This window comes from the organism of the source record quoted next, unplaced genomic scaffold, assembly GCF_019419815.1.
Source record: "Pyrus x bretschneideri cultivar Hongxiangsu unplaced genomic scaffold, Pyrus_bretschneideri_v1 Contig18, whole genome shotgun sequence".
Taxonomy (NCBI): domain Eukaryota; kingdom Viridiplantae; phylum Streptophyta; class Magnoliopsida; order Rosales; family Rosaceae; genus Pyrus; species Pyrus x bretschneideri.
The window spans coordinates 381610-525788 of record NW_025999479.1 but is presented as its reverse complement, the minus strand read 5'-3'; the positions used below and the strand labels follow the sequence as shown (position 1 = coordinate 525788).

General features: G+C 37.8%; 4 protein-coding genes and 1 non-coding gene across 9 annotated transcripts; 4 read left to right on the top strand and 1 right to left on the bottom strand.

Moving 5' to 3' along the window:
- Positions 1 to 87522: 87522 nt before the first annotated feature.
- On the top strand, positions 87523 to 87629 carry LOC125476259. Its single transcript, XR_007257560.1, has one exon. It is a non-coding gene; the product is annotated as a small nucleolar RNA R71 (small nucleolar RNA).
- Positions 87630 to 92300: 4671 nt separating this feature from the next.
- On the bottom strand, positions 92301 to 97299 carry LOC103961828 (ribonucleoside-diphosphate reductase large subunit). The gene is made up of 17 exons (XM_009374444.3): positions 96832 to 97299; positions 96383 to 96444; positions 96217 to 96304; positions 95837 to 96100; positions 95500 to 95740; positions 95342 to 95418; positions 95010 to 95180; positions 94819 to 94911; positions 94551 to 94700; positions 94367 to 94453; positions 94112 to 94276; positions 93906 to 94025; positions 93405 to 93607; positions 93140 to 93289; positions 92897 to 93044; positions 92713 to 92796; positions 92301 to 92612 (listed from the first exon to the last, which is right to left on the bottom strand). Exons 1-17 carry the CDS (start codon positions 97057 to 97059, stop codon positions 92514 to 92516), a joined length of 2430 nt encoding a protein of 809 aa, XP_009372719.2. The 5' UTR covers positions 97060 to 97299; the 3' UTR covers positions 92301 to 92513.
- Positions 97300 to 105885: 8586 nt separating this feature from the next.
- LOC103961817 (protein LIKE COV 2) lies at positions 105886 to 113488 on the top strand. Its single transcript, XM_048581887.1, has 7 exons — positions 105886 to 106158; positions 106629 to 106681; positions 106768 to 106877; positions 108154 to 108321; positions 110739 to 110836; positions 112007 to 112133; positions 112966 to 113488. The coding sequence occupies exons 1-7, from the start codon at positions 106042 to 106044 to the stop codon at positions 113064 to 113066; spliced, it is 774 nt and encodes a 257-aa protein (XP_048437844.1). The 5' UTR covers positions 105886 to 106041; the 3' UTR covers positions 113067 to 113488.
- Positions 113489 to 117771: 4283 nt separating this feature from the next.
- LOC125476158 (RNA-binding protein 39-like) lies at positions 117772 to 125559 on the top strand. 2 transcript variants are annotated; one of them, XM_048581886.1, is made up of 13 exons: positions 117772 to 118552; positions 119254 to 119332; positions 119701 to 119757; positions 120419 to 120474; positions 121321 to 121549; positions 122375 to 122461; positions 122543 to 122617; positions 122770 to 122853; positions 123372 to 123436; positions 123513 to 123702; positions 123780 to 123868; positions 124560 to 124674; positions 125304 to 125559. In XM_048581886.1, the coding sequence occupies exons 1-13, from the start codon at positions 117912 to 117914 to the stop codon at positions 125337 to 125339; spliced, it is 1803 nt and encodes a 600-aa protein (XP_048437843.1). In that variant the 5' UTR covers positions 117772 to 117911; the 3' UTR covers positions 125340 to 125559. The 2 variants fall into 2 exon arrangements, with proteins under 2 accessions (XP_048437843.1, XP_048437842.1); XM_048581885.1 differs by having other exon boundaries at positions 119251 to 119332.
- A 4908-nt stretch (positions 125560 to 130467) lies between these two features.
- On the top strand, positions 130468 to 134979 carry LOC103942166 (ribonuclease P protein subunit p25-like protein). 4 transcript variants are annotated; one of them, XM_048582113.1, is made up of 9 exons: positions 130468 to 130569; positions 130693 to 130821; positions 130919 to 130999; positions 131103 to 131191; positions 131293 to 131367; positions 132777 to 132838; positions 132929 to 132976; positions 133191 to 133364; positions 134603 to 134979. In XM_048582113.1, exons 2-9 carry the CDS (start codon positions 130696 to 130698, stop codon positions 134686 to 134688), a joined length of 741 nt encoding a protein of 246 aa, XP_048438070.1. In that variant the 5' UTR covers positions 130468 to 130569; positions 130693 to 130695; the 3' UTR covers positions 134689 to 134979. The 4 variants fall into 4 exon arrangements, with proteins under 4 accessions (XP_048438070.1, XP_048438068.1, XP_048438071.1 ...); XM_048582111.1 differs by having other exon boundaries at positions 132929 to 132988; XM_048582114.1 differs by lacking the exon at positions 134603 to 134979 and adding an exon at positions 133632 to 134590 and having other exon boundaries at positions 132929 to 132988.
- Positions 134980 to 144179: the final 9200 nt, after the last annotated feature.

Below are 144179 nucleotides of genomic sequence, written 5' to 3'. Positions count from 1 at the left end.
TCACACCCCTTTAATCATTCTCCTAGCTATCATTCACATGCTCTCCCATCCATTCTCTCCCTATATAAACCACACACACTTCATTCATTTGCATCATTCAATTCATCCCACACTTCCATTTCATTCAATTCCATCTCTCCATTCTCACACCACAAATAAACACTTCCCCTTAGAATCCAAAAACCATCTTCCATTTCCACCACTCCTCATCCATTTCCATAATTCCCCAACACTTCCATCCCCCCAACCAATTATCCCTAGATCTTATGCTACAAAGAAGAGGAAGAGAAGAGGGCCTAAACGTTCATACAATTCAAGTTTGAGTTGTTGGAATGTTTAGGCGTTTCTTTGATTTCAATGTTTAATTTCAATTCTCTTTGTTTTGTACGTATGAGGAACTAAACCCCCTTTAGCTAGGGGGTGATTCGAAATATATGTTTATGCTTGCATTATGATTTGAGTACTTCTAATTACGTTTCATAAGTTGTGAATTCAATTTGTTTAACTATTTGATTGATAACCTATTTATGTATGTTTATTGAGAGTCGACGCTTAATTTTCATGCATGAATTTGACGCTAGAATATAAGTGAGTTTCACGTAATAGTTATGAACTTATATTCACAAGTAGTGGAGGTTGCTTATAAACAATCGCGTTAAACAAATTCTTGGCATAAGTTTCATGCAATCATAGTAACAAATGCCTCGTCAACACTTATAGTTTTCATGATGCTTAATGATTCTTGCCTGTATCTCTATTATGCAATTCATGTAGGGAACTTGTGAGGAATGCTTTGGGTTGTCGTATGCAATCATCCAATTCATTAACTTAAGGAAAACTTGACGGTTAATTTAAGCGGACCTAATTAACCCGGAGCGTTGAGAATTCATGGTTTATTGAAAAGCAATTAGATTCGTTTTATATGCAAGTATAACATGTATGGAGATGAACCCCTTAGCTAGCCATCCCATCCATTCTATTCCATCAATTTCATACTTACATTCTGTTTTTAATTAGAATCTGTGCATTTAGTTTAATTTCGTCCAAATCCAATCCCCCTTTATTTTGTTTAAGTTTTAGTCTTAATTTTCTTACTTTTAAGTTTTGCATTTTTCGAGTTTAGTATAGTGTTTTAAACTTGTTTTTACGTTTTTGAAGTCAAATCCAAGTGGTTAACAATCCCTCCTAATCCCCGGTCCAGAACGATCCCTACTTATACTTAAACTACAATTGTCAAAAAGAGGGTTTAATTTGTGTGCGTATAAAACTCGCATCAAATTTTGGCGCCGTTGCCGGGGATTAGCAACTTTGCTAATCTCTTGGATTGTTTTATTTTCGTTTGTGTGTATATATTTTTAGTTTTATTTTGTTGATTTTAGAAGCACAACATGGCACTTGATAATGCTTATCTTTTGTCACAGCTCATGGAAAGGTCCCAAATGCAAAACGTTGATATAGTTAATCTTCAATCAAGGAATAACGTGTTTTCCAATACTTACAATTCGGATTGGAGTGATCATTCAACTTCTATGTGGTGGGAACCTCAAAATGTTCAACAAGAAAGATATTGGGAGCCACCTCATATTCAATATGCCCAACCAAACTCAAATTCGTCAATAGATTATAATCAAATTCTTAATGAATTAAACTCTTTGGTGCAGGGTTCACAAAATCAAGCTAAGGAGACTCACCAAGAAACATATTGGCAACCATATGAGGATTCATATGCACCACCACAGCCTTCCCCTCAATCTTCACATCCAAATTCAGGTATATCAAATTATTATAAGGAAGTTATTCAACAACTGAATTCTGTGGAGCAGGGCAGGGAAGCTCAACCATTTCAACAAGACGCATTTTGGCGACCAATTGAGGATTTCTATCAAGCAAAAAAGTTGGCTGAGTGGAACAGTCAATTTAGGCAAAATGCAGAATGCATGGAACAAATTCAAGAACAAATGGTTGAAGATGAGCCCATGGATGAATTGCTACTGCTCGAAGAGGAGGAGGATGCACAAGGCACGGCAAGGGAAGAACAACCCTTGCTGCAACCTCCCAATATTCCTACACCACCCCATTCAAGTAAGGTTGTTCCAAATTTAATTATTTCTAACTTTGTTCCCCCAAATGCACCCTTCCCTGGCAGGTTCATGCAATCCATGAAAGATGAGGGGAAGAAAGACATCTTGGACACCTTTCCAACAATTCACGAGGAAAAAGTGGTTGAGGAGCATCTTGAATTCATCAAGGAGGAAATTGGAGTGGATCACACAGCCACAACCTTCAGAATGTCCAATCTGAATGAAAACATCCCTTGTGCATTTGTTGAATGTGCTGCGACTTTAGAGCCAATATTGCAGCCCATAGGTAAGCCACCAACTCAAATTCCAATTCCCACTTCAATTAATCGTGTGTTACATTCTTCATTGCAGGCACCTACTCAAATCCAATTTGGTGAAAGAGTTTACATGGATCTTAGGACAGATCTCTATTCCACTCCATACAAAGATCCAATTCTTGAATGTTTTGAGAAGCATTTCGTGGAGGATGTACTTAAGTTCTTATTGGAGCATGTAGGTAAGCCACCAACTCAAAATCCAAAGTCGTTTTTGACTAATATGTTGTTGATGTCAATGATTAGGGCACCCACTCTTGAAATTCAACCATTGCCGGAACATTTCAAGTATCATCATCCATTCAATGATCAACTCCATGTCGTGGGTTCCATTAAGGCATGATTGTGTTCTTCGTCCGGCTGCAAGACGTTAAAGAAAGCGCTACTTGGGAGGCAACCCAATACAGTGAATAAAACAAAGCTTTTTCATTAATTTTCGAGAAATTACAAATGTATCTAACAAATGGAGCTTCACAAAGGTTGTTTTTGTTTTTGTTTGCATGAAGACCCACCACGAGGCAAAACTCTAGAAGCGGAAGTCATCGAAGCAGGAGACATCGAAGTAGGAGGCATCGGAGCAAGAGGCATCGGAGCGAGAGGCATAGGAGCGGGAGGCATCGAATATAGAGCATTCCAGGCCCCCATACTTGGCGGAACGCTGGATGACCCAGGAAAAAGGTGCCCCTGGAAGAAAGACGCAAGCCGTTGACGGTCACTTTGCATCCGACCTTGAGATTCTTGCATCTCATCAAGCTTCCTCTTCATGCCCGACGAATAGTTATTGGCAAGCACATGCAAAGTTCTATTCTCGTACTTAAGTTGTTTGATCTCTTGTTTCAGGTTCTCCACCTCCGCCATCAAAGATTCAACCTGACGGGAGCGAGCAAGGAGGCGTTGGCCCATGTTGGACACAGAGCCTGCGCACTGAACGCTGAGAGCCAGGGACTCTTGAACGGCCAACTCATCGGACCGTCCTGAAAGCAGCTGACTATCTCTGGGAGTGAGAAGGTTCCGAGCTACTATCGTAGCTGTTGTGGCGTCCTGCATCACGGAGTCTTCACCTGTAAGAGGACCGTTAGAAGATAAGAAAGAAGGGCGCCATACGTTACCTTGACGCGGCACGCCCGTATCACTGCGGAGACTCAATTCTAAGCTAAGGTTCGATGGGTTTGCCATTTTTCAAAAGTGTTCAAAGAGAAGGGGTGGACGGAGTAAATTTTCAAAAGGGCCGGAGACGAGTATCAAGAATGGGAAATCTTCAGAGTGTGTAAGTTGGCAGTGATCGATAGCTCTATAAAAAGCCAAGGCAACGCGTCCACCGATTCAAAAAGCCGGAATTTGAGGCGTAAAGTTCGGCGACGCTCCCTCGGCTTTTTCAGAAAACGCGTTCGACACGTGGAGGCCACCATCACGACTACACGTCTTTAGCCGACAAGCGCAAAGTTCGGCGACGCTTTCTCTGCTTTTCAGAAAGCGCCTGCTCAGAAATCGAAGAGGCGTCTTCAAAGATCGAAGAGTCGTCACTATTTCAAAAAGCTGGATTTGCGGGATCAAAACGTTTGTCGACAAGGGTAAAGAACAGTACCACCACTTGCTATTGGGAAATCCCTATATTTGTCGACTTTCATCTTTTATGGCAAGGCAAACCTGAAGAAAATGCCCAACTCTTCCTCACCTCTGAGGGCGCACTCCCAGCAAAGCCTTTCGAAACACTCAATTCTTTCTTCTTCCCCAAAGATGATACCAGATGCCTGGAGTACAGATGACCCAGGAGGAAGCAGCACAACAAATACATGTGCTGATTCATTCACCGCTTCTTCAAAAGCAAAGGTATCTCATATCATCAAGGTCAAAAGCAAAGGTATCTCATATCATGCTCTTTCCCTGTCTTTTCCTTTGTCTTTGTTATTACTTGCATGGCAAAGTGAAAGAAGCAATCAGCCGGCACTTGGAGTCTATCTAGACTCTATTCCCTGGTTGCTTACCTAGCTTTGCTGAGCTATCCTCTAACCCTCTTCAATACGAATTGGAGAGATTGAACAAAGAAACAGATAAGAGAATGAAGCTCAGACCTTCGGGGGAGACCAAAAGAAGCCTGCTGCCCAATTCAAGAGTAGCACAAAGGAAAATCAACGATAGAGCACCACAGTTCAAGAGTAAGCCTGTGGAATCACAAAGATCCAAGCCTCAATGCAATTACCAAGGAGAAGATGGAATTTACACTCTATAACCAGATTTGCGTCTCTAAACTCTTCTCTTTGTTAGATACATTATGCTATGTTTAGTATGTTTAGTTGCTGTTTATGTGTTTACGTTCGTTTGGTGTGCTTTTAAGCTTAAAACATTGAGGACAATGTTTGATTTAAGTGTGGGAGGGTAACTAAGTATATTTGATGCAAATTCGTTGGATTTTATCACCTATCACTTCACATGTTGTTTCTCACTGTTTTAAACTGTTTTAGTGTGTTTTGACTTAAAAATTCGAAAATCCCATAAAAATTTGAAAAATTGTTTTGAAAAACCCAAAAAGAGTTGTTTTAAAGTTGTTTTTGTGTGTGTGTTTATGTCTTAGGATACCTTCCAACACAATGATAAGGATTTGGTTTGTAAGTGCATGACTGTTAAAAAGAGTTATAAACATAGAGAAAAAGTTGATTTACTCTTGGTATATGCTTGGTTATGGTTATAATGTATGACTTCACATGCAATCATAAAAGAAAAATTCGTTTTTGTAACATGCTTGAAGGAAGGAACTCAAACAAACGCTACAACCCTGAAAGACTTGAGCCTATAACGTTCTTTAGAGAGTATAATCTGTGATTTCTTGTTTTCTAAAGTCGTTGCATGATCTCATTATTCTTTGCTTGGTTACTACTTAGAAGGCGTTTCATCATATAGTTCCAAATGCTAGAACTCATGCCCATTTCATTCAAAGCATGTTATTGATTTGCATAACACATATTCAAGAAGAAGTTGCGTAGTGACCACCACCATAGCCAAATAGCGCCCATATTTCGTATTTGTTGTAAGTTTTAACCCCGTTGAGTTTTGTTTAGCCTGTATTCTTTGTTTACCCACATTTTCCTCACCTAGCCTAGTTTAGGACAATCCACACCCTTGTTCTTAAAAGATAGTGAGCATGACTTAAATGAATTCCTTTTTACATTATGCAAGAAAATGAGTGTGGGGGAAGGAATGCTTGTTCTTAAGTATGTTTTGAGACAGTAAAGAAAAGAAAAACAGAAAAGAAAAGAAAGAAAGAAAGAAAAAAAAAAAAAAAAAAGAGCTTGAAAAAAATGAAAGAATGAGTGATTGAAGAAAGGGTCCAAAAAGTGAATATGGCCCTAAGTTTTGTGTGACTTTCCCTTGGGTGTTCAAAGTTGACTTCTGCGTTCTTAAGGGAATTCTAAGTGCCTGATTCAATACTTTGCTCACTATTGCTTTAAGAATGTTTGTTTATCCTTCACCTTTCATTGTTAGCCAATACCCAAGCCCCGTTACAAACCTTGACTTCTATCTTGATGTGTTGTGCATTTCAATTGTGGAGTTTGAACTTGGTATGAGCATATGGTGTCACTGGTTCTCGCGTCTAAGTAGTAGCATTCCATTCATGAGATCATATCTAAACATGCTTATTAACTCCAGAAATTGCGTTCCTTGTGATACATATATGTGAGTGTTCGTTTTCATATTTACATCAATCTTCTCACATATACTTAGTGTAGGGTGTGTAGTTAGAAAATCTGAGTGAAAATTGAGTGCATATCTTGTAAGGAATTGAGCAAATTCTCTAAGGCATGTTACTACATTCAAAACATGGTTTTAAATGCTTAATTGTGAACTAGTATGTGGTGACTATGATTAAGAATGTACTTAAGTGTGAAGATGACTAAAATCTGTGGGAATGATGATTTTTAACATGTCATGTGCATTGGAAATCCCTAAGACAGTTGTTGGAAGGTTTAGGTTGTGTTTTACTTGTTTTGTTTCGTTTCGTTTTGTTTTGTTTTTCTTTCTGTTTTGCTCGAGGACTAGCAAAAGATAAGTGTGGGGGTATTTGATAGGAGCATATTCATGCGACTTAAAAGGCTTGTTCTCGTGCATTTACGTTATGTTTCTCTAGTTATTTTAGTCCTTTATGCTTCTTTTGTGTGTTTTCAGGTTCTAAGGGCAAGGTATGCAAAAGGATGCCTTTTGGAGCATTTTGGAGCAAAATCGGACTTGGATTGGATAGCTTATATTTGGAGCAAAAGGAATGGACGAAATTAAAGACCAAACTATCATAACCACCTATCATTACTTATCATCACTTAACATATCATTCATTTATTACTTAACATATCATTCATTTATCATATCATTCATTTATCACCACATATCATTCATTTATCACTTATCATAACCATACACTTATCACTTATCATACTCATAATCATCTACACATTTCAACCATTTAAAACATTCCACATGCTTTCACAACTTAATTCACATGCACATTCATCCACCTTTCTCCAAAGAACATCTCACATGCATTTCCACCTTCCTACTTCATCATTTCACCACCTTCTCCATCTTTATTCCACATGCATTTATCATAATTCACCCTAGCTACCACCATTCACACACACATGCACTTATTCTTTCATCATTGAACCACCAATTCAACACATGCATTCACACACCCTTTAATCATCCCCCCTTTAAGTTATGATTTTATTTCCTAACCCTACATGCATTATTTATTAACTCTTCATCATGCATCCACATTCATTCCAACACAAAACACACACATGCACTTATTCTTTCATCATTGCACCACCAATTCACCCACATGCATTTCCAACCATTCACACCCCTTTAATCATTCTCCTAGCTATCATTCACATGCTCTCCCATCCATTCTCTCCCTATATAAACCACACACACTTCATTCATTTGCATCATTCAATTCATCCCACACTTCCATTTCATTCAATTCCATCTCTCCATTCTCACACCACAAATAAACACTTCCCCTTAGAATCCAAAAACCATCTTCCATTTCCACCACTCCTCATCCATTTCCATAATTCCCCAACACTTCCATCCCCCCAACCAATTATCCCTAGATCTTATGCTACAAAGAAGAGGAAGAGAAGAGGGCCTAAACGTTCATACAATTCAAGTTTGAGTTGTTGGAATGTTTAGGCGTTTCTTTGATTTCAATGTTTAATTTCAATTCTCTTTGTTTTGTACGTATGAGGAACTAAACCCCCTTTAGCTAGGGGGTGATTCGAAATATATGTTTATGCTTGCATTATGATTTGAGTACTTCTAATTACGTTTCATAAGTTGTGAATTCAATTTGTTTAACTATTTGATTGATAACCTATTTATGTATGTTTATTGAGAGTCGACGCTTAATTTTCATGCATGAATTTGACGCTAGAATATAAGTGAGTTTCACGTAATAGTTATGAACTTATATTCACAAGTAGTGGAGGTTGCTTATAAACAATCGCGTTAAACAAATTCTTGGCATAAGTTTCATGCAATCATAGTAACAAATACCTCGTCAACACTTATAGTTTTCATGATGCTTAATGATTCTTGCCTGTATCTCTATTATGCAATTCATGTAGGGAACTTGTGAGGAATGCTTTGGGTTGTCGTATGCAATCATCCAATTCATTAACTTAAGGAAAACTTGACGGTTAATTTAAGCGGACCTAATTAACCCGGAGCGTTGAGAATTCATGGTTTATTGAAAAGCAATTAGATTCGTTTTATATGCAAGTATAACATGTATGGAGATGAACCCCTTAGCTAGCCATCCCATCCATTCTATTCCATCAATTTCATACTTACATTCTGTTTTTAATTAGAATCTGTGCATTTAGTTTAATTTCGTCCAAATCCAATCCCCCTTTATTTTGTTTAAGTTTTAGTCTTAATTTTCTTACTTTTAAGTTTTGCATTTTTCGAGTTTAGTATAGTGTTTTAAACTTGTTTTTACGTTTTTGAAGTCAAATCCAAGTGGTTAACAATCCCTCCTAATCCCCGGTCCAGAACGATCCCTACTTATACTTAAACTACAATTGTCAAAAAGAGGGTTTAATTTGTGTGCGTATAAAACTCGCATCACTAAGGAGAATCTTTTCCAACATATTATGAGAATTTCAAGACTCTAGTTGCATCATGCTCTCAACATCAAATGAAAGAAGAGCTTCTAATTCAATATTTCTACGAATAAGTTCTTCCAATTGAAAGACAAATGCTAGATCCTTCGGCAGGTGGTGCTTTGGTTGACAAAACCCTAGTTGCTGCCAAGATCCTTATAGCCAATCAAGCCTTGAATGCACAACAACATGAGGGAGTTGGACAAAGAGACCCCCCACGGCAAAACCAAGTGAATGAGGTAAGTGCAATTTCCGAAATTTAATCTCAATTAGCTAATCTCACTGTTCTTGTGTCACAGGTTGTTGATGGATCCAAAGTGCAAGGAGCAAGTGTTTGTGGCATGTGCACTATGCAAGGACATTCCAATGATCAATGTCCTCAATTAATAGAGAATGAAGGATGGGAAAGTGCCAATGTTGTGGGGTACCAAAGCCAAAATTAACCAAGGTCTGATCTATATGCTAACACTTACAATCTGGGCTAGAGAGATCACCCAAACATGAAGTGGATGGAGCCTCAACAAACTCAACAACAAGGAAAAAGATTTCGAACAAGGAAGTGGTACGGGTACGTGAGAATATTTCAGCGGTTTTACAAAAGAAATTGCTCTCTAAATGCAGAGATCCAGGTAGTTTCACAATCCCTTGTGTTATTGGCAAACTAAGTTTGAACATGCTGTGCTAGATTTAGGTACTTCCATTAATGTCATGTCATACTCTATTTATGCATCTGTGAACCTAGGAGAGCTTAAAAATGATGGTGTTATTATTTAATTAGTTGATCGTTCTAATGCATATCCGAAAGGAGTTTTGGAAGATGTTTTAGTGCAGGTTAACCACTTAATATTTCCACCAGATTTTTATGTGCTTGACATGGAAGATTTAGCCCATTCCACACCATTGCCGATCCTACTTGGGAGACCTTTCATGAAAACAGCCCGCACCAAGATAGATGTGTTCAAGGGGACGTTAACAATGGAATTTGATGGCGAGATTATTGATTTTAACATTTCTGAAGCTAGAAGGTATCCTAAAAATGATCGTTCTTGTTTTTCTATTAATGTATTCGATTCATTGGCGCAGAAATACCTTCACGGCCTAAATGGGGATGCCCTTGAAACAACCATTATAAAAGGAATGGGACTCAAAGACCAAGGGGCAGAAGCTATACACATTCACGGCAAGAATGAGGATCTCTTTGCCGTGCCCAATTGTGAAAAAGTGGCCAACATAGTGGCTGCCCTTGAGTCCTTGCCACAAAATATTGGTAAGCCCCCAATCCCAATTCCAATTCCCGTTTCTACTAATAAATTGTTACCCTCAGTGATTTAGGCACCCTCCCTCGAGCTTAAATTGTTACCAAGTCATTTAAAGTATGTCTTATTGTCGCATATCCTATCTCCTATTCTTCTAGAAATTTGTCACAATAGCCATTCTAGAAGCCCTATTCCTGGTCCTAAAAGTATGCCGCAACACCCTTTTTAGAAGCTCTAGAATCTGCCTCACCCTCTCCTTATTCTCCTTGGTTTCTGCCATGCACCTAACCCTAACCTTTTTCCCCTACAACTCTACCATGCCCTATCCTTGTCCTCCAAGGATTGGCATGAACCCTAGCCCTATATATACCTGTTTTATGTCGCATAATTAAACACCACCACATAAGAGAGAGCCTTAGAGAGAAAATCAGAAATGATACTTTGTGCCGCAGCAAGGAGGGAAGAAAGAAGAAGCTTTGTGCCGTGCCTTGCATCCAAGGATTGTGCAATCTGCCATTGGAGTGTTGGAGCGTTTGTTGGTTCTTTCTATCCTTAGTTTTAGTTCTATGTTTAAATTAGATTGGTTTTGTTTAATTGCAAACATGTGGAACTAATTTCTTTTTAGTTAAAGGTGAATTCAAAGCCATGAACATATATGTGATATGAATTGATTTCCTCCAGTTATTGTTTCGTAAAACATGAATGCAATTTACTTATCTGTTTGATTGATAACTTATTCTTGTATGTTGATTAAGGATGCATACTTAGTTTGCATCCATGAATTTGATGCTAAAATATAAGGGAATTTCACCTAATCGTTATGAACTTATATTTATAAGTAGTGGAAGTCACTAGTCATGATTGTGTTAAGTGAATCCATGGCAGGAGTATCATGCAGTTCATAGTTACGAATGTCTTGTCAATGCTTATGATTTTCATAGAACTTAATGATCTTTGATATGTATCTCTATCATGCAGTTCATATAGGGAACCTGATAAGAATAATTTAATTGCGTCGCTGAGTCCAATTCAATGAGATTAGGAAAATCTGATAGTTAATTTGTGCAGTTCACAATTAATTTAGGGGATTGTTATTCATGGTTTCTAGGAATAATAAATGGAAATCGATTTGTATGCGTATGTGTCAGGTGTGGAAAATGACCCTCTAGCTAGCCTTTCACCCTTTAATTCACCCAAGTTTCGTATTAACTTGATTTGTTTTCTAGAATCTACTTAGTTTTAGTTAAATTCGTCAAAACAACCCCCATTGAGTATTTTGAGTCTTTTTAGTTTAATTTTCATCCAAACTTCTTTCTAGTTCTTGTTTTGAGTCAAGTTAACTTAGTTTTGTGTTATTTGAGTTAGTTTAGCTTGTTTTGAGTTGTTTGAGTCTAGTTTTCTGTTTTTGAGTCTAATTAGTGTAGATTAGCATCCCTCCTAATCCCCAGCCTAGAACAATCCCTACTTTCACATACTACAACTATTAAAAAGAGTGTTTAATTTGTATGTTAGTTTATATCACATCATTGGCTAGCCGTTAATGTACGTGGATCACCAAGATTGGCGTCCCGAGCTTCTAAGAGGGCAGTCCATCGTACATTTGGTACATCCATTTTTGCAGGCGTATTCGCAGCTGGAATATGTGATCTTGTCACGTGCGCTAGATCGGTGAAAGCATCTGGCATGCTCTAAGCTATGCTCTGGAGATCTAATATACGCTGCACTTTGGTTTCAGACTGAGCGGTGCGGGGATCAGAATGAGACAAAATGGGAGTCATCCAGGATAATTCATGTCGTTCTTCAGGAACGTTGATGTTCTTATCTCCCCCTAACGATGGGAAAAGTGTCTCATAGAAGTGACAATCCGCAAAATGAGCGATAAACAGATCACCTGTAAAGGTTCTAAGTAACGAACAATCGAAGGAGAATCATATCCGACATAGATTCCCATCCTTTGCTGAGGCCCTATTTTTGTACATAAGGGTGGCGAGATCAGCACATATATCGCATAACCAAAAATGCGCAGATGTGATATGTCAGGTTCGTATCCGATAACCAACTGAAAGGCACTAAATGGTTGTGTCGCAATAAGCCTCAGACGGACCAACTTTGTTGTGTGCAATATTACATAGCCCCAAGCAGCGATTAGGAGCTTGGTATGTATAACCAACGATCGAGCAATCATTTGTAAGCGTTTAACGAAAGCCTATACCAAGCCGTTCTAGGTGTGAACATGGGGTACTGGATGTTCAACTTCAACCCCAACCAACATGCAATAGTCATCAAAAGTTTTAGATGTGAATTCTCTAGCATTATCCAATCGAATAAATTTGATTGGGTAATTAGGGTGGTGAGCCCTGAGCTTGATAACCTGAGCTAACAGTTTGGAGAATGCAGCATTCCTTATGGACAACAAGCACACGTGTGACCAATGTGTGGAAGCGTCAACCAAAACCATAAAGTATGTAAATGGTCCGCAAGGAGGGTGAATCGGTCCACAAATATCCACCTGAATCCGTTGTAGAAAAATGGGAAGATTCGAACGAATCTTGTCATAAGAAGGCTTAATAATAAGCTTTCCCATTGAACATGTTTGACATGCGATTCCTTAGATCAAACCTAAACTTCAGGTTAGTGGATGCTCGTATGAAGATTTGAGGATACGGCCCATCGATATTCATCCAAGACGTCCCAAATGATCATGCCAAAGTGTAATTTCGTGCGCAGTCCCAGTAGTTGGGCAGGCCACATAGTGGCATTTTCTCTAGAATATGCTCCATCATAGTATACAGACTACCCGGGTTACGCTCCATCTTCTCTAGAATATGCTTCTGGCCATATTCGTAGGACGTTATGCACAAAAAATCAACTTTGTTTTCTACGTGGGTTTCAACGTGGTAATTGTTATCTCTAATATCCTTGAAACTTAGCAACATTCTTTCGGAACGTGGAGAATAGAGTGCTTCATCAATGGTCAAGATTGTACCGTTGGACAACATTATACGTGCCTTACCATATCCTTCTATCAGGTTAGATGGGCCTGAAAGGGTTGTCAAAGGTGCATTCTTAGGTATAAAGTTAGTGAAATAGATGCGTTCACGCAAAACAGTGTGCATGGTTGCACTATCTGCAAGACAATTAACTTTCCCACTAGTGATGTGATATAAAATAGCACACAAACTTAAACCCTCTTTCTGATAGTTGTAGTATGTGAAAGTAGGGATCGTTCTAGGCTGGGGATCAGGAGGGCTGCTCATCTACACAAATTAAACTCTAAATCACTAACCTAGACTCAAAAATAGAAAAACTAAACTTAAACTACTCAAAATGAGCTAAACTGATTCAAAACACACAAACTAAGTTAAATCGACTCGAAACAGGAACTAAAGGGAAGTTTGGACGAAAATTAAACTAAAAAGACTTAGAATACTAAATGGGGGCTTGTTTTGACGAATTTAAGATTTAAACAAATAAACTTGTAGAAACAAACTAAAGGGTACGAAATTAGGTGAATTAAGGGGGTGAAAGGCTAGCTAGAGGGTCCTTCTCCACACATGACAGATATGCATACAAATCGATTTCCAGTTATGATTCCTATAAACCACAAATAACAATGCCCCAAATTAACTATGAAACGCACAAATTAACTCTCAGATTTTCCTAAATTTATTGAATTGGACTCAGCGACGCAATGAAATTATTCTTATCAAGTTCCCTACATGAACTGCATAATAGAGATACATATCAAAGATCATTAAGTTCTGTGAAAATCATAAGTATTGACATGGCATTCGTAACTATGAACTGCATGATACTCCTGCCAGGAATTTACTTAACGCAATCGTGACTAGTAGCCTCCACTACATGTAAATATAAGTTCATAACTATTAGGTGAAACTCCCTTATATTTTAGCATCAAATTCATGCATGCAAACTAAGTGGGCCCCTTTAATCAACACACAAGAATAAGTTATCAATCAAACAATTAAGTAAATTGCATTCACAATTTATAAAACAATAACTGGATGTAATAAATTCATATCATATATATGTTCATGGCTTCGAATTCACCTCTAGCTAAAACGAAATTAGTTCCTCATGTTTGCAATTAAACAAAGACAATTAAAATTAAACATTGAAAACAAAAGATAGAATACACCTAGAAATGCTCCAACAATTCAAAGGTCTTGAATGGCAGGCACGGCTCCAAGCTTTTTCTTGTCCTTCCTTGCAAAGCTGCGGCACAAGTGTGTTTTTCTAATTTTAGGCCCTTATGTGTGGTCCTCTGAATGGTGCGGCATTATGGTGTATTTATAGGCTGAGGGCACATGGCACATGGTAGTTTTGGAGAAGGATTTGGCATTCCAAAGGCTGTGTTGGAAAGGGATTGCACAGCACAAACCAACAAGGATAAGGATCCAAGATGCGGTAGATTTCTAGGCTTCTAGAAATGGGGTATTGTGACAGGTTTCTAGAAGGACAGGGGATAAGGCATGCGGCACCCTTTTAGGAAAAAGTAAGGCCTTCGAGAAATCAGGTTTTCAGATGTCTTAATATGAAAATAACTCCCCCTTGCAGCTGGAATTTAGGTATAATAGGATTAGGATACGATAAGATAAGGTTTTGGATAATGTTCCTTCTCTTTAGCTGATTCCTTATCTTCTATGTCTTGAATTAATTTTTTCAACTCTTTACCAAATTCCTAGCCTCTTTTGATCTTCAAAGACGTCCATCCACCTCACTCCATGCATGTGTTATCCATTCCAAGCCCAAAACTGCTCTAAAATGCTCCAAATTGCCTTTTCTTGCCACTTTTGCCATTTGAACCTACAAACACACGAAAATAGCTTAAAACACTCTAATAAATATAAACTAACTAAGTCAATGCAAGGAAATAGGCTAACAAAGTCGCATAAATATGCTTCTATCAACTTGTCATACCTAGAATGAAAAATTAATTTGAAACGGTCACATGCTTAAAAGTTCGTATAAACAAATATCAATTCAAAGTAATTTCATTTATTCAAGGATGATAATTAATTCAAACTTAATATCCAAAAACAAATCACTAACTAATAATCCAAACATAAAGGAAAATTGTTCAAAAATTAACCAAAAACAAGGGGGGTTCGGCCACTAGGTGGAATTTGGCCCCAATTGTCTTATTTCAACTAAAAGATAAGTCTATGTCTAAGATTCTAATCTTCCATAAGGGTGGTATCCTCCTGAAAGTCAGAAACCTCCATCTTTGTAGTCTTCAATTCGTCCACTTGCATAAAGTTTGATTCAAACTTCTTATGACGAGAATGATATTCATCTACAACCTTCTTGGGAGCTCGGCAAACATGGGACCAATGGTCCTTTGAACCACAGTAATAGCACATGTCCACATCTATGGTTTTAGGTGCTTTACCATTATTCTTGAAGTTCGAGGCCTTGAGAGCTAGGTTTAGGCGCTTATGGGCTTTGTTTCCTCCCTTACCCATGCCTTGGCTCTATTGACCTTAGTGGGATTGCTTCTGGCCACCCCTACCACACCTCTTTTGGCATTTTGGGCGTAGGTTTGTGTTATAATGTGCTTCAGGCACAGCAGTCACCCCAGTAGACCGAGCTTGATGATTCTTCATCAACAGCTGGTTCTGTTTTTTAGCAAGTAAAACAGAGGTCAAATCTGAGAACTTAGTGAACTTCTAAGCTCTATATTGTTACTGCATGACAATATTAGAAGTAGAGAATGTAAAATAAGTCTTCTCCAGGAGATCATCTTCAGTCAAAGTTTCATTGCAAAACTTGAGAAGTGATCAAATTCGACAAACTTCATAATTATATTCATTCACAGACTTAAAGTCTTGGAAGCGTAAGTGCTGCCAGTCGTGTCTTGCTACAGGCAAGAATATGTCCTTTTGGTGATCAAAGTGATCAGCCAAAGTGACCCATAATGCACGTGGATCCTCCTCAAAAAGATACTCAGTTTGCGGAGTGTCATGGATATATCTTCAGATGAAGATCATAGCAGTGGCTTTTTTAGCTTCGCCAACAGGCGTCTGTTGCTTCTTCAATAGTAGGACGTAAGTTCTTTGGAGTGAGGTGGAGCTTCACATCTTGAACCCACTTGAGGTAGTTCCTTCTAGAGACCTCCAAAGCGGTGAAGTCGAGTCTGTTCAAATTTGACATGTTCCTATCACAAAAGAGATGGACAAGATGTGGTTAGTGTAATGGAGAAAAAATCAATCCATTCACGCAGGAGTAGAACATACAAGTTGTAATAGACATGTATTGGTTTAATTTTGCATGAAAAACTTCGGGTTTTCATGGGTGATGCTTTTAAGTGAAAACTTCAGGTTTTCAAACAAGGCATGTTTATAAGAAACTTCAAGTTTCAAAATAATTATGAACTTCAGGTTCATATATTCCTACAGGCAAACACAAATATATATGTAAACAAATATGCAAAAATAGAATTTTTAGGTTTATAATTATAATTGAATTAATTTATTTGGACTTCGGGCCAAACTAAAGTGTGGGTGAAAAAATATATAACCCATTGGGCCTAAAATAATTAAGCGAATAAAACTCGGGGTCCAAAAAAAAAATGAAGCCATGGGTGGCTAAAAAAAATTATGTCGTGTATCCCAAGCCCAAGAATTGGGCTAGGGGTCTCGAGTGGGGCTGCAGGCCCACAATGGGTACTGGGCAGGGATTGGGCTACTGCAAGCAGACCCAAAAAAAACTAAAAAAAAGTTCTTTTTTTTTTTTCGCGCAAGCCACTTCAGGTGAGCCTAAAAAAAATTCACTTTTTTTTATTATGCGGGCCGTGAGAAATTGTTTGGGCCAAGGGAGCTCCAAAGCCCCACAGGCTGGAGCAGTATGCCAAAAACCAAAAAAAAAAAAATAGAGGCCAAGCCCAATGGCTTAAGGCAAGCAAGGAGTCGATGGCTCTTGGTTTCGGCTCAGCGCAAGCTGTAAGCTTGGCAGCACGTGGGAGACAATAGGAGCCCAAAGGACTCAACTATGTGTGCATGGTGTGGCCCATCACCAGGGATGGGGTAGGGCAAGACACGGGTTCAAAGAACCCTAACTGTCCTAATCATAAAAAACAAAAAAAATTATAATTCAACTATATGCATATTCAAAGCAATAATATGTTAATTTAATTCAATGTGATGCATATATCAAATTCACATAATTCAACAATTATGATTATGAGGCATACACAATTTATACATAATCTAAAATACGTAAAACGTAAAGTTGGGTTATGCATCATGGTGAATGTTCATGCTATTAGGGCTACAAAAATATCAAGATAAAAACCGTTGTTTTGAAAGAACCTAATTGCAGGATGATATGGATGAACTGGTTTGATGCAAAAAAATTCTTCAAAGTCAGATTCCTAAGTGCAGCGATAGAAGCGTGCTGATAACGTATTGTGGTCTATTTTATCTGACAATGAGAGAGAAAGCCGACGGCAAGGAGAAGAGAGAGATGTGTGTGTTGAATTGTAGGGGAATGTGTGTGTTGTTATCCCTCCTACATTGTGCCTTTATTTATAGTAGTAAGGCCATCTCCAACCGAGGGCTGGCCAGAGAGCTCGTTTTAGCCCTATGGCCCTCCAAGATTCTTCAAGATATTAATATTTTAATGAACAGTACAAGGCCATATTTGCCTCCGTCTCCAACCGAGGGCCAGAGGGTTCGTTTTAGCCCTACGACAAAAAACTGCCTCCAACCGAACGCCAAAGGGCCATAGGGCCAAACATAATTTATTATTTAAAAACTACAACTTAAATTCAAATCCAACGGCTAGCTGACGTCAGCATGATGTTAGTTTGGTAGCTGACATCATGCTGACGTCAGCTAGCCGTTGGATTTGAATTTTTCTTTTGCTATAAATAGGGTGGATATTGGGCTATAGTTCACACAACTTTGAATTCAATCTATTTCAATTCAATCTCTTTCAATTCAATCTTTTTCAATTCAAGTTTGCAATGAATTCCAACTTTGGATCCTCCTCAGATTGCAACTGGGGGTCCTCATCCAATTCCAAATGAGAAGCAAAATGGGCGCAAATGAGTCGAGAAGATGAGGAGTCTGATGAAGAAGTTTAAGTAAGGCGCAACAAACAAAACATAGCAACAGCCATGACTGCGGCCATAGTGTGTCAGCCAACTGAGGAACAACCTCAATGGGGTGGCTCTATTGCTGGTCACTCTTACAAACCACGAAACAAAGCGATGTCATATGCCAATCTGATGAACAACTACTTCAACCCCAACTCGGTGTACACAAAAGAAGATTTTAGACGTCGCTTCCAGATGAGGCGTCATGTCTTCGAGCGTTTACTTCGTGATGTCCAGCAAGTCAATCCATACTTTCGACAGAAGTGGGACACAGTAAGCCGCCCTGGTTTCTCACCTCATCAGAAGGTTACTGTTGCACTTCGAATGATGGCCTATGGCTCCCCAGCTGATTAGATGGATGAAACCCATGGTATGTCTGAGTCTATATGCCTTGATACTCTTTAACAATTATGTGACACAATTGTTCAGGTTCACAAAGATGAGTTCCTCTGCGAGCCAAATCAAGAAGATCTGAATCAGCTCTTTCGCAAAGCTGAAGATCGTGGGTTTCCTGGCATGATAGGGTCATTAGACTGCATGCATTGGGATTGGAAGAATTGTCCCACCAAATGGCAAAGAGGCTTTAGCGGAAGGTTGAGAAAGCCAACTGTTGTGTTAGAGGCGGTTGTCTCATATGACACATGGATTTGGCATTCTTTCTTTGGAGTCCCTAGATCCCAAAATGACATTACAATTCTTGGGCGTTCACCCCTCTTCAATAACCTGACGGAAGGTAAAACACCTCAACTTCATTACTACATCAACAACCATCAATACAATATGGGGTATTACTTGGCAGATGGCATCTACCCAAAGTGGGCGACACTTGTCTAAGAAATTCCAAACCCTAGGAATGACGCAGAAAAGTTGTTTACCTTACACCAAGAGCATACCAGAAAGATGTTGAGAAAGTTTTCGGTATTCTACAAGCATGGTGGAAGATTATTAGTGAACCGGCAAGAGGGTGGAGTCGAGAAAATTTGGACTCCATCATGATGTCTTGCATCATATTACACAATATGATAGTGGAGGATGAGTGAGATAGGTATATTGATGGAGAGTCCGATGACGACCAAGAAGATCCAAATAGGTTAAGAAGGGCTCATGCAAAAATACATGATGGGCCTAATTGCCTTTCAATCCAAGAACTGGAAGTATCTCTATAAATGAGTACATGAGGCGTTATAGAATGATACGTTCTCGTGCCACAAACAAGTACCTATAACATGATCTTGTTGCACGTCTTTGGGCCAAAAGAAGCATGGAGTAGGCGTTTAAATTTTATGTTGTTAAATGTTTTTTAAAATGTTGTTTAAGTTTCATGTTGTTAAATGTTTTTTTTGTGTTGTATAATTTGTATGTTGGTTAATGTTATTTAATGTTATTTCATATTGTTTAATGTTGTTTCATATTACTTAATTTAATGTTATATAATGGCTTAGGAAGTTATAGGAAAAAAAATATAATTTAAAAAAAATATGAAACAAATTTTGTGAAATAGAACTTATAGGATAAAAATAGAATTTAAAATAAAATAAAGCAACTATGTGAAATAGAAGTTATAGTAAAAAATGGAATTTAAAAAAAAATGAAACAAATTTTGTAAAATAAAAGTTATAGGAAAAAGTAGAATTTAAAAAAAAATACTAAAAATAGAAGTTATAGGAAAAATTTTGTAAATAAAAAATAATAATAAAACTATAAAAAAAAAATTCAAATGCAACGGCTAGCCATCAACTAACCGTTGCATTTGAATTTTTTTCTTAAGCATTATACATTTATATGAAATAATATAAACATATTCTTGTCGGTTATAACCGATAGGAAAACTGAATTTTCTGACCAGCCCTCTAGCCCTCTCCGATTCTGTAGGGCCCTATCAGATTCCAAGGCCCTCTGGCCTAGCCCTCGGTTGGAGACGGTTTTCGGGCTATTTTCGGCCCACTGGCCCTCTGGACCCTTCGGTTGGAGACGGCCTAAAGGGAGAGAAGATATTCCTTCATCCCCAAGGAATACAAGATACAATAGGAAAGGATAACTAGAATCAAATCTAATGTAGGATTTACACAATCATACTTAAACTAGGAATGTTTATAACAGTTTTCTTATTTTAGGTCATAAAATCAACCTTTTCCAAAACTTTGTTTCAAGTAATTAATTAGCATTTGATTTTATAAATTATTTTAATAATCTATGTGGAAAACAACCTTATTTAAGCCGTTTGTACTACAATTACCTTGTTCTCTTGCAACTATTTTTTAAGTATTTTTATCCTTACTTTTGTAACTAATAAAAATCCTATCAGTAACTGTTTAGGCCCAAAATATTATTTCGGGATGAGCTGAGAGTCATTCTAGGCCCAGTAAGTTTCATCTAGAATTTTGTCATAGACTGTTTAGTCAAGGTCGGTATATTACTGTTGCCAGAAGGATTGGTTTAGATAAATGAGAGATAGTCGAACTGACACACCCCGATCGAGATCAGGGCATCCTGGCCGTCACGTGGAAGTGGCGTAACCATGTGCATAGTGCGGAAGCTAATAAAATAATAATAAAAGTACGAATAAATAAAAACAACTTTACACAAAGTAAGAACATACATGTGCAAGCATAAGTGTGAAAAACAAAGTTCAAAGCACGAAGACTTAAGCGTAAGTGTGAGTGGGCAAAAACAAAGCTTTTCAAAAACCATTTCATAAACAAGTTCTAACCCCTCGCCGTAAAACTTGTATACTTCCCAGAAAAGTAGAATATACATATATATATATATATATATATAAGTCATGCTCAAAAATATGCCATGTCAAATGCCTCGAATAAATGCAAGTGCTCAGGTAACGTCAAATCAATGCCATGTAATCTGTCAGCCAGAGTCACCTCATGTGACCTGTACGGCTGAATCTAGAGCTCAAACCTCCATCTCATTAACTATACCTGCACACGAGTCGGAACCACCTAGAGTGGTCTGTAAGACAAGACTGGGTGTATGAATAGTACGCTCAAGTGCTACGATCACGTGAAGGCTAAGCCACTAATCGCGGGTCACCTACGAGTCGGAACCACCTAAAGTGGTCTGTATGACAAGACTGTGCACCTAACTTGGATCCAAGATGAGCGTGTGGTGTGGGAAGTGAACATCACATGAACAACTGTGCCCAACTCTGCGCGGGAGCACTAACATTGGGGTGCAGGTTATGAGCTCTCTATGTATATCAAATCACTACTGAACATAAGCGTAAACCATACTCACCTGGAACTTACCTGTGCGCCCGCAGCACATACATACATATATATATATATAGGCTACTAACAATGCATAAACAAACGGCAAACATAATGCATGGCATAAAAATGTATAAACGTTTCAATTCATTTTCTGGGAAAAGCATAAGTATATAGGTATATACGGAAAACCAAAAGCCCACTCACTGGTATGTAGAAGGGTCGTAACCCCTTTGCCTCGAGTGACTGCGCTCGTCCTCGGGATAGGTCTCACCTATATGCGAAACAATTATAAAAACGTAAATTTTAAAACACATAACCAATATCACGAAATAACTTCTCATACAATGCTCAACTGGGGTGTATGAATACACCAACGTGATCTACTCAACCTTAGGAACAACCCCATATTTTTAGAAAAATTTTCCATCGCCGCACGTGCCCCCACGCACCACTCACGCACAGGCACATGCCTGGCACACTAAACTAGACTCAAAGAATGCAAAGCTAAACAATAAAACACTAAAAAAAAATCAAAAGACTCAAAGAATACAAAACGCTTATAAACACAAACTAAGACACTTTCTAACTAAATTGGACACTAAAGTAAAGGGGGATTGAGGTTTTGACGAAATTAAACTAAATGCAACGATTGTAATTTAAAGGCAGAATGTAAATATGAATGTGATGAAAATATGGATGAATGCTAGCTAGAAGGTTCTTCTCCACACATGTCACACTTGCATACAATTTGATTTTCAGTTGGTCTTTCGATAAATTATAAATACTCAACGCCCCAAGTTAACTGTGAATTGCACTAATTAACCATCAGTTTTTCCACAAGTTATTAAGTTGGATGATTGCATACGACAACCCAAAACATTCCCTACAAGTTCCCTACATGAATTGCATAATAGAGATACAAGCAAGAATCATTAAGTTCTATGAAAAACATAAGCATTGACGAAGCATTCGTTACTATGAATTGCATGAAACTTATGCTAAGAATTCATTCAACGCGATCGTTTTCAAGCGACCGTCACTACTTATGATTATAAGATTGTAACTATTAGGTGAAACTCCCTCATAATCTAGCATCATATTCATGCATGAAAATTAAGCGTGCACTCTCAATCAACATACATAAATAAGTTATCGATCAAGCAGTTAAACAAATTGAATTCACCATTCATGAAATTCCAACCAAAAGTAATCAATTCATATTGCAAGCATAAACATGGTTTCGAATCACCCCCTAGCTAACTAGGGGGATTTAGCCTCTCATAGTCACAAAAAGAGAAATACAATTGAATTTAAACATAAAGCACAAAGGATTGATTACACCTAGAACGCCCAACGAATCCATGTGAATTGGTGCGCGTCGAAGCTAATCTTTCCTCTTCTCCTTGCTGCGGCAGAGATGGTGTAGGAAGGTGTGGAATGGTGGCTGCACGGTTTTGGGAGGAAAAATGGGAAGAATCTGTGATGGTGGCTGCACTGTTTTGGGAGGAAAAATGGCGGCTGTTAAGGGAAAAATAGGGTGGATGTGTGTGGCTGCGGCAGGATGAATGATGTGTTGCGGCTGTTAGTCAATGGGAGCACGGCTTAGAATGAAATTAGGGTGGAATAATGGGAAAAAATGCGGCTGGATTGAATTATGGGATAAAAAATGGCTGAATGCGGCTTAGGGAAATTAGGGTTATGGAATGCACGGCTAATGGTGTGAATCAACATAGGGTTAAGTTATACACGGGTTGTCAATGTGGCTGCATGGTAAATAGGGTTAATTAGGTTATGGTGGCTCATTAAAAATATGGAATGAGTGGGATATAAAAAAGGATGACGGCTTGAATGATTTTTTTAGTTTATTAAGGTAAATGGTAAATGGGGGGGCCACGGCAGAGAAGAAAAATGATGTTTGGTGGCTGCATCTGTTTTTAGAATTAGGGAGAATGTTGGGGGGAAGTCACGGCTTAGGTTAGGTTAGGGTGATTAGGGTTAGGGTTTAAGTGCACAAAAGGGGACCAAAGTGCCCCCCCTTGCACGGCAAGGGAAGGGAGAAGGGAAAAGTCACGGCTAAGGCTATGTAATTGGGCTAGGGCCATGATTTTGTGTCCTAAAGTGCATACGAGGCCTATAAAGTGGCTAGAAAATATGGACGTTTAAGATTAGGAAAGGTTACCAAAACGGGAAACTTAGGGTTAACTTTCCTAAAATAGGAAACCTTGTTTGAGTAGGATTCCTCGTTTTGGTAAGAATTCATCGTTGGCGTAGGAATTCGTCGTTTCTTCACGTCTTCAACTCATTCATTCCTCTTTCGCTCCAAAAGGCTCCAATTTGCATCTTCTTGCACACTTTGGCCTTATAATCTGAAAATACACAAAAGTGGCCTTAAACACTAAAATAGATAAGTAAACACAACATAAATGCACGAGAACAAGCTAATTAAGTCGCATGAATATGCTCCTATCAAGTCCCGAAATTCAAAACAACCATACAAGCAAACCCCTAGCGATCAAAGAACAATCGAGGATACAAATGCCTCATCCGATCTTCAGTTTTCCACGTAGCTTCCTCCACGGAATGATTCCTCCACAAAACTTTCACCAAATTCACTGTCTGGTTCCTCAGAACCTTTTCTTTCCAATCTAGAATCATCACTGGTTCCTCATCATAAGTCAAATTCAGATTGATTTCCAAGGCTTAAGGAGGTATCACATGAGACGGATCAGCAACATAATGTCGAAGCATGGACACATGAAAAACGTTATGTACTTTAGCCAACTCGGGAGGCAACTCCAGCCTGTAAGCTACCTTGCCAACTCGTTCGATCATCATGTACGATCCGATATACCTGGGACTCAGCTTACCTTTCTTTCCAAATCGTACAACACCTCTCCACGGTGAAAGCTTCAGAAACACCTAATCGCCAACCTCATACACTCTGTCAGTAACATGCCGATCTGCTAAACTCTTTTGCCTATCCTGGGCCGCCTTCAGGTTAGACTTGATTACCTGAACATTTTGAGTAGTCTCCTCAACGATCTCCGGGCCCACCAAAACTCTTTCTCCGACCTCTGACCAACACAAGGGTGTGAGACAAAATCTACCATACAACGTCTCAAATAGTGCCATGCCGATACTCGAATGAAAGTTGTTGTTGTAGGAAAATTCCATTAAATCCAACCGCTTGTGCCAAGCATCACCAAACTATAACAGCGAAGCTCGCAACATATCCTCCAAAGTTTGAATGGTTCTCTCTGACTGTCTGTCCGTCTGAGGATGATACGCCGTACTATAAAGTAGTCTCGTACCCAAAGCTTCCTGAAATGCCACCCAAAATTTAGATGTAAATCTTGGATCACGATCCGAGACACAGGGACACAATGGTACTTCACGATCTTCGAGATGAACAACTCAGCTAATCGACCCAAAGAATACTTCTCCCTTACTGGAATGAAATGTGGTGACTTAGTAAGCTGATCAACAATCACCCAAATGCCGTCAAAACCATTATGTGTACGCGGAAGCTTGTACACAAAATCAATAGTAATGTTTTCCCATTTCCACTCTGGAACGGGAAGCGGCTGCAACAACCCAAACGGCTTCTTCCTTTCCGCCTTAACTTGCTGACAAACAGCACACCTACTCACATACTCAGCTATCTCCCTTTTCACACTCGACCAATAATAAAATGGTCAAATGGTATGATACATTTTAGTAGCTCCTGGATGCATAGCATAAGCCGAGATATGTGCTTTATCGAGAATTGCTTTCTTTAAATCCAAATTATTAGGCACAAACATCCTACCCTCATATATCAGCATGCCATCCGAATCATGAACTCTAAGGTCTCTCCTCCTCCCTCGATCTCGAGATTGGATCAATTCTTGAGTTTCCCTATCAGCTACCAAAGCTTCAAGCACCCGATCAACTAAAATTGGCATGACCTGAAAATTAGCAAGTAAAGCCACCTCTCGATCTTCTGCCTCTAACCTCATTCCCGTAGATCTTAAGTCTGCCAAAAGAGGAATGCAACTAGTGTACAATGCATTGATACGGCCCTGAGATTTCCTGCTAAGTACATCAGCCACTACATTTGCACGACCAGGGTGATAATCAATCGTGCAGTCATAATTATTGAGCAGCTCCATTCACCTCCGCTGACGAAGATTAAGATCCTTCTGCGTACAAAGATACTGAAGACTTTTATGATCTGTAAAGATCTTACATTTCCCTCCATAAAGGTAATGTCTCCACAACTTCAACACAAAAATAATGGCAGCCAACTCCAAGTCCTGTGTAGGGTAATTCAACTCATGAGGTTTCAGTTGTCGTGAAGCATAAGCAATTACCCTACCATGCTGTGATAGGAGCATATTTAGCCGACTTAGCTAGCTTATTCTTGTGCATTTGTGCTATTATTTCCTAGTTAATGTCGTATTATAACTCATTTTCGTGTGTTTGTAGGTCCAAAGGGTTAAAGCACAAAGAAAGTGCATTTTGGTGCATTTTGGAGCAGTTTTGGGCACTATGTGGATAGCTTGCACATGGGCTAACATGGATGGACGAATTTGGAGTTCAAGAGGCTAGAAATATGATAAGCAGATGAAGTAATTAAACTCAAGACAAAGTGGTTAAGGAATCAGCTCAAAAGAGGAAACATTATCCATAATCTTATATAACCTTATCTAACCTTATCCAACCTTATCCTATCTTATCCTAACCTAATCTTGTTCCACCTTAATCCTAGCTGCAAGTGGACCTAAAAACCTAATTTCTAGAAGCCTTATCTAACCCTAAAAGGGTGCCACACCCTTCCCCCTTTTATTTCTTCTAGAAAACCCAAAATCAGCCACAAAACACCTAGTTTCTAGAAGGCCCAATTTTGGACGAATTTCCTAAACCTTTTTCCTTTTGGATTCTGATTTATTAGGCCTTATTCATTGTGGATTTGGGTTATATAAATCCTTTTATGAAACGAATTGGGCCAAACCCTCTCCTAAGTGGATTTAACTTGCTTGTGCCAAACCCTAGGGCCCTAATCCATAAAATCTGCTAAGTGTAACCCTAATCTAAGTAACCCTAGGACTATATAAACATAAAATCAGCCACAAATTCGTAACACCCCTTATGCTATACAGAAAACACCTTGCCGCAACACCCTAGCCTCCATTCTTTATCCTCCATCCACTCCATACACCACCTGCTGCACCCTACCACCATAATCAACCATCCTCCATCCCTCTAAACAAGAAAACACCATCCAAAACCCCCAATTCCACCACACACACCTTGTGCCGCAGCAAGGAGGAGGAAGAGGAGCCAATCTGTGCATCGAATCCATCTTGGAATTGCTGAAGGTTTAGGTGTAATCTTTCCTATGATTTCAATGTTTAAATTCAATACTCTTTGTTTTGCAAGCATGAGGAACTAATCCCCTTTTGGCTAGGGGGAATTTCGAAACCATGGTTATATTTGCATGATGATTTGATTACTTTCAGTTGTGATTTCATAAATGATGAATTCAATTTACTTATCTGGTTTAATTAAAACTTGTTTATGTATATGAATTGAGAGTGCACACTTAATTTGCATGCATAAATATGATGCTAGGGTATAAGGAAACTTCACCTAATCGTTGGGAACTTATATTCATGAGTAGTTAAGATTGTTGGTCACAATTATGTTAATTAAATTCTTGGCATAAGTATCATGCGCTTTCATAGTTACGAATGCCTCGTCAATACCTATGATTTCCATAGAACCTAATGATCTTTGATTGTCTTTCTATTATGCGCTTTCATATAGAAAACTTTTAAGGAATAATTTGATTGCAATGCGCTAAATCCATTTAATTCAATGACCTAAGGGAAATCTGAGAGTTAATTTAAGCGTACCTAATTAATTTGGGGTGTTGAGGTTCATAATTCATTGAATAAGCAACTGAAGATTGTATTGTATGCAAGTATGCCATGTGTGGAGAAAAACCTCCTAGCCATCTCACCATCCACCTAATTCTATCAATTTCGCCTAAATCTGCCTAGTTTACATATTTATTTTGTTTGTTTGATTTTCGTCCAAAACCAAATCCCCAATTGTCTTAGAGTGTCTAAGTGGTTCAAATATGTTTTAGATTGTGTTTTTAAGAGTTTTGAGTCAAGATAGAACCAATTTTCGTCCAAGTTTGTGTTTAGGCTCAAAACTGCCCAGTTTGTGTTTTTAGGCAGTTTTGAGTGTTTTTAGGCTATTTTGAGTCTTGTGAACTTGTTTGAGTCTTTTTAAGTAAGTCAAGTGTTTTAAAGGTCAGTTTTATTTATTTGAGTCAGTTTAGCGTGTTTAGCAATCCCTCCTAATCCCCGGTGTAAGAACGATCCCTACTTATTCATATGCTACAATTGTCAAAAGAGGGTTAATTTGTGTGTTAAGTTAATTTTCACATCATGCTGCATCAACACACAACCCAGACCATTCAAAGAAGCATCACTATAGACCTCGAAATCACCACTATCGTTCGGGAGCGCCAAAACAAGTGCGTGAGTGAGACAATACTTCAACTGCTGGAAACTCTGCTCACACTTATCATCCCACTCAAATTTAACGTCTTTCCTCGTTAATCTCGTCAGTGGTAAAGCAATCACAGAAAAATCCTTAATAAACCGTCGATAATACCCTGCTAAACCAAGGAAACTCCTCACCTCAGTGACGGTTCGCGGTTGCTCCCATTTCTCCACAGCTGCCACCTTTTGAGGATCCACCAAGATACCTTGAACTGAAATGACGTGTCCCAAAAATGCAACTTGGTCTAACCAAAACTGGCACTTGCTAAACTTAGCATACAATTGGTGTTCCCTCAACCTTTTCAACACCAAAGTATGATGTCAAACATGTTCTGCTTTAGACTTAGAGTACACCAGAATGTCGTTGATGAAAAAAATAACAAACCTATCCAAATATGGCTGGAATACTCGGTTCATCAAATCCATAAAAGCAGCTGGTGCATTCGTCAATCCAAATGGCATAACTAGAAACTCGTAATGACCACAGCGAGTCCTGAACGCCGTCTTAGGAACATCATCCCTACTAATCTTCAGCTGATAATATCCAGACCTCAAGTCAATCTTGGAAAATACACAAGCACCTCGAAGTTGATCAAATAAATCATCAATACGCGGCAACGGATAACGGTTTTTAATCGTCACCCGATTCAATTGCAGGTAATCAATACATAGCCTCAAAGTTCCATCTTTCTTTCTCACAAACAACACTGGAGCTCCCCAAGGTGAAGTACTAGGCTGAATAAAACCTTTATCCACTAATTCCTGCAACTAAACTTTCAATTCCCTTAACTTAGCAGGAGACATACGATAGGGAGTCAAGGAAATAGGATTAGTACCTGGAAGCAACTCAATGGTGAACTTTGTGTCTCGGTTTGGCGACAAGCCAGGTAAATTCTCAGGGAAAACATCAGGAAAATGTCTGACTACCCTCACATCCTCCACACTACTAGGAATAGCATCTTTCAACACCACATGAGCTAAGTATCCCTGGCAACCCTTAGATAACAACCTTTTCGCTCGCACCGTCGAAATAACGCCATGTCTCACCCCACTCTGCTCGCCCACAAAAGTAACCACAGGTAATCCAGGACAATGGAACGTAACTATTTTCCCGTAACAATCAATATTGGCACGATTGAAATGCAACCAATCCGTGCCCAGAATCACATCAAAGTCAACAATATCCAACGGGATAAGATCAGCTAGCATAACAACATCCTCCACTATCACTGGACATCCTGAGTACACACGATCTACAATACATCTCTTCCCTCTAGGCATAGCAAACTCTAAATCATACCCTAGAGGTGTGGGGCGAGGTTGCATCACTTGAGCAAATGTATGAGAAATCACAGAATATGTAGCACCACAGTCAATTAATACTCTAGCAAAATAACCAAGGATATTTAACGTACCCATGATCAAGTCTGGATTGTTTTGAGCATCCTGCAGAGAAATGTTATGAATACGCCCCTGGGTTTGCTGTCGTCCACCTCGACCTCTGCTCGTCTGGCCACCACCACTCTGAGTGCCACGCCCCTGACTGGGCTGACCAGATTGCCTCGAAGACCCCACAATACTCGAAGCAATCTCCCCCTACTGAGTCTGTCCTCCCTAAAACCACTGAGACCCGCCTACTGGAACTGGAGGATACGGCATATAGCCACCAGAATACTGGGGATAACGACCCTGAGAATATGGATCCTGGGATATTGATATTGTCTCGGGGCATAAGGAACAGCATCGCCCTGGTAGTAATAGGCACCACCTCGACCCGTCTGCCCATAACTACCAGGACCAATAATCTGCTGGATCGGTGCAGGTGATAGCAAGAAAGTCTGCTAGGGCTTTTGCTGACTCTGGGGAAAATTTGTAGCCCGATGTCCCATCTGCCCACAAGTAAAGCAACCACTGCTGCCTCGCCTACACTCATCAAAATGTCGATTATTACACCTGCGGTAAACTGGGGCCCTACCTCTACCAGCATCACCTTGTCTCTGGCCTCTAGCACCACGAGCAAACCTACCACCACGACCCTGACCAGTGGCGTTAAAACCACCGCTAGAAGAGCTAGAACTAGTGACACCCCTCTTGAAGTTCTGGGTCCTACGAGGTCCGAGCGACGCCTAACCCTTGCCCTTATCATCTTTCCTTTGATTACCGTCTTTCTCTTCCTCCTCACTCTCGCTCGGCATGTTCTCTGAATCCTCAATTCTCAACAGAATCTCATAAAACTCCTGGTAGGTGGTCTCCATCGAACGCCACTTCTTCTTAGTGCCTAAACGGAAACGATGAAGCATCTCCGCCAGATTGCCAACAACATCCAGATGATAGCGAGATAGTACTCATTTACTGTCAACTTCCCCTGTCTCAACTCAGTTGTAGCGATAGCTTCCCCCAACTGGGCTACATCGGGGAAACTAGGCTCAGCAGAGCGACGTGGTTCCCGACGAGGCGACATAATTCTGACAAAAGGCACCAAAACCATTAGAATACTCACAAAAGTACAGGACTGCCAAACCTAGGCTCTAATACCAAACTAACACACCCCGATCGAGATCAGGGCATGCTGGTCGTCACGTGGAAATGACGTAACCATGTGCACAGTGCAGAAGCTAATAAAATAATAATAAAAGTACGAATAAATAAAAACCAGCTTTACACAAAGTAAGAACATACATGTGCAAGCATAAGTGTGAAAAACAAAGTTCAGAGCACGAAGACCTAATGCAGTCCAGGAGAAACAACACTACATAAACACACCAAAGGTGGTCCTACACTGGTGATAATCTGTCAAATATGCCAGGGAAATCCTCTGGGGAGCCACCAAAAGTGCTAGCCAACTAGACCCTGGAAGGGCACAAAACAAAAAGTGTGAGTGGGCCAAAACAAAGCTTTTCAAAAACCATTTCATAAACAAGTTCTAACCCCTCGCCGTAAAACCTGTATACTTCCCAGAAAAGTAGAATATACATATATATATAAGTCATGCTCAAAAATATGCCATGTCAAATGCCTCGAATAAATGCAAGTGCTCAGGTAACGTCAAATCAATGCTATGTAATCTGTCAACCGGAGTCACCTAATGTGACCTGTACGGCTGAATCTAGAGCTTAAATCTCCATCTCACTAACTATACATGCACACGAGTCGGAACCACCTAGAGTGGTCTGTATGACAGGACTGGGTGTATGAATAGTACGCTCAAGTGCTACGATCACGTGAAGGCTGGGCGACTAATCGCGGGTCACCTACGAGTCGGAACCACCTAAAGTGGTCTGTACGACAGGACTGTGCACCTAACTTGGATGTGCCCAACTCTGGGCGGTAGCACTAACACCGGGGGTGCAGGTTATGAGCTCTCTATGTATCTCAAATCACTACTGAACATAAGCGTAAACCATACTCACCTGGCACTTACCTGTGCGCCCGCAGCACCAACGTACATATATATAGGCTACTAACAATGCATAAACAAACGGCAAACATAATGTATGGCATAAAAACGTATAAACGTTTCAATTCATTTTCTGGGAAAAGCATAAGTATATAGGTATATACGGAAAACCAAAAGCCCACTTATTGGTATGTAGAAGGGTCGTAACCCCCTTGCCTCGAGTGATCGCGCTCGTCCTCGGGATAGGTCTCACCTATATGCGAAACAACTATAAAAATGTAAATTTTAAAACACATAACCAACATCACGAAATAACTTCTCATACAATGCTTAAATGGGCTGTATGAATACACCAACGTGATCTACTCAACCTTAGGAACAACCCCATATTTTTAAAAAAAATTTCCACCGCCGCACGCGCCCCCACACGCCGGCCAACGCACGGCCACACTCGCTGCCCACGCGCAGGCACGTGCCTGGCACACTGACGGCGTCAGTTAACGCCGTCAGGAATATTCCATTAAAACTGACGGATTTCGTTAACGCCGTTAGGAATATTCTGTCCAAACTGACGGAAAATTCCGTCATCTTCTCCGGCAAAGCTCAGGCGCCGTCGCCGGAGCCGGAAAATCGAGAAAACTTTAAAACCTTGTATCTCACTCATTTTTCAACCAAATTTCACAAAATTGGTACCAAAATGAAGCTTACAACAAGAGGAACAAATACATACCACTTTCAAGCACTAAAATTCACAGAATCTCGCCGGGAAAAAACCACCAACTCCGACCAACCTTGTAACTCACGATCCCAACGTCCAAAACCTTCAAACGAACCATCCCGAGCCTCCTAAGGACCTCACCAAGCTTTCTACAAGCTTGAAATTCCCAAAAACACAAGAATTAATGTGTGCATGAACAGTGACCAAATCGGGTTATCCCGAGTTCGACGTGAAAATGAAGGTATCCTTACCTGAAATGGGTATGGTTGAACTCCTACGGACCTCACGAGCACGAATATGTAATTTGTTTCCTCGATCTGTGAAGGTTTCAATGGTTTTTGGGTGTGTCCGTACATATGGGGATAGAAATGGGAGAGAGAGAGAGAAAGAGACAGGGTACGAGACAGGGAAAGGGGTGAGGGAATGTGGGAAGGTGTGTGTGGTCCAGAACCAACCAAACAAAACCCAAAACAACCACACAACGAAACCAACATGCTAGGGGCAAAATCGTCATTTCACCCCTATGGTTCGAATATCTGGAACGGGCTGTCACACGAACCCTAGTACAATAAGAAGTCTTAAAGCTGAAGGTGCTTAGAATTAGGAATGAATCCGGTTTGTTAAAGAGTGTGGCTCAAAGTCCTATATAAGTTAGGATTAGTCGAATCCTGATCAGATTGGGATGAGGAGTCCTAAACTGAGTACATCTCTAGTTCAGCCATGAGGGGGGTTTGTTGCAATAAATAGATAAGAGAGTGCATCATTCAAGGCCCCTTCAAATCAACACAAAAATTGTCATGCAAAAGCTTCTCAACAACCTTTGAGATTTCATCATTTTCCCCTTTCTTCCCACCAACACATCTTCAATTTGGATAAACAGCACTTTGAAGGCAACCGGTGACATCTTCAATTTGGATAGACAGCAGTGGAGCTGTCAAATCAGCCGACCGAGGAGCACCTTCGGTTTGGATAGACATCACTGCTTCAAGGCCGACTGGTTATTTATCCAAGTCTCAGTCGACAAGGATTTTCAAGTCCTTGTTGGTAGAGGTCCTCTCATCAGCCTTCTCAGCAAAGTGAGGTGTTATAGGTTACTAGGCTCGACACATTGAATGTCAAGTTTTTCTTTATGATTGGATATTCACAGGTATATTTTAGAGTTCGGCACTCTAACGGCCAAACCACATTTACTGTCAAGACATTTATCTCTTTCGAGTATTTGTGTCCGTATAGTCTGATACCGGTTTGGCGTACTTATACTTTCATGAATATAATTACAAAGACCGAGCCCAGCGCCGATGATTTGTGAACTTCGCAGAACTAGCAACCTTGTCTCCATGCTCTAGAACCCAAAGACCGAGACATGTTCCTTCTTTGGCCACAATCGCAAGATTAAGAAGCCAGCAGCGTGCCTAATGCACATCAACATATTTTACTCCCTGGCCAAGCTCGACCGATGAGTTGGCATGCCCCGCACACAACCTAAGAACGTAGTTAGCTTATTAATTACTCGGCCTGCGCACCACTTAGGCTTGATAGTTTTTAGGGTCAATAGTAACATTTTGTTATTTAGATATATAATTCATGATTGGTTCTTACAATTTGAACTCATCATTATACAACATTATCTCCAATATTAGAAAGCCAAAACCACAGAACCACACTTTGGTGTCTCAGGTTTCACCAAAAGTAATTAGACTGGAAAGTCCTTAAAACAAAAAAAATCTAAAAAGGTAAATTACATTTTACCCCATCAGGTTTGGAGTCGATTGCAACCTCATACAACATCTTTAAAACATTTCAATTTCATACATTTACTTATCATTTTATTTCAATTTCATACATCCGTTAGAAAATCCATTAAGTGATGATGTGGCAAATATAGGATCCACATTTGTGCTGACGTGACTACCAAATTTGTGCCACATGGAAAATAAATGAATTTTTTATGCATTTAAAAGACAATAATTTACCCTATTTAAAAATATTAAAATAAAAAAAAAAACACTAAAACCCATCATCCCCAACCCACTTTCTCCCTCTAATTCATTATCTTCACCTCCCCGACCCACCTTCTCCTTCTCCTTCATTCTCTTCACCTCCCCGACCCACATTCTCCCTCCGTTCCCATCATCATTGTCATTGTCACAGCCACACTCGTGGCCTCAATCTGCCTATGTCTTATACTCCATTGCCTTAATCGCCGATGCATTCATCGCCTTGCACCCTCCCCCATCTTCTCATCCTTCAATTCTTGCCAGATATCCACTCATAGAGTCAATCCGGTGACCTTGCCCACCCTCCCTCTCTTCACCTTCTCTTCCGTCTGCTTGTCAAAATTTGAGCCCAGGGACGAGCTCCGCCTCCTCCCACTTTGTTGCCACACTTTCCACGCCGTCTGCATCGACACGTGGCTACAATCGCATCAAACTTGCCCACTCTGTTGCTCCTCAATCGCCACTTCCGACGCGAAGCTCATTCCTGTCTGACCTCCATTTTTTTTTTCTTTTTTTTTGGATTGGCGTTGGGTGCAGGTTGATCTAGATAGAGATAATGGAGGGGAGGTGAAGAGAGTGGAGGAGAGGGAAAAGGTAGGTCAGGGAGGTGAAGAGGGAGGAGTGGGTCTCTAAGGAGAGAGAAGAGAGAGGAAGTGAAGAGAGTGAAGGAAAGGGAGAAGGTGGGTTAGGGAAGATGGCTTTTAGGGTTTTTTTTTTAAAAAAAAAGGCTAAATTATTATCGTTTAAATGCATAAAAAAATTTAAAAAAAAATTTACCACATGGCACAAATTTGGCAGCCACATCAGCACAAATGTAGATTCCATATTTGCCATGTCATCACTTAACGGTTTACTTTATATTTCTAACGGATGTATGAAATTGAAATAAAATGATAAGTACATGTATGAAATTGAAATGTTTTAAAGATTATATGAGGTTGCAATCGACCATAAATCTGAAAGGGTAAAATGTAATTTACCTAATAAACCTTACCAAGTTTGACACATAAAGAAAAACATGGGCAATTTTGTCATAATACCAAATTTTATAATTTGTTTTCTTTATTTAAAAAAGGGCAAGAAATATAGACTGGTAAAACGGTGGAGACGTGCCAACCAGCTGGACCCCCACTCCTCCTCGATGATCTTAGTCAAGTTGTCAGCCAACTCTGACTCCTCTATCTCAGGAGGAGATATTAATATCTCACAAAATTATATATAAAAATTAAAAAATCAACGTAGGAGAAAAGCGATAGAAGTCGCCGTCAGTTAAAAAAAGGGAGAAGTTCCCCTACCAAGTGGTAACTTCTCACTTCCACGTACAATTTTATTTCTTTCGTTTGTACTTCAGTATTTTATAAAAAAAAAATAATGAAAATAATTTAAAAACTTTGAGTTTTAATCAAAATGATAAAAATGTGTTGTAAGTGAATAGTATTTTGAGTAATTTTTTTAGAGTATAAATGTCATTTTCGTTAAAAGTGAACAGTATTAAAAGTGTTTCATTAAAACTCCCTATTTTATATGCACTTCCATATCCAATTTCAAATGTTCTACTTTTTGTTCCGTTTTTACTACTGCTATCAACAATTGATGTTTAGCAAACTACCAATAAAAGTATGTAAAACTCCCTTACTCGCTCTTCTAAGTCTTTCAGGTATGCCATCTTCCTTCCAATACTATTGATCAATTTGACACTCTTTCATTAAAAAAAACCAAATCAACATTGTCGAGTTATTTCATCCCATTATCGTCAAACCAACGGTCATCAATTCTTTTTTTTTTTTTTTTTTCAATTTATTTGATTTTTTTACTTTGCGATTTGTGGATGGAGGTCTAAGATTCTGAAAATGGTGGAATTTGCAATGATTCATGTCTCTCACCCAGGTGTTCAAAGAATTGATATCTCGGTGTAAGCTTCTGTTTTCTCTTCTAGGGCTTTCGCCTTTCAAAGGTATGCGTTTTAGCTTTTGCAAACCATAATCTGTGTACATATTTATTTGTGTATATTTATGTATCAATATTTATGCATTTTTGTGGTTGGATTATTAAATTATTATTGGATAGGTTTTGTTTTTGCAGTACTTGGAATTTTGCATTTACTAGCATCTCCACTTGTAAGTTGTTCTATTTCTTTCATATTTTTTATTTCTTTCATATTTATTTATTGGGAGCTTTAATGAAAATGGTTTGGATTAAGTTTAATTTAATCAATTACCACCCTATACTATTATTTAACCAAAATGACTTTATATTTTATGATAAGGACAAAACGATTATATGTCAGGCCCTATAAACCTTGAATACACATGGGCTGAATTAAAAGCCCAAACGAAATAATTTGTTTTCCAGCTCTTACCCCTAACGAAACCCCACTCTGTCAGCCACTTCCGTTGGAAATAGACTTTCATTTTTTTTTTTACAAGTGTGCCACTTCCTCATTTAAAAATTAAAAATTAAAAAAAAAAACCCAATAATTTTATACGACCACAAATCCCATCTTGAATCTTATACGACCACAGTATTTCACTATTTATTTGAGGAAAGCTTGTAAACTGAATAGCGTTGCATAAATAGTGGTTATTTTGTTCCCCTCCAGTAATAATATGGGTTATTTTGGTTTAGTTTTCAAAAATAGTGTGTAATTTTATTGTAGTTCTATAAATAGTATGAGTTATTTTGGTTCAGTTTCAGAAATAGTGTGGGTTATTTTAGTTTAATTTTGAGAAATTGTGTGTAATTTTGTTATAGTTCCAAAAATAGTGTGAGTTGACACACCCCGACCCGGAATATCCATTAGGACTCCGAATCGAGCTGTGCTGTGAAGGGAAATCTATGAGATTCATGTGGGATTTCTAGTGACTAGCATGCATATACAATTCAAAATTTATATACGAAAGCAACGGAAGCATGTCATACATTTTATCAAAGCTATAGTCATGCAAATCCCCTTCAAGATGCATAGGTTTATATAAGATGCATCAAAACAAAATTTATAAGAAGAACAAACTAGAGGTTTAGTTTTGTACCTCTTGATCTAGATCTTAGACCAAAGATGGACCACCTTCAAGATCTTTGCTCCTCAAACTCCTTGAGCCTAGCCTCCCTCCTTGCTTCCTCCAATTTGTAAAGTAAGTGCTCCTAGGTTCTCTTCAAGTTTCCAAAGATATGAAAACCTCTAAAGATCCTCACCCACTTTGTAATGAGAAAGATGAAGGAATAACCAAAAGAGTGTATAGATGATTAGTTAAATCACCCCCTTGGTGGCCGGCCCTTTGTGTTCAAGAGAGAGAGCTTTTCTTTTTCTCTTTTGTTGTATTTAGAACACATAAAACCCTAATGAACAAAATGTTATAAAGTTCCTTTTATAGACAAAAGAAACAAGTCAACATTTTAACCTATCTCTCCCTTGGTGGCTGGCCCTTTGTGTTTGGTTTGGGCTTTGGGCTTTTAATTATTTCAAGTCATCCAATGCTTGAATAAAAGCCCAATGGGTTTTGGCCCAATGGGCCTAATTAAACCTGAACGTTTCTTTAAGCCCAAAACGATCTTTATCGTTTTTATGATTTCTTTAGACTTTCTAAATTAATCAAAACACTTAATTAATCCAATTAATTATTTCCTTCATCCATTAGTTACTCACTACAAGAGTGTATTGGTGAACAATCTTTTAGGTTCTAATTAGCAAGGCAGTGAGGTGATTGGCATCAATCCAATTGATTATATTTAATCCATCCACTTAGTGAATTAAAACTTACTTTTAATTCACCTTCTTCTTTGATGACTACATTTAATCATCTTAGAAGAACTCACAAGCCATGAGTGACATCTAACCATATATCATGGCTACCCAAGCTAATGTAGAAGTTATTCGGAGAACCTATTCAGTTGGAATTACAATGTAATTCGATCCTTCTCTAAAACAATACTCTCAATCACATTACTAGGGTATGGATTTATAATGTCAAACCCCTAATGTGATTATTCCTTCTTATACGATTCATTTGAGACGTATAGGAACGCTTTCCTTTATTACGCTCGATACTTCGGCCGAAGATTCCCGAATCATATCTTAGAGTATTCATCCTCTCTTATCGAGGATTAGAGATTCCTTGTTGCGCATTCACTTTCCTTCATGGCTAAGTGGCTTAACCCCAACGATGCCTTGGACACTCGCGAACGGAATGACTTTAACGTAATCAAAGATTAAGTACTTAACCACAAGACAACGACGATGCCTCAGGTCAAAGGATTACTTACATTATTCCAACCATTAGAGTTACTTGCTTGACATGTGAGTAGACCTCCATGCAAGTACTCTCGTTCGATTGTGTTCAGTGAACTCATTCCCTTAATGAGCACCTACATGCTTGTCTTAGTGTCGCTACACGAATGGGATGAGACTTTCCATCCTTCCAATTGAAGCGGACATAGTATGTACCGGTCTATGGATTGTCAGTATCCCTCCGACAATCCTTATGACCAGGAACCTTTTTGGACATGATGGTTATGAGAAGAAGGTCTCTGTAATCTAACATCATTAGGTTACTTCTTCCATCGATCCATTGTCCATGGATTCACTATTTAGGACATATTTTGTTCATTGAGATAGTCCTAATTAGTATCTTTGCCTTCCGATGTATAAGAGTCATATATATACATCAATTCATTGTCCTGAAAGGTTTCTTCCAAAGATTGACTTTCAGGGCATATTTCCAACATGCTGGCCGACAACTGGAAGGTGACGAAACCATAAAGTATAACGATGTAGACAATGTGAATAAATTTAAACCTAAAAGTGCCTAAGGACCAGAGTGCACTGTGAGCAGGAACGAGCCCGTTTCACACGCAACGTCAGAGCATAAGTAAAGTACAATAGTGTGGGTAAGGATCATACCCTCAGAGGTAGCCACCTATACTGAGATTCGCTACAAATCCTCGTCGATATGAACATCCAACAGCTAAAACCTGGAGGGGCGCAAAAAGAAGGGTGAGTGGGCCTGAAAAATAAAAGTTTTTAATAAAAACCTTTTTGAAAACATTATAACCCCTCGCCGTAAACTCGTACAACTTCCCAGAAAATAATAATACATACGTATATAGAAATCATGCTCGAGAATAGTGAAAACCAAGTATATGCCATGTCAAGTATCTCAGTAATGAAATAAGTAGGCCAGGTGAAATAAATCAATGTAAAATGATATGTCAACCGAAGTCACCTAATGTGACCTGTACGGCTCTAAACCTGCACATGAGTTGGAACCACCTATTGTGGTCTGTATGACAGACTGGGTGTAAATAAATACGCTCAAGTGCTACGATCACGTGAAGGCTGTGCGAAGTATCGCAAGTCACCTACAAGTCAGAACCACCTAATGTGGTTTGCACGACAGGCTAGCACCTACCTTGGATCCAAGGTGAGTGTACGGTGCGGGAGGTGAACGATCATGTGAAGGCTGGCCCTAACCTTTGGCTAAGCACTAACATCGGGGTGCAGGATAATGAGAACCAAATGCATCCAGGCATAACCATATACATCACAACCACTAACATCATAATGTACTCACCTGTAGCTTACCTAGGCTCCGCGGCATCATGCAACATTATGCAAAGCTATACTAATGCATAGGCTAAAATATAAAGCAACCATGACATGGCATTTTAAACGAAATTCCACTTAAAACCATTTATGGGAAAAATGGGAAACATATATAAGTATATATAGAAAACCGAAAAGCCCACTCACCTCGAGTCCGTGCGACAACTCCCGAGCACAAATATCAAGACGTCACGAACGATTGCCGCCTAGAACAATTATCAAATCATGTCTTAGAATTCTTATCAATAGAACATATAACTTACATGTCCTAATTGGGAAGATTCGCACGTCAGATTCCTGATCCATAAGTTTCTAATATTCTCAAATATTACGTATTATAACGTATCAAAGTTTTGGTGACGATCCAACAATCGGATCGTCAATTCATATAATTATCAAGTAACGCACCTTAATCAAACTAGATTCACAATACTCAAATCACATCATATGGATATCAAATCTAAGATCAGGATATCAATTTAGTGTAAAATAGCATCGGCGGCCCATTGGCCACTCGCCACCACCGGTGGCGATCGACCGCCCCGTCTCGCCGAAAAATTCAACTATTTCTAAAATTTCCCAAACTTTATAAAAATGAAGATCTCAGTGAGTAAAGCAACTTTCATACTTGTGACTAAGGCCAATTTGGCCGGGAAAAGCCCCAATTTCACTAAACCCCGTTGGAAACCCTTGAATTTGGGTGTTCTTGATTTGACTCCAAAACAACTCTGACGCCCCAACCAATGCTTGGGCTTTGTTACAAGCCTTGAGGGAAATCTATTGATGATGGTGGGTGACGGAGTTACCTTTGGATTTGACGGATCGCCATCCCGAAGCCGATGCACCCACCGGTGCATTTCTTCCCAAATTCGAATCCAATCTCCTCAAATTTGATGTAGAAATGGTAGAGGAAGGGTCGAGATGATGATTAGGAGTGGTATATTGACTCAATTCGTCCAAAAAACGATGAATTTCGTCGAAGAAACTCACGGGTCACAACCGGATTCACGAGTCAAGGGGAATAGATCCGGTTCCCCTCCTTCTTCTTCTCCCTCCTTTTCCTCCTTTCTCTCTTCTCTCATGGGTCACCCTCACATATCTCATTTTCTGATTGGTTCAGTTCCTCCCTCCTTCTCTCCGTTATAATCCATCTTCATCGACCATTTCTTGCTTCTTTTAATCTGGGCCACACACGTGGCATTCTAGATTTTGCTCCAAAAATCTGGAGCATTCTAGAAATAAATAAATTTACAATTTTGCCCTTGACTTAAACGTTAATATCTCCTTCGTTATAACTCCAAATCACGATCCCCTTGCGCCCACGAGTTCGTAGCGACGAGTACTACGAGGATACGCCAAGAAAATGAATCTTACATAACTCGACATGAAGTCAACAAAAGTCAACACTTTGTCTCGAAGGGCATTTCGTAAATTCACTTTTAAAAATCATAATAATTGGGGACGAGTTGTTACATAAGTTATACTGGTTCAATTTTAGAAGTATGGGTTATTTTACTGTAATTCCAAAAATAGTCTGGGTTATTTTGGTTCAGTTTAATACATAGTTTTGCGATAGTACTAGAAATAATGTGCGTTATTTTGGTTCAATTTCAGAAATAATGTTGGTTATTATGCGTATTTTCAGAAGTATTGTTTATTCGATTTCCTTCCAGAAAAAGTGTGTCATTTTGGTTTAGTTTCAGAAATAGTATGAGTTATTTTGTTATAGTTCCATAAATAGTGTCCATAAATAGTGTGAGTTATTTAACTGTAGTTTTAGAAATAATGTGGGTTATTTTGGTTCTGCTTTAGATATAGTGTGGGTTCTTTTGCTATAGTTTCATAAATAGTCAGCAAATTTAATAAATAGTGTAGTACCCGTGTCAGTTTCATAAATAGTCAGTCAGTTTAATAAATATAATGTAGTGCTCGTGTCAATTTCATAAATAGTGCAATACATGTGTTAGTTTCATAAATAGTCAGTCAGTTTAAAAAATAGTGTATAGTACATATGTCAGTTTCATGAATAGTTAGTCAGTTTAATAAATAGTGTAGTACCCATGTCAATTTCATAAATAGTCAATCAGTTCAATAAATAGTGTAGTATCCGTGTCAGTTTAATAAATAGTGTAGTATCCGTGTCAGTTTCATAAATAGTGTAGTACATGTGTTAGTTTCATAAATAGTCAATGATGCAGTGAGCTAAAGGTGAAAAGTAGGGAATATCATGAATTCATTAAAGAGGACGTTCTTGAGATAAACAACCCCAAAGAAGTTGAATTTTATGACACAAGACAAGGACCAATCCTCACATCAAATCTAACCAAGTGCAAAGTCCCTGAAACGTTCAAAGAAGGGGTGTTTATTCTTGAGTTCTTATTGGATCACATAAGTAAGCCACCTCCTCCAATTTCAATTTTCTTTTATACTAACATGTTGTTAATGATTCAGGCATCCAATCTTGAATTTAAACCATTACCGGATCATTTCAAGTATCACCTTCCATTCAAAGATCAATTCCATGCCGTTTGATTCAAATAGAAAAAAAAAAAAAAAAAAAAAAAAATTCATATATTAAATAAAATAAAAGAACATGGCAGAATGATGGAGCCTTCACAAAGGATGTTTACGTGAAGCCCCACTACGAGGCATCGGAGCGGAAGGCATCGGAGCAGAAGGCATCAGAGCAGGAGGCATCGGAGCGGAAGGCATCGGAGCGGAAGGCATCGGAGCAGAAGGTATCGGAGCGGAAGGCATCAGAGCAGGAGGCATCGGAGATAGAGCGTTCCAGGCCTCAATACTTGGCGGAATGCTGGATGACCCAGGAAAAAGGTGCCTCTGGAAGAAAGACGCAAGTCTTTGACGGTCACTTTGCATTCGACCTTGAGATTCTTGCATCTCATCAAGCTTCCTCTTCATGCCTGACGAATAGTTATTTGCAAGCACATGCAAACTTCTATTCTCGTACTTAAGCTGTTTGATCTCCTGCTTAAGACTCTCCACCTCCGCCATCAAGGATTCAACCTGACGGGAGCGAGCAAGTAGGCGTTGGCCCATGTTGGACACAGAGCCAGCACACTGAACGCTAAGAGCCAAGGACTCTTGAACGGCCAACTCATCGGACCGTCCTGAAAGCAACTGACTATCTTTTGGAGTGAGGAGGTTCCTTGCTACTATTGTAGCTGTTGTGGCGTCCTGCATCACGGAGTCTTCACCTGTAAGAGGACCGTTAGAAGATAAAAAAGAAGGGCGCCATACGTTACCTTGACGCGGCGCGCCCGTATCACTGCTTCTGCTGAGACTCAATTCTAAGCTAAGGTTCGATGGGTTTGCCATTTTTTCAAAGGTGTTCAAAGAGAAGGGGTGGATGGAGTTAAATTTCAAAGGGCCGGAGACAATTTTCAAAAATGGGCAGTCTTCGGAGTGTGTATGTTGGTGGTGATCGATAGCTCTATAAAAAGCCAAGGCGACGCGTCCACCGATTCAAAAAGCCGGAATTTCCTGCGTAAAGTTCGGCGACGTTCTCTCGGCTTTTCAGAAACGCGTTCAACTTTGTCAACACGTGGAGGCCATCATCGCAACTACACATCTTTAGCCGACAAGCGCAAAGTTCGGCGACGCTTTCTCTACTTTTCAGAAAACGCATGCAGCTTTGTCAAAAGAGCCGCACCCGCACTACTACGTGTCGTTCAGAAAGCGAAGGGGCGTCGTTCAGAAATCGAAGGGGCGCCTGCTCAGAAATCGAAGAGGCGTCGTTCAGAAATCGAAGAGGCGTCACTATTTCAAAAAGCCAGATTTGCGGGATCAAAACGTTTGTCGACAAGGGTAAAAGAACAACACCACCACTTGCTATTGGGAAATCCCTATATATGTCGACCTTCATCTTTTATGGCAAGGCAAACTTGAAGAAAATGCCCAACTCTTCCTCACTTTTGAGGGCGCACTCCCAGCAAAGCCTTTCGAAATACTCAATTCTTTCTTCTTCCCCAAAGATGATACCAGATGCCTGGAGTACAGATGACCCAGGAGGAAACAGCACAACAAATACATGTGCTGATTCATTCACCGCTTCTTCAAAAGCAAAGGTATCTCATATCATCAAGGTCAAAAGCAAAAGTATCTCATATCATGCTCTTTCCCTGTCTTTTCCTTTGTCTTTGTTATTACTCGCATAGCAAAGTAAAAGAAGCAATCAGCCGGCACTTGGAGTCAGTCTTCCGACGGCCGGGAATCCCTTTCCTGATTGCTTACCTAGCGTTGCTCTCGAGTAGTCATCTTCAACGGTTGATACACTTCCAGAGAAGGGACCACTTCTGCAAAGGGGAGCAAGTAAGGCAAGGGAAAATGACACATTGAAGCATGTGGAGACAAGCAACAACTGCATATGCTGAGCTATCCTCTAACCCTCTTCAATACGTATTGGAGAGATTGAACAAAGAAACAGATAAAAGGAGGAAGCTCAGACCTTCGGGGGAGACCAAAGGAAGCCTGCTGCCCAGTTCAAGAGTAGCACAAAGGAAAATCAACGATGGGAGCAGCGCAGTTCAAGAGTAAGCCTGTGGAATCACAAAGATCCAAGCCTCAATGCAATTACCAAGGAGAAGATGGAATTTACACTCTATAACCAGATTTGCGTCTCTAAACTCTTCTCTTTGTTAACTACATTCTGCCATGTTTAGTATGTTTAGTTGCTTTTTGTGTGTTTACTTATGTTTTGTGTGAATCTATGCTTAAAACATTGAGGACAATGTTTGATTTAAGTGTGGGGGGGTAACTAAGTATATTTGATGCAAATTCGTGGGATTTTATCACCCATAACTTCAAATGTTGTTCCTTGCTGTTTTAAGGTGTTTTTAAGATGTTTTAGAGTGTTTTAGTATGTTTTGTTTTGTAACTCCGAAAATCACATAAAAATTTGAAAAACATGTTTTGAAAAGCCTAAAAAGAGTGTTTTAAGTCGTTTTTGTGTGTTTGTGTCTTAGGATACCTTCCAACACAATGATAAGGATTTGGTTTGTAATTGCATGACTGTTAAAAAGAGTTATAAACATAGAGAAAAGTTTGATTTACTCTTGGTATATGCTTGGTTATGGTTATAATGTATGACTTCACATGCAATCATAAAAGAAAAATTCGTTTTTGTAACATGCTTGAAGGAAGGAACTCAAACAAACGCTACAACCCTGTGAGACTCGAGCCATTACCTTCTTTGGAGAGTTATAATCTGTGATTCTTTGTTTTCTAAAGTTGTTGCATGATCTCATTATTCCTTGCTTGGTTGCTACTTAGAATGCAATTATATCATGATAGAACTAAATGCTAGAACTTATATCCGTTTCATTCAAAGCATGACATTGAATTGCATAACACATATCAAGATGAAGTTGTGTAACCACCACCATAGCCAAATAGCCTTACTTCCCATATTTCATATATGTTGTAAGTTTTAACCCCGTTGAGCCTTGTTTAGCCTTTATTCTTTGTTTACCCACATTTTCCTCACCTAGCCTAGAGTAGGACTTTCCTATACCCTTGTTCTTAAAGTATAGTGAGCATGACTTAAATGAATTCCTTTTGAGTTACATTATGCAAGAAAATGAGTGTGGGGGAGTAAAAGTTTGTTCTTACGTTTATATGTATGTTTTGAGATTCAAAAAAAAAAAAAAAAAGAAGAAGAAAAAAAAAAAAAAAAAAAAAAAAAAAAAAGAGTGAAAATAAGTAAGAATGAACTCACGAGCGTTGATGGTTGAAGAAAGGGTCCAAAAAGTTGAATATGGCCCTAAGTTTTGTGTGATTTTCCCTTGGGTGTTCAAAGTTGACTTCTGCGTTCTTAAGGGAATTCTAAGTGCCTAATTCAATACTTTGCTCACTATTGCTTTAAGAATGTTTGTTTATCCTTCACCTTTCATTGTTAGCCAATACCCTAGCCCCGTTACAACCCTTTGACTTCTATCTTGAGTGTTATGTGTTTCAAAATGTGGAGTTTGGAATTGATATGAGCTTATGGAGTCACTGGTTCTCGCGTCTAAGTAGTAGCATTCCATTCATGAGATCATATCTAAACATGCTTATTAACTCCAGAAATTGCTCTCTTTGTGATATATATGTGAGTGTTCGTTTTCATTAATCTTCTCACAAATGACTAGATTAGGGTGTGTAGTTAGAAAATCTGAGTGAAAATCGAGTGCATATCTTGTAAGGAATTGAGCAAATTCTCTAAGGCATGTTACTACATTCAAAACATGGTTTTAAATGCTTAATTGTGAAATAGTATGTGGTGACTATGATTAAGAATGTACTTGAGTGTGAAGATGACTAAAATCTGTGAGAATGATGATTTTTAACATGTCATGTGCATTGGAAATCCCTAAGACGATTGTTGGAAGGTTTAGGTTGTGTTTTACTTGTTTTGTTTCGTTTCGTTTTGTTTTGTTTTTCTTTCTGTTTTGCTCGAGGACTAGCAAAAGATAAGTGTGGGGGTATTTGATAGGAGCATATTCATGCGACTTAAATGGCTTGTTCTCGTGCATTTACGTTATGTTTCTTTAGTTATTTTAGTCCTTTATGCTTCTTTTGTGTGTTTTCAGGTTCTAAGGGCAAAGTATGCAAAATGGTGCATTTTGGTGCATTTTGGAGTAGTTTGGGGCGTTAAATGGATTGGATATACTTGAAGCCAAGTAGATGGACGAAATTGAAGACCAAAGGAGGCCCTTTGTACCAGAAATTCACACCAACACATCCCATTTCAGATTGCATTCCAATCATTCCAGCCAAGCCACATGCACTCCCTTTAATTTATTCAACCTAGCTGTCAAAGCACATGCACATTCACCCTAATCATTCACATACACAATCTGCCATCATTCACACATTCATTCCACATGCATTCCCTTCACAAATCAGCCACATGCACTTTGCCTTTCATCATTGCACCATAAATCAGCCACATGCACCCATAATCATTCATCCAACTTTGCACATGCATTCATCATCATAACCTAGCTGTCATTACCCTTTAATCACATGCATAAATCAGCCACATGCATCTCCCATCACCATTTCAGATTTCCACCAAGTTCCTAGCTGTCATATTCCCTCCTTTTCACCTATAAATAAGCATCCATTGCAGCCACAATTCATTCATTCCCATTCATACACAATTCATTCACCATTCACGCCAGAAATTCATCCCCTCTCTATAACACATCCATACTTCACCATTCTTCATATTTTCTGCCCAAAAAGAAGCCTTGAGGTCCCCTACATCCATCCCTATCCTAAACACATCATTCTACACCATCCATAACTCCCCATCCCTCCAAACCTATCCTTAGACCTTGTGCTACAACGAAGAGGAGGAGAAGAGTGCCTAAACGTTCATACAATTCAAGTTTGAGTTGTTGGAATGTTTAGGTGTTTCTTTTCCTCGATTCCAATGTTTAATTTCAATTCTCTTTGTTTTGTATGTATGAGGAACTAAACCCCCCCTTGGCTAGGGGGGGATTCGAAATATATGTTTATGCTTGCATTTTGATTTGATTACTTCTAATTGCGTTTCATAAGTTGTGGATTCAATTTGTTTAACTGTTTGATTGATAACTTATTTATGTATGTTTATTGAGAGTATACGCTTAATTTTCATGCATGAATATGACGCTAGAATATAAGTGAGTTTCACCTAATAGTTACGAACTTATATTCACAAGTAGTGGAGGTTGCTTATAAACAATCGCGTTAAACGAATTCTTGGCATAAGTTTCATGCAATCATAGTAACGAATGCCTCGTCAACACTTATAGTTTTCATGATGCTTAATGATTCTTGCTTGTATCTCTATTATGCAATTCATGTAGGGAACTTGTGAGGAATGCTTTGGGTTGTCGTATGCAATCATCCAATTCATTAACTTAAGGAAAATTTGACGGTTAATTTAAGCGGACCTAATTAACCCGGGGTGTTGAGAATTCATGGTTTATTGAGAAGCAATTAGATTCGTTTTATATGCAAGTATAACATGTATGGAGATGAACCCCTTGGCTAGCATTCATTCATTCAATTCCATCACATTCATCTTTACAATCTGTTTTTAAATACAATCTGTGCATTTTAGTTAATTTCGTCAAAAACTCAATCCCCCTTTACTTTAATGTCCAAATTAGTTAGAAAGTGTTTTAGGTTGTGTTTATAAGTGTTTTGAATCAATTTGTTATACAAATTCGTCCAAATTCACCAAAGTGCTCAAAACTGCCCAGAAAGTGTTTTTAAGGCTGTTTTGAGTGTTTTGGGTGATGTTTGAGTCTTTTGGTTTGTTTTAGTGTTTTAAAGTTTAGTTTTGCATTCTTTGAGTCTAGTTTAGTGTTAAAGTGTCTTAGTTTGTGTTTCTAAGTGTTTTGATTCAAGTTATTACCCAAATTCGTCCAAAGTACTCAAAGTGCTCAAAACTGCCCAGAAAGTGTTTTTAAGGCAGTTTTGAGTGTTTTGGTGCTGTTTTGAGTCTTTTGGTTTGTTTTGGTGTTTTAAAGTTTAGTTTTGCATTCTTTGAGTCTAGTATAGTGTTTTATATTGTGTTTTTACGTTTTTGAGTCAGTTTCCAAGTGATTTTGCAATCCCTCCTAATCCCCGGTTAAGAACGATCCCTACTTATACTTATACTACAATTGATAAAAAGAGGGTTTAATTTGTGTGCGTATAAATCTCGCATCAAATTTTGGCGCCGTTGCCGGGGATTAGCAACTTTGCTAATCTCTTGGATTGTTTTATTTTCGTTTGTGTGTATATATTTTTAGTTTTATTTTGTTGATTTTAGAAGCAAGACATGGCACTTGATAGTGTTTCTCTTTTGTCACAGCTTATGGAAGAGTACCAAACGCAAAGAGTTGGTACATTTGATCATAATCAATCAAGGAACGACGTGTTTTCCAATACTTACAATTCGGATTGGAGTGATCATTCAAACTCTATGTGGTGGGAACCTCAACATATTCAACAAGAAGGATATTGGCAACCATATGAGGAGTTCTATACAACACCTATGCAGCCACCACAACCTGTCCAAACAAATTCAAGTGAGTCTTTGTATAATGATACGGTTAGTAAGTTACTCACCAATTTGTCTCAGGGGCAAGAAGATCTAAACAAAGCAAGGCAAAATCAAGACAAAAGGTTGGACTACTTGGAAAAGCAAATTGGGCAGATCGCGGAGTTCGTAGGACAATTTCAAGACCAAGGCAAACTCCTTATTTCAACCATTGCAAATCCGAAGGAAGGATTTGAAACTGCCTTGAGAAGTAGCAAGGAGGTTGGAACGGACCCTCAACCATCAAAATCAAATCACAAGGAAGAGGAATACACCCAACCCACGGCAAGAGTGGAAACACCTTTGCCGGAGGCACCTATTGCTCCTACGCCATCTAATTCAAGTAAGGTTGTTCCAAATTTAATTAGTTCTAACCCCATTCCACCTGATATCCCTATTCCTTGCAGGTTCATGAATTCCAAGGAAGAAGAAAGTGAAAAAGACACCTTGGAAGCCCTTCCAAAGGTGAAAAGTAGGGAATATCATGAATTCATTAAAGAGGACGTTCTTGAGATAAACAACCCCAAAGAAGTTGAATTTTATGACACAAGACAAGGACCAATCCTCACATCAAATCTAACCAAGTGCAAAGTCCCTGAAACGTTCAAAGAAGGGGTGTTTATTCTTGAGTTCTTATTGGATCACATAAGTAAGCCACCTCCTCCAATTTCAATTTTCTTTTATACTAACATGTTGTTAATGATTCAGGCATCCAATCTTGAATTTAAACCATTACCGGATCATTTCAAGTATCACCTTCCATTCAAAGATCAATTCCATGCCGTTTGATTCAAATAGAAAAAAAAAAAAAAAAAAAAAAAAAATTCATATATTAAATAAAATAAAAGAACATGGCAGAATGATGGAGCCTTCACAAAGGATGTTTACGTGAAGCCCCACTACGAGGCATCGGAGCGGAAGGCATCGGAGCAGAAGGCATCAGAGCAGGAGGCATCGGAGCGGAAGGCATCGGAGCGGAAGGCATCGGAGCAGAAGGTATCGGAGCGGAAGGCATCAGAGCAGGAGGCATCGGAGATAGAGCGTTCCAGGCCTCAATACTTGGCGGAATGCTGGATGACCCAGGAAAAAGGTGCCTCTGGAAGAAAGACGCAAGTCTTTGACGGTCACTTTGCATTCGACCTTGAGATTCTTGCATCTCATCAAGCTTCCTCTTCATGCCTGACGAATAGTTATTTGCAAGCACATGCAAACTTCTATTCTCGTACTTAAGCTGTTTGATCTCCTGCTTAAGACTCTCCACCTCCGCCATCAAGGATTCAACCTGACGGGAGCGAGCAAGTAGGCGTTGGCCCATGTTGGACACAGAGCCAGCACACTGAACGCTAAGAGCCAAGGACTCTTGAACGGCCAACTCATCGGACCATCCTGAAAGCAACTGACTATCTTTTGGAGTGAGGAGGTTCCTTGCTACTATTGTAGCTGTTGTGGCGTCCTGCATCACGGAGTCTTCACCTGTAAGAGGACCGTTAGAAGATAAAAAAGAAGGGCGCCATACGTTACCTTGACGCGGCGCGCCCGTATCACTGCTTCTGCTGAGACTCAATTCTAAGCTAAGGTTCGATGGGTTTGCCATTTTTTCAAAGGTGTTCAAAGAGAAGGGGTGGATGGAGTTAAATTTCAAAGGGCCGGAGACAATTTTCAAAAATGGGCAGTCTTCGGAGTGTGTATGTTGGTGGTGATCGATAGCTCTATAAAAAGCCAAGGCGACGCGTCCACCGATTCAAAAAGCCGGAATTTCCTGCGTAAAGTTCGGCGACGTTCTCTCGGCTTTTCAGAAACGCGTTCAACTTTGTCAACACGTGGAGGCCATCATCGCAACTACACATCTTTAGCCGACAAGCGCAAAGTTCGGCGACGCTTTCTCTACTTTTCAGAAAACGCATGCAGCTTTGTCAAAAGAGCCGCACCCGCACTACTACGTGTCGTTCAGAAAGCGAAGGGGCGTCGTTCAGAAATCGAAGGGGCGCCTGCTCAGAAATCGAAGAGGCGTCGTTCAGAAATCGAAGAGGCGTCACTATTTCAAAAAGCCAGATTTGCGGGATCAAAACGTTTGTCGACAAGGGTAAAAGAACAACACCACCACTTGCTATTGGGAAATCCCTATATATGTCGACCTTCATCTTTTATGGCAAGGCAAACTTGAAGAAAATGCCCAACTCTTCCTCACTTTTGAGGGCGCACTCCCAGCAAAGCCTTTCGAAATACTCAATTCTTTCTTCTTCCCCAAAGATGATACCAGATGCCTGGAGTACAGATGACCCAGGAGGAAACAGCACAACAAATACATGTGCTGATTCATTCACCGCTTCTTCAAAAGCAAAGGTATCTCATATCATCAAGGTCAAAAGCAAAAGTATCTCATATCATGCTCTTTCCCTGTCTTTTCCTTTGTCTTTGTTATTACTCGCATAGCAAAGTAAAAGAAGCAATCAGCCGGCACTTGGAGTCAGTCTTCCGACGGCCGGGAATCCCTTTCCTGATTGCTTACCTAGCGTTGCTCTCGAGTAGTCATCTTCAACGGTTGATACACTTCCAGAGAAGGGACCACTTCTGCAAAGGGGAGCAAGTAAGGCAAGGGAAAATGACACATTGAAGCATGTGGAGACAAGCAACAACTGCATATGCTGAGCTATCCTCTAACCCTCTTCAATACGTATTGGAGAGATTGAACAAAGAAACAGATAAAAGGAGGAAGCTCAGACCTTCGGGGGAGACCAAAGGAAGCCTGCTGCCCAGTTCAAGAGTAGCACAAAGGAAAATCAACGATGGGAGCAGCGCAGTTCAAGAGTAAGCCTGTGGAATCACAAAGATCCAAGCCTCAATGCAATTACCAAGGAGAAGATGGAATTTACACTCTATAACCAGATTTGCGTCTCTAAACTCTTCTCTTTGTTAACTACATTCTGCCATGTTTAGTATGTTTAGTTGCTTTTTGTGTGTTTACTTATGTTTTGTGTGAATCTATGCTTAAAACATTGAGGACAATGTTTGATTTAAGTGTGGGGGGGTAACTAAGTATATTTGATGCAAATTCGTGGGATTTTATCACCCATAACTTCAAATGTTGTTCCTTGCTGTTTTAAGGTGTTTTTAAGATGTTTTAGAGTGTTTTAGTATGTTTTGTTTTGTAACTCCGAAAATCACATAAAAATTTGAAAAACATGTTTTGAAAAGCCTAAAAAGAGTGTTTTAAGTCGTTTTTGTGTGTTTGTGTCTTAGGATACCTTCCAACACAATGATAAGGATTTGGTTTGTAATTGCATGACTGTTAAAAAGAGTTATAAACATAGAGAAAAGTTTGATTTACTCTTGGTATATGCTTGGTTATGGTTATAATGTATGACTTCACATGCAATCATAAAAGAAAAATTCGTTTTTGTAACATGCTTGAAGGAAGGAACTCAAACAAACGCTACAACCCTGTGAGACTCGAGCCATTACCTTCTTTGGAGAGTTATAATCTGTGATTCTTTGTTTTCTAAAGTTGTTGCATGATCTCATTATTCCTTGCTTGGTTGCTACTTAGAATGCAATTATATCATGATAGAACTAAATGCTAGAACTTATATCCGTTTCATTCAAAGCATGACATTGAATTGCATAACACATATCAAGATGAAGTTGTGTAACCACCACCATAGCCAAATAGCCTTACTTCCCATATTTCATATATGTTGTAAGTTTTAACCCCGTTGAGCCTTGTTTAGCCTTTATTCTTTGTTTACCCACATTTTCCTCACCTAGCCTAGAGTAGGACTTTCCTATACCCTTGTTCTTAAAGTATAGTGAGCATGACTTAAATGAATTCCTTTTGAGTTACATTATGCAAGAAAATGAGTGTGGGGGAGTAAAAGTTTGTTCTTACGTTTATATGTATGTTTTGAGATTCAAAAAAAAAAAAAAAAAGAAGAAGAAAAAAAAAAAAAAAAAAAAAAAAAAAAAAAGAGTGAAAATAAGTAAGAATGAACTCACGAGCGTTGATGGTTGAAGAAAGGGTCCAAAAAGTTGAATATGGCCCTAAGTTTTGTGTGATTTTCCCTTGGGTGTTCAAAGTTGACTTCTGCGTTCTTAAGGGAATTCTAAGTGCCTAATTCAATACTTTGCTCACTATTGCTTTAAGAATGTTTGTTTATCCTTCACCTTTCATTGTTAGCCAATACCCTAGCCCCGTTACAACCCTTTGACTTCTATCTTGAGTGTTATGTGTTTCAAAATGTGGAGTTTGGAATTGATATGAGCTTATGGAGTCACTGGTTCTCGCGTCTAAGTAGTAGCATTCCATTCATGAGATCATATCTAAACATGCTTATTAACTCCAGAAATTGCTCTCTTTGTGATATATATATGTGAGTGTTCGTTTTCATTAATCTTCTCACAAATGACTAGATTAGGGTGTGTAGTTAGAAAATCTGAGTGAAAATCGAGTGCATATCTTGTAAGGAATTGAGCAAATTCTCTAAGGCATGTTACTACATTCAAAACATGGTTTTAAATGCTTAATTGTGAAATAGTATGTGGTGACTATGATTAAGAATGTACTTGAGTGTGAAGATGACTAAAATCTGTGAGAATGATGATTTTTAACATGTCATGTGCATTGGAAATCCCTAAGACGATTGTTGGAAGGTTTAGGTTGTGTTTTACTTGTTTTGTTTCGTTTCGTTTTGTTTTGTTTTTCTTTCTGTTTTGCTCGAGGACTAGCAAAAGATAAGTGTGGGGGTATTTGATAGGAGCATATTCATGCGACTTAAATGGCTTGTTCTCGTGCATTTACGTTATGTTTCTTTAGTTATTTTAGTCCTTTATGCTTCTTTTGTGTGTTTTCAGGTTCTAAGGGCAAAGTATGCAAAATGGTGCATTTTGGTGCATTTTGGAGTAGTTTGGGGCGTTAAATGGATTGGATATACTTGAAGCCAAGTAGATGGACGAAATTGAAGACCAAAGGAGGCCCTTTGTACCAGAAATTCACACCAACACATCCCATTTCAGATTGCATTCCAATCATTCCAGCCAAGCCACATGCACTCCCTTTAATTTATTCAACCTAGCTGTCAAAGCACATGCACATTCACCCTAATCATTCACATACACAATCTGCCATCATTCACACATTCATTCCACATGCATTCCCTTCACAAATCAGCCACATGCACTTTGCCTTTCATCATTGCACCATAAATCAGCCACATGCACCCATAATCATTCATCCAACTTTGCACATGCATTCATCATCATAACCTAGCTGTCATTACCCTTTAATCACATGCATAAATCAGCCACATGCATCTCCCATCACCATTTCAGATTTCCACCAAGTTCCTAGCTGTCATATTCCCTCCTTTTCACCTATAAATAAGCATCCATTGCAGCCACAATTCATTCATTCCCATTCATACACAATTCATTCACCATTCACGCCAGAAATTCATCCCCTCTCTATAACACATCCATACTTCACCATTCTTCATATTTTCTGCCCAAAAAGAAGCCTTGAGGTCCCCTACATCCATCCCTATCCTAAACACATCATTCTACACCATCCATAACTCCCCATCCCTCCAAACCTATCCTTAGACCTTGTGCTACAACGAAGAGGAGGAGAAGAGTGCCTAAACGTTCATACAATTCAAGTTTGAGTTGTTGGAATGTTTAGGTGTTTCTTTTCCTCGATTCCAATGTTTAATTTCAATTCTCTTTGTTTTGTATGTATGAGGAACTAAACCCCCCCTTGGCTAGGGGGGGATTCGAAATATATGTTTATGCTTGCATTTTGATTTGATTACTTCTAATTGCGTTTCATAAGTTGTGGATTCAATTTGTTTAACTGTTTGATTGATAACTTATTTATGTATGTTTATTGAGAGTATACGCTTAATTTTCATGCATGAATATGACGCTAGAATATAAGTGAGTTTCACCTAATAGTTACGAACTTATATTCACAAGTAGTGGAGGTTGCTTATAAACAATCGCGTTAAACGAATTCTTGGCATAAGTTTCATGCAATCATAGTAACGAATGCCTCGTCAACACTTATAGTTTTCATGATGCTTAATGATTCTTGCTTGTATCTCTATTATGCAATTCATGTAGGGAACTTGTGAGGAATGCTTTGGGTTGTCGTATGCAATCATCCAATTCATTAACTTAAGGAAAATTTGACGGTTAATTTAAGCGGACCTAATTAACCCGGGGTGTTGAGAATTCATGGTTTATTGAGAAGCAATTAGATTCGTTTTATATGCAAGTATAACATGTATGGAGATGAACCCCTTGGCTAGCATTCATTCATTCAATTCCATCACATTCATCTTTACAATCTGTTTTTAAATACAATCTGTGCATTTTAGTTAATTTCGTCAAAAACTCAATCCCCCTTTACTTTAATGTCCAAATTAGTTAGAAAGTGTTTTAGGTTGTGTTTATAAGTGTTTTGAATCAATTTGTTATACAAATTCGTCCAAATTCACCAAAGTGCTCAAAACTGCCCAGAAAGTGTTTTTAAGGCTGTTTTGAGTGTTTTGGGTGATGTTTGAGTCTTTTGGTTTGTTTTAGTGTTTTAAAGTTTAGTTTTGCATTCTTTGAGTCTAGTTTAGTGTTAAAGTGTCTTAGTTTGTGTTTCTAAGTGTTTTGATTCAAGTTATTACCCAAATTCGTCCAAAGTACTCAAAGTGCTCAAAACTGCCCAGAAAGTGTTTTTAAGGCAGTTTTGAGTGTTTTGGTGCTGTTTTGAGTCTTTTGGTTTGTTTTGGTGTTTTAAAGTTTAGTTTTGCATTCTTTGAGTCTAGTATAGTGTTCTATATTGTGTTTTTACGTTTTTGAGTCAGTTTCCAAGTGATTTTGCAATCCCTCCTAATCCCCGGTTAAGAACGATCCCTACTTATACTTATACTACAATTGATAAAAAGAGGGTTTAATTTGTGTGCGTATAAATCTCGCATCAGTAGACAATGGTTTGGCGTCAGCCATGTTAGTGTGTTTGAGTAGGTCCAGGATATATTTTAACTGTGTTAAATGCATGGCCATCGGTGTTCTCGTAATTTCCATTCCCAAAAAATAATGCAAGGCCCCATGGTCCTTCATTGAAAATTTGTTTCCCAATTGTTGAATCAATGTGGAGATGTGGGATGGATTATTACCTGTAACAAGAATGTCATCAACATAGATGAGTAAATAAATAACAGTAGTTCCATTAAAGTAAATGAACAGCGAAGAATCTGCCATTCATGCATGAAACCCGAGCTCTTCCAAATGTTGAGAGAAGCACTGAAACCAGGCACGTAAGGCCTGTTTTAAGCCGTATAAGGACCGTCGAAGACGACATACATGTGCTGGAAACTGTGGAACGACAAAGCCAAAAGGTTGGCACATGTATACTTCCTCAGTTAAGGAACCATGGAGAAACACGTTTTTGACATCAAGCTGGCGTATTTGCCAGTTAAAATGAAGAGCCACGGAGAGAATAAGTCTGATGGTAGCATGAGTGACGACAAGACTAAACGTCTCACTGTAATCGATTCCTTCTTGTTGATGAAAACCATTGGCAACAAGACGTGCTTTAAATCTTTCAATGGAACCGTCAGATTTATGTTTAATACGATACACCCATTTATTTGGTAGAACATTCATGGAGGAATGAAAAGGAACCAGGGACCATGTTCCTGTTTGTTGCAGAGCATTAAACTCTTCTGCCATTGTCATACGCCATTTAGGGTATTTATTTGCCTGTGTAAAACAAGTGGGCTCAACTATTTCATTAGTCACATCAGAAACAAGCGCATATTTGGGATTGGGTTTTTGAATGCCATCCTTTGAACGTGTGACCATGGAGTAAACAAGTTGAATGTGTCTTGGAGAGGAAGATGAGACAGGAGCAACACCTACTGCATTTGTAGAGGATAGGATTGGGGAAAGGGCAGGTATAGAGTGTACAGGTGAGATGGGTGATGGTGATGGAATAAGATTGTTTAATATAGGTGAATAGGTAAGATGAAGTTGTGTTGATGATATAGTGGGAGGGATGAGGGGGTTCAGATTTAGTGGGAAAGTAGGTGGAATAGGGTTAGGTTGTGTGGATGTTATGGTGTGATGCATGTGTGATAGGAGCATATTTAGGCGACTTACTTAGCTTGTTTTCATGCATCTATGTTGTTAATTCATAGTTGTTTTAGTAGTTTAAGCCATTTTCGTGTATTTTTAGGTTCATATGGCTAAGGAAGCAAAAAGATGCATTTTGGAGCATTTTGGAGCAAAATTGGGCTTGGAATGGATAGCATATGATTGGAGCCAAAGTGTTGGACGAATTTGAAGGCCTTGTATTCATTTTGGACATAAAACAAAGGGCCTAGCCCATTCTCTCTTAAACCAACCCCAAGGCCATGCATTTCCTTCCAATTCCAAAGCCCACAATCACTTCAAAAGCCATGCAAAGAACCATCCATTCCATCAAAAACAATCCATCAATTCACATGCAAAACCACCATTAATACACATGCACCCAAACAAAGCCAACCTAGCTAACCCTACATGCATTCTTTATGCAACTCTTCATCATTCCACCATTCATTCTTTATTCCACAAACAAGTCACATGCATTTCCACCTTCCTACTTCATCATTTCACCACATTCTCCCTCTTTAACTCATTTCATTATTCATTCACTTTGCATTCATTCAATTCCACCCCACATGCACCCTTTATTCTTCATCATTGCAACCATGGCACATTTACACCAACAAAACAACTCCCATGCCATGGCCTACTCGTATTCCCATTTCCTTTCCAACATCTCACATGCATTTCCACCTTCCTACTTCATCATTTCACCACATTTTCCCTTTTATTTCCACATGCAATTCTTCATCATTGCAGCCACAAACACCTTAAACAAATAGCCATATACATCTCCACTCCTCCTATAAATACCCTTGCATTCATTCATTCAAAAATCATCTCATTTCATACACAACACACCACAAACACTTCCATCTTCTCCCTAGCCGTGAGTTTCTCTCCATTTTCTGCACCATTTTCTCCACCACTCCTCATCCATTTCCATAATCCCCCAATCCATTCAACACACCAACAACATCCCTTAGTCCTTGTGCCACAATAAAGAGGAAGATAAGAGGGCCTAAACGTTCATACAATTCAAGTTTGAGTTGTTGGAATGTTTACGCGTTTCTTTCATTTCAATGTTTAAATTCAATATCCTTTGTTTTGTAATATGAGGAATGGAAGAGAAGAGTGCCTAAACTTTCATACAATTCAAGTTTGAGTTGTTGGAATGTTTAGGTGTTTCTTTGATTTCAAAGTTATGAGGAACTAAACCCTTTTTGGCTAGGGGTGATTTCAATACCATGATTATTTATGTAATATGAATTGATGAATTCTGGTTATGAACTCTTGATTCGTGAATGCAATTGGCTTAACTATTTGATGATTAACTTATTTGTGTTTGTTGATTGAGGGTCGACACTTAATTAGCATGCATGAATATGTGGCTAAAGTTTAAGAAGGTTTCACATAATCGTTACTAACTTATACTTGAAAGTAGTGAAGGTCGCTTGTCACGATCGCGTTAAGTTTAATTCTTAGCATGAGTAACATGATGTCATAGTTGCAAATGCTTTGTCAATGCTTATGGTTTTCATTATTCTTAATGATCTTCGATTGTATCTCTATTATGATGACATGTAGGGAACTTTTGAGAATATTTTGGGTTGTCGAATGATGCCATCCAATCCAATAATATAAGGAAAATCTGAGGGTTAACTAGTGATGTCACGGTTAATTTGGGGCATTGTCGTTCATAATTCAATGAAGGAATAACTGGAAATTGATTCATATGCATAAATATCATGTGTGGAGAAAGAACCTCTAGCTAATTCACCAACCATCTTATTTCATCAATTACATTCTGTCTAGTTATTAACTTGTTTCGTTATTTCAATTTTCGTCAAACCTCAGTCCCCCTTTTGCTTTAATGTTCAATATAGTTAGAAATCAATTTAGTTTGTGTTTTTAAAGCATTTTGATTCTTTTGGTTTGTCTTAGTGTTTTAACGTTTAGTTTCACATTCTTTGAGTCTAGTTTAACGTTTTATATTGTTTTTACGTTTTTGAGTCAGTTTCCAAGAGATTAACAAGCCCTCCTAATCCCCGGTCTAGAACGATCCCTCACTTATCCATTCTACTACAATTGTCAAACGAGGGTTTAATTTGAGTGTCAAGTAATTCTCGCATCAATGTGATGGTGCGAGTTTTGAGGGAAAGTAGGAGAAATAGGGTTAGGTTTGGTGGATAGTAAGGTGGGATGCGGATTTGGTGGGAAAGTAGTGGAGCTAGGATTCCTAGGGGGATTTATTAAAGGATAGGGATCAATGGTCAGTACCATAGATGACTAGGAGGATGAAGGCTTTGTAGAAATGGATTCTTTGTAGGGGAAAGTGGTTTCATCAAATAAGACATGACGTGACAAAAATATGCGACCCGTGGACATATCTAAACACCTATAACCTTGTTGATTTAATGAATAACCTAAGAAAATGCAACATTTGGAACGAAATTGTAACTTATTAGTATTATAGGGACGAAGATATGGAAAACATGCAAACCCAAAAACTTTAAGAAAATCATATTTAGGAGATTTGTGAAACAACTTTTGGAATGGAGACTCATCATGGAGAACTCTAGTTGGTAAACGATTGATCAAATAAGTTGCGGTATGAAAAGCATCATCCCAAAATGAAGTTGGTAAAGATGAATGAGCAAGTAGTGTGAGACCAGTTTCAACTATATGACAATGTTTACGTTCAGAAATGCCGTTTTGTTCGGGATGATGTGGACATGTAAAGCGATGTAAAACTCCATGTTGAGTCAAAAAGGTTTTAAAAGTGTTGTTTACGTACTCTCCTCCTCCATTAGTTTGGAGTGATTTAATTTTAGTATTAAACAGGTTTTCAACCAGTTTCTTGAATGACACAAAAGTAGAAAAAACATCGGATTTTAATTTTAATGGATATAACCAAGAGTAGCGGGAATAATCATCAATAAATACTACATAATACTTAAAACCATTGATAGAAAATGAAGGTGAAGTCCATACATCTGAATGAACCAATTCTAATGGAGACAAAGACCTAGAAGCTGACAATTGAAAAGGTAACTTGTGACTCTTACCCATGGGACATGAGTGACAGAACTCACTAGTGACAATGCCTTTAATGGGCAATTTATTCCTAGAAACCAAACTTTGCAAAATATGAGAAGATGGATGACCTAACCTAGAGTGCCAAATTGAATTGGACACTCTAGTACCTAAAAATGCAGACACGCCTTTATTTGATGATGAAACACCAGAGAAGGGGTAGAATCCATTTCTACTCGGGCCTTGTAAAAGCATCCTCCCCGTGTGAAGGTCCTGAACAAAATACGAATTAGGATATAAGGTTAGAGAGCAGTTATTTTCATTTGTAAAGCAATGGATGGAAATAATATTGGTTGATGCATTTGGGCAAAGAAGTGTATTGGGTAATCTAAATGTGGAGTTAGGTGTACGAATGCAAGTGTTGCCTATGTGTGAAATTGTCAAACATGTTCCACCAACAACTCCATTGACTTGGTCCATGCCATTATAAGGATGAGGATTTGAAATATTGGCAGAATTATTTGTGATGTGAGCATTGGCCCCTGAGTCAAACAACCACTCCTGTATGGCAGGTGCTGTGGCAAAAGCAGAAGGTGTCGTAGCAGCAAATGCTTGCAATCGAGGTACAGGGACGCGTCCCTCATAAGACATGTTTAGGCGGTTGAAACAGTCGATCACAGAATGGCCATGACGACTACATATTTGACATTGAATGCGTCCAGTAGTGAAAGTACCTTGGGAAGGAGCTGTGCCGAGAATCCCATCATTTTGGCGAGAGTGGGAGCCTGGGTGAGGGTTGGACCCGTGGTGAGAGTGGGACCCTTGATTAGAGTTGGACCCTTGGTGAGAGTAAGGAGAGTTGCAGTGGCGATTGGAAGATCCACGACCACTATTGAAATGACTACGACCTCGAAACCCAGTAGAGGATCCTCGTCCTCGAAAAGATGCAGGTGCATGGTTGCCATTGCGGCCTGCTACAAGGATAGTGAGGCCGTTGTCAGTACCAAATGCAGAACGCATTTTCTGTCGTCTTTCAGCACCAAGAAGAAGTGCTTCCAAAGCACTGTAAGTAATGGCCTCATCACGAGCTTGGGCTGAGGCAACGGTACTTTCATAGGCAGGGCCTACGTTGTTGAGAATGATGGCAACAACGTCGGAGTCTGAAACAGGAGCACCAAAGAGAGAGAGAGTATATGCGAGACAAATAACTTTATCAAAAAATTCGGAGATGGAAGAATCACCTTTGTGAGTATTCATCAACTCACTGGGGAGTTGGAGAAGGCGACCAGTTGACTGAGAAGCATATCGATCACGTAGGGTTGTCCATGCAGAATGGGAGCTAGTTTTCCCAATTAAAACAGCAAGTACGGTAGGTGAACAGAACAGTTGATCCAGGACATAACAGTGGCATCCTGTTGGATCCAAGTGTCGAAGTCGGGATTGACTGTGTCAGTGATGTTGCCATCATCATCTTTCAGGAATGCTAGAGGACACTTACTGGTTCCTTCTACAAAGGAAACAAGATTACGACTGCGGATGAGAGGTAGCATTTGGGCGTGCCAGAGGGGGTAGTTGGTACGATCAAGTTTGATCATGAGAAAATTGGAGACATTTAGGAGGGGAATGGGAGAGGAAGAATGAGAAGCCATGGGAGGAGAGAAAAAAATTTTGTCGTTAGACTTTAGCTCAGAGATACCATGAAAGAATTTAAGCTAGGGTTGTAAACATTGATTGCATAAACTCAACTCAATTAATGATGAGTGAGGTATGGACTTCATTATATAGAGATTACAATATGAGGTTTGTTACATACCATCTGATTACATTTGAAATTCAAAACTAAGTTACACATGAGTTTTAGATAAGGAAGGATTGTGATTTCTTTCTATCTGTTGAAGAGGTTGAAGAGTATCCAACTTGTGTAGCTGACTTGGAGAGACCTTTACCATGCATTTCTGACGTGGAGAGAGATCTTGAATAGTTGGTTTAGCACGAAATACTGTTGATTAATAGAGTGTGTTCATAAATAATGAAAATCATAAGCATGCAGCCATAAACTTAAACTAAACCTAAAACTTAAACTGAACTTAATTATTGGAAGTTCTTTTTGGGGTACTGGGATCAATAGAAAAAATTGTGCAAAAATATATAGAGTTGTTGGGGTCAAGTGAACTCATTGACCCCTCTTTCCCTCCGCTACTGGATACAAATAATATGTCAACGACTGTCTTCATTTATACTTGAAATTTTTATATCAAATACGTAATTAATTAGCTAGGAATAAATCTAAAATTGAAAAAATTGCAACAATAATTTTCTAAATCAACATAGGCTGCATATGCTAACTAGACCCTTTTTTCTACCATACAACAATAGATGTCATACATTTTAGATATATATACCCTAAAAAGGAGGGTTGGTGCTATACACACACTCATATTTACCTCCCACACATTCCTTGTTAATTTCTGTTATTTGGTTTTCTTTAATTCATTCGATCGAACGGTCAGAAATTAAGAGAGTTGAGTGGGAGGTAAAAAAAGGATGTGTGTATAGCACCACTCAAAAAAAAAGGTAAATGTTTGGTTTGTAAACTAAATCAAAACTAGGCCTGCTAAGGGGCCAATTAGCTTTTATTTAAACTAAGTGCGACCATTTCTGAGAATATTGCGCCTCTTCGAATAGCTTCACACCAACGAGGTATTTGGGCATTCCTATCATTACTACCAAGCTAACTTACCATGATTGTTCTCCTCTACTTGAAAGAATTGAATTCATCTTTTTCCTTTGCTGGGAGATTTCAGCTCATTTAAGCTATTTTATGCAACGTTGAAATTTATTGGGGTTCTCACCCTTCCATCCCAAAAAAAGTTTACTTGATTGAGCAACGGATGAGAGCTTTCTTATGGGTCGGAAAGATCACTACTCAGTATAATGCTAAAATCTCTTGGGATAAAGTTTGTCTCGCTAAAGTTGAGGGTGGCCTTGGGCCTAGGAGATCGTCTATTTGGATATGCTCAGACACATTTGGATTCTTTTCAAAGATGAGAGGAATATTTGGGTTGCTTGGGTGAATGCTTATTACCTCAAGGGGAAAAGTTTTTGGAGTGTTAATGCTCCTAAATTCTAATTCTTGCTCTTGGAATTGGAGGAAGTTGTACATTAGAGGTCTTGCTCGACCCTTTATCCGACATGGAATCGAAGATGGTAATAGGATTTCTTCTTTTTTTTTCTTTTTCTTTTTTTTTCTTTCCTTTCTTTTTGCATGACAATTGGCATCCTCTCGGTCCTTTGGCTCTCATTTGGGACCCTCGAGGTAATGGGCTGCAGGAATTAATGTTGGTGCTCTGGTTAATAGTGTAGTGAATGGCTTTATATGGAATTGGCCTTCTATTACGGATGAGATTAGTTTGGGGATCAGAATTTTCATTGATGATTTTTTACCCAATCCCAACAGAAAGGATAAAGTTGGATGGCTTCTTAGAGGTAATGGTGGTTACACTGCTCACTCGACTTGCATCAATTTTAGGTTTCCAAGCCTATTGTTCCTTAGCATAACATTGTTTGGTATGGTCAGAATATTCCTAGAATGGCCTTCATTTTGTGGTTAGCTATTAAACGTCAAATGACAACTAAAGATGTGTTCTTTGCTGTCGGATAATGAATCAATGGAACACCTATTTTTCTATTGTCCATACAGTTATGGAGTTTGGAGTAGTTTGATGGGGAAGTGTGGGGAGATTTGGCTTAGGCTTTCTTGGCATGATTTCATTGGATGGGCCTCTTCTCAATGGCGTGGAAATCTCCTTTTCTATCTTGACTAAGAAAACTTGTCTGGCTATTGCTGTTTACCATCTGTGGAAAGAGAGGAATAATAAAATTTTCAAAAATGAGTCCAAGCCCCCATTGATGATTCTCAAATCTATCATAGATATTATTAGAAATAAATTGATTTTCATGGACCAAAAGCCTTCCTTCTCCAGATAACTTGCACATTTTTTATGAAGTGGAAACTTCCTGGTTTGGATGTCCTTCCGAAAGCTAGCGTGTTGGTCTTCTGAGGAGTTTCCTCGGCTCATGGTGTACTTGTTTGCAGTTCCTTTGGTTCTGCTAGTGTTTTAGTTTTTTCTTTTCTTTTTTCTGTTTTGTTTCTTCTTTCTTAATAAAATTTGACTTTACACACACACACAAAAATCAAAAAAACAAAAAAAAAAAAAAAAAAAAGGGGTCAATGGCTATGCAACAAGCAATGATAACAATTGCTTCTATGAAGGCTTATCCATAATTAACCACTATCTCCGAGAAGGTATATAAACAACATTTTCTAAATCCAAATAAAAACCAAAATCTAGTTTACATCTCATAGTCCCCACAGGCTTGACTTCAACTCTTCTTCCATTGTCAATTCAAACTTTGTCTTTATCATTATTAAGTATTCTCTTTGTTGTGAAGTCTTACAATCACTTTTTCACATGAACATAAGAGCCAAAGTTAAACCATCGAGAATTATTGGGCACGTTCATGAAATTAGTTTCAAAACAAACAAAAACATCATTTTTTTATCTTCTTCTCTTTACGTAAATGATAATTCATTATCATAAACAAGAGTACATAAAATGGTTCGAATATAAAGTTTAGCACAAATAAAAGATATGGAGTAGCCATGCAACTAACTAAATAAAGGACGCAATCCAAGGATTTAGGCCCAACACAGAAAAACAAACCCTAGGAATCCTAACTAATCATCTGCCGCAAAAAACACTATCACCACTGCTGCCATCAGCAACCAAGGAAGAGGCGAAGAACAAGCCTCCACAAATGTGGCAAGGATAGGGATGAGCGTGAGCAACAATCTGAGGTTGAAAGGAAGGTGAAATTGAAAAACCTAGGGCATGAGATCGGAGGGGTGAAAGAAGGGAAAGAGGCAAAATATGGTGGGAGGAGGGTTAGAGAAGAAGGAGATGGGGTGAGTATGGAAAGGATGAGTGAAACAGGTGGAGGAAGATGTGAATCGACATAAAGAGGGAAATGACGAGGAAGAACAAAAACAACAAGATCACAAAATGAGTATAACAACGAAATCTGAGACACTTGCTCAAGATAACTAAGACAAATGCTCCCAACCAAAGTTAGAACCAATGGCAAGGGAAGATTTAGTTTTGGGGTTTGTGTTAGGCAGAAGGGACGAGGTGCAAGATCTCCATTTGTTATCTTCCTTTGCCTCTTGTTTTGCAAGTCAATTTTCTGTTTTTAGCTTTGAAGTTGAAAGATCTTTTAGGTGTTAGTGTTTGTGTGTTTACTGTGTATTTCAATGGAGGTTTTCTGCAACCTTCGAAAATGGCAGAAAATGTAGAGAGAATTTCAGAGAGAAGATGAGGGAATATATTTCTGATTTTTCACACAAAAAAATATGTGTGTGTTTGTTACCATTATACATGGAAAGGAAAGGAGATCCTTCACTCACCAAACCAAGATACAATCTCAACCCTCAATTGATATCACCCTATGAGATGATGCCACATGTCTTAATCTATCACTTAAGCTAGATACAAGTGAGTGCTGCCACATGGAATATGATCCAAGGGTCTACATTTAAACTGAAAACAACTATTAAAATAAACATTTGAATTGTTTCTTTGGCTCCAAGTTTTGGCTGAAGAGGTTACACACCAACACTCCCCTCTAAACCATTAGCCAATTTAACTCCCAGAAGCTCCCTCAAGTAGGCAAATTGATCTATAGGTAAAGCTTTAGTGAGGATGTCTGCAATCTGCTCCTCAATCCTGCAGTACACCAGTTCAATCTCTTTGGCTTAAATTGCTTCTCGGATGAAGTGAAATTTTCTGCTGATGTGTCTTGTCTTTTGATGAAAACGGGGTTCTTTGCCATAGCAATGGCTAATGTGTTATCACACATGATATGAGTTCCTTGCACTTATTCTTCTCCAAAATCTTCAAGAACAAATCTCAGCCGTTTTGCTTGAGAAGTAGCTTCTGCAACACTTACATATTCTGCTTCTACAGTAGACAATGCCACAGTGCTTTACTTGATTGAAGCCTATGAGAACACACTAGATCCTAGTGTAAATGCATACCCTGAGGTACTCATCATATCATCCTCACTTCCAGCCTAGTCACTATCATAGTGACCAATTAGAGTAGATACATTTCCCTTTTCAAAAACAATTCCAAAATCAATTGTTCCCTAGATGTATCTTAGCACCCTTTTAGATATTCCCATGTGTTTCTTGGTGGGATTGTGCATGAATCTTGCCAATAAACTTGCCACAAACATTACATCAGGTCTGGTTGCTGTCAAATAAAGCAAACTTCCAACAAGCTGCTTATATTCTCCTTCATCTTCAGCTTCACTTCCATCAATCTTGCTTAATCTCTCATTCATTGCAAGTGGAGTAGCTACTGTTTTGTAGTCTTTTAACCCATAACTTATGTGCATACTTCTTTTGGTGTATGAAAAGGCTCTTCTCAATTTGTAGTACCCCCCATTCCAAGGAAATGATGTAACAAACCCAAATCTGTCATCTCATAGTGCTTCATCATGTCATTTCTAAATTCTTCAAGCAATTGTGGACTGCTACCAGTGTATACAATATCATCTACATATAAGAGACGATAATGATACCTGAATCTTCTCTTCTTTTAACATACAAGGTTGCTTCACTTGAGCTTTTCTTGAAGCCTGCACTATTAAAGTAAGCATCAATCTCATCATACCAGGCCTTTGGTGCCTGTTTCAATCCATACAGTGCTTTGTTCAGCTTGTACACCTTTGTCTCTTCATTCTCTTTCACAAAGCCTTGTGGTTGCTTAACATATACTTATTGTTTTAACACTCCATTAAGAAATGCAAATTTCACATCCAATTGATACAAACTTCATTGCTTCTATGCAGCAAGAGCAATTAAGGTTCTTCTAGTGTCCAACCTTGCCACTGGGGTAAAGGTCTCATTGTAGTGAATTCCAGGCTTTTGTGAATAGCCTTTAGCCACCAACCTAGCTTTATTTTTATGCACAGTACCATCTAGATTGAGTTTGGTCTTATAAACCCACTTGACACCAATAACAGGCTTGTCAAATGGTCTTTCAACAAGCTATCATGTGTTATTTTTCTCTATCATTTCCAATTCTGTGTCCATTGCCTTCCTCCATGAATCATCTTTGGTTGCATCATCATAACTTTCAAGTTCAATAATACACATATTGCATTGAGTCATGATCTCACTCACACTTTTCCACTTTTTAGGTGTATAGTCATATAGTTGAGACCTGTCAATCACACTTTTAGTTTGAGGAATAGTGTATTCCTCAGAATGGAAACTTTCACCAATTTCACATATTTCCTTAGCATTCTGGTGTTCAGTCATAACAGGAAGTCTCACTTCAGTATCTATAGAGCAGTTCCAATTCCAGGAGACATTATCAACAAATGTGACATCTCTTGAGAGGATGATCTTCCTTGAAATTGGATCAAATAATATGTAGCCCTTCTCACTAGCACCATAGCCTACAAAGATACATTTATGACTGTTTTCTTCCAACTTGTGTCTGAGATTAGAGGGTATGTGCACATAACAAAGTGAACCAAAGATTTTCAAGTGAGCTATCCCTGATTTTCTCCCACTATATGCCTCAAATGTGTTGTCTTCTTCAAAGCTAAGGGACATCTATTGAGCAAATAAACTGCAATGTTGACTGCTTCTGCCCAAAACACATATAGAAGATTCTTCTCATGCATCATTGACTTTGCCATTTCCACCGCAGTCATATTCTTCCTCTCTGACACTCCATTTTGCTGAAGAGTGTAGGCCATAGTCAATTGTCTCTAAATTCCCAGATCATTGTAATACTTGTTAAATTCTGCAGACATGAATTATCCCCCTCTATCACTTCTAAGGCATTTCACCTTTTAACCACATTATAATTCAGTCATTGCCTTGAACTTTTTAAAACATCCAAATGCATCAGATTTGTACCTCAGAAAATACACCCATGTCATTCTTGTGCAGTCATTAATGAATAATAGAAAGTACTTGTTTCAAGAGTGAGATTCAACTTGCATTGGACCACAAATGTTTGTGTAAATCAATTCCAATGGATCTTTGGCTCCCCATGTTGATTCATAAAGAAATGAATCTCTGTGTTGTTTTCCCATCATACAACCCTCACATACTTTTGTAGACATTTCTAAGTGAGGCAATCCATGCACCATCTCCTGTTCTTCAAATATTTTGAGACTCCTCTCATTCAAATGTCCCAACCTTTTATGCCAAATTTGAGAGCAATATGTGACACTTGCTCTTAGTGCAAATTGATTTGCAGGCATCATTATCAAAGGAAAACACCTGTTACTTGTCATCTGCACTCTAACCACCAAATTATCAAATGACCAGCTATCAAAAATGTTCACTACATTTCCTCCAAACACTAAGTAATAGCCATGTTCAATCATCTGTCCAACATTGAGAAGATTATCCTCAAGTCTAAGAATAAGCATCATTTCTTGTATATGTCTTCTTCCCAATTTGGTTTCTATTACTGATAGGAGCATATTTATGCACCTTAGTTTAGCTTGTCTTGTGCATTTAAAGTGTTTTTCCTTAGTAAAGTAGTCTTTTAAGCTAGTTTTATGTATTTTCAGGATTTAAGGGCAAAGTATGCAAAATGATGCATTTTGGAGCATTTTGGAGCAAAATTGGGCTTGGAATGGATAGCATATGCTTGGAGCAAAAGGAATGGACGAAATTGAAAGCATTCACTCTTCATAATTCACCCACATGCTCTCCCATCATCATTCCCTCTTTAACCCATTCAGCCACATGCTTTCCCATTTGATTATTCAGCCACATCCATGCACTCTTCATGATGGCAGCCACCAACCAACCTAGCTGTCATATTCCCTCTTTAATCATTCAGCCACCTATAAATAAACATCCATTGCAGCCACAAAACAAGCATTCATTCACCATTCACGCCAGAAATTCATCCCCTCTCTATAACACATCCATACTTCACCATTCTTCATATTTTCTGCCCAAAAATAAGCCTTGAAGTCCCCTACATCCATCCCTATCCTAAACACATCATTCTACACCATCCATAATCCCCAAAACTCACAACAAACCCTTATGCCGCAACAAAGAGGAGGAGAAAAGGGCTTAAACGTTCATACAATTCAAGTTTGAGTTGTTGGAATTTTTAGGTGTTTTCCCCTCCTTGATTTCAATGTTTAAATTCAATTCTCTTTGTTTTGTACGTATGAGGAACTAAACCCCCCCTTGGCTAGGGGGGGATTCGAAATACATGTTTATGCTTGCGATATGATTTGATTACTTCTAATTGCGTTTCATAAGTTGTGAATTCAATTTACTTATCTATGTGAATTAAATTGATTTGTGTGTGTTGGTTAAGAGTGCACGCTTAATTATCATGCATAAATTGGATGCTAGGATATAAGGAAATTTCACCTAATCGTTATGGAATTATATCCACAAGTAGTAAAGGTTGATGATCTCAATCGCGTTCAGTAAATTCTTGGCATAAGTTTCATGCAATCATAGTAACAAGTGCTTCGTCAATGCTTATGGTTTTCATAGAACTTAATGATTCTTGCTTGTATCTCTATTATGCAATCATGTAGGGGACTTGTGGGGAATGTTTTGGGTTGTCGTATGCAATCATCCAATTCAATAACGTTAGGAAAATCTGAGGGTTAATTAGTGCAATTCACGGTTAATCTAGGGCGTTGAGAATTCATGGTTTATTGAAAAGCAATTAGAAATCGTTTTGTGTGCAAGTATAACATGTGTGGAGATGAACCCCTTAGCTAGCTTCCCATCCATTCAATTCCATCAAATTCGTTTTTACAATCTGTTCTAATTCAAAAAGTTTGTTTTGTTTTTAAATTCGTCCAAAACCAATCCCCCTTTACTTTGTTGAGTCATAGTAGTTAGATATCACTTTAGTTTGTGGTTTTAAGTGTCTTAGGTCAAGTTAAAACCAATTTTCGTCCAAAGTTGTGTCTAGTGTTCAAAACTGCCCAGATAGTGTTTTTAAGGCAGTTTTGAGTGTTTTGGTGCTGTTTTGAGTCTTTTGGTTTGTTTTGGTGTTTTAAAGTTTAGTTTTGCATTCTTTGAGTCTAGTATAGTGTTTTAAACTTGTTTTTACGTATTTGAGTCAGTTTTCAAGTGATTTTGCAATCCCTCCTAATCCCCGGCCTAGAACGATCCCTACTTACATACTTACTACAACTGTCACAAGAGGGTTTTAAATTAACCCTCTTTTTATCAATTGAGCACTCTAAAGATCTCGAAACTCTTGAGGTCCAAGAAGTTGTTGCTTCACTCAAGGGGTTTGAGCAAATGCTTGATTTATATGCTGAAACTTCCACTGAGAGAGCATTTGCAAGTTTAAATGTGGTAACTAAGGGTTCTAGAAGTGGTGGATTCTCTGGAAATAAAAAATTTCAAAGGAATTGGAAGCCAAGAGTTCGGGATCATAAGCCTAACTTTGTTCATAGACAAAACAATGCTCAGAGAAATTGGGATAACATGCCTAATTATACTCAGAAGAAACATAGCACTCAAGGAGATTGCAAATGGTGTGATAGGTTTCACTATGGGAAGTGTTGGTATAAGGGTAAACCAAAGTGCACAGGTTGTGGCAAACCAGGTCATGCTGTGAAAGATTGTCATGAGAATAAAGCAGTGCAGAAGGTTAATTATGCAAGGCAAATGGGAGAAATAGGATCCTTATTCTATGTCTGCAATGCAATGATTGATGTGAAAGTGAATAACTCTTGGTATATTGACAGTGATTGTAGTAACCACATGATTGGCGATGAGAGGTTATTAGTCAATATCCTGAGAAATTTGATTTCTAAAGTGAAGATGGGGATTGGAGAAATTGTTTAGGTAGCTGGAAAGGGAACCCTGGTAATTGATGCGTTAAATATATAAGCACACAAATTAACCCTCTTTTTATCAGTTGTAGTAAGTATGTAAGTAGGGATCGTTCTAGGCCGGGGATTAGGAGGGATTGCAAAATCACTTGAAAACTGACTCAAATACGTAAAAACAAGTTTAAAACACTATACTAGACTCAAAGAATGCAAAACTAAACTTTAAAACACCAAAACAAACCAAAAGACTCAAAACAGCACCAAAACACTCAAAACTGCCTTAAAAACACTATCTGGGCAGTTTTGAACACTAGACACAACTTTGGACGAAAATTGGTTTTAACTTGACCTAAGACACTTAAAAACACAAACTAAAGTGATTTCTAACTACTATGACTCAACAAAGTAAAGGGGGATTGGTTTTGGACGAATTTAAAAACAAAACAAACTTTTTGAATTAGAACAGATTGTAAAACGAATTTGATGGAATTGAATGGATGGGAAGCTAGCTAAGGGGTTCATCTCCACACATGTTATACTTGCACACAAAACGATTTCTAATTGCTTTTCAATAAACCATGAATTCTCAACGCCCCAGATTAACCGTGAATTGCACTAATTAACCCTCAGATTTTCCTAACGTTATTGAATTGGATGATTGCATACGACAACCCAAAACATTCCCCACAAGTCCCCTACATGATTGCATAATAGAGATACAAGCAAGAATCATTAAGTTCTATGAAAACCATAAGCATTGACGAAGCACTTGTTACTATGATTGCATGAAACTTATGCCAAGAATTTACTGAACGCGATTGAGATCATCAACCTTTACTACTTGTGGATATAATTCCATAACGATTAGGTGAAATTTCCTTATATCCTAGCATCCAATTTATGCATGATAATTAAGCGTGCACTCTTAACCAACACACACAAATCAATTTAATTCACATAGATAAGTAAATTGAATTCACAACTTATGAAACGCAATTAGAAGTAATCAAATCATATCGCAAGCATAAACATGTATTTCGAATCCCCCCCTAGCCAAGGGGGGGTTTAGTTCCTCATACGTACAAAACAAAGAGAATTGAATTTAAACATTGAAATCAAGGAGGGGAAAACACCTAAAAATTCCAACAACTCAAACTTGAATTGTATGAACGTTTAAGCCCTTTTCTCCTCCTCTTTGTTGCGGCATAAGGGTTTGTTGTGAGTTTTGGGGATTATGGATGGTGTAGAATGATGTGTATAGGATAGGGATGGATGTAGGGGACTTCAAGGCTTATTTTTGGGCAGAAAATATGAAGAATGGTGAAGTATGGATGTGTTATAGAGAGGGGATGAATTTCTAGCGTGAATGGTGAATGAATGCTTGTTTTGTGGCTGCAATGGATGTTTATTTATAGGTGGCTGAATGATTAAAGAGGGAATATGACAGCTAGGTTGGTTGGTGGCTGCCATCATGAAGAGTGCATGGATGTGGCTGAATAATCAAATGGGAAAGCATGTGGCTGAATGGGTTAAAGAGGGAATGATGATGGGAGAGCATGTGGGTGAATTATGAAGAGTGAATGCTTTCGATTTCGTCCATTCCTTTTGCTCCAAGCATATGCTATCCATTCCAAGCCCAATTTTGCTCCAAAATGCTCCAAAATGCATCCTTTTGCATACTTTGCCCTTAAATCCTGAAAATACATAAAACTAGCTTAAAAGACTACTTTACTAAGGAAAAACACTTTAAATGCACAAGACAAGCTAAACTAAGGTGCATAAATATGCTCCTATCAAATTCCCCCACACTTAGCTTTTGCTAGTCCTCGAGCAAAACAAAACGATAACAAACAAAATGACACTAAACAAGTAAAACACAACCTAAACCTTCCAACAATCGTCTTAGGGATTTCCAATGCACATGACATGTTAAAAATCATTATTCCCACAGATTTTAGCCATCTTTACACTCGAGCACATGCTTAATCATAGTCACTACTTACTAGTTCACAAATAACCACTTAAAACGATGTTTTGGATGTAGTAACATGCCTTAGAGAATTTGCTCAATTCCTTACAAGATATGCACTCAATTTTCACTCAGATTTTCTAACTACACACCTTAATCTAGTTATATGTGAGAAGATTAATGAAAACGAGCACTCACATATATATATCACAAAGAAAGCAATTTCTGGAGTTAATAAGCATGTTTAGATATGATCTCATGAATGGAATGCTACGACTTAGATGCGAGAACCAGTGACACCATATGCTCATACCAACTTCAAACTCCACAAATTGAAATGCACAACACTCAAAATAGAAGTCAAGGGTTGTAATGGGGCTTGGGGTATTGGTTAACAATGGAAGGATAAAGGAAAACAAAGGTTCTTAAAGCAATAGCAAGCGAAGTAATGAAATTGAGACTTAGAACTCACTTTAAAACACAGAAATCAACTTTTAACACAAAGGGAAGATCAAAGCAACACTCAGGGCCATATTCAACATTTTGGACCCTTTCTTCAACTACCACAAACATGTGAACTTATTTTCATTTATTTCATACTCTTTTTTCTTTCTTTTCACAACTTTTTCTTTTCTTTTTCTTTTTCCACGAAATTCTTTTTTCTTTTTTTTTCTTTTTTTTCCACCCGTGCCTATGGCACACTAACTCACATGAAAACTACTTCCCCCACACTTGTTTTCTGCCATACATTAATCAAAAGGAGTTCAATTCAAATCATGCTTTGCTATGCTTCAAGAATAAGGGTGTGGATGGTCCTAATCTAGGCTAGGTGAGGATAATGTGGGTTAACAAAGAATGTAAGCTTAACAAGGCTCAATGGAGTTAACTTAAACATATAATGAAGTAGGATACACGGCAATTTGGCTTTGGTGGTGGTCACTACACAACTTCTTCTTGAATATGTGTTATGCAAATCAATAACATGCTTTGAATGAAATGGGCATGAGTTCTAGCATTTGGAACTATATGATGAAACGCCTTCTAAGTAGTAACCAAGCAAAGAATAATGAGATCATGCAACGACTTTAGAAAACAATAATGCACAGATTTTAACTCTCCAAATAACGTTTAGGCTCAAGTCTCACAAGGTTGTAGCGTTTGTTTGAGTTCCTTCCTTCAAGCATGTTACAAAAACTAATTTTTCTTTTATGATTGCATGTGAAGTCATACATTATAACCATAACCAAGCATATACCAAGAGTAAATCAAACTTTTCTCCATGTTTATAACTCTTTTTAACAGTCATGCAATTAAAAACCAAATCCTCATCATTGCGTTGGAAGGTACCCTAAGACACAAACACACAAAACGACTCAAAACACTCTTTTTAGGCTTTTCAAAACATGTTTTTTTTTCAAATTTTTATGTGATTTTCGGAGTTATAAAACAAAACACACTAAAACACTCCAAATCAGCTTAAAAACATTTTAAAACAGCAAGGAACAACACTTGAAGTTATGGGTGATAAAATCCAACGAATTTGCATCAACATACTTAGTTACCCCCCCCCACACTTCAATCAAACATTGTCCTCAATGTTTTAAGCCTAAATTCACACCAAACAAAAGTAAACACATAAACAGCAACTAAACATACAAAACATGGCAGAATGTATCTAACAAAGAGAAGAGTTTAGGGATGCAAATCTGGTTATGGAGTGTAAATTCCATCTTCTCCTTGGTGATTGCATTGAGGCTTGATCGTGAGTTTTTCCACAGGCTAATCTTGAACTGGGCTGGAGGATTCTGACACATGGCAGGCAAGCACGAGGTGGAGGTGATGACCTGTTTCTTTGTTCAATCTTTCTAATTCGTAATGAAGAGTACGAATTAGAAAGATTGATTTTTCATTGTCACTCGTCTTTCTCCAAGCAGATGTGGTCCCTTCTCTGGAAGTGTATCAACCTTTGAAGATGACTACTCGAGAGCAACGCTAGGTAAGCAACCAGGGAATAAATTCCAGGTAGTCGGTTCCAGATCGGAAGACTGACTCCAAGTGCCGGCTGATTGCTCACTTCACTTTGCCATGCAAGTAATAACAAGGACAAAGGAAAAGACAGGGAAAGATCATGATATAAGATACCTTTGCTTTCGCCCTTGATGATATGAGATACTTTTGCTTTTGAAAAAGCAGCGACTGAATCAACACATATATTTGTTGCGCTTGTCTCCACATGCTTCGATCCACCGTTTCATCTTGCCTCATCTGTACTCCAAGCATCTGGTATCTTCTTTGGGGGATACATCAATGGTTGAATATGTGTTCTCAAGGGAAGAAGAAAACTGAGCATGTTTGAGAGGTTTGGTTGCAGCTACATTCTCGGCCGAGAAGAAAAGTCATGCGTTTTTGGGTGTATGCCTTGCCATGAATGTTGATGTATATAGGAATTGTAATGGCAAGTAGTAGTGCGGATGCGGCAATGACCTCCACGCGTCTTCAACTTTGTCAGAGATCTTTTGACAAAGTGGCACGCGTTATCTGAAAAGCCGAGATTGCGGCTTTGTCACCCACGCTTGTCGGCAAAAGTGTGTAGCTGGGATGATGACCTCCACGTGTTTTCAACTTTGTCAGAGATCTTTTGACAAAGTTGAACGCTTTATCTGAAAAGCTGAGAGACCTCCACGCGTCTTCAACTTTGTCAGAGATCTTTTGACAAAGTTAAACGCTTTATCTGAAAAGCCGAGATTGCGTCTGCAGAGTTGGCGAACTTTACGCAGGAAAATCCAGCTTTGAAGAGTGGTGTCTCTTCAATTCTGAATCGGTGATTGTGTCGCCTCTCCTTTTATAGAGGTGATCGATCACCTCTAACATGCACACTTTGAAGATTGCCCATTCATGAAAATCGTCTCCGGCCCGTTGAGATTTTACTCCATCCAACCCTTCTCTTTTAACTTCTTGAAAAATGGCTTACCCATCTAACATTTGCTTAGATTTGAGTCTCAGCAGTGATCCGGTCGCGCCGCGTCAGGGTAAGGTATGGTGCCCGTCTTTCTTATCTTCTAATGGCCCTCTTACAGGTGAAGACTCTGTGATGACGGATGCAACAACAGCTACGATAGTAGCTCGGAACCTCCTCACTCCTAAAGATAGTCAGCTGCTTTCAGGACGGTCCGATAAGTTGGCCGTTCAAGAGTCCCTAGCTCTCAGTGTTCAGTGCGCGGGCTCTGTGTCCAACATGGGCCAACGCCTACTTGCTCGATCCCGTCAGGTTGAATCATTGATGGCAGAGGTGGAAAATCTCAAGCAAGAGATCAAACAGCTTAAGCACGAGAATAGAAGTTTGCACGTGCTTGCAAATAATTATTCGACAGGCATGAAGAGGAAGCTTGATGAGATGCAAGAATCTCAAGGTCGAATTCAAAGTGACCGTCAAAGGCTTGCGGCTTTCTTCCAGAGGCACCTTTTTCCTGCGTCATCTAGCGTTCCACCAAGTATTGGGGCCTCGAATGATCTATCTTCAGTGCCTCCCGCTCCTATGCCTCTCGCTCCGATGCCTCCTACTCCGATGCCTCTTGCTCCGATGCCTCCCGCTCCGATGCCTCCCGCTCCTAGAGTTTTGCCACGTAGTGGGGCTTCACGTAAACAACCTTTGTGAAAGCTCCATCTTTCTCTTTCTTTGTTAGATACTTTTTTTTTTTTTTTTTTTTTTGCACTTGTAATTTCTCGAAAATCAATGAACATGCTTTGTTTTATTCAGAGTATTAGGTTGCCTCCCAAGTAGCGCTTTCTTTTACGTCTTGCAGCCGGACGAAGAACTTCTTTTCTCACTTAGGACCCACAGCATGTAATGGGATCTCCTCCACAACATGCTCAATAAAGTTCTCGTAGTACGGCTCAATGAATGGGAAGGGATAATGATCCTCCCTGATTCTGGCGTTTGGATTCCTAAAGTCCCTGTAACTGATCCCACCACCTTGAAATTGATTGGGTACCTTCACCAAAGAAGGTAACAACCTATTAGTTGAAACGGGAATCGGAATTGGGATTGGAGACTTAGTAGGATGTTGTGGCACTGCCCCAAGGGCAGCCACCTTCTCGCCAATTTTAGCACACGGCACGGCCATTTTGGATGTTTTTCGGGTAGTGGCATGCTCGTTGTGCTCCAATCCAATTCCTTCCTCGGTGGTGATTCTAGATGCATCCTTCTTGATTTGTGCAGATCCTTTCGGCCCTATGTTCTTATGCACATCTATGACAAAACAAGAATGAACATCATTAGTATTCTTAACAGATTCAGAAACTTTAAAGTTAATCGTATCACCACCAAACTCCATAGTTAAGGCTCCCTTGGCCACATCAATCTTGGTGTGGGCTGTTTTCATGAAAGGTCGTCCAAGTAAGAGTGGCAATGATGGAGAGTGGGTTGAATCATCCATGTCAAGCACATAGAAATCTGCAGGAAAAATCAAGTGGTCTACCTGCACCAAGACATCTTCCAAAACTCCTCTCGGGTATGCATTAGATCGATCGGCTAATTGTATAATAACCCCATCATTTTTAAGCTCTCCTAGATTCATAGATGCATAAACAGAGTATGGCATGACATTAATTGATGCACCTAAATCTAGCATAGCATGTTCGAATCTTGTATTACCAATTACACAAGGGATAGTGAAACTACCTAGATCTTTGCATTTAGGTGGTAGCTTTCTTTGCAACATTGCAGAGACATTCTCACTTACATGCACCACCTCTTTCTCCCGAATCCGTTTTCTTGTTGTACAAATCTTCCTCAAAAACTTAGCGTACTTCGGAATTTGCTTTATTGCATCAAGGAGCGGGATATTGACATGCACCTTCCTAAACGTCTCCAGGATGTCTTTTTCATCCTCCTCTGTCTTAGATTGCATAAACCTGCTAGGAAAGGGCACATTTAGTGGAATAGAACTAGACAAATTCGAATTTGGACTCACCTTGGTGGTTTGGGATGGTTTTGGTGTACTAGAGGGTTGCGGCAAGGTTTTGGCTTCCCTTGCCGTGCCCTTTGCTCCCTGTTCTTCTTCTTGTAGTAGTTCTTTCTCCTCATTAAGGCTTTGTTTGGATGGTTCTGGATGATTTCCAAGCTCCTTACCACTTCTTAATGTAATGGCCTTGGCGGTTTCGAACCCTCCCTTTGGATTGACAATGGTTGAGCTAGGGAGCTTGCCTTGGTCTCGGAATTGTCCTACAAACTCCGCAATCTACCCAATTTGCTTTTCTAAGTGGTCCACCCTTTTTTCTTGGTTTTGCATCGCCTTGTTTTGATTTTCTAGCCCCTGAGACAAATTGGTAAGTAACTTAAGAATTGTAGCATTATCTAAAGACGTACCTTGATTGTTTTGGGCAGATTGGGGTGGGGTTGGATCATTGCCGTAGGTTTTGGTGTAAAACCCCGGGGGTTGTTGTCTAAAGCCTCCTTATTGTTGAAGTTGTTGAGGCTCCCTCCACTTGAAGTTGGGATGGTCTCTCCACCCCGGATTGTATGTGTTGGAATATGGATCATTCCTTGGCTGATTTTGGCTTGGAAATCCAATGGAATTTGCACTTTCCCATCCCCCATTCTCAATCAATTGAGGGCACATTTCCGAAGGGTGTCCTTGGATAGAATATACACCACATACAATTGGTCCTTGTATCTTCATTCCTTCGGCCATCTGAGACATAATAGAAGTAAGATTAGCTAATTGAGATTGAATATCGGATTGAGAACTTACCTCATTCAATTGTTGCCGTGGGGGGTCCCTTTGCCCAACACCTTCATATTGTTGTGCATTGAGTGCTCGATTAGCAATGAGAGTTTTGGCATCCCTGGGTGTTTTGTCCACCAATGCACCTCCCGCCGAAGCATCGAGCATTTGCCTTTCAATGGGAAGAAGGCCCTCATAGAAGTATTGAAAGAGAAGCTCCTCCTTCATTTGATATTGAGGACATGATGCAACAAGGGCTTTAAAACGCTCATAGTATGCCGGAAAAGATTCTCCTTGACTTTGTTGGATTCCGCTAATTTTCTTCCTCAAGAGAATGACTCTTGAAGTAGGGAAGAACTTCTCCAAGAACGCTCTCTTCATGCTTTCCCAAGAAGTCACTGTCCTGGGTGCCAATTCATAAAGCCAATCCTTAGCCTTTTCCACAAGAGAGAATGGAAAAGCTTTCATCTTCAAAATATTCCCATCAACATTAATGGGTGTCATGCTTGAGCATACAACTTCAAACTCCTTCAAATGCTTGTTTGGATCTTCCATGGACAGCCCATGGTACTTAGGAATATGATGCAGCAAGCTTGACTTCAATTCGAACTCATCAGTCTTGCCTTGAGCCGCCCTAGGGTATTGAATACATAGGGGTGCGGCATTGTCCAATCCCGAAGCGGAAAGCTCCTTGATTGTTCGATTCTCCACCGCCATGACTTGTTCTTCTTCCTCCACTTCTTCCTCTTCAGATTCGGCCTCAGAACTAGAACTAGGTGGATTAGGTTCTGGTTGCTTCCTCTTTCTTCTCAAAGTTCGTTCAAAATCGTCGTCAAACTCCAAGATATTCTCACAAACGGGGTGAGAACTACGAGTCATACACTTGTACCTAGAACAATGAAACAAAAGAATTTAGCAACTCTCTTAGAAGCACGGCAAACACACCCAAAACAAGCAGTAGGTCACGGCACACAAACAAAAGCAATCGGATTATGCACGGCAAACACAAAAATAAAAAGAAAGAACAAATACACACACTAGACTCTTGACCTTAAGACACACTTTGACACGACACAAACACAAGGGATTAGCAAGTTTGCTAATCCCCGGCAACGGCGCCAAAATTTGATGCGTTAAATATATAAGCACACAAATTAACCCTCTTTTTATCAGTTGTAGTAAGTATGTAAGTAGGGATCGTTCTAGGCCGGGGATTAGGAGGGATTGCAAAATCACTTGAAAACTGACTCAAATACGTAAAAACAAGTTTAAAACACTATACTAGACTCAAAGAATGCAAAACTAAACTTTAAAACACCAAAACAAACCAAAAGACTCAAAACAGCACCAAAACACTCAAAACTGCCTTAAAAACACTATCTGGGCAGTTTTGAACACTAGACACAACTTTGGACGAAAATTGGTTTTAACTTGACCTAAGACACTTAAAAACACAAACTAAAGTGATTTCTAACTACTATGACTCAACAAAGTAAAGGGGGATTGGTTTTGGACGAATTTAAAAACAAAACAAACTTTTTGAATTAGAACAGATTGTAAAACGAATTTGATGGAATTGAATGGATGGGAAGCTAGCTAAGGGGTTCATCTCCACACATGTTATACTTGCACACAAAACGATTTCTAATTGCTTTTCAATAAACCATGCATTCTCAACGCCCCAGATTAACCGTGAATTGCACTAATTAACCCTCAGATTTTCCTAACGTTATTGAATTGGATGATTGCATACGACAACCCAAAACATTCCCCACAAGTCCCCTACATGATTGCATAATAGAGATACAAGCAAGAATCATTAAGTTCTATGAAAACCATAACCATTGATGAAGCACTTGTTACTATGATTGCATGAAACTTATGCCAAGAATTTACTCAACGCGATTGAGATCATCAACCTTTACTACTTGTGGATATAATTCCATAACGATTAGGTGAAATTTCCTTATATTCATTCACCAATTCACGCCAGAAATTCATCCCCTCTCTATAACATATCCATACTTCACCATTCTTCATATTTTCTGCCCAAAAATAAGCCTTGCCATCCCCTACATCCATCCCTATCCTAAACACATCATTCTACACCATCCATAACCCCCAAAACTCACAACAAACCCTTGTGCCGCAACAAAGAGGAGGAGAAGAGGGCTTAAACGTTCATACAATTCAAGTTTGAGTTGTTGGAATTTTTAGGTGTTTTCCTCTCCTTGATTTCAATGCTTAAATTCAATTCTCTTTGTTTTGTACGTATGAGGAACTAAACCCCCCCTTGGCTAGGGGGGGATTCGAAATACATGTTTATGCTTGCGATATGATTTGATTACTTCTAATTGTGTTTCATAAGTTGTGAATTCAATTTACTTATCTATGTGAATTAAATTGATTTGTGTGTGTTGGTTAAGAGTGCACGCTTAATTATCATGCATAAATTGGATGCTAGGATATAAGGAAATTTCACCTAATCGTTATGGAATTATATCCACAAGTAGTAAAGGTTGATGATCTCAATCGCGTTCAGTAAATTCTTGGCATAAGTTTCATGCAATCATAGTAACAAGTGCTTCGTCAATGCTTATGGTTTTCATAGAACTTAATGATTCTTGCTTGTATCTCTATTATGCAATCATGTAGGGGACTTGTGGGGAATGTTTTGGGTTGTCGTATGCAATCATCCAATTCAATAACGTTAGGAAAATCTGAGGGTTAATTAGTGCAATTCACGGTTAATCTAGGGCGTTGAGAATTCATGGTTTATTGAAAAGCAATTAGAAATCGTTTTGTGTGCAAGTATAACATGTGTGGAGATGAACCCCTTAGCTAGCTTCCCATCCATTCAATTCCATCAAATTCGTTTTACAATCTGTTCTAATTCAAAAAGTTTGTTTCGTTTTTAAATTCGTCCAAAACCAATCCCCCTTTACTTTGTAGTTAGAAATCACTTTAGTTTGTGTTTTTAAGTGTCTTAGGTCAAGTTAAAACCAATTTTCGTCCAAAGTTGTGTCTAGTGTTCAAAACTGCCCAGATAGTGTTTTTAAGGCAGTTTTGAGTGTTTTGGTGCTGTTTTGAGTCTTTTGGTTTGTTTTGGTGTTTTAAAGTTTAGTTTTGCATTCTTTGAGTCTAGTATAGTGTTTTAAACTTGTTTTTACGTAATTGAGTCAGTTTTCAAGTGATTTTGCAATCCCTCCTAATCCCCGGCCTAGAACGATCCCTACTTACATACTTACTACAACTGATAAAAAGAGGGTTAATTTGTGTGCTTATATATTTAACGCATCAATTACCAGGGTTCCCTTTCCAGCTACCTAAACAATTTCTCCAATCCCCATCTTCACTTTAGAAATCAAATTTCTCTGGATATTGACTAATAACCTCTCATCGCCAATCATGTGGTTACTACAATCACTGTCAATATACCAAGAGTTGTTCACTTTCACATCAATCACTGCATTGCAGACATAGAATAAGGATCTTATTTCTCCCATTTGCCTTGCATAATTAACCTTCTGCACTGCTTTATTCTCATGACAATCTTTCATAGCATGACCTGGTTTGCCACAACCTGTGCACTTTGGTTTACCCTCATACCAACATTTCCCATAGTGAAACCTATCACACAATTTGCAATCTCCTTGAGTGATATTTTTCTTCTGAGTATAATTAGGCATGTTATCCCAATTTCTCTGAGCATTGTTTTGTCTATGAACAAAGTTAGGCTTATGATCCCGAACTCTTGGCTTCCAATTCCTTTGAAATTTTTTATTTCCAGAGAATCCACCACTTCTAGAACCCTTAGTTACCACATTTAAACTTGCAAATGCTCTCTCAGTGGAAGTTTCAGCATATAAATCAAGCATTTGCTCAAACCCCTTGAGTGAAGCAACAACTTCTTGGACCTCAAGAGTTTCGAGATCTTTAGAGTGCTCAATTGATAAAAAGAGGGTTAATTTAAAACCCTCTTGTGACAGTTGTAGTAAGTATGTAAGTAGGGATCGTTCTAGGCCGGGGATTAGGAGGGATTGCAAAATCACTTGAAAACTGACTCAAATACGTAAAAACAAGTTTAAAACACTATACTAGACTCAAAGAATGCAAAACTAAACTTTAAAACACCAAAACAAACCAAAAGACTCAAAACAGCACCAAAACACAAAATAGAAGGGACGGTGGTTCTGACCGATTAGAGTGGTGGATGGTGGCTCCGGTTTGGCTAATTGAGAATGAAGAGAAGGAGATAAGGGTGCTGCAAGCAAGGAGAGGAAAATTAAGTGAGGAGAAATAGAAAAGAGAGGTGGCAAAGGAGAGAAAAAGAAACGCTAAGAAAAATTAATTATTTAAGTTGCTTTTAAAAATAAAATAAAAAAAGTAAAAGCAAAACTGACTTTATGATCTGACCGCTTAGGCTTCGCCAAATACATTGTCCGTTTTTTCTTCCGATTACAAACTAATGCAGGTGGCTAGCTAGTGCCTAGACGCCGCCTAGACCGATTTTTAGGGCACTGCTTTGAGCAAATAATTGGAAACCCAAAAAATTGTTGAGTTGGGCCACATAAGCTATGTTGGCCAGTGCAAATTTGGATGATTTGAGGTTGTTGAGTCGATCTATTAGCGTTTTCTAGTTTAATTAGGCTGGTGCAATTCAAGCCAATGAGTGATTTTCTTAATCTATTTGGGGGATTTTTCCATAAGGATTCTGATTTAACTTCTTTTTAGCATGTTGAATGAAAAAAAGATGAAAGGAATATTTAAGGAGAGTGGATGACATAATAAGAGGAAAGTACATACAAGCTCAATGGCAGCTTTTGCACTTTTTGAGTGTTGTTCCATGAGAAATTTGAGCGATCCCTCCATTATCGATTATAAGTGTTGGAGTATGGGTCATTGTTGGGACGTCCTTAAGTAGTCACCATGTTTACTTGTTCATCCACAAATTATGAAAAGTCGACTCCGTAAGGACAAAAGATGGCGGGATGATCATCAACCGAACAAGGCAATCTCTCGTTCATAGCAAGCAAGATATCCAATTTACTAGCAATAACATCAACCTGCATCTTAGAAGCAAAAGCATTAGAATTATTTATTTCAAAAATTTTGGCATGCATTACGTGATGACATGTCCCTAATTTTGTTTATTGTATTCCTTAAATGTGAGAAATAACAAAAATGCCCATGTAGGGCCAACTGGAATCCTATGTGGACATTTGAGTTAAATCATATTTTGTCTCCGTTCTTGTCATATTCTTATAGTACTCATCAATGTGAATACGTGAGCACAAGTGGAACAGAATTCGAAGCTAAAACAAAGAGTGTACAAAGCACAAAACATCAAGGGTATTTTGGTACTTTCACCATTTTGGACCTTTTCTTGTTTTTGTCATTTGTCCTCTTTCTCCAAAACCAAACACAACAAATCATCACCACTTTCTTCAAGAAATCGAACACCAAACCACCATCATCTGTTTCTCCACGACCTCCTAAGCATCACCAAACTCGTTGCTTAGCGTGATTCGAGGAGAATAAGCTCGAACCAATGAGGTTAAGAGCTCCAGAGTTTTCTGATGCCTTTGGGACATTTTTCAGCCACTCTGGCCACTATTTCAACCTGGGTAAGGTAAAATAGAACTCCTCGTTCATTTATCTTCCTTTTAGTAAAAATTTGGCGTGAAAAGGTTGAGTTTTGGAGCTAATAGGAGCTCACTGTTTTTCAATGAATTTCTGCAAAAATCAGGGGACTCGCGACTTGGAACCAGGTCGACTCAACCTGAAAACTAAGTTCAGATTCAATGACTAGAACTCAAACCCGGTCTGACCCGACTCATTAACCTTGTATCCAACCCAATCCTAACCTGTTTCTAAATTCGGGTCATATTATTTCAGGTATATTCTATTAACTTTGATAAAATATTTCATTTATTGTGACAATATATTCTATTTTCAGCAACAGTTTCAGCCACCAGCTCGTGCAGTGGCGTACGATGGTGGTCAGGGGTTTTCGGACCCCGATTTCGATAGTTCGAGCCCTGTTTTGCCATAATCTTCGCAGTTTCCGATTAGTTTTCTAAGTAAAGGGTGTTTTACTTTAGGAAAGCTTTTCTAGGATTTTTTAACAAAAGTGTAGGGCAAGGAAGCTACAACCCGACTAAGTATCAGTCAATGAGTGGGCTTTGTTTTATTTTTTTTAGTAAGTGGGCTTATTTTCAAGCAGATTGTATATTTAGCTTCCTTGAATGCTTTTGATAAAGCGTTATTACATCATGTCATGCTTTCACGTGTATGTTCACATCACACCATTACGCTCGCTATGGATCCATTATAGGTGCCAACATGCACCAGTTTGCAATAGACAACTAAGACTCGTATGTGATATGCTTAGCACCAACTTCACGTGTATGTAGTACTTGAGCGTAGATTATTACAAAGCATGTTCCATGTAGCTATTCTCTGCATGGACTTGTGTGTCTGCGTAATTGTGATAATTGATGAGCATACTATTTTATATAGTTGAGATATTGTGGTTTACCGTACATTTGAATATTTTAATTTTATGGTAATTGATTTTCATACTGTTACATGGTATGATTTAAGAAAAGCATATTATATACTATTGCAACTTGCTCAGATATTATGGTTTACCTAAACGGAAATAATGAGATTTATATTGGGATTTCTAGTGACTAGCATGCATATACAATTCTAAATTTATATACATAAGCAACGGAAAGCTATAGTCATGCAAATCCCCTTCAAGAAGCATAGGTTCATATATGATGCATCAAACAAAATATTGAAGAACAAAGTGAAGGTTGAGTTTTATACCTCTTGATCTAGACTTTAAACCAAGGATGGACCACCTCCAAGCTCTTTGTTCTTGGAACTCCTTGAGTCTAGCCTCCCTCCTTGTTTCCTCCACCTTGATAGATTTGGAACTCCTTTGATTCTCCTCTAGTCTCCAAAGTAAAAGACCTCTAAAGATCCACACCCACTAGTGTAGTGAGATAGATGTTGGAATAACCAAAAGGAGAAGAGATGATTAGCTATTTCTCCTCTTGGTGGCCGGCTATGTATGTGTGTAGAGAGAGAGAGAGAGAGAGAGAGAGAGAGAATTGTTTTTTTCTTGTTGAAAAGTTCACACAAAAGCCCTAATGAAATTTTTTTGTTCAACTCTCTTTATAAAGGTAAAAGAAGTAAGTCAACTAATTGACTCTTTCTTTCTCTTCTTTCCTCATCTTTGGCCGGCCCCTTAGTGTAGGTTTGGACTTTGGGTTTTTATCATTTCAAGTCATCCTATGCTTGAATAAAAAGCTCATTGGGTTTGGGCCCGATGGGCCCGAATGAACCCGAACTTTTATTTAAGCCCGAAACGATCTTTAATCGCTTCTATGATTTCTTTAAACTTTCTAATTAATCATAGCACTTAATTAATCCAATTAATAAATTCCATCATCCTTTAGTTGTCTCACCACAAGAGTATATCGGTGTACAATTGTTTTAGGTTCTAATTAGCGAGGCGGTGAGGTGATTGGTACCAATCCAATTGATTAGTATTTATCCAATCACTCAATGAATTAAAACTTACTTTTAATTCCCCTTCTTCTTTGATGACTACTTATTTAATCATCTAGAAGAACCCACAAGCCATGAGTGACATCTAACCATATATCATAGCTACCCAAGCTAATGTAGAATTTGGTCGGAGAACCTATTCAATTGGAATTACAATGTAATTCGATCCTTCTCTAATACAATACTCACAATCACATTACTAGGGTATGGATACTTAATGTCAAGCCCCTAATGTGATTATACTAGTTATATGATTCAATTGAGTAGTATAGGAACGCCTTTCATCATTACACTTGATACTTCGGTCGAAGATTCCTGAATCATACCTTAGAGTATTCTTCCTCTCATAAGGAGAATTAGAGATCCCTGGTTGATCATTCACATGCCTCTAAGAATAAAACACTGACCCCAACAATGCATAAAACATATCCAAGATGAGATGTGGTCACGTCTCATTATCAAATGATCAACAACGTATCCCCAAAACAACTATGATGTCTCAGGTCAAAGGATTACTTACATTATTCCAACCAGTAGAGTTACTTGCTTGACATGTGAGTAGACCTCCATGCAAGCACTCTCGTTTGATTGTGTTCAGTGAACTCATTCCCTTATTGAGCACCTACATATTTGTCTTAGTGTCACTACACGAATGGCTTAAGATTTTCCATCCTTCCCATTTGAAGAGGACATAGTATATAATGGCCTATGTTTTGTCAGTGTCCCTCTGACAATCCTATGACCAGGAACCTTTTGGACATATGGTTATGTGAAGAAGATCTTTGCAATCTAACATCATTAGATTACTTCTTCCATCGATCCATTATCCATGGATTCACTATTTTGGACGTATATCGTTTATTGAGATAGTCCTAATGAGTGACTTTGCCCTTTTGATGTATTAGAGTTATCTACACATACAAACATTGTTCTAACAGGTGTCTTCCAAAGATTGACTTTCAGGGCATATCTCCAACATTACCGTATACTTGGAAATAATTATTTTATACGGTACTTGATTTCATACTTGTGTAGTATGATTTTGAAACTATACAGGTTTTACAGCAAGGAGATAGTATGTTGAGAAAACCAAACGTTTTATAAACCATTATTTTGGCCCACTTACACTTTCCGTTTGCGCCCCTTCAAAACTTAGCAGTTGGGTTTATATGGCAAGCGAGGGATTTTAGGCGGTTATGACATACACTCTAATAGATGTAGGAATTTTATTTCCTATATTTGTACAAATATCCATCATTCCTAGGATGGGCATAGTCTTCTTTTACTGTACTTTTATCTATGCTATAACATTACATACTTTGTAATATGAGTACATCTCACACTGCACACTCTCACTATTAGTTTAACTTAGTCTTAGACTTTGGTTTTGAATTTATTCACATCATCTACACTTTATGACTTCATCACTTTTTAAGTGTCGGCTAGCACACGCCTTGATTTTGATGTCCACCTGGATATCCGGTTTGAAGTGTGTAACTTTCCTCTTCGGTGTTGAATCTCAAGAGCTAAAGTATCAAACAATGTTTAACAGTCATTGACCATCTTATTCCTAATAGATCTACCTGCATAGTTGTTTAACTGTAGCCTTACTTGAAACAGTGAGCGCCTTATACAAAATACGCATGAAAACTAGAGTCAACAAGCCATGGTGAGGACACTTGACCAACAAATTCTTGAATCATCCCCAAGCTTAAAAAAATGTCTCATCTGCCAATTGAGTAAATTGCATAATCTTGTCTCTCAGTTCATCCCTCTTCTGAGTTGAAATGAACTTCCCCCAAGAACTTGATTTGAATGTCATTCCAAGTAATTAGGGATCCAGACCACAAGGATTTTAACTATGTCTTTGCTTTGTCTTTCACAGTATAAGGAAAGATCATCATCCGATACCACGTTGAAAATATCTCTAATATGAGCCTATGGATCTTCAATACTCAAACCATAGAAGGATGACACCATATTAGAGTGAATATTCTTCAACTCATAATATTGAGCAACATCGGACAAGACAATGCTTGACTGTAACATTGGAATAGTCGGGTTATCAAGGTCTCATATTGTGTCGTTCTGTATCAACATCATTTTCTTCTCTTGCCGATCCTTCTTCTCTCTTCTCTTTGTTTCCTTCAGATTGCACAAAGGTTTTGCTCAATTTTAGGTTCAAATTAAACTAGTTTGCAATGCGATGATCGTGTGCTAGTCAGTCACCTACAAGAAACAATGATTACGAGTGAGAGAATGCACCGAAAAAATATAAAACAAAATAACGAAAAAATAAAATAAATGAAAATCACAAAAGCAAAATAAATTAAACAAGATTTGAGGCAACATCACCAAAAACTTGTTGAAACAATTGCAAGTGCACAATATCGTTCAATTAATAAAGTAGTAGTAGAGTATCGTTACGCCAATGATCGAGTTAACCTACTTACCAACGTAATTTAAAAGCAAACGAACAAGGATTGAAGTGACAAAAGGGGTTGTATGAATGAATTATGACAAGTAAATAAACCAATTAAAAAAAAAGCGAAATTAATAAAACGCTAGGACACCAATTTTACCTAGCTAATCCCACCCAAACCTCTCTAGTTTATTAATACTCAATCACCTAGCATGTTGATAGTTATTTTTCCTAATCTCACCAATACTCTCTCGAGTTATACTAGTTGTGTTCCTCACCATCAACCCGCTCTATTCCTTGTTATGGATTTAGAAGAAGAAACCATTACGTTCCATGGAAAACACTAAACACTAAACAAACCATAATGAAATCTTCCCAGTTAACTCTGTAATTTATGGCATTTGTTCAACTTTACTGCAAGTCTAAAGAAAGGAGCAGGCAAAGTCCACACACTATTAGCTCTCTTAGATCTCTTTACTTGCATAGTAAACTGTACTCATCATGAGACGTAGGGCAAAAGTGAGACCCATAAAAGGATCATTTATGTATAATCCTACATAATCTCGTAGGTTATTAGTTCCGATAAACTCAATCACTTGTTGTCATTACTCTTCAGTTTTTTGTTGAGGTCCATCCTATAGAGGTACTCAATTTAGATCAGTGATCGATTATATCATTTATTGTAGATTAGCATTCTGATGGGCATAAAGAAATCGTCTTGGTAGCAACCACCAAACCAATAGAGCATGGTTCATCTCTAAGGAAAACCACTCTTGCTTCGGCAATTCAAATGTAGGAGACGACTTTTAACTAAGTTGAACAATAACAATAACAACAACCGAAGGTTCAAGAGGCGCTGCCGCAGGCACCAGTACCAGCTGAAGACTTGGAGGCCATAAAAAGCAGAACTATCATGCAAATGAAATAGCCCCTTCGATCCATGGGATCCTGACAATCCATTGCCTTATTCTTTTTGAGCTTTGAGCTTGGTTCCTCACAAGAGAGATTGGACAAGTCCTCACTCGTTCTTTTTCAAGATCTTTGAGCCTCTTCCTAACTAAAGTTTCGCATCTTGTCTTGCAACTCATAGACTAACTGTATACCCTTCTGGTGTAAGATCTCCTATGTTATAAAGCCAACCAACACATATTACATTCTTTTCCTTTTCCTTTTTCTCTTATTCAGTGAACATGTCGCATTGCCCAAAGCCAGGAATTATGATGTGACATGGCTTACTTCGTACCCAAGGGAGGTTTTACCCACCAAGTTCAGCTTTCTTGTTCAAGTATTGGCTTGCTCAGCTTTCAACATAATTCTTTTAATCAAACAATTAGTGGCCAATTAATAACAAGCATTAAGTATAGTACAAGCACTAACCATGCAAAGATGAAATAAATTAATCACTTATGCAAGCATTCATAGTTAAGTTACATCGACTCGAAAATTTTCCTTTTCTTCTAGTTATCATCTTATTCGGAAAAAAAACGCAGTGATTGTGCTTGGGCCAAGGTTATTGGCGACCTTTTATTATGCCTCTACTGTCTATTTTGGCTTGGCTGCTTTTTCATGACAAACTTCCTACCGAAGGTGCACTATAGCGAAGTGGTATTTCTCTGGCATCCAATTGTTGTTTATGTCATATCTCTGAGGAATCTACTTTTTATCTTTTCTTCGAGTGTCGGATATCTAGGCAGCTTTGGAGGTGGTTAGCATGTAAATTTGGTACCTCTTTTCCGTTTTCAGATTCCTTGGTTGTTTTCTGGATTTTTGCAGGTCGTTCTACTATGTTGGCTATTTGGAAAGCTCAAAATAAGTTTATTTTCGAGGGTCACCCAATCTATTTTCATCGTTTTTGTATGTCTATCAATTCTGGGATCATTCATGGTGAGAAGTTTATTCCTGGTTATTCTTAGGGTTTTGACGCTCGTATCATTTCTTATCTGGGGATCCCACCTATCCCTCACAAGGTGTCAACTATTTTTCATGTGCTTTGGTCTTCTCCTTGATTTCCTTGGATTAAACTTAGTCTAAAGGAAATCCTAGTCATGCTACTTGTGGGGGAGTTTTTTGAGATTGCCATGGTCAGTTTCTTGGTGGTTTCTGCCAAGGGATTGGTCATTGCAACTCTTTTTTTGCATAATTATCAGCAGTTATTATTGGCATAAAGTTTGCATATCAATGGGGTTGGTATTGTCTTAGGCTGGAAAGTGACTCTTCTAGTGTTATTTCTGCCCTCTAATCGACTAATTTTAATCCTCATTGGCCTCTTCATACGCAATGGTCTATTTGTTTGGACCACATTCAGAAGATGACTTCCTATGCCTCACCTATATCGCGAAGGAAATGTAGTTGTGGACTCTTTTGCTAATATGGGCTTGTCTTCTCCAACTTTGGTATGGGATGATTCCCCTCCAATGGCGATTGGTGCTGCTTTGTTTTCAAACTATGCTGGCTTGCCTGGCTTCTGCTTCTCAAATTAATGTGCATCTCGGCATATAGGTTTGTCTCACTTTCTTATCTTCTTTTTTCTTAACCTTGTGATGTTGTTTGTTCTGTTTTGCAGGTTTAGACCTTTAGGTTTAGAGGAGTTAGGTTTCACGTCCCACCTCTTTTCCTCGTATCTTTATTGTTTTTGTTTCTAGAACGGTAAGGTTTATGTCCCCCTTTCTTTCCATGTATTTTTTATCATTTTTTTCTTGTATTATGAGAAGTTAGGTTTATATCCTCCTGGTAGGTGTACCCTTTTTTTGATTTAATAAAATTCCCCTTATACCGTCGAGGTTTTATAAAAATAAAAATAAAATACTTAAGTTACATCATAGTCTTAGCCAAAAAAAATTAAAAATTAATGACAACATGATTAAATTTGAAAAAATAGAAAGAACAACCAAATTTCAATCTCGACTCCACGATAAAGTTTGAATCCCTCCAATTTCTCCTCAGGCTTTCGGCTTCTCTCTCTATATGTGCATCGACGATCTGTTTTGTGTGTAGGTGTGTGCGGTCTATATATTCTCCCGTCTTATTTTGCCGTTCTCTCTTAAATATGCCTTCATTTTTTTCATTCCACATGCCAAAAAAAGTTAAAACCAAATCCTTATAGAAACCCTAATCCACCAAATAGATTAGGAAAAGAAGTCATCGGGATGACTTCACTGATTGGGCTGAATTGCACCTGCCCAATTAAACTAGAAAATGCCAATATCACGACTCAACAAGCCCATATCATTCAAATTTGAATAACATAGCTCATCAGTCGAACTCAACAAGCCCAAATTATCCAAATTTGCACAGGTTCAACATAGATCAGGCGGTCACTCAACAATTGTCCGGTTTTCTCAAGTTTCCACCATAAAATTTATGTATTCTTCTCAAAACGTAATCTTTACAAAACTCACACAACACATTAAACCTAACAGTTCAACACAAAATGATGACTAAATAACAGACAAAAAAAGGTAGAAAATATGCATATAAAAACCAACCGAACAGTTTTGTGTTAGTCTTTCGTAAAGGTTAGGTTCAAACCGTATTGAGATTCATGGAGCTATATAGGGTTCACAATTGTCCATATAAATAAGCGATAACTTAAAAAACACCATAACTTAATCTTTACACTTTACAAATTCAACATCTTTGGATCGAAGAAAACTGTGGTCATAAATAGCCATGTTTGAATTTCTGTAGCCATGTTCTCACACGCCTTTGTGGCAAGAGACTCGTTCCTGGATCTCCACCAAAACCTTAAACATCATAAACAGAAAGTGCGTAACAAAATCAACGAACAAGCAAAAGACAAAGGCTCAATCTCTTCGGACAAAGGTGTGCAGGAGACGGTACAGCTTGGTGTCTCCTGTTGCATTACAGTTGGAGTACTATTTTTGCAGTTGTGTACAAAACTACGAGGGGTTTTATTGCAAGAGTAGATGATGCGGTTGATGCAGAATTGCAGATTGCAGATTATTCTTCCATGTATAATACAAAATTCTACAGCAATAGTCCCGCGAACTCGGAAAGTAATAACGAAAATGGCTAATAATCATTAATGCGAATCAAAGGTCCAATTTTACAGACTACATGAGACATTTTAACAAGTTGCGGAGCAGTATTACAACTATACACACGCATCTTCACTTCATTTAGACTTGATACTCAAACTACGATAATCCGTCGTCTCTTCAAACTCCATAAATATCAGACTTCGAAGTTAAATTCATAAACTCCATTTAACTAACTTCCGCAGGACATGCAGTCCTCCCGGTTTGTCAGAGAGCATACCATCTGTGCCTTCTGTGTACCAACATCATCTTCTGCTACCTCTGGCATTTCCTGTATTTCATTCCCGCACCCCAGCAAGTGTTGTTAGTAATAACGCCATATTCAATTCTAGGAATCAACAGTAAAATAAAAGACATTGAATGATGATTACTTTGAGAATTGTAGTATCAACAGTAAACTTGATGGCGTCAGCTGCTGCACGAGACCGCAGATAATACATCCCTGTTTTCAGACCCTAATGTATTTGATAGAAAATATATTAGTACGTGATTACAAGATAGTAGATATCGTAACAACGAAAAACAGTACATGTGTGTTCTCTTGCGCATGTGTACCTTTGTCCAGGCATAGAAGTGCAATGAAGTAAGCTTCCCAAAGTTGGGTTGGTCCATATGTATATTAAGACTTTGACTCTGGTCTATGTAACATCCCCTATCAACAGCCATGTCAACCAAAGTCCTTTGCTTGATCTCCCAAACAGTTCTGATACAAGCAAAATCGTATTAGCATATCATTCTTTGAAAATTTAGACGAACAATTTAACAGACGACTAAATTAGGGGCATGACAAGTTCATACCTGTAAATGACTTTCAGATCATCAGGGATTTCGGGAATTTTCTGAACCGAGCCATCCTCATAGATGATATTATTCTTAATTGCAGGAGACCAAAGACCCATCTCAGTTAAGTCATGAAGAAGATGTTTATTCACCACAACAAACTCACCGCTGAGAAAAGGGGAAGACAGTTCAAACAGAATCCATATTCAGCCAAAACAAAAAAGAAAAAGCTGGGCAAAAATGTAAAAAAAAAAAAATGAACAGAATGAGAATTGAAGCAAACCTCAAAACCCTGCGACTGTATATATTCGAAGTATAAGGCTCAAAACACTCATTGTTCCCCAAAATTTGGCTAGTTGAAGCAGTAGGCATTGGGGCTACAAGAAGAGAATTTCTGACTCCATTCATTGATATCATCTGCCGAAGAGCACCCCAATCCCACCGATCTGAAGGTGTCACATCCCACATGTCTGGCTGAACAATTCCCTGAACAATAAATAGCTACCTTAGAATCTGATATCTAGTACTGTGTGAGATCACTGAGATGTCAACTTTCTAGCCTATAAAACCATTACTGCCTGATATCAAGCAGATATGCATGAACGAAAAGGTTAGCTATTCACTCCCATGACATGAATGGAAAGGAATATTCTGCACAAACCACCTTAAACCTTAACCATCTACAGTCAACCTGAGAATTTTTTAGCATGCATAAGAAGAGTAGGAAAATAGGACTATGTATAGGAAGCGTACTACAAAGACAAGCTCCTTTCAGATTTAGTACCTTGCTCACAGGACTGCCACTATATGTTTCATAAGGGCCTTCCTTTGCTGCTAACTTGGAAGACGCCTTGAGAGCATGGTAATATATGGTCTCAAATATGTCCTTGTTCAGTTGTTGAGCCTACAGTTCGAAGAAAAACCAATTATAAAATCCAACTTGTACACTGTTTTGAATAAATCAACAAAACAGGTAACGGGAGGAAATACCTCAGGTGAATCAAAGGCCATGCCAAGCAAAATGAAGGTATCAGCAAGACCTTGAACCCCAATTCCAATTGGTCTATGTCGCAAATTTGATGTCTTTGCACTATCAACAGGATAGTAATTGACATCAATTATCTTGTTGAGGTTTGCAGTGACAATTGCAGTTACCTAATAAACACAGCAAGAAAACATAAAATAAGAATATCAAAAAGAAAAGGAAGAAAAGAACACTTTGGCATTTTCAACAAGAATTCAGACCTCTGCTAGTTTCTCAAAGTCAAAATATCTATTTTTGGAACCTCTGCTACCAACAAGCTTAGATGGATGTGACTCCACAGGGACGCCCTGAAATATCAAAATTTATATGATATGAGACCATGAGCTCAAATGGCTAAAACTAACAATGAATACGTTAAAGTTAGTGCACACCAAAAAGCCCCACCTTCTCCCTCACGTATCGCGGTAGTGCAATTGATGCCAGATTGCATACAGCAGTTTCTGTTGGACTTGAATACTCAATTATCTCAGTACACAAGTTAGAGGATTTTATGGTTCCCAGATTTTGCTGATTACTCTTACTATTGCAAGTATCCTAAAACGAAAACAATTGCACACAAAAAAGAGGACAAAAGAGGATTAAAACATTAAATAAATAAATAAAGCAGATGAATTCAAAGCTTAACCCAGATTTTACAAAGTAAATAAATCACCTTAAAAAGCATATAGGGTGTTCCAGTTTCTATCTGTGATTTAAGAATTTCAAACCAAAGTTGCTGTGCCTGTACAACCTTTTTGGCTTTCCCCTGTGCAGGCGTATCATTGGTTAATAATTCCCAATGGCTAGAATGAAAAGAAGATATCCAAAGTTTATAAATACAGCCAAAGGAAAATTTGTGTGTACCTCTCTTTCATATCGGGTGTACAGCCGTTCAAATTTTTCACCCCAGCAATCTGACAAACCTGGAGACTCATTAGGACAAAACAATGACCAACTGCCATCATTTTGAACTCTTTCCATGAAGAGATCAGGCACCCAAAGTGCAAAAAAAAGATCACGGGCTCGGTGTTCTTCCTGCAAAACAATAAATTACCCATTATTTTATGGGCTAACATGAATCTATTGAAAGTAGTATTTCTACTACCATTTTAAATATAGGAAATAAAGTAGTATACCCCCAAAAGATAAAGCAAAACTAGCATACACATTCAAAGAAGAGTTGTGGACATACACACCTTTCCATGATTTTTTCTTAAATCAAGAAATTCAAATATATCAGCATGCCAAGGCTCCAAGTACACAGCAAAAGCACCTAGAAGCATTAAACAAAGTGTTCCACTTTAACGCTCATTTCAAATATACTTCATTAAACCCCATATAATGATTACACTACCTTTCCTCTTGCCTCCTCCTTGATCAACATAACGGGCAGTATCATTAAAAACTCTCAACATTGGAACAATGCCATTGGAGGTTCCATTTGTTCCACGAATATAACTGCCTGTGGCACGGATGTTATGAACTGAGACACCAATTCCTCCAGCCGATTTGCTGATAACAGCACATTCTTTCAAGGTATCATAAATGCCTTCAATGCTATCATCTTTCATGCAAACAAGGAAGCAGCTGCTCAACTGCAAAATCAAATCAGGAAGAATCATGTAACTAAATTTAACAACAAAATAATAACTTTGAATCATTCTCACAACAATGCACAACACTAAACATACCTGAGGCCTTGGAGTTCCAGAATTGAAGAGGGTGGGAGAAGCATGAGTGAACCACCGCTGAGACATCAGGTGATATGTCTTGATAACAGAATCAATATCGTCCTTGTGAATCCCAACAGAAACCCTCATTAGCATGTGTTGAGGTCTTTCCACAACCTTGCCTTGAACCTTTAAGAGGTAAGACCTCTCAAGAGTCTTGAAGCCAAAGTAATCATAGTCAAAGTCCCGATCATAAATGATCTCACTATCCAGACAAGCCGCATTCTGAAACAAAATTTGATAAAAACAATTGAAGGAACATAAGCCACTTCATATTTTTAAACAATATGCACGCATAACTAAACTCAGACTAATAAACACAATTTTGCAATGTGGTTTACCTTCATGATGATTTCATAAACATCGTCAGCTATCAGAGGGGCTTTCAGCCCAGATCTCTCACTCACATGGTTGTACATCATTTTGATCCTGCAACCGATCATCCACTTCAATCAACATGAAAATCAAAAGAGATAAAAGATAGTAATGAATCCTGATTAAACTCACGTCTCTGAAAACGATTTCATAGTGTTCTTGTGTAGATTTGAGACAACAATTCTGGCGGCCAACTGCGTCAAATTTTAGACAAATTTACATTAATTCAAGAAATCTACCAATTCATTATGTCAAACTATGAACAAAACACAAAAGGTCGACCATCAAACAACGATCGGAGCAATCAAAAGTCATAAAATTCTATAGGTATACTCAGAGAAGTGAACAATGCAAAACAAAACATGTTTACACAAAAATTTAAACTGCAAAAACTAGAAATGGCAGAAAAATTAACAAGATAGCAATTATATTCATTATCCCCAAATTATTAGACAAAATTGACATAAAAATAAAATACTTAATTAAAACCGAAATTAAAATATTAAAAATTAAAAAACGCAACACAGGAGAAAAAAACAAACACAGATGTGAAAGATGAAAGGGGAAAGTAGGAGACTGACGCAGGCGTAGTCAGGGTGGTTGGCGGTCATAGCAGCCGCAGTCTCGGCGGCCAATTCATCAAGCTGGCTGGTGGTGACGCCCTTGTAGACCCCAGCGCATACCTTCTGGGCCACTAGCACGGGGTCGCAGTGGTCAGTGCTAAGGCCATAGCTGAGCTTCTTCAAGCGTGCCGTAATCTTGTCGAAATGCACGGTCTCCTGCCGCCCATCTCTCTTAACCACGTACATTTTCTTCTTCTTCTGTGCTTGAATTTGCTTTTTGCCTCTGGGGAATTTCGTCGAGCAGGTCTCGTGCAAGAGAGAAGGCGCAGGACGGAGACGATGAAATGAGAGGGTTATCTATATATAGTACAAAATATTTGAAGCGGGTGCGTCTGGGAATTAGGGTTTCTTTTGATTTTTTTACTTTAATTTTCCCTCCATGTAAAATTTTTGTTCAAAATTCCCGCCCAAATCAAGGTTGGTTCCTGCTTTGGGTTTTTGACTGCTGAGTAAGTGCCCGACGCTGGTAAAACAACATATTTTACGCTAACAAAAGAAAAGAAAGGTGTTTGGTTAAGCCACATAATAGACAATCTAATTTAGTATTAAATTTTTCACTTATGAAATTCAAATCTAAGATCATTTCACTTATAACCATTAGACTGTAGTACTGAGTGACGACTTGTAATGTGAATTTTTTTTTGAACAAATTATATTATTTACACTAAAGGGAGAGGGTGAGTTTAGCCTCACAATAGATTAGCAATAATATTGTTCAAATTCATCTTTAACAAGAATCAAACCTAAGACCTGTGAATTAACTTCCATAAAAGTCCATCCAAAAATTCTCGTCTTATATTTGAAGGTACCCGAAACACGAATTAGTACACTACATCTAATAATAAAATTAGAGAAAAAAATTTAAAATAATATTTCACTTATGTATAATATGTAGTATACCAACACATGTTTTGGACTCATAAAAATATCTTTTTTATAACAGAATCGCGCCTTCTGCGTAAAAGAAAAATAAAGATAGAGTAGTGTTATTCATTCATTTTACTTCTAACACACTCTTATTAATTTTTATTTGTTGATCTTCTTTAATTTATTCAATTCAACGGTTGGAAATTAAGATGAGTGTGTAAGAAGTAAAAATAAATTTGTAAATAACATCAACCTAAAAGACAAGTCGGGAACGTGATTGGATACTTTTGCAATTTACTTATGGGTTGTGATTTTCACACACCCTTAACTACTTTTCTCACACTCCTTCCTATTTTTTAATACTGAATTGGTATCCTACTATTTAATCTTCCATATATACCCTTCCTACTTTTTTATGGTAATTAATGAAAGATTAAATAGGGAGGAAAATATGGAAGATTAAATAGTAGGATACAAATTAAGTATTAAAAAATATGGAGGGGTGTGAGAAAAGTAGTTAAGGGTGTGTGAAAATCACAACCCTTTACTTATTGGGTGTGATTGAGAGTGTCATCGGTTTGGCGCCATTAGGATTTGACGCGGTTTGTGTAGCCTGCTTTGGGATCAGTTGAACCGTTGGATCACATTTTGAATTTGAACTTAGTTATTGCTTCAAGAGAGGTAGGATATTTGGCATTTAATTCACTCACTTGAGACTTTCCTTTTTTTTAAGTTTCGTTAATTATATCAAAATGAAAATTGTGTATGTAATTAAATATTTAATTTGTATAGCATACTTTCATGTAGTTTAGGTCATCTCCAACCGAAGGAGGGCCAGAGGGCTTATTTTAGCCCTATAGCCCTCTAAGAAATTAATATTTTAATAAACGGTGCAGGGTCATATTTCTTACCATCTCCAACCGAGGGGCCAGAGGGTCATAGACCAAAAATAGCCCTGTGACAAAAAATCATCTTCAACCGAGAGGGCTAAAGGGTCATAGGGCCAAACATAATTTATTATTTAAATTTAAAACTACAACTTAAATTTAAAGTCTATAATCATCATCATCATCATCACGCCATTGCAGGATGATAGTCGGAGGTAAACAACTGTCGTCGGGCCATAATTTCCCTATTTTTCCTATCAAGATAGGCCTTACTCATTAGAGTGTAATCCAAAGTGTTCTTTTGCATATTTCTATTGTCCATCTCTTCTTGTATTTGTTTGGCCCTTCCTTGCCCTTTTCCTTCAATTTTCGGGCCTTGTTTTGTCCCATAGCCCTAGGTTTCTTGAATGGTAGGAGATCCATCTTCATCCCCATCTATAGCTGAGGATGCAATTCCAAACACCAGCATAGGACCTACTCTATCTTGAGGTGGATCTTCAAATAACACCCAACCTTTACAAATTTCCCAACAACCGTGATGCTAAAAGGGTTTCGAGTTGTCCTCCATATACAATTCCTCCGCTTGGCATACTTAGAAAATATAATTACAAAAATTAAAGGAAATTAATTTATGAAAATAAATGTAATATAATTAAATATTTAAAATAAATTGTGAAAGCACTTACTTCGTCGTAGTAATTGGTGCCGCTTTCATGTCTACTTGTGGCCGTTAACAATACTTGATGCCATCTATTCAAACTTGGATGAAGATGTTTCTTCCATCTTGAAGAACAATTCTCATGGTTTCGGGTATTCGGCGGAGTGGTGCCTTTGTAGAAATCATTGTATTTTTTGGACGTACAAGTCCAAACTCCTTCACTTGTTTGAGAACTCCCCCTCACACTATCTTCCAAGACCCATCTATAAGCGTTGCAAGAAGCTTCATCCACTTTTCGGGTCCAAGCCCTACCTTTCATTGCAAATGTGGCCATTTGAAAATTATTGAAAAAATTGAAGGAAAGATTATTAGAAGAGGTAAGAAAATAGAATGTGAAAATTGAAATAGAATGAAGTAAGATAGTACGGAATGGTGAAAATGATGTGAGAAATGGTGTAGGAGTGGCTTAGGTATTTATAGGAAAAAAATGACAATTTTTTAAATTTTTTTAAAAAATTTTGGCCGAAAAAAAAAAAAATCAAATCCAATGGTAACTGACGTCAGCTAGTCGTTGGTTTCAAATATTTGGCCGGCCTAGGGCTAGCTGGCTAGCCTAATTCCTCTTTTTTTGGCCCGGTGGGGCCCACGAGCCCTTTGGCCTAACCCTCGATTAGAGACAACTTTCGTGTCATTTCAAGCTATTTTAGGCCCTCTAACCGGATATGTTGGAGATGGCCTTAAAGAATACATGTATCATTGCCATAATCTCGTTTAAGACATTGTTTCCATACATTTAGTCTTGTGGACTCATTCATATTATGTGTGTGTGTGTGTGTGTATTTTTTAACAAACAATATTATATACTACAAAGAAGGGGTAGGCTTAGCCTCACAATGGGCTAAAAATAATGTTGTCCAAATTTTTTTTTTTTTGGTAAGAATCGAACATAAGACATCTCGCTTACAAGTGAAGAGGAATACCACTAGACTGTACTACTAAGTGCATAGTATATTATCTATAAAATATAAGGCAAAACTCATAAATGCATAAAAATTGCTCTTTTTATTAATTAATTAATATGGAGTTGTTACATAATATTTGATATTACAAAATTGGCTTTTAGGGCATCACTCCAACAATTCCCACTTGCACTAAAGCCAATGATCACAACTACGCACACTCATACTCGCTAGGTGGCAACCAAGCTACTTTTGTCTCATCTTCTTAGTAAATGGGTCCCCTACGTATTTTGTAGTGTCTACTAGTTGGACTTGAATCTTCTTCTTTTTCACAAATTCTCTAATCTTGTGATAAAGCTTTTGATGTACATGGATGATTTATGAAACCTTGGTTCCTTGGGTTGAGCTATTGACCCATGTTGTCACAATATAAAGGTACTAGTGACTCAATGGTAGGAACTACTCCAAGTTCAATGGCAAACTTCTTGATCCAAATAGCCCCATGACTAACATCTAGAGCATCATAGTATTTTGCTTCTATGGTCGAAAGTGCAATGCATATCTACTTATGGCTCCTTCAGCTTGACAACTCCTCCATTCAAAGTGAAGACACATCCCGATGTGGACTTATGCTTTGAAGATCCTAAGTGGTCAAAATCAATGTAACATTTGTCTAGCAATTTCCTTCAACATTTCCTCCATACATTAGCATCATATCCTTAGTTTTTCCCACGTACTTAAGGATTGCCTTTACGGCTGTCCTATGCTAACGCCCTGGGTTTGATTGGAACCTGCTTACAATTCCAACGACAAAGCATACGTCTGACCTTGTACATAGCATAACATACATGAGACTCTTTACGGCTGACACATACGGAATATGCGCCATCTCATCTTTCTCACTTGGTGTCTTGGGATACATGTCCTTAGTGAGAATAATGTTGGAAATATGCTTTAAAGCTAATCATGGAATAATACGTTACAAACATTTCACATATTAACTATTTCAGTTCAATCTAAAGGCAAAGATTGTTGTTTAAAGTTGTCTCATTAAATCTTATACACGTTAATAATAAGTCTAATGAATATATGTTACTAAGATAATGTAATCTAAAGACGTTAGATTCATGATACCTTTCTCTTTCATGGACATATCCTAAATGCCCATGATCATAGGATTGCTAATTGGGCTTTGACAATCTGGATAATCAGTACATACTATGTCTTATCTCCTGAGAATGACTGATCTTGAGTCAGTGGTGTGAATGACAATAAGACAAGTATATAGGAGCCCAATAGAGAATAAGTATACTGAACGCGATCAACTAGGACTTCTCATACTCATGTCATATGAGAACTCACTAGTTAATATAATACAAAGTAGTCATTTGACCTGAGATATCATAGTTGACTTGAGGTTAGGTTCTTAATCAATGTGTGAGTGTGTCAACAGCATCTTTGGGTTAAGCTACCAAGTCATGGATGCATTTGAATGTACAATAAGGGATCTCTAACCTTCAAAACATTGAGAGAGAATACTCTATGATATTGATAAAGAATATTTGGCCAGAGGACATAATTATGAAAGTATGCTCGAAATCACATTCAAGGTAACATATAAACATGAGAATCACATTGGATAGTATATGTTGGACCATAACTTTCTAGGCCTAAACACGTGGCACTTAAGGGTGGCAAAAAAGACCAGAATACCAATAGCTCATGACTTTCAGACTATTGAACTAGTCAGGATTCTTAGTCAGACCGGACTTAGACTTGGTTTTGGGAGGTTTCAGCTGAAGGTGAAGAGGGTTTGTTCGATACACCTTTGCCAAAGCAAAGCATACCTTTTAGTGCACCTCTACGGAGGCAAAGCATTAATGTCGGGTACATCCTTTGCCGAAGCAAGGTACCACCATTTGGTAGATTCCAGTTGAAACTGGGTTTACATCATTTATTACCTACCAGTCGAATCACTGAGATACTTTTCTCTCACAGGTGTGGTAGTAATCAAAACCGAGAATTTGGAAACTTTCCCTTTATACACTACTACTTTATGAGCAATTTAGAGACATGTAAGGACAAGAAAAAAAAAATTTCTTTGGTTGAAGTTTAATCAGATTCCATAAACTTCAAAATTGTACCTATTCATGGACGTAAAGGTCTCGATTATGTCTTGCTTCGGGCAAGTGATCATCTTTTATGATTGGAATGGTCTGCATAAGTGAGTCAAAGAGCCATGGAATCCTTGTCAGTAAGGTACATCTATTTGTAATACTTCAGGCATAAGTCTTCGAATGAAGATCATGACGGATGCTTATTCAGCTCTTCTACACTAGAGTTGGCTACAATGATTTCACAGGTCTTCTAGTCAAGCGGAGTGTCACATTTTGTATTCACATAAAGTAGTTTTTGTTCGAAATGTCCAAATAAGGGAAATCAAACTTTTTACGGTTCGACATTTTGTTGAATAGAGGGGACAAGATTGTGATTGGTGCTTTGGTATCTCCATAAGCATCCAAGTTAGAACATTCGAGTTCTTAAGACATGGTTTGGTTTAAACGAATTAATTCTGGATAACTTCAGGTCTCTACATAAGTAGTGCATGTTAAGAAACTTTAGGTTTTATGACACTTTTCCGAAAAACTTCGAATTCGGAATTATGAACTGTAGATTCATCATACCTACAAACAACTGAAAAATATGCAACAAATAAATGCATGTAGGCCGGCCTACAACAATAATTCCATGAATTCATAATCTTTTGTTATTAAGCTTTGGACCAATAAGAAGTGATGGGTTAAAAGTAATAAAACATACTTTTGCCTCAAAATCAGGCCTTGGAATTTTAGTGTCCCAAAAATTGAACCAAAAGCCCATGTGGGCTGGAAAAACAAAAAACCGTGAAGCTGAGGCCCAAAGATTAGACTGGGATTAGGTACAGGTCGAGCTGGGCTGCAGGAGGCAGGCCCGACGAAGTGGGCAGGATACTGAAACCCACGTGGAGGGCGATCCTATGCTTCGAAATGCACAAACCCAAAGCCTTTGCAGGCTGGTATCACAGGACGAACTGAAAGACAACAACAAGCAATTGCACGTGGGCCCAAAGAGAAAAAAACATTTTTTTTTAATTTGCTGCGGCCCGAGATGAAGCCAGGCCCAATAGGGTGTTAGGTTGGACCAATAGGGTGTCCTCGCTGCATGCGAGGGTTAGGGGTGACAACGCCGTTCTGGGTTCCAAGGGAGCTACTGTGCTCCAGCTTGATTCGCAGCTCGCGGCTCCAGTGGCTCAAGCTGTTGGTGGCTGGCGGCTTTAAGCCGCAGCTTGCTAGGTTTAAAACCTTTGGAAGGTTTGACAAAACACTCACAGTACTGTTTAATTTTAATGAAAAACCACATTTATACCTTTCCTTGGTACTATTCACTATACCTTTTAAAAAAGAGCTTTTCATTAAAAGGGAAGTTTTTTTGGACTTTTCGTTAGTTTTCTTTTTTTTTTGTTTTTTTTTTCAATTCAATTCACAACATCAATTCACATAATTGCAAAATTATGAACAATACATAAACAATTTATTTAAAATATAAAATTCGTAAAACGTAAAGTTGGGTTATGCATTATGGTGAAAGTTCATACAATCAAGGCTGAAAAAAATATCAAGATTTTAGAAGAACCTGGATTGCGTGATGATATTTATCAGCTGATTTGTAAGGGTTCATTCTCAGGATTTCAGCTTTTCATCTTTAAGGCTTGTATCATGTTCAACACAATAAAAGTAAATTGAATCAATAATAGTATATGAATTCAACAAAATCAAAATTTAATCAACTAAGAATAATTGAAACATAATACTTCCCTGATTGAAGATGGATGAATTAGCTTTAGTAACGTCAAGAGTGTGCTGATAACTCGTTGTAGCCTATATTTAACTGAGGGAAAGGGAGGGGGTGCACGACATAGAGAAGAGGATGGAGAAAAGGGCTTGAGGAATTTTATAGTAATAAAGAGGAGAGAAACTTGCTCTGCAAGTAATACAAAGTTTAATAGAAAAGCTCTTCTAGATCTCAAGGATTCCTAATTTGTCTTTATTTAGAATTTACACAATTACACAATGTATATCTGTTTCGGCCCAAAATAATATTGTTAGGCCGAGCAGCAGGTTGCGCTCGGCCCAAGGGTGTGTCAAGTACTATGGGCCGGGTAAATAAGTCCCGGGCCAGTTGGTAGGGTCGGTCGAGTGCTATCCAAAGGAGTAGTCCAGATAAACATCAAAGGGGCGAGGAAGTCCTGGAGCGACCAGGATTCCCGGCCGGCAAAGAATAAAGCCTCGAAAGAGGGAAAATTCAAAACCTAGTAGGAGTAGGTTTGTTTGAGGTAGAGTTGAAACAGGACAAGGACTCCCAATCCAGATAAAGATGCAATTCAAGGAATGAGGTGCTATAAATACAAGAAATCATGCAACGAGAAAGGACCTTCGATCCAGCATACAATTGCCCTGCGCAAAACCTCTCAAACACCTTGAGATTTTTCCTTTTCTTTCCTGCCGACATACCTTCAGTTTGGATAAACAGCACTGTGGAGGCACCCGGCGAGCACCTTCAGTTTGGATAAACAGCACTGCTGCCGCAAAATCAGCCGACCGAAAAGCACCTTCAGTTTGGATAAACAGCACTGCTTCGAAGCTGACCGATTACCTATCTAAGTCTCGACCGAGAAGGGTTTTTTTGAACCCTTATTGGTAGAGGTCACCTTGCTAGCCTTCTCGGCGTAGTCAGGTGTTACAAATTGTGTTGCTCGGCGTACTGGACGCCGAGTGATTTTATGATTAGATACTCGCAAGTAAGTTTCAGGGTTCGGCATTCCGACGGCCGAACTACATTTACCATCAAGACATACATCACGTTTGAGTACTTGTGCCCATACAGTTTGGTCTTGATTCGACGTACTTATACTTTTACGAATATAATCACAGTGACCGAATCGGGCCCCGACGATTTGTGAACTCCGCAGAATTAGTAGCCTTGTCTTCAAGCTATAAAACCCAGAGACCGAGAGTGTTCCTTCCTCGGTTGCAATCGCAAGATAGAGAAGTCAATAACGCACTCAACGCGACATCAATAAATTTTACTCCTCGGCCGAGCTCGGCCGACGAGTTGGCACGCCCCGCACTCAACCGAAAGACGTAGTTAGCTTATTAATTACTCGGCCTGCGCGCCACGTAGGTTTTGTAATTTTTAGAGTCAACAATATCATAACAAGTATATAATTTTTGTTTTGGAAAAGTATAAAATATAAACGGAATAATCTGTTTTGGAGTTTCAATTATAGAGTAAGGTTGGACTGTGAAACTTTTAGAGTTTGAATGGTATGAAGTTATGTCATTTTAAAATCACATCTTAGAGTTTGAAGTTAGGGATGAATTTTTTCATCTCCAACCATGCAGGTTTATATTTGATTCATTTTCATATTTTATTGCTTTTAGTGAAAAAAATGAGCTTGCCTGTGGCCTAGATGCTGCTCGCACGGGAACTCGATTTCCTTTCGCCCTTGGATGGGTATGTAAAATTTGGCCCAAAAATTAATAGAAATGAAAAAGAAGAAAACGGGTCAAATGACACGCGTCACATAGCAGATGGCAGTGCTCCATTTGCAATTGTAAATTATGCTTAACATCCAAGTCTGCACAATTACACCTTCCAACCGACGCAACACATCATCATCTCCCTCGGAATCATCAACGCTTCCCTCCCTCCCGAATTCTCAGCCAAGTTTCGAGCTCTCTCTCTCCTTCTCGGCAAAATGGCCGAAGATCAAGAATCGACGTCGATTCCTCTGAGTCAAGCGGAGAATGGTGGTCCGGATCCCGAAGATCCAGCCAAGTCTCCCCCTCCCTCCCCCAATTCCTCTACTCGTAAGGTCTGATTCAATCTCCGCCCTCCATTCTTTGCTCATCCAAATCTACGGATCAAATGCTTGACATTGTATTCCAAGTTGCTCTAATTTCCAGATTGTTTTACGATGTTGGATTTGTAGTTAAATTCATTAACTACAAATGTTTCCATGTTGGTAGGCTCAAATGGGTGCTAAATAGCCCAATCCAGTCCTTGTCCAGAATCAAATGGCCGCTTAAAGTCCAATTAAGCTGAAATGGGTTCAAATTTAATTCCCTCATTTCAAATCCTTCCCTCCATTTGGACCGTTAATGTCGTTATAATTAGGATATTTAGTTCATAAACAAACCAAATGCACCCGCCTTAAGGAACCTGCTCTAGTTCCATTGTCCACCTAGACAATCGTTTTCGCAATTTGAGATTTTTGTAATTTAAATGTAAGAATCAAAGTGATATCTTGTTCAACATGTGATGTTTGTGTCCAATCATTTTCAGGCTTGCTGCTTTGTTCTCCAAAGTTGGGTCTCAAAGAAGTTTATGACTGGATGGTGAGAATTTTACCTGCTCTTAGGTGCAATTCTCAATCATTTTCTCATGATTTCTTAAGCCTAGCCGTGTCTTGAATTGCTTGCAGTGTGGTGCTTTTTCCTGTTGCTGTTACATTCTTTGTTACATGGTGGTTTATTCAGTTTGTTGATGGTTTCTTTAGTCCACTCTATGCTCAGCTTGGCATCGACATCTTCGGTATGTTCTTAATGAATTACTAGTTTCCTTTGTTGAAAGCCTCCTCTTATAAAATGAGGAAAACGTGAGGATAATGGTTGGGACCTATGTGTATTGTGGACCCTGCCTCTATTAGGGAGATGGTTTATGAAATGTGGTCTCCCTAGCATCACCTTAATTAATATTGTAACATAGAGAGACTCAAACACAAAGAATTTGCAGGCTAAATTTCATTCACTACATAAAAAGGTAGAAAGACTAATTTATTGAATTTTAACTTGACTCCTCCATAAGAAAAAGAAAAAGAAAAAGAAAGGAAAAAAAAAAAAAAAAAAAAAAAAAAAAAAAAAACCCCTCAAAGCAATGCAAAATTGTTGCATTTGCTTTAACTGAGAACTTGGATGTTCCTTTTTAAGGTGGCAAAGTTGGCAGAAGATAATACAGCAGGTTTTAGAAAGTGCAAAGGTGATTACTTAGACTCAATATTTGCTTGTCTACTGCCATAGGAACTTTTAATATTTGATCAAGCCCATTGTTCAAATTTCATGCATGGCAAACAGCATTCAGTTAATTGTGGAGCTTCAGTGTTGTAGGAACAATTGCGGTTGTATAAAACTGAAGGTTTTAATTTGTAAAGCCAAATTAGTTTTAATACAGATTTCATAGTTTATTTGTTTCCTTTTTATTATTTTTCCCTGTTTCTAGTAAGGATTACTTTCCTGTTCTTAGAAAGATTAGGTATTAAAAATAAGAACATGTTCTTTGTAATTTAATATAGTCACACTTGATTGATGAATGAAATTATCTCTATATTCTAAACCCTGATCTCCCCTTCTGTACTAGATTTTTCTTCGGTCTATCTATTTGTTCTCTGACTTCTTATTCTGAGCTCCTATATTTTCTTATAATCAGACCTGGTACCTCTTGTTTTCTAAGATCTCCTTCTGATTTCTAAATTCGGATTACTTGTTCTAACTCACCTTGGTAGTTCGCCCTGACTTTTCATCTAGTGGGGAAGATAGGGGTTTCTTGGGCTTGTCACTTGACATTGACTGGGATATATGACTTGTTATGGGGGTTCTTTTTTTGTGTCACATTATAATCTTACAACTGAACTTTTGAAAATGGTTGGTTTTTTCAATTCAGAAGTCTGCTGCATCTTTTATTGAAATAAGCTTGAATCTCAAAGTTTTTTTATATTATATATATTCACTAAATGTGTAGTCTCTAAATTTTGACTTCAGCTCATATTCTGCTTTAATGCGTCGCTCAAAGCGCTTTTTTTTTTTTTTTGCAGGACTTGGATTTGTCACATCCTTATTGTTTGTATTCTTTGTTGGCGTCTTTGTTTCATCATGGATGGGTGCCACTGTTTTCTCAGTCGGAGAATGGATCATAAAGAGAATGCCTTTTGTTAAGCATATCTACTCCGCCTCCAAACAAATTAGTGCTGCAGTTTCTCCAGGTAACAGTTATTATCTGTAAAAGCTTGGGGACTGCATATATTATATACTGTTGTGTGAAGGGATATATGAACAAGAACTTGTACAAACAACATCCTAGCTTATATATTGTTGTATGAAGTTATATTTAGCAGGGCTGTAATTACACTGAAATCATGTACCCAGTACCAGCTTACCAAGAAAATTGAAAAGAGGATTATATATTAAAATTTAAAAAGAATCAATCCCAGCTTGTTGTAATATGGGAATTTTTCCATCTTTCACGAAGGAGACAAACGAATACAACATTTTCATGTTCAATTTTAAATAAAAAACTCCTTTCAAAAAAAAAAAAAAATTAAATAAAAAACATTAAATGCTCTAACTATGAATATGAATCCAGAAATAGACCGGTTTTATTGCACCCCGCAACTTCAATAGAAAATGCAATGTCTCTTTGCCATATGTTAGATGGTGATAACGTTTCCTGCAGAAGATTCTGAAGTGAATTGAGGAGTGTCTAAACTATATAAAGCAAGGCCTTAGAAATCATGTGCCAGTGTTTACGAGATATTGGAAATCTGAAATATTTGCATCCTCCGCTGAAATGTTTTCCTTTATTTAGATTTGTAACAAGCTGTTATTGACTTCCATTAATCAAATACACAAAAATTTGGGTTACATATTATTACTTATTTCTTCTCCAAGGCTTCAAGGACTCTTAACTGTTTGGGTTTTCTGTTTTTTTTTTTTTCACATTAAGTATGAAATTTCCTGACTATATCAATGACATTGTCTTCCTTTGAATGATTTTTGGTCTGCCAAATTCTGGTAATTCTCTCACCGATAAGCATCTACTTTGGTAGCATTTATTTGGTATTCATATGAACCGAGCTTGGCGATTGGGGGTTATGCTAGGTTGATCTCTTGTTCTCGTATGTGTTAACATATTCAACTTAGCTACTGAAAGAACTAGCAGAAAAGTTTAAACAAAAAATAAAAAATGGAAAACTAATGAAAAAGACTTGAAAAGTTTTAGTTCTAATAAAAAACCATGTTATAAGTTTTGTTTAATAATTAGTACAAGGCTCATATTAAAGTAGTCCAACTAAAAATGGCCCAACTATAATAAATTATGATTTGTTGATTTTACCCCTAACTTTTTTAGGTTGAGTTCCAGACTTTCGTCATTAATGGAGTTCATTGTTGTTTTGCAGAACTTCTTCTTTTTCTTTGAAACAAAAATATAGATCCTCATGCTATTTAATTTATATTTTGTATTATTTCGTCGAAATGTGATCGTCGTTATTATTTATAGTGTATTTGAGGTATTGTTTTTTAATTTGTCTTCGTAAATGGAGTTCATCATTTGTTTCTCCAAAAAATATATTTGAGATCTGCATGCTATTCAATAATAACGGCGGGTCACTGTTTCTGGACTGTAAAAATAAACTGTTTCTGGATCCAAATGAAATAGACATACTGTTTCTTAAATGTAAACTAGAAAATAAATAGTGAAATTCACTGTATTTGGATTCAAAGCAAAATAAGCACCCTGTTTCTTAAATATAATCAATTGATGCATGAAAGAAAAGAAACGGTCAAAGGTTAAAGCATAGACTGTTTCTGGAATTTAAGTAACTGTTTCTAGATTTTGATTCTTTTCTTTCCAGATACAGTGTTTGTTTGTGCACAGACAAAACAAACACTATATCTGATTTTTTTTTTTTTTCAGAAACAGTGTTAGTTTTGAGTTCTCCAGAAACAGTTTTATGTTTTGGTTTTTTTTTTTTTTTTTCCTAGACACTTTTTCACCGGTTTCTGCCATTAAATTTCTTTGAACTTGTTTCAGCGGCTTTGTTCCGATGAATGCTTCCTTTTTCAACTTTGATTTAGTTGTTTTTGAAATGGGGGAATCGTGCTGGGTTGAGGTTGGTGAAGAGTCAGGTCAATATTGAATCATTTAGGGATATTTATGGAAGTGTAGATTTGTAGCGGGTTGGGCTTGTAAGTTTGACCTGTGGATAATAGTTTTCGATGGTTTTGTATTAAACTTTGAGCCCTTTTGGTTAAATAACATTTTAGGATAGTTTTTGGTTAAATATTTGTTGGCCGAAGCCCTTTTCGTTAAAGCTCCCAAAAAAACAATGATATATTAAATATCAATGTAAACATAATAACATTTTCGGATTGTCCATGTTTAGCCAACTTTTTTTTTGCCATCTTATGGATATTAGATACTCTTTTAGTCGTCCTGAAAAGATAAAATAAAGTAAAATACACATGTATTCGTTTAAATACATTGTATATTTCTTTAAAATCAGTGCTAGCTCTTGACGGCTGTCGAGGGATGAAAAAAATTTCTACTATTCAAACAATGTAATTGTGTAAATATACTTTAAATTGGTATTTCAGGCTTAGAGCTCCTTTTTTCTTGCAGACCAAAATACTACAGCTTTTAAAGAGGTGGCAATTATTCGTCACCCACGTGTTGGTGAATATGCTTTTGGATTTATTACATCAACAGTCACCCTTCAGGTTCTCTTTCTTATGCTTTTATGTATTTATTACATCAACAGTCACCCTTCAGGTTCTCTTTCTTGCAAATTTCTTTATTACTCATTCTTGAGTCCATCTAAGCGAAGTGTTGTGTTTTCCCTCCCCCCCCCTGAACTTTTGTAGAAAAGGCCACATCCATTACTTTAGTGTGTTGTTGGATTAGGTTTTTGGCATATAAGAATAAGACACAAAGCTTGAACATTTATAATTGTTTAATTCAATTGTGATGAAGACCAGAATAAATTGTATCTCTCTTTGATACCAACCAATTAATTGAGCAGTGAGAGAGCATGGGTTGGACATGGCATTTGTGATTCAGCGGCAGTTGAAATTTATTGTTTGCAACCTCTAGTATCCATTGTCCTGTATGCCTTGATTCCTGTTTCTTTGATTTTCCTTGGATCCTTGAAAGATTGCTGGATTTCGTCCTTAGATAATGGCAATGCAGAAAGAAAACTCATATTTTGTGTAGACGCATGGATAGAAGTTCGATTTGTTTGATTTAGTTTTCAGATATTAGGAATTTGTGATTGGAAATTGCGGGTCATTTGTTTGTTTTATTTATATGAACATGGGGTTTTAATTCTTAGGGTTTGACTCTTTTAGTTCAGTACTTATGACTATTATTATTTGATTATTTAATTATTATGGGATTGCCTCTATAGCCTATAGTTAGAATTTCAGACAATTTACATACAGATTGAGGATAATGATATATGGATCTAGTTTTACTTTTTCACATCTCTTCTGTTTTCTTTCTCAGAGAAAATTGGAGCATTAGTCCATGAATTATGATTGAATTGCAGCTTTGATCCTTAAATTACAATTGGCATCTGAATTTGAAATATTGTGGAGCACTGAGCCTCGATGCCAATTGTAATGGATTATTAATTCAGGGACAAAAGCTACAATTCAATCACAGTTCAGGGACCATTGCTCCAATTTACTCTTCTCCTTTTTTTTATATCAAATTGACATCAAAGAAAATGGTGCCCAGCATCATCCTAGAAGAATCCTCTTGCCTTGTTCCCAACATAAAAAGTCAGCTTTAGGTGGCCTTTGTGACACCAGCCACTTAGTGCAGTATCTTTGAGTTTGATTCGTCAAACTAACACTAATCTTTTGTTCACCTGTTGGTTTTTACTGCAGAGAGATAATGAAGATGAAGAGTTGTGTAGTGTGTTTGTCCCAACAAATCATCTATACATAGGCGATATATTTCTTGTTAACTCCACAGAGATCATAAGACCAAATTTGTCTATCCGAGAAGGCATAGGTATGTTTTTTTTCTTTTGTTCCCTACGTCAGGCCAAAGAAGGGCCTTACATAGAGTCAGGGATGGCAATTCTTGTTCTTGGGTCCCTTGTCGTGTCATTTAGAGCTCACACCATACATTAGTTACCCCAACCTGACCTATTTGATTAATCATGTTAGTCTGACCTATTTGATTAATCATATTAGTTAGAATGTGAGCGTCTAACCCAAAACCAATTGGCGGTGGGTGGAGAGGTCCAAGATCTTCCACACACCCTCTAGAAAATGAAACTTTAATCATGTTTCATTATAATTTATTGGAAATTTTGATGATGTTAAAAAAATGTTGCATTATGTTCCCAATTTATCCCCTTATAGAAAATCTAATCTGCATGCCAATGGATATCAAACATGCATTATCCCCATTTTAATTTTTGGATAGACCGTCTACCAATTCATACGTAGTTTGTGTTCAGCAGTACTTAAGTAGGTAGTCGGCCTATAATTAACAGATGCATGTGGGAAGTTGTATGTCTGCTGTTGACTTAAGGTTTCCCTTCCTAGTGTCAGTAGTGTGTACTGGTGTAACTGAATGGATCAGCGTTAAAACTACCAAACATTGAACTTTTGGATCCTCTTCAGATTGTTGTTGCAGTAGTACTTAAGTAGGTAGTCAACCTATAATTAACAGATGTAAGCGTGCAGTTGCATGTTCGCTTTTGACTTAAAATTTGCCTTCCTAATGTGTAGTGGATTAAAAGAATGCATCAATGCAAAAACTTTTGGTACCAAACATTTAAGTTTTGAACTATCATTAGATTGCTCTTACATTTTTCCTTCTGCCAATCATCCAGAGATCATTGTGTCTGGGGGTATGACAATGCCCCAAATCATTTCTCCTCAACAAAGGATTGCCCAGCAGAACGAGAAGATCCCTTTGAACAGAATAAAGTGATTGCATCAAACAAAGGCGTTCCTGGTAATTGTACGACTTCTATTATACGTCTTAGTCTTCTCTGTTTGCAGGAATGTTTGAGATTAGGTTGTTCATAGTGGCAGGCTTTACGAAGAAATATTATGCTCTTGCCAGTTCTATAGTTATACTCACATTTGGAGGTGCATTTGTATCAATGATGTATGTTTGATGTTTACGAAAAACGCTGGAGACTGAACATCATTCCTGTTGTATATAATTTTCTCATCACGAAGCATCGTTGATCTTCGAAGATTTCCTCCATTTCCAGTTGGCAGCGATTGCTGCGTTTTGTTCATGATGATGGTAGCTATTGGTTTTTATTTGTAGTTTGGTAAAATTGGAACTTTCATGTGACCTTCTATGTTTGCACTTGTGGAAAATGAATTCATTTGTGATCACCACTCTTAACTCATGCGACCTTTTTCATAGGCGGATGAAAAATCCGGCCGTTGGTGGGAGAGGGGTGGGAAGGAGGACGAAGTCAAATGATTATAGGTTGAAAAGTTTATGGGTTAAAGTGTGTTTATTAAGAGGGGTGTGATGCCACTGAGTACTATGGTCTGATGGTATTCCTCTTCGCTTAGAAGTGAGAGGTCTTAGGTTCGAATCTCGTGGATGATGAATTTGATATTAAATTAGATTGTCCATTGTCTGGTTTAGCCTAACTGAGACTAGGTAAAAATATCGATGTACTAAAAAAAAGAAAAAAAAAAACAAAGAAGGGGTGTGATATCTACACATTTTTTGTGTGAGAAGTAATAAAGGGTGTGTGGATAGCACACCTCTATTAAGAAATTGTAAAATAATTATATAAAAAAAAGGTGAAGTGTTGATTTAGTTCCTGAATTATCACATGGGGAAATTAGTTTCTTGAATTTATTTTTCAGTAAAATAAGTTTCTAAATTCATTAAAAATTGCTAATTTCATTTGTATTATCATATCAAAGTTATTTTATCCAATTTTTTTAACTTAAGTTACTTGACACGCTTTAAAGTGTAATACCGTCATCTTCTTGCTTATAAGCCCTTAACATTTCATATAAGTTGTGAATCTAATGACTAATTTACCCTCCAAAGTTAACTTCATATACTATTTTTTTATGAAAATTGTCAATCTACTCTCCAATGTGTATCACATGCAAGTAATGTGACTTAAATTGACGAAAATTTGAATATAATAGTTTTGAATATAATATTAGGGATGTAATTGATAGATTTTTATAATTCAATGAATGATTTTTCTGAAAATATAGTTAGGGACCTAAATTCGCTTGAATGATAATTCAGGAACTAAATTGGTAATTCACCCTAAAAAAAGGAAAAAGAGTTGGGTTTTTTTTTTCAATGTTTTTATTACAATCGATATTCTATATTAAAATAAGGGTGTTTTTGTATAAAATCAATAAAAAGTTACAATATATTAATAATATTTATGTTAATTATAAATAGGTTAATCATTATTACATCCCACATCTTTCAGGGGAGTGGATCCTGTAAGCCTTATATGTATATTCACATCTCTACCTAGCACGAGATCTTTTGAGAGCTCACTGACTTTTGGTTCCGTAGGAACTCCGAAGTTAAGCGAGTTCGAGTGAGGGCAATCCCAGGATGGGTGATTCACTAGGAAGTTCTCGTGTGAGTTTCGAGAAACAAAACCGTGAGGGTGTGGTATGGGCCCAAAGCGGACAATATTGTGTTACGGTGGAGTCAAGGCCGGGATGTGGGGGGTCCGGGCGGGGATGTAACAATTTGGTATTAGAGCCAATCCCTGGCGGGAAGTATGCCAACGAGGACGTTAGGCCCCTAAGGGGGGTGGATTGTTACATCCCACATCGCCTATAGGAGTGGATCCTGTAAGTCTTATATGTATATTCCCATCTCTACCTAGCACGAGGCCTTTTGGAAGCTCGCTTGCTTCGGGTTCCGTAGGAACTCCGAAGTTAAGTGAGTTCGCGTGAGAGCAATCTTAGGATGGGTGATCCACTTGAAAGTTCTCGTGTGAGTTCCCATAAAGAAAACCGTGAGGGTGTTGTAGGGGCCCAAAGCAGACAATATCGTGTTACGATGGAGTCGAACCCGAGTTGTGGAGGGCCTAGGCCGGGATGTGACAATCATGCATTATGATACTTAAATGCATTTAAAATAAAACAAAAATTACAAAATATCTCATTACAGCTGTTACTCATTTTAACTGACAAGTCTGACAAACTCTTAGCTGTCACCCACTTCAATTGACAAGTCTAACATACGCTTTCTTATATTTCCATATTTTGGAATAAGTCAATACGAATTTAGACACTGTGTTTCTGTGTCTATTTCCTGATTCTGTTTTTACATTTTGATTTAGACGTTGCGTTGTAGTGTTCGTTTCCTTATTCCCTTTTTTTCATGACTCATTGTGCGACTCTTGATTTTTACATTTGGATTCAGACACTACGATGTAGTGTCCGTTTCTTGGTTCTATTTTTACATTTGGATTCAAACACTGCAATATAGTGTCCATTTCTTGTTTTTCTCTCTCCTTACATTTTGATTTAGGCACTGCAGTGTCTGTTTTCTGGTTTTGTTTTTACGTTATTTTTACATTTGGATTCAGACACTGTAATGCAGTGTCCATTTCTTCTTCTTCTTCTTCTTCTTTTTTTTTTTTTTTTTTTTTTTTTTTTTTTTTCTTGTAACATTTTGATTCAGACACTACAATGCAATGTTCATTTCCTGGTTATATTTTTTTTTACATTTTGCCCCTTTAAAATGTGAATTAAAACTCAACTCTTGTAACTCCGAATTCAATTTCGTCTTCGCCTACACCTTCGTGTATATGAAACTAATTAAAGAACTAAGAAGGTATAAGAACTTAAAATTTGACAACGAGGCTCGATAATTTAATCAAAATACCTAACTAGGGGCATTTTGGTCATCAAATTACTCGAGAATAAAATACAATATTTTTAGGTACGAGTTGTAACATGTTTTGAGCAAGTTTCAAAGCCCACATGTGCTCAATCAAGTCATGATAACATTATTTGTTGATGTAATTCGAATGTATGGTGTGGTAACACTAAATGATCATGTTGTGGTAATGTCGATCTCATTCTATAAGATCGTGATGGGCATGTTCTTCAGTGCTGTCATGGGCTTGATGAATTCTAGCTTTTGAATTATTCATCGTATCTTTGTCCAAATCTTCTTCGCCGTAATTATACTTATCTTCCACAATCATGTTATGGAGGACGATGTACATCATCATGGTGCTTCGAAGTGCCCCATCATTCCACAGTCGAGTAGCCGCTCTAATGATTGGCAAACGAGCTTAAAGTATACCAAAACACCTCTCCACATCCTTCTTGGACCCCTCTTGCTTTGCTGCAAAGGTTTTTTCCTTTGCTATATGTGGATTTGTTGATGTCTTGATAAAAGTGGACCACCAGGGATAAATTCCGTCAGCTATATAGTACGCCCCCGAGTACACAGTACCGTAGATTTCATACGTAATTTGAGGCGACTCTCCCCTCAACACGTCGTTGAAAATAGGTAATTGATCAAGAACATTTCATTCATTTTGAGTTCCTGGAACACCTAAGAATGCATACCAAAACCATGTATCAAATGATGCAATCGCTCTAAAATCATTGACCCTACGAATGCATGTATTTTGGTCAATACTTCCATGAACTTGGGCAATTTTTCCATTGCCAATGCATACAGTCAATACTTCCAATCATGCTAGGAAAACCTCGACCCTCAGCTTTCTGAGGTTTGCTGGTGTGGGTCGATGAAGGTACTATGTGGTATATGAATATTCGATTGTGATGCGGAACCTATTACGGGACACAAGAATAGTGGATTCTCCAATCCTCGGTATCTCATCAATCACATCTACAGATGCCCCATATGTAAGCATTTGCAAGGCAGCCGTGATCTTTTGCACAAGAAGAAGACCTAAATTATTCGCAGCATTCTTCTTTTGTTCAAATTAATTGTCAAGGTTGGAAATAGCAACCATGATTTTGTTAAACAACTATGGTCGTATCCTAAATCCTCTACGAAAATAACTTGCCGGGTAAAAACAATTTGGAATAAAGTAACCTTGCAACAGATTCTCACCTTAGGTTTCCCTACCTCAGTTTGGGTGCACGACCAATGCTTAAGCCACTTGCTTCTTGGTTATGGTGACTGACTGCTGCAATCACTTGCACCACTTGAAGCGTTGATGCTTCTCTACGCCTTCGGTGTTGGGCACGTCTCCTTATTCGTTGTTTATCTTCTCCCTTGTCTTTGTGTTCTTCTTTCTCATGCAACCTTCTCAGGTTATCCATTGTTGAAAGTACTTTTGTTTTGTAAAAATCTACGAATTAAGATGAGTAGGGAGATGAAGGAGGCTTGGTGTGAGTACATCTAGTGGTTTGAAGGCTTTTTATGGAGAAAAATGAGAAAATTATAAGATTGGATAATGACATGTGGCACTACATGAATGTTCAAGAATCTTACAAAAAAACTGATTGAATTTTACTAATGAATAATGACACATGACACTATTTGAATGGTCGAAAATTGTAGCAACTACGACATGAATGCCCAAATTGGCTACTTTGGGCTTTGACCCATTGCCAAAGAAAAATGGTACGGACTCCCTTGGGCCTTTTAGAATCCAGATTAGATTTATAGAACAGCAGCAGCGACCAACCAAATCCTTTCCAAAACCTTGGAATTACAAAACTTTACAAAACAGTTACACCGTTTGATTTCTTCCCCTTGTGCTAAACCTAGGGTTTCGACAAACCCTAGCTCGGAGAAGATTGGCGAGCAATTCTGGAGCTAAGGATGGACTTCGACGAGTACGAATACCTGGAGAAGACTGTGCAGGAGAACGACGAGCGGGATCCGAAGAAGAAAACGAAGAAGGAAGGCACCGAGAAGAGCTACAGGAAGAGAGAGGTTGACGACGTCGTTTCGGTGGGGGGTGAGGAGGACGATATGAAGAGCAGTAAGAGGTCAAAGGCTGAGCACGAGAACGGGCGCGAGAAGGATCGGCACCATCGGACTGGGAGGGAGAGGGACCGAGAGAGCGAAAGGGATAAGGAACGGGATCGTGATCGCGGCGAGCGAGAGAGAGACAGAGAGAGGAGTAGCAGAGACAAGGACAAGGAGAAGGATACGGATAAGGACAAGGAGAGAGAAAGAGAGCGGAGGGAGAGGGATAAGGAGAGGGAAAGAGAGAAGGAAAAGGAAAGAGAGAGGAGAGATAAGAGAGAGAGGGAGGACAGACACAGAAGAGAGAAAGAGGAGAAAGAGAGGTCTAGGAGGAGCGTAAGCCGCACCGACCGCGAAGAGAAAGAGAGGCCTCGCCGAAGTAGTGACCGAGAAGATAAAGAGCGGTCTCGCAGAAGTAGGAGCCGCTCCGAGCGTGATAGGGAGAGGGAAATTAGAGAAAGGGAACGAGAGCTTGAGCTGAGGGAGAGCAGGTAATCTCATACGAACGATGCGCTTATGCTTCAGTTTATTAATTTATGTTTGTTTGGTTTCGTAGTTTCATCCCTTTATTGGTTTCCGGTATTTCTACTTGTTGCTCATCGGTGTCGTTGCTAGTGTTTGGATCTGTATATTACATGGTAATGTAAATTGTTTTGTGGGAACAACATATCATGCATTGTTCCTACAATGTTTGGTTATAGTCTCAGGGAATTTAGTTTTTGGCTGATTATTCATTGTTATTTTTTTTTCCATGTCTTTCTGTGCTCGGTATTGGTACTATTTCCTATAGATCGACATTGTACCCTTTTCTTTTTTCACTGTTGATTATTACTTGCTGCGGACTTAACTGTTTTGTTTTGGAGAAAATGTTGGATTTTTGTAATGAAGAATGTATTCAATTTCATTTAGTACACCGGATATTGTGTATCTCAGTAGTTTCACTTAATTATCAAGATTCTTGCTAATAGAGATTACAATTGGAAATACAATGATGAATAGGATAATTTCTTCTTTCATTGTTATTTTATGTCCAACAATGTCACTGAACGTTGATACCAAATGTCTCAAAATACTTTTGTTAATGGATTTGTCTGGCTTATGTGAAGTAATACTTAAACATTTCATTTGAAAGTGGTTAATTATAATAAAGTTTAAAATTATTGAACCATGACAAATGGCATTTAAATAGCAGGAGGTTTAAAGACAAAAAGGAAGCGGTGGAGCCAGAAGCTGATCCGGAAAGGGATCAGAGAACTGTTTTTGCTTACCAGGTATCTGGTTTGCTCTTCAGAAAGTTTATTATATCTGCAATAAATTCTTAGGCCAAATTCCTTCTGTAAGGTTTCTAAGAACTTATGGCTTTGGTAATATGATTACAGATTGGAAAATTATATTTAGTACATGTTGTTAATGGTTCACATCCACAGGAAAATAGTCAGAAATGAGCTGGTTAAAAAAACACGACAATATGTGACACATGAGAGTTCGTTTCAATTGTTAGAATTTTAAAATCAAGTTAGTTTTTGTTCAATTTAAAAATTTTAATTGAACCTAATTTCCGAAGTTTTGGAACCTTATGATTTTCATTTTGCAATATATTTGACTATTTTTTGTTTGGTTAATAATCTGGTGATGACAGATGCCACTGAAGGCAGCTGAACGAGATGTTTATGAATTCTTCTCAAAAGCGGGCAAGGTTGGCTTAACTCCATTCATTCTTTCTTTCTTTTACATTATTAGATGTTTTTTCTTCTTACTTCTCCTTAGGAATATGTTATATAATAGTAGCAGCATACACATGCTATGCATGTGTGAGTTTTAACTATTACAGAACTTTTTTTTGGTTAGAAAAAAAGAGAAAAGTTAGTATTCATAAGTCAGTTTAAAATAAAATTACTACAATGCTCTTCATTTTAAAAGTAATTATTAAGACTCCTTATTAAATTAAGGAAAACTTGATGTAACCAGGATTTTGTACCTTTATTCCTCATTTTATGACACCTGCATGAATTATGATTCTGGTTACTTCTACATATCTAAGAATAACTTCAATCTTGTTGCAATAGACGCTCTTCAAATTGCATGTTATTGAGATTCATTTGCTTCCTGTTGCAGTACATGCTCCTCTGCCTTCAGTTACGACTAATATAATGAGTTTCTATTCTCTCAACATTCTGTGTATGTGGGGTGAGTGAAAATGTACGAATGAGCTATGTGGGCATCTTATGGACACCCCAAACTAGGTGTCCTATCATGCAGTGTCAATATCTGAAGCCTATGTATAAGCCAATTTTCTTTCAAGTACATAAATTTCTAAGTAAGCTGACACTGTCTAATTCTTTTTCTTTCACTTTCAGGTGAGGGATGTACGCCTGATCATGGACAGGAATTCTAGACGGTCAAAAGGAGTTGGGTATGTGCATTTAAATGAAACTGTATCATAGACATGTGTGTGTTCTTTGTAAGATAGATGTTAGTATATCATCCTTTTAGAATCAAGTTTAACTGTATTCTTTAATAAACTAGCAATGCGATAATGATGAGGGATGGTGGGAATACTTTGCACTCATGTTTAATCAATTCATGCTGCGTACTCAAGGTAGATGACAGAAACCTATTTTATATCCTTTCCTGCTTTCTTCGTCTTCGTGTTTTGTGCTATAAGGGCTCCATTCTGAATCCCAGTGCACCTTTTCAAAGTTCTCATCTAATGGTCCTTCCATTTGGTGATATTTATTTTTGATAGTATTTTTTTTAATTGGTAAAATTTATCATGGTAGGGTCAGTGGAGAGTTTTATCTCCATTTCCCTTGGTTCCAGTGTTTCATAAACTCCCAGTCTGGTTGACATCTCTGTGATCTTCCAGTCCTAGTTAAGGCTACATTATATATGTATAATGTATGTTTGTACATGTAATTTTACTGTTTGTGATTCGGATCTTCATTATCAAACTTGTAGCTTCTAGTGAACTAGAAGAGACTTGCTTCAAATTTCCCCCCATTCTGCCCTATTCTTTTGTATTCATTAATAGATCAATTTTTAATGAAATATTTGTTGTTTTCTTTATTTTATTGTGATGAGCTAACATTTTCTTTTATGAGTCATCAGATTCATCAAAAGAAATTCAGCTTGAGCTCTATGCCCTAGAGTTTTTGTTTCCCTACATATCTTGGATATATGCTTTGTAAGTTTTGATTAGAATACTTATGGTATTGTATATTCCATCAAACTTACTGTAAAGGCCCGTTGATATTTGCAGGTATATTGAGTTCTATGATGCAATGTCTGTGCCAATGGCTATAGCTCTCTCTGGTCAACTACTTCTGGGGCAACCTGTAATGGTGAAACCTTCGGAAGCTGAAAAGAATCTTGTTCAGTCCAATGCCATGAGTGGGGCTGCAGGCGTTGTTGGGCCATATGGTGCGGTTGATAGGAAACTGTATGTGGGGAACTTGCATTTTAACATGACTGAGACTCACCTTAGAGAGGTATTTATGCTCAGTTCTTCTAGGTTTAATGTTCTAATATATATTTATGTGTGTGTGTGTGTGAATGAAGTTTTTATAGAGTAAATATTTATATGTAAAGGATAAGGGGATGAAGTAGACCAAATAAAAAACAAATGAAAAGGAGGGAGGTGTAACTCCCCAGTTTATATTTATATACTTAAATACCTTTTACTTTTTTAATCTAAAAATATTTTTTACGAATCTACCCTCTTAAAATATGTGGTCTATTAGCAATTTAGTAACCAAGGGTTTTTACATGGGTTTATGAAAGTTTCGCCTTTTCACTTCTCCCTTATGTGCATATATACATATATAGATTAAATATGCGCCCACGCACATACACACACTGATGTTTTAAAAACTTAGTAGGCTAGCCTGGGTGGTTTTCTTGGCAGGCCCATGGAAAAAATGCCATGCCTTAGTTGTGCTAAACCCTATATATAATTATGTATTTAAATGTAAGCTGACATATATATTTGTAAACTACTGGATGGCTACATATGTGTACATGAGAAATGTATACTTTCACAACAGTAAACACAAAAGAAAGTAAGCAAGGAAGTGCTAGGCTATGATGAACTGTCATTCTGTAGGATTTATTATAGACACCATGAGTAGAATCATAGATAAGCTTATTGAAGTATCACATTTTATGCTGTACTCAGGGTCAGGGAGACCATGCTATAAACTAGGACTATACAGCAGTTGGAAATAGTATTCCCGATTTTGATTTCTGTTATATATTTTGTTATATATTTTGAGTTCTTTTTCTCACAACCATATATTTCTATGTTGACTGCTCAGATTTTTGAACCATTTGGACCAGTGGAACTTGTGCAACTTCCCCTTGATCTTGAGACAGGACAGTGCAAGGGTTTTGGCTTTGTTCAAGTCAGTGTTTACTTCTCATTGTATGTTTAGATGATTTTTATGTTTGGTTGGTGCTTATATATTTGTTTGTTATGTTGATAGTTTGCTCATCTAGAACATGCAAAGGCAGCTCAAAGTTTGAATGGAAAGTTGGAGATTGCTGGTCGAACTATCAAGGTAGGCTTGTATTTTTTGTAAAAGTTACGATGGGAAGTTGAATATTTAAAGTTCCTAGTTTACTATGGTGGCTGCTTGTCAGCAGCTAGAACTTTGGTAGCTATTTTTTGTGAGGAATCATGGCGAACACTTATTTGACACTTTGTGTGTAGGTTTCATCTGTTACAGATCATGTTGGATCTCAAGAGGCTGGAGCAAAATCTGCAGACTTTGATGATGATGATGGTGGTGGTTTGGTGAGTTTCAAAATTTTCATTATGTTCCGTTCATGTATATTCAAAGGAAAAAAAATTTGAATGTCAAATGAATGTGAATATTAATAAAATATCAGTGCGTTGACTAAATTTTGAGTGAAATATATTGATAAAGAGTATTTACAAAAGGGAATTAGTATTGCCACTCCAAAAATTTAATTTTGACTCCTCGTAAGAGTATTCTTTCTAAATATAGAAAGTTTGGAGTGCACAATTAGATTTTTGGAGTGCAAATAACAATTCCCTTATAAAATATTGTATCCAATCTTAAAGACACACCTAGAAAAAATAGGTTATTATTGATGTCTAATACTCTACACACACACACACACACTCTCTCTCTCTCTAGGGTTTAGGTCAGCCCTTGGAGTCTTTATTAACTGCATAGATATCTAATACTGTGCATGTAGTATTATATACTTGCATGTATACATATTACTGAATAATCCAATTTTTACAAAAGAAACGTCCTCTCTAATGTTAAGTGCTTTTCTTTGCAGTCTTTAAATGCCCAATCTAGAGCACTGCTAATGCAGAAGCTGGATCGCACTGGTATTGCCACAAGGTTCGCATCCATATTTCCTCACTGGTTTCTGGTAATTATTTTGTTTTCCTATTTCTGATTGCCTCCCTTTTGGCAGTATTGCGGGGTCTATTGGAGTTCCTGGGCTGAATGGGGCAGCTCCTAATCAACGAGCTGTTACGTTGCCTATCAATGGTCAAGCTGCAGTCTCTGCTCCTATTCTTCCAGCAGCAGTTGCAGTCAATGAACCCGTTGGAAACCCCAGCGAATGTCTACTACTGAAGAATATGTTTGATCCAGCCACTGAGGTCGGTGTTCTTTGCAATAATTGTTCACTCTCTTCCCTAAATGAGTTTGTAGTCTAAAATTCAGTATCATGTTGCAGAGGGAGCCAGATTTTGATGTAGACATTAAAGAGGATGTCGAAGAAGAATGTTCAAAATATGGCCGGGTGAAGCATATTTATGTGGACAAGTAAGTGCTTAAATATGAATAATAAGCATGCAATTATTATATGAATGTCTTGTTTGTGTAATATTATTGCAAGATGCTGTTAATAGTTATGAAATACTTTGCAAACTTGGGGATGGGCACCGTTTGTGTTGGGGGTTGTTAGGTTGAGGCCCAAGTTCCAACCAGTCTCACCTTACAGGGTGGAGAAAATTGGAAAGTAGAACTGACAAGGGAGGTTCAACTCTCACCCCAACCCAATTCAACAAGGGTCGGGTGTTCCGTTTGAGAATAGAGGCATCGAAACGGAAAGGAGCCCACTGCAAAGCCATCTGAAATACATGGAAATATAAATAATTTTTAGTAGGTGCCTCTATTTCAAGAGAATAAATAATTTTTGGTAGAGGCCTCTATTCTCAAAACCCTTGTAACAATGAGAACTAATATAATTTTTGTTACGTTGAATATTTTTCAAGAAAATAAATAATTTGTCACATTGAATGATGAAATATTTTTATAAAATCCTGGCTAAGACACAAAGAATCTTCTGTATTTACAATATTTATTTTGTTTGATAATATGAAAAGCTACTTAGAGTACAAAGGCAGTTCTTTCCTGCTAGTTTCTACATACATGTGTTGTGTTTGATATGTCAGGAGGTAAATTCAAAACTGAATTAGTCTTTCTTCTCCTAATTTGCTCTGTTTGGATACAGAAACAGTGCTGGTTTCGTGTACTTGCGGTTTGAAGCTGTGGAAGCAGCTGCTGCAGCTCAACGTGCAATGCATTTGAGATGGTTTGCGGGAAGGCTGATTTCAGCCCTGTTTATGGTAACATGCCTCTCCCTTTCTGACGTCAAGTATGTTTTTGGTAACTTTCCATTTCTGATGTCAAGTATGCTTTTGGTAATTCCTGTGTGGATCTGAAAAAATAGATGTAAGGGCTCGTTTGGTGCAAAGGATTGGATTGAAATGGATCTCTCTAATGTCAAGGCATGTTACGGGAGAAATGAAGCAATTATGACCCACTAGAGGGTAGAAGATGTATTACTTAGGAAGATAACTTGTCCATTCCAATCTTCTAATCCACTTTAAATGAATAATCCACCTTCAATTTTCCTTGAAATCGGAGAATTATCTATTCTGAGCCAATATATGCACCAAACGAGGCCTTAATACTCCAATCCAATCTTACGAGTGTGTGTGTACCGATAATTTAAGATATCAAGTATTCTTCTTGGACTTCTTTGTTATAGCACTCGGAAACTTTTCTGACAATAAGTTTGAGTTGACTTTGTTCTTAATTAAAAATTTCGTCAAAACTGAGGATGCAGTGTAGATCTTAGTTAGCTGGCGCTCCCTGTTAACTGTGAAGTTGATTTCTCGTTGCCGCACCCTTTTCTTTTGGTTTCGTTTCATGAACAATCTTGTTTCTCATCGGCTTTCGGTGTCTGCTGCAGCAACCACAAGTTTACGAGGCAAAGTTTGGAGCTTAAACCACTGCTCAGATGCAGGAACGGAAGAATCTTTGCGGACATGCATCGGGTGTTTTTAGTTCAAGGATTGTCTGTTTGTGTTTTAGGATACCAAATTTTCTAGTTTTATCCTACACATGTAATATTATTACATCGAATGCATGACAACCGTGGAAAAATGTGTTATTTGTTCCCCAACCCTTCTTTTTATATTAATTAATGTTTAGTGGTCAATTAATTATCCCGCTTAGTGTTTTTCGTTCCTGGACTTTAGATGCGATCATACAAACTCAGATGCATCGGGCTTTCCTTTTAACCCTTTGTTTTCTGGTGATTTTGTTCTTTGAGTCGAGTATCACCCTCTTGTTAACTCAAATTTCTCGTCTCTGATTTGGGATTTAAGCTTTCTTCCTCTCTAATTGTTGTTTCTGGCCGCAAGTCACCGTCGAGCGGCCATTGCTTTTCTACTCATCGAGTGTTTCCTCTACGGATCTTATTTGAGGACATGCTTTAGCACTATTGGGTAGGATTATGGGAGCGCTCCGCTCATGGTGTTGGTGGCTTGCTCACCCCTGCTTCATGTGTTGGATAATTTCCTTCATGTGGCTTTAGTTGACGGGAAGCATAAACAACTCCTCTGCCAGATTGCATTAAAACATGTCCTTGTAATGATGCATCAGTGTAAGCTATGTAACCGGCATCTCTTTCAGAAATGATTTAACACTAGCGCAGTCGTTAATTGAATTTTTAATTCTTGGAATGATTCTTCACATTCACCAATCCAAATAAATTTAACTCCCTTGTGTGTTAACCTGGTCATGGGAATCCTTAACAAATCTTCTATAATAGCCGGCCAAACATAGGAAGCTTTGTATGCCATGTACATTTTTCTGCTCAATCCAATTCAAGACTGCTTCTACTTTTGAAGGATCCACTACAATGCCTTTGTTTGAGATGACATGTCTTGAGAATTTCACTTCAGTCAACCAAAATTCACATTTGCTTAACTTAGCATATAACTTATTCTCCTTCAAAGTCTGTAAGATAGATAAACGTTCCTCATGTTCTTTCTCGGTCCTTAGCATAGATGAGAATGTTATCAATAAATTCAATAACAAACTAATCAAGGTAAGGTTGAAAAATTTGATTCATTAAATCCAAGAATGCTGCTGGTGCATTCGTTAAACCAAAAGGCATAACCAAAATTCGTAATGCCTATCGAGTTTGGAAAGCTGTCTTTGGTATATCTTCTAGTTTAATTCGAAGTTGATCATAACCAAAACAAAAACGAAGATCAATCTTTGAGAAATATCGAGCAACTTTCAGTTGAACAAATAAATCATCATTCTAGTCAATGGATACTTGTTCTTTATGGTGATTCTATTCAGCAAACGGCAATCAATACACAACCTAAGGGTTTGATCACTTTTCTTTACAAACGGTGTAGGAGCACCCCAAGGTGATGTACTAGGCCGAATAAAACCCTTCTCTTCAAGTTCTTGAAGTTGCTTTTTCAGTTCTTTCAATTCCACTGGTGCCATAATATGAAGGTATGGATATGGGTGATGCACTGGATATGTCTTATACCCTCCAACATCATTTGAGCGATTGGTCTCACATAATCAACTTTTGTCTTATCCAAAACTGAATCAGGTTTTGGAACACTCTTATTCCCATAAATTTCTTAACACAAATCAGTAATACCTTCAAATCGTTTGAGCAAATCCATTCCAAATATTACATCATAATCCAGCAAGTCCAACAACACGAAATCACATTCAAGCTTATGATGCAATATATCTATTGTGCATGACTTGCACACAATCCACCAAAGCAGATTCAATCAATAATGGAAATTTCATAAATTTAGACTCTAATCCCAAAGTGGATGCAAAGGATGCAGAATAAATGATCTTCTAGCACCAGGGTCTCTACTTTTTCCTTAATCTCAGCTATTTACACCAAAAATGCCAGCCGTACTACCTACCTAACATACAATCACTTGTTAAAACATCAGTCGTCTTAAACGGACTTAACAGCTCTAAATGGTCCTCATCTCTCTCCGAGTCCGAACTAATATAGATGACGGAAGGTGGACTGACGACAAATTCCAGCAAAATGCCGTCGAGTTTGAAGTCGGCTGGTGTTGGTAATGCATCCACTCTCCATCTCTCTTGTTTCTGGGATGTTTGGATGAGGTTTTTGAACTATGTGTTGAAGTTCTAACCCCTGCATGCACCCTCATCTCTATTTCCAGTTTCCGGCCAGAGACGGAGGACAAACTCCAGCGAGTTTGAGCCACGACTCACCCCTAATTCTTAACACGTTAACAGAAAAGGGAATTCGCATTGTGGATTGTGTGCAGCAAGAGATTCAAATTTCCAATTCAGAGCATTACAAAAAGATGGATGATATAACAAGACAAAGAAGTCCCAATTTCTACTAGAAGCTCTAGAAGTCCCAATTTCTGCTCCTAGATGTATGCCGCACCTTCCCCTTCTAGAAGTCCCAATTTCTGCCACAAAACACATTGTTTCTAAAATCCCTAGAAAGGTGGCGCCTCTCCCTCTTCCAGAAGCTCTAGAACCTGCAATCCTTTTCCCATTCCTCCTTGGTCTTTGCCGTGTAACCCTAGTCATTTTCCCCTAGGATTGTGCAATCCTTTTCCCTTCAGAAATTGTGAAAACCCTAGCCTATAAATACATGTCTTTGCCGCATATATTGATCCATCCATTCATTCATTCAATCATTCATACATTCAGCCATAAAACACCCTAATTCACCTTAGTGCCGCAACAAAGAAGGAAGGAGAAGAAGACTTGTGCAATATGCCATCCAAGGGAGTGCTGTGCATGCCATTGGAGTGTGGAGCATTTCTGGGTTCTTTCTATCCTTAGTTTTAGTTCAATGTTTGTTTTAATTTGGTTTTCAATTATGATGAACATGAGGAATTAATTTCTTTATAGTTGGAGGTGAATTCGAAGCTATGATTATATGTTTTATATGAATTGATTACATCCAGTTATTATTTCTTGAGTCTTGAATGTGATTTGCTTATCTGAGTTATCAAAACTTGTTTATGTATGTTGGTTGAGGGTCAACACTTAATTTGCATGCATGAATTTGATGCTAGAGTATAAGGGAGTTTCACGTAATACTTATGAACTTATATTCACAAGTAGTGGAAGTCACTAGTCATGATTGTGTTAAGAGAATCCTTGGCAGGAGTCTCATGCGTTTCATAGTGATGAATGCCTTGTCAATGCTTATGATTTTCATAAAACTTAATGTTTGATATGTATCTCTATTATGCGTTTCATATAGAGAACTTGAGAAAGATAATTTGATTGTAATGTGTATTCATTCAATTCAATGAAATAAGGGAAATATGATGGTTGGTTGTGCGATGCAATTAACTTGGGGCGTTGTCGTTCATAGTCTAAAGGAATAATAACTGGAAATTGGTTTATATGCATATGTCGTGTGTGGAGAAGGACCCTCTAACTAGCCTTTCACCCTTATCAATTCACCAAATTCGTTTTTATAAAGTGTTTTATGCAAAGTTTTTGTTTTAAGTTTTAAATTCGTCAAAAACATTCCCCCTTTCATTAAGTCTTGTTATTTGAGTTAAATTCTGTTTTCTTTTAGTCTTTTGAGTCAAGTTAAGTTTTATTTTCGTCAAAATCACTTGTTAGGTCTAGAATTGAGTCTTTTTGATTGTTTGTTGCTGTCTTGAGTGTTTTAAGTTGGTTTTGAGTCTATAGAGTCTAGTTTAGTGTTTTTGAGTCTTATTTGTGTTGTTAGCATCCCTAGTTAATCCCCGGTCTAGAATGATCCCTACTTGCATATATACTACAATTGTCAACAATAGGGTTTAATTTGTGTGTCAAGTTAATTTTCACATCAAAACGCTTTAAAAAGTGAACGAAAATAGTTAATAAATTCATAAACCTTTTGTTGTGCTCATACACTTTCGCAATTTAGTTTTTAATCTGGATCCTAATAACTGACCCATAAGGACAACTACTTCTAGCACTAGTGTATAGGGCATTTCTAAGGTGTGGACGTTAGAAATACAACTTGTGTGCATACTGCAATCAAACGATGGTGATTTGCTGAGCTTATGGGTAAAACCAAGTTGTTGTGACCCAATGTAATTAAAATGTTTATTTATTTTTTATTCAATGCATATGCATTTGTTAGAGAGAAAGTTTGCACGTTGAAGAGGGGAAGAAAGAGAGGCGGAGACATGGAGCTGGGGTGAGGATCGATTTTAGTTGGGCTGAAGCTGCACTGCGACTGCAACCTAGTAATCTTATACCTTCAAATTTTTTTTCGTTCACTAGGGGTGTTTTTGTCAGTGAGAAAGGGGGAAAGTAATCTTATGCCTTTAATTGTTTTCGTTCATTAGGGTGTTTGGTTGGCGAGAGAGGGGGAGATTAGGGTTGTCTTTGGTGGGAAAGAGAGGCAATGAGAGGGAGTTGGAGAAGGTTGAGATCATTCGATTCCAGGTCAATTGATTGGGACCTGGTAAATCCTATACCTTTAATTAATTAATTAATTTATTTTTTATTTGTTCATTGGGTGTGTTTTTATTGGAAAGAGGGATATGTGAGGGTTGTAGTCGGGGCAAAAAAACGCTCGTATGGACAAGGGCTACCACTTTCGTAAAGGACAGAAGTCCAAACCTTATACCCATAATGCAGAATCTGTAGCGGCTAATACTAACCATCGAATTATCATTTACGCTTTGATTGGGCATCGCCGTAAGGGTTTTTCGGTAATTCTATTTTCAAAGTATCATCTTTTAGTGGAATCCAAAAGGAGAACGGTTTGAATCGTTGACATCACATTCAGAATGTTGTAGTTTGTTGAAATATTGCTCGATGTTTACTAAGTTTTAGAAACGTTGATTCTAGCCCCAACATAGTGAATGGGTTTAAAGCTTTAACGACCCATGGGTTGCACATGTCCTAAAGTAGGAAAAAAGACCCAAAATAAAATGCGAGACAATAGGAGTCAGCGGTCTAGGAGGCGATAAGACCGTCACCAGAAAGCCCTAATCTCTCTCTCTCACTCTCCGTTTTTCTTAATTATAATTTCTTATTTATTAATTAAATATTATTATGGGAAGTGCAAAAACAAACGGGGTACTACTACTAAGGGTGGCTTTTGGGGCGTATTTTCAAATTAGAAAGAAAAAGCTCTAAATTTGTGTCAGATTCCCTCCTTTAACTCGCTTTCCTAAAAGGTACAATGAAACCGTAATTAAAGTCTCCTCTCTTCTTCTGTCTATATATGTGTATACATGCATGTCTTTGTTGGGTTTGTTCATGGTTTGGTGGTTTGTTTGTGTTGCTATTTGGGTGCACAGTAGATGGATAGGTTTCAGAGGGTGGAGAAGCCCAAGGCGGAGGCTGCGCCGATAAACGAGAATGAGATTCGTATAACAGCTCAAGGTAGAATGAGGAATTATATTACTTATGCCACCACTCTCTTCCAGGTCCTTCCTCCTCCTCCTTTTTTCTCCATTTCATTTTTTTCTAATTGTGCATTAATTTCTCTGAGGCTTTACCTTGAAATGATTGTATCTTATGTAGGAGAAAGGATTTAATGAAATTATTCTCAAGGCAATGGGCAGAGCTATCAATAAAACTGTTATGATTGCTGAGCTAATAAAGGTGAGCGACTTGTGACCTCTACGTATGGCATATGCATGTGCTTCGTGTGTCTATGAGTGTTTACGTATAAACTTATTTTCTGATAAAGCTTTTCTGTTTCCAGAGAAGGATTGTTGGTCTTCATCAGAATACTTCTATTGGATCAACTGATATTACTGACGTGTACGAGCCCCTGGAAGAAGGCCTGCTTCCGTATGAAACCATATTCTTCTATGCTACACTATGAATATGCACATGTGATTTTTTTCTTGTTTCACTTCATAGTGGCATAATTTGCTTTGTTTTTGTTGCAGTGTAGAGAGTACTCGGCATGTTTCAATGATCACTATTAGCTTGTCGAAGAAGGAGCTTGATACATCCTCTACAGGGTAAATCATTTAGAACTTGGTTTCTGTTTGGATGCTGTAGTGACATTCTATCTCTGGTGTATCATGATCGTTTTATTTTTTATTACTATGGTTTTCTGAACTGGTATACAAAATGAATAGATGAACTATGCTACCTCGGTCAGGATTCTATAAGTTGTGAATAGCAGTATAAATTTGGTACTTTTTTGGCATTTAAACCGTACATAGTTGCTGGTTCCTAGAATGCCCATTATATTAGGGAAATTAGCTATTCTAGAAATATTACAAATCTGTTATGCTTAATTAGAAAGATTGATACTGATATAAACATGAGTGATAAGAGCTGAAAGAGTGATTTGTCTAAAGCACCACTGTGAAGATATGATATTTAAATAGTGTAGATATTGATGATATAACATTGAGATAGTGTAGGTATTATTGGTACAATCAGTATGTAATGGGATACATAAAGTAGATAGTGTGGATAAGATATCCGTATTGTTTCGTGTGACCTATAAATATATAAATTACTGGTATGCACTAGATATATTATCTAGTTTTTGGATATCCGTATTGTTCATGATATTGTGGATATTGATGATGATAGCAGTAGGTAATTGTCATTATGGGATTACTATGGTTGTCTTTATACATTGGACATACTGTCAATATGTTCACAATATTGTTCATATTAAGTTCTCCTCTTTCTACATCAAGGCTCTTCGGCACCTTAATTGGATATCTGTTAGTTTCAGCAACTACATAAACAAAGGCTCATGATTCTAGAAAACACAAATAATGAAAATAATTGCCGAGATGCTTCAGTTTTGGCTCCATGCTCCAACAAACCAAAATAAAAACTATACTCATATTGACTCAAGGCTTGATGCTTCAGTTTGGTTCCTAAATAATAAACATACATGCCTAGCTTCCATTTTCGGGGACAACTTGATAAGGCTTCAGAGCAAGGGGACATCATTAGATATGAAATGGTATGCAAAAGATTTGGCCCACATCTTCTTCACCACCTTTAAAACAAATATTAGATCTAAGTTTTTGGATAGGTACCTGATATTTGGTCTGATGTTCATTGATGTGAGTGAGAGAGAGAAAGATGTTGATTGTGGAGGTTAGTGTGATATGTTGAGGGGTATCCAGTCATTTCATATCCAAAATCTTTCTATAATAGCAACGATCTTCTATCCTTTTATTTTAGCACCGACTGTTTGAATTTGTTTTAAAACAGCCAGTTTCCCATTATATTATCATGCATATTAGAGCCTAAAAGTGCACAAATGTGTGATAAAACTCATGGAGATTATATAAGTATGTGGTTTGATAGTTGGGAATTCTATCCTTATCTTTCATTTTTCTGAATGCATATATATAAAACCCTAAACCCTACTTTTCTTTTATTCGAATTGATACAGATATCAATCCCCTCTTCCGATTGACCAAGTGAAACAATTGAATAATTTTGAGGATGATGGAGGTGATATGATATGTCTTTGTTCATGTGTATGAAGTTACTTCTATACTATAACCATGTCAATTTATATTGATTTAATTATGTGCAAACCAGACGGTTCGCCTGGATTCCGAGCCAGGGGTCGTGGTGGCCGAAGAAGAGGTAGGGGTAGAGGTATTGCTTTCTGCTCTAAAATTATGTATGCATTTTGTTTACGGTGTCATTATAAGTTCTTAAAATGGAGTTAAAATTTTTCTTTTCAAAAAATATCAAACACCATTATACCAGTACCCATGATAATTGACTGAGATTTTCGTTACAAGTGATTTAAATTGCTTATCAGGTTTTTCTCTGGTTCATGTTACTATGTGTGCAGGAAACTACAATGGATTTGGGGATTATAATGGAGATGGTTGGGATGGTGGGCGTGGTTATGGTGGCAGAGGTAGAGGCCGTGCAAGAGGTGGTTCTTTTAGGGGTCGTGGACAAGGTTATGGTCAGTTAGGTGGATACTATGATTATGTTGAAGGTGCACCTACCCAAGGCCATGGTATGTTTTTCTATTATCTATACCATTATATTCAATTTATTTCCTTTAAGGCTTTTTAGCCAAAATAGTCCCTGAAATTTGCATAACTCCTCATTTTGTTTCCTGAGATTTGATATCAATAAAAGTGGTTGCTGATATGTCTACCAGCAATCATTTTGGTCATTCCGTTAAATAAGGACCAAAATGACAAAAATACCTTCTATTTAATAAACAATTGATGACATTTTTGTCATTTTATCCTTATTTATTGTAAACTTTTCATGTAAGGACCAAAATCATTGATGGTGGACAAACTTAGAGATCACTTCTATTGATTTCAGATCTCAGCTACCAAAGTGAGGGTAATGCCAATTTCAGGGACCATTTTGGCTAAAAAGCCATTAATCGTACTCCAATTACACTTAGTTCTTTGAACGTATATATGTTAGCCGCTTTATGTTTGTCTTGTTCTTTGAACGTATATATGTTAGCAGTTTTATGTTTTGTCTGCATGTCACTAATAATGTAGTTTATCAGCACAAGATTCATATGGTTTTAGAACTAGATTTTTCTTTGAACCTGGTTGTAAAGACATTATGTACGATCTGTTAAATTCATTTCTTAGTTTTTTTATTTTGTTTTAATTTTTATGTTTTGGGTCTAATATATCCTTGACCAGTGTGCTTTTTATTATAAGCTAATATTGATGGTTTTGGCATAATGCATTTAGCACTATACTTGGTGCTGAGCAACAAGTCCTTGAAAAGGGTTTCTCCATAGCATAAAGTATAGCACGGTCAACCATTTAGATTTTAGTTTTCAATTTTTGCTTTTTGGTCAGAAATAAGTAGGAAATAAGAGGAAGAAAGGAGGGGATGAATAAGGCTAGAGGAAGGTGGTGGGAAGGAAATGAGGAAATGCACATGGAATGGTACAAAACATGAAACCAAAAACTGAAAAGCAATTTCTTATTAATCGATTTTTATTTTGTATGTCGCTTCATGTGCATTTCTTCCCCCTTCCTCCTACCATACTCCCTGCATTCTTCGTCATCTACTCTTCCATCTACTTTCTCTCTATATCTAATGAAAAAAAACTGAACTAAAAACCAAATGGTTATCAAACAGGCTTTTAGAAAGTGAAAACTTTTGCGTTGCCAAACAATCAATTATTTCCTAAGTATTGTGTGCTTCGCATCATTGGAATGTTGGAATGTTTGTTAAGTTCCATAAGTAATCTGATAAAGATGCCATTTGAAGGTCTGGTAGGGCGTGGTCGAGGCAGAGGAAGGGCCCGTGGGCGTGGTCATAATACCAGATTGGATGGACAAGCACCTGCTGCTTGAGCAGATGTTTGGTTAAGTGCAAATGTGTGTGGACTTGAAAAAGTTGACATATGGGATGCCTACTCTGCTTGCTTATCTCTTGGTGAAGTTTGCTTATATCTATGGGCACCGGCTTTCTTTCGAGTTTTCTCAATTGTTGTGATGCTTGAAATTTTGTTTTGTAGGTCGTGAGGTAGGAGTACTTCAGTAGTTATTGCTACTAATTAAGTGTATTTATACACCACCTTACAAAAGTTGTAAAATGATTTTTTTCTTTCTTTCATAGAAATAATAGAGCACTGCATTCTTTTATTCTTTACATGAATTTTCCATGCTAACTGTAACAGAACATCATTCAGTCTCCCCTCCTTTCATTCAAATACTTGCAAAGTTTTAACAAGTTATTAATTTTGTCCTGGGTAAATTGCAAAAACATACCTCAACTACTAGTCGAACTACAATGTCATACCTTATCTTAAAACATTGCAATGTCATACGTGGAGTTCCATGGTGTACCGCCATGTACCTTTCTTGCCAAAATTTGGCCATGTCATTTTAAAAATATTATAAAATTTAAATTTGAAATTTTGTTTAAAAGGTTTCAAATTTTGAATCTTAAAGTTTTCCTGCCTAAATTAGTCCACGTCATATAAAAATATTTTAAAATTTAAAAAAAAATTGTGACATTTTCCATTTGTGAATCCTACATATTCTAGCCAAAAAGTTGAAACCTTCAATATTGAAAGGTAATACAACTCAAACATGTAAAGTTCCACATAAACACATGATGAGCACAAAATTTTAACACAATTTTCACATCGAAAATAACAACTAAAAGCATTTGCAAAGTCCAAAATGATTATACTCACCCAAATCTGCATTAAGCATTGTTAGGGATCCAAAAATTCGCAGTGCACTAGTTCAAAGATAACCCAAAAACCCCACATAATCCATCTACCATCCATAACCCAAAATACAATTAGTGCAAATCAGTACATTTCCAACCACCCAAATTAGTTCAAAAAACCTAACTAAATCCAACATCTTTGTCCTCTTACTTGTGCAGATGTGGATGCCTAGAAGAAAGTACAAAATTAATAAAGGATTAAAAGATTAAAAGATTAAAGGATTTAGAAAGGATCAAAATTTTACCTGTTTGTCCATTGGAGGAAGATGTCTATGATGGGTCCTTGCATTATGACTTTCTTTTTTGCATATAGTGCACTACAAACAACCTTGCCTTTTCCTTCCTAGCTTAAGTGGGTGAGGAGAACCTTCAGGATTAGTTGGTGGGTTTGTAGGAGTCTGTTGACCATCTTTGTCCAATTTAGCAGCTTCTTTGTTTCTCTTCTTCCTTGGTTTTCTAGATTGCCTTGTATACAATGGAGGCAATATTGGTGTGTTATCAGTTTTCTCCCACAAACATTCCATTCATCAGCATTATCAAATGGGAATAAACCTCCAAATACCTTGCCCTTGAATCCACATAATCCTCAGGTTTTTCCCTCTTGAAATTGATGGCAACTATTGCATGGTTGCAAGGAATTCCCGTCAAGCCATATTTCCTACAAGAGCAACTCCTCTAAACCAAAGTCAACCAAATCCCCCCCCCCATCCAACATCTGAAGGAAGATTTGTGAAAAACATGTTCATTTAAGCAACATCAATAGCATGCAATTAACAATTAAAGGCGGAATCATGCTTGTATGCACTTAAAAACAAAACATTTACCCATGAAATTCAAAGCCTAGTAGATAGGTGAACCAAGACTCAACTCAAAACAAAGTGAGTTGAGAAATCAATACCTTTGTAGATTCCTCTTTGCATAAGCAAAGGCTAATCACCCAAAGAGAGGGCCTTCATTCCTTGCATCTTAGATCCATGGATTTGGATGGATGAAAAGGTTTCTCCAAGTTCCCAAAATTGAGAACCTCTAAGTCTCCACACCAAGGTAAGATTGAAGAAGAAATGAGTGACCTTGAGGAAGTAAGATTGCTAGATGTTTTCCTCAAGGGTGGCCGAAATTTTAGAGAGAAAAGAGAGCTTGTGTTCTCATCCTTTCCCCCAAAAAACCCTAAGGATGAAATGGCTATAAAGATGTCTTTATACCACCTCACAATGGAGTGGCAAACTTGCAGTTAAGCCAAGTTCACTACCCTCCTCTAAATGGCCGGCCATATGGGATTTATTGGGCTATTTGGGCCTTTGTGAATCATTATTCATTAAGTTGTCATACAACTTAAGTCAATGGACTTGACGTTCGAAGCCCATTGGGCCTTAAGGTCCAAAACTATCCCGAGGTCTTCAACGAACTTATTCGTTTGATTAATAATCATATTAATTAATCCTTGCCATAAATAATTAAACCATTTAATTATTCTTACTCATCTCCGTTGAATCTTCAATCTCTACCTTACACGGTGTACGATCCATTAGGTTCCTTTTAGCGAGGCAGTGGGCGATTCAAACTCTTTCAAATCGATTGTGAATTGAAACTTTCTTTCAATTCTCCCGTTAGTGATAATACACTTTTAGGGCTTCCACAAACCATGGTTGACGCCTAGCAGCATGTCATGGTTACCCAAGCTAATCAGAAGAGGTGGAGAACCTATTCAGTTTTAGGATTACAAATGCAATACGGTCTTTCTCTAATACAATACTCTTGACCACATTGTTTGGTTTGATAGTTTATTCATGTCTACTATCCAATGTGAGTCTTGTGCTTATATGATTACCTTGAATGTGATTTGGAACACATTCCTAAATCTCATTCATACTTTGGCCAAAGATTCTTAATCATATCATAGAGTATTCTCCCTCAAACAGTTTGAAGGTTAGAGATCCCTTGTTGCGCATTCACTTGCCTCCATGGCTAAGTGGCTTAACCCCAACGATGCCATGGACACCCTCCTGATGGAGTGACTTTGACATAATCAAAGATTAAGGACCTAACCACAAGACAACTGTGATGCCTCAGGTCAAAAGACTAATTTGCATTATCCCAACCATGAGTTCTCATGTGACATGAATATGAGAACTCTTCGTTGATCGTGTTCAGTGAACTCATTCTCTATTGAGCACCTACGTACTTGTCTTGATGTCACACACACCAATGACTCGAGACTAGTCACTCTCCCTGAGAGAAGACATAGCACGTACTGATCTTAACGGACTGTCAATGCCCAATTGACAATCCTATGATCAGGAACGTTTAGGATGTGTCAACGAAAGAATGGTCTCATGAATCTAACTTCTTTAGATCGCATTCTTCCAATCACATATTCCTTGGACTTATCGTTTAAGCATATAACATTTATATGAGACGGCTCAAACAATAATCTTTGCCCTTTACATTTAAACTACATTAGTTTGAAATGTCCGTAAAGTATCATCATATGATTGGTTTTAGGGCACATTTCCAACAATCTCCCACTTGTACTAGAGCCAATCAGCTTAGTCATCATTGATGATACCTCTTCTGTAATTCATTTCATAAATGGCTGAGTAGTAGGCCTAAACAATGGATATCTATATGTTATCCATAGAAGCAACCTTGAGAATAATGACGTCACCATTATACATGATTCTCAATCATGTGGTTCAGTCTCTCATTTAAGTTCGGACCTTGATGAGACCTTGATTCCCTGGCTTGAGCTATCGCCCCATTAGTGTCATACACTTTCTGGTTGGAACCGAATGGAGAGTTCATGAATGAACTTTCCCATCCAAACAACAATGTTGTAGGCTTCTATATGGCAATATATTTTGCATACATGATGGAATACATTAAAGTCATTTACTTTTAACGTTTCCACCCAAATATCTTTTTAGTTTAATAAAGAGATATCTCATTATCGCTTCATTCATAATGAAGAGATATTCTATGATGGATTAGATTCATAATCTAATACATTTACGCTTCCATTACGTTACTCTAATTCTTCCTCATTCTTGAGGAATCCATCCTTAGTATTTCTTAAATACCTAAGGATTCACTTGACAGTTGCCATGGTTCTGATCCTGGGCTTGCACTGATATCATCTTGTACCGTTCTAGGTACAACTTATATCAATGTTTTCATACAATATGAAATACATAAATCACCTTTCTGCGTATGCATAAAGGATTCTATTTACGCATTATTTCTTTGGGAGTCAAAGGGTACATTCCCTTTGAGAAGAACAACTTCCTAGTCTCACTAGAATTGTCATTCTAATTGAAGTTTATCATCATCTGAGAAACTTCCTAGCATCTCTTGTCTATTTTAGGGATTGATATAATCCAATTATATCTTGAAATCTATCATTATAGATTTCCATCCCATGTATATAGACTATGTCTCCCATATACATTCTATCATTATAGAATGTTTAAAGTCATAACTTTAACGATGAAGAATTCCTTTCATTTTCAAAATTAATATATATCATGTATATATATTCAAATTTAGGAATATGATCAACTCCCACTAATCTTTTGTAAACCTAGTAAACAAAAGATTTATTTACATCTTTATGAGAAATCAAACAATTGATCTTTTCTCATAAGACGCTTATAGCTCCCACTAGCTTGCTAAGATCCATGATGGATGGATCTCTACAACTAACGTGTCTTAGAAGTATATATCATATATATATGGGTAATTGATAATGTCCTACGAACTAAATCTTATTTATGTTCATTCTTCTCCTAATGGAGAAATTCATTATCTTACGATGCTACTTTCCTTGATATTTTTCAAGGAAATTAATCTAAAGTGTTACTTTTTCCTTGGATCAAATCTAAGGAGGTAAATACTTTAGACGTCTTACTCATCTACTTACATTTCTTGAATTCTTTGAAACCTTTTGCAAAGTATTCGGACTTGTGTTTATTCAAAATAAACTATAGTCCAACCGAGAGTGATCTTCGGTGAATGTCATACAACATGAGTAGTATTATGTTGTGGACAAGTGCCACTAACATCTAAGTGAATTAACCTCAACAACTTTGTGATTCTTTCTTCTTTCCAAAAGAATAAAGATTCGAACATTTCGCCTCTATACAATTTTAACAAGAAGGTATTGGATCCGGATCTAACGATCCAAAGCATCCATCTATGACCAACTCGTAACTTATGTTTTAGAGGTATCACAACTCAGTTGGGATTAGTCACTACCTTGCAACCTTTTGGGTTTTAAGTATCGTTATATTCTTAAACAGTTAACACTATCACATCATCTCTGCTATAGAGACAATTAATTAGATTACCATAATCTAATCATTCATTAATAAAGAACAATGTTTTGTCAAACAAAACATTCATCCATCTCTACAACTGTGACGAAATTATGTTCCTTTAAAATTGGGACGTAAAGACAATCTTTGGTTTTTCCAATTTCTTTGGTAGTTCATATGAGGAAGTAAGTACAATCCGCTTTCGCAGAGATCTATATTCGATTCACGTTTGGAATGTGAAGTACTTTCTCTTCTCTCATTAATCCTCTACTTCTTATTAGCACACTTTTACAACAATTGTAAAACATAGTTACTAATACAGAATCATGCATTCAAGTAGAAGAACCAACTGTTATGAACTTTTCAAGAACATTTTACAACACCTTCGAAAGGTGTGTTCTTGACACTTGCAAGACATTTCTTGCAAATACCCCTTCCAATGTCCATCCTTTCATAAAGAAAGTTTGTTCCCTTGGAGTTATTTTGCCTTCTTCATTTGACTTCCCTTTTGACTACAATAGTCATGGTCCCTAAACTCCCACTATCTTTCTTGAAACTTATTTCAAATGTGTTATACACATCAAACGATTTGGAGAGCGTGCGGTTATTGTTCACTATATAGTTTACAATAAACTTAGTGAACCATTAGGATAAGGACACAAAGGTGAAGTCCTTGCCTAGTTTCTGTCTCGTTAAGTGGTTTAACACTTCAACACTCAATGATTCAAAATCATCATAAGTCCATATAAATGGACTATTATTGTCAACCAACCATTATGTTCTAAACATAATAACAAACTTTCAAGAGTTGTTCAAGGCAACTCTCATTTCTTCATACAACAATTTGTAAGTGAAGAATCATGGCACATAAAGTGTCCATGCCCTTGTGCTTACTTCTCAAGTTCCTTGTTTATGTAACAAAGAAACAAGCACTAAAGTTTGTGTTGATTAAGGGTTGTTCAAAGCAACTCTTATTTCTTCATACAACAATTTGTATTTGAAGAATTATGACATTAAAAGTGTTGTCCTTCTCATGTTAGACTTATCTAACATATTCTTCCAATGATACATTATCAATAGGAAGATTGTGAGGATGAGACTACTTAGTTACATCTACAAGCCATTAAAGACAATATATGGGATTGTAGAACTAAGTCCGGAAATTAAAGCATTCGGCTTTTCTTTGTCAAGTTTTGGATAGCGTTTGCAAATATATTGGTAAACAAATACATAACGAATATAAATTGATTGATTTTAAGCCATTTGATTCGGGTCTTTAAATCAAATAGCACCACCGACTATTTTTGGCAAATTCCATATCCCTCATCGGAATTCGAGAGTTTTGTTGAACTCTTAGCAGGGTATGGGAGACTCACCATTACCAAGCCCACCTCAGAATTATATCATTTTGGTTAGCAAAAATAATGATGAGAGAATAACACTTTAATCATTTACAACTCTTGTAATTACCCATCTAGTTTGGCCTCTAGAGAATGAATGCCTCAGAATTATATCATGTTGGCACCATTGCACTTAGTTAAGTTATTCCCACCATGCTTAGTTTATGTAGAGGTTCAAGCACAACCTCAGAATTATATCATGTTGGTCATACTCGTTGTCTACACTCACCTCATCATATGTTTATGGACTCCTCCTGGATGTAAGCACATACTTTGTACTTCCCCATTATAGGGTGAAGCCGGTGCATGAGTCACAAACGATTGGAGCCCACCACGGTGGAAGGCCTACGAAGAGATATTCAAAGCATCTCTCGCTTATCAACTTAATAATGGTTTGTTGAGGGTTTTAGGTCTCATCACATATAAACATACATTTTAATCCAATTAAAACATTTTGGTCCTATTACAACTATTGGTCCATTTGATTGATTTAGTTGTATATAATACTCCCACTAAGCTTTTAAAACGGTTTTTAAAACAAGAGTATATGATACTACTAACATAAGGTTTGCATTCATTGATGGACTATATAGTTGCCTTAGGGCCTTAGGATGACTATGAACCTTTGATTTGATTCAACACGAGCCTAGTGTTGAATCTCGGTCTAGGGATGGAGATTGATTTTAGTTACGCGTTTAATCACATTAAGGCGTGTTGTCTTATTGGGCGTTGGACCCAACTACTCCAATTTCATGCATATCGAATAAAACAAGAAAGGAGTACTTCAAAGTAAAGAAGAGCTTATGCTCTTTTACAACAATTGATCAAATCAAATTACTTTAAAGTAAAGAAGAGCTTAGGCTCTTTTACAACAATTGATCATATCAAATTACAACCAAAATTTAATCTACACATTCCCATGGTTCAAACAAATTTGAAACGGCCTTTCACATAGCTCAATTATAGTAGGCTTAGGTTCATAATCACCCTTTCTTTAATTAATTAACGCTTTAACTAATTAAACTTGAATGCAACATTTTCATTTGGTTTTTGTATCCATAGAATTGATTTAAATGGAGCTAAATGAAATGAAAATCCAATTCTCATTTAAAGAGACAAAACAATTTTGTTCTCTACCTAATTTGGGCCAAAATGCTATGACCTCAACTTGTTTGGGCCATAGTGCAATTATCCTCAACTTTTGGGCTATTTTGCAAAAACTTAAACTTTTGGGGTCACTTTGTAAAAACACAAAAGTCCACTACTTCATGTAATTACAACTAGAACCCAAAAATTTCCACAAAAGCTAAAACTTCATTAAAGGAGCAAAACAATTTGTCCTTTTAGTGATTTTGGACCTTTACGTAAAAACGTAAACTTTTGGGTCAAAGTACAAATACACAAAAGTATCAAAACTTTATGTAATTGCATAAAAGCCCCACAAGGACCCTAATTGAGTAGGGTGGCCGGTTTTGAAGCAAAGTAATAAAAAAAATTTCAAAGTTTTTGTAAGTGGGGTGTGTGTAATGGAATAAATCATTACATACCTACCCACTAAAATTTCTTTAATTTTTCAAAACAAATATCTAAGATATTTAAACATAAGAAATATTTCAAAACAAAAAATTTATGAAATAAATCAAAACTTTGAATCAAAACACCAAACCTTTTGTTCTTGGCAAGAACATATCAAGAACAATGAAGAACATCCATGAAAACCCATAAGAGCTCCATGAACATTCTTCACCCAAAAACATACCAAAACCACTCAAACTTAAGGGAAATAACATACAACCATACTAGGGTACATAGGGGTTCCAAAAGTCACTTTAAAACACTTTTAACAAGTCAAACAAGAACCCAAAAATCCACCCTTTGGATTTGGCCGAATTTCCCCAAAAACATGGCACCAAATTTTAGCTCCAAAATTCATGCTCATATGAACTACATCTACAACATTTGAGATGGCAAATTTTCTAACAAAATTTACATTCAAAGAAGCAAGAATAAAGCTTGTAACAATTACAACATTCAAATCACAAACTATGAACTACAAAACCCAAAAGGATTCACCAACTACTAGACTTAGGCTCTGATACCACTTGAAGGAAGATTTGTGAAAAACATGTTCATTTAAGCAACATCAATAGCATGCAATTAACAATTAAAGGCGGAATCATGCTTGTATGCACTTAAAAACAAAACATTTACCCATGAAATTCAAAGCCTAGTAGATAGGTGAACCAAGACTCAACTCAAAACAAAGTGAGTTGAGAAATCAATACCTTTGTAGATTCCTCTTTGCATAAGCAAAGGCTAATCACCCAAAGAGAGGGCCTTCATTCCTTGCATCTTAGATCCATGGATTTGGATGGATGAAAAGGTTTCTCCAAGTTCCCAAAATTGAGAACCTCTAAGTCTCCACACCAAGGTAAGATTGAGAGCTTGTGTTCTCATCCTTTCCCCCAAAAAACCCTAAGGATGAAATGGCTATAAAGATGTCTTTATACCACCTCACAATGGAGTGGCAAACTTGCAGTTAAGCCAAGTTCACTACCCTCCTCTAAATGGCCGGCCATATGGGATTTATTGGGCTATTTGGGCCTTTGTGAATCATTATTCATTAAGTTGTCATACAACTTAAGTCAATGGACTTGACGTTCGAAGCCCATTGGGCCTTAAGGTCCAAAACTATCCCGAGGTCTTCAACGAACTTATTCGTTTGATTAATAATCATATTAATTAATCCTTGCCATAAATAATTAAACCATTTAATTATTCTTACTCATCTCCGTTGAATCTTCAATCTCTACCTTACACGGTGTACGATCCATTAGGTTCTTTTTAGCGAGGCAGTGGGCGATTCAAACTCTTTCAAATCGATTGTGAATTGAA

Excerpts from the sequence above, each read along its gene's own strand:
- LOC103961817 (XM_048581887.1), top strand. The coding sequence starts at position 106,042 with ATGGCCGAAGATCAAGAATCGACGTCGATTCCTCTGAGTCAAGCGGAG. Across the intron at positions 106,682-106,767 it reads AAGAAGTTTATGACTGGATG|TGTGGTGCTTTTTCCTGTTG; the intron begins GTGAGAATTTTA and ends AATTGCTTGCAG. Across the intron at positions 108,322-110,738 it reads TAGTGCTGCAGTTTCTCCAG|ACCAAAATACTACAGCTTTT; the intron begins GTAACAGTTATT and ends TTTTTCTTGCAG.
- LOC125476158 (XM_048581885.1), top strand. The coding sequence starts at position 117,912 with ATGGACTTCGACGAGTACGAATACCTGGAGAAGACTGTGCAGGAGAAC. Across the intron at positions 122,854-123,371 it reads ATGATGATGGTGGTGGTTTG|TCTTTAAATGCCCAATCTAG; the intron begins GTGAGTTTCAAA and ends TTTTCTTTGCAG. Across the intron at positions 123,703-123,779 it reads TGTTTGATCCAGCCACTGAG|AGGGAGCCAGATTTTGATGT; the intron begins GTCGGTGTTCTT and ends ATCATGTTGCAG.
- LOC103942166 (XM_048582111.1), top strand. The coding sequence starts at position 130,696 with ATGGATAGGTTTCAGAGGGTGGAGAAGCCCAAGGCGGAGGCTGCGCCG. Across the intron at positions 132,989-133,190 it reads AAGAAGAGGTAGGGGTAGAG|GAAACTACAATGGATTTGGG; the intron begins GTATTGCTTTCT and ends CTATGTGTGCAG. Across the intron at positions 133,365-134,602 it reads TGCACCTACCCAAGGCCATG|GTCTGGTAGGGCGTGGTCGA; the intron begins GTATGTTTTTCT and ends TGCCATTTGAAG.
- LOC103961828 (XM_009374444.3), bottom strand. The coding sequence starts at position 97,059 with ATGTACGTGGTTAAGAGAGATGGGCGGCAGGAGACCGTGCATTTCGAC. Across the intron at positions 96,305-96,382 it reads ATGAAATCGTTTTCAGAGAC|GATCAAAATGATGTACAACC; the intron begins GTGAGTTTAATC and ends GATCGGTTGCAG. Across the intron at positions 95,741-95,836 it reads CTGGAACTCCAAGGCCTCAG|TTGAGCAGCTGCTTCCTTGT; the intron begins GTATGTTTAGTG and ends TTGATTTTGCAG.